At 38.9% G+C, this 144179-nt stretch overlaps 2 protein-coding genes across 3 annotated transcripts; both read left to right on the forward strand.

The window, feature by feature from the left end:
- The first annotated feature begins 1479 nt into the window (after positions 1–1479).
- LOC138915146 (hyaluronidase PH-20-like) lies at positions 1480–72139 on the forward strand. The gene is given in 8 exon segments (XM_070265006.1): positions 1480–1612; positions 2280–2405; positions 9521–9581; positions 13139–13255; positions 13719–14856; positions 69952–70041; positions 71604–71966; positions 71968–72139. Coding segments are annotated over 4 exon segments (1434 nt in total). The 5' UTR covers positions 1480–1612; positions 2280–2405; positions 9521–9581; positions 13139–13255; positions 13719–13914; the 3' UTR covers positions 72007–72139.
- Positions 72140–87310: 15171 nt separating this feature from the next.
- On the forward strand, positions 87311–107329 carry LOC111773095 (hyaluronidase PH-20-like). Of its 2 annotated transcripts, XM_070265007.1 has the most exons (7): positions 87533–87832; positions 88498–88623; positions 94066–94126; positions 97687–97803; positions 98267–99403; positions 100078–100167; positions 105968–107329. In XM_070265007.1, the coding sequence occupies exons 5-7, from the start codon at positions 98462–98464 to the stop codon at positions 106643–106645; spliced, it is 1710 nt and encodes a 569-aa protein (XP_070121108.1). In that variant the 5' UTR covers positions 87533–87832; positions 88498–88623; positions 94066–94126; positions 97687–97803; positions 98267–98461; the 3' UTR covers positions 106646–107329. The 2 variants fall into 2 exon arrangements, with proteins under 2 accessions (XP_070121110.1, XP_070121108.1); XM_070265009.1 differs by lacking the exon at positions 88498–88623 and having other exon boundaries at positions 87311–87832.
- Positions 107330–144179: the final 36850 nt, after the last annotated feature.

Below are 144179 nucleotides of genomic sequence, written 5' to 3' on the forward strand. Positions count from 1 at the left end.
ATTTTAATTGTAAATACAACTTTTACTGAGTTTCTGCAATTTGAAGTGAATTTTGCTAGGTATGACTCTTCCTTTTCCCATCTCTCCTTGTTCATTGACCATTCTTTAAAGGAAACTTAGATTACTGCTGATGCGGGGTCGGTGAGCCAAGGAGTCGAAAGAAAGAAAGATTTCTTGGACTCTCAAGATCTGGCAGTAATGCTGTTTTATTTAGAGAATAGTGAGGAATAGCATGGGGACAGGACCCACGGGCAGTCAGAACTGCTGCTGCCACCGGCTGCATGGGGCCAGGACCCATGGGAAGTCAGAGCTACTGTTGGCATGGGGAGCTGCTGCTGCTGCTGCCTCTGCTGCCAACATTGGTGGAGAGTAAGGCTAAATTTAAGGCACAGGTATGTGAGTTATCTCTTTACAAGACAAAGGGAAGAATATGTAAAAAGAGTTGTTAAAATGACATCAGTGCCGGTAGGGTCTGGTTATTGGGTGGTCCTATGACTTTTAGATAAGAATCAAACCAGATTGAGTAAATGGCAGAAGTCACCGCTTAAATATTATCTTCAGCTAAAGACAAAGGAGGATTTTGAGGGGATGTCAGTTACATGAGGTTGCCAGACAGTAAACAATTTAAGTTCTTGCCTTTGGCATTGATTCAGACTTTCTAGAGATAAGGTCACCTCCCTTCCTCCTGGCACAGAGAGGAGGCATCTTTACAGATGGAGGTTTCCCTTACAAAGGTAAATGTTTCCCAACAAAGGGCAAGCAAACTCCAGTCCTCAGAGCCTGCTTCTCATCTGCAGTTTTAAAATACACCAGCCTAAAATCCTCATCAATTGCTATTACCCCCAAACTTCTTTGTACTCTCAGTATCCATGGTAAATACTTCTTCAGAGTTTTTGGCCTAGGAGTCCACAATCCCTACATTATTCTAGAGATATCCTTAATCAAATTACGTATCTTGGCTTTTATCGCTCCTGTAGGTCAAAAACAATTCTCTCCACACCTTAATACAGCTGCTTTTCTTATAGTTTGGGGTAAATGGACTATAATAAGTAAGATTTAATAATATAGAGAGTCCGGGGGAAATAATACCGCACTTCAGATTTACAGAGCTTCTTGTGAAAAATACTTCGTGGTTATCATTTCACACATCATCCCAGCATCCTCAGGAATTAGACTGATCTAAGTATTACCAATACATTTTTAAAGAGTTAAGTGATATCTGAAGGATGAATAATTTGAATCCTCCAGCTGTTGCATAATAGAGTTAAAAATGGAAATAAAGCCTCTATCCTTTTCTGGATCCGGGCTCCTTAATCCCTTTAGCCATGAGTTGGAGCCATGAGATGGAAGACTCAGTTAAGACAGAAAAAAAAGGTTAAAAGTGAATTTAAGAAGAGGAGAGGAAAAGACCTTGTAAAGGGAGACACCAATAAATGTTTCCAGCACTGCTGTGGCACAAGTATTCTAATCTCGGACTCTATTACACCATTAGCTAGAGAGAATGGTGGCAGTTGGAGGCAGTTGAGAGAATTAGATGAGATTAGAATTAGAGATTTTTTAAGTCCCTGCTAATTGTAACCTCTGAGATACATCTTACTTTCCATATAACAAGGTAAGGTCAAAAGTAGCTATTGTTACTGAAGGTTGATAATTGTTACCTCCTAAACTCTTCATCTTGTTAATGTTTAAGATAGGACAAATTGGGTTTAATGCAATACATGAACTTGTGCTTTGGGAGAATGGCAGGAAATTAAAAGTAATCTAGTGAAAGTGGAAAAAAGGAAGAAATAATTTGAGCAAGGAATTAACTGATGGAGAGACAGTTCACTCATTCACCCACTGGATTAAGTACTTATGGATCTCCTACTGTGTGCCAGGCACAGTACTGGGAATTGGGAACACAACTGTGAGCTTAGAGTCTAGTGAGGGAGACAGACATGTTTCAAATTTGAACATAAACTGTGAGTAGTGCTAAGAAATAAGTACAATTTTTTGAGAGCCTTGATACCTTTAAAATAGTCTTGGTGGCAATCAGAGATGAGCACTTCAATAGTCAGATCTGTTTGGAAAGGCTGCACAGGGGGAACCGTGACTGAGAGATATATCTCTAGACTCCAAATAGAGACTAGAATAAATCTAGGGCAAAGAGATTTATACCAGAGGTACAAGGCAGGATCCCAGCGGAATGATGAGAACCTGCCATCATAAAACTCTTCTTCCTCAAAAGGATAGGAATTTTCATGCGGATAATGAAAGATTTGGGTTTTATTTTTCTTTAGATCCTGTCTGAAAAGCTGGCCTAGACTGAGTTGCCACGCATTCCTTAGAAGTGGAGAAAAAGATGAATATGCTGGGAAGACATTTGATTGCTTGAGACTTCAGCCATAGTTTTGCTTTCACAAAATGTACATTCTTAAGGTAGACTGCAGAACATGGCTTTTTAGGAAGATAAATATTAAACACTTAAAACTGACAAGATTTTTGAACCAGTCCTTTAGTTTAAGGAAAAATTCAATCTGCATCATAAGTGTTCCATTATCTCTATAGGCTCCAGAAATCTTAAATAGATAAGAGAAGAAATGCCTGGGCTGGCCCGGTGGCATAATGGTTAGATTCATGTGTTCTGCTTTTGCAGCCAGGGGTTCAGCAGTTCAGATCCCGGGCACGGACCTATGCACAGCTTATCAAGCCATGCTGTGGCAGGTGTCCCACATATAAAGTAGAGGAAGATGGGCACAGATGTTAGCTCAGGGCTAATCGTCTCAAAAAAGAAAAAAAAAAAAGAAGAAGAAACGTGTTATTATCTTTTGAAACTAAGCTCATATCTTTTTTTAAAATAGCATTTATCTTCAGCATTATTAAATGTGTTTATTACATTTGATGCGATTGAGTCCCTATTGCCTTTAGACAAAGGAAGTTCAGGAACAGATAGGTGTTTTCTGTTTGTGTGAGACTGTGGTCGCCATTTGGATCTTTGCTATAATCCCGTATGTGGAAGATTTAGTAACTATGACTTTGACAATTCAGAGAAATAAAAACCAAAAGTCAAGCGAAGAGAAACATTGGTTATTGCTAATAGAAGACCAATTGCAAACTCATAGCCCGTGTTATATACTATTATACTTTTGTGAACTTCATTATTCAAGGCACCGGTGATAACAGAGGTGTTTGTTCTTCCTCTTAAACTTTGACTTGATTGGTACTAAGCCCTTTTGCCTATTCGTGCTAGGCAGCTGAGCCACTGCCATTACAGAACTAGGACTGGTCCTGCGTTTATGATGGTGCAATGTTGGGTTGCCTGCAAGTCAGGCATCACTGAGCTCAGCCTGGAGTTTGACCAGTGGCATGTAGACAGCATCACTAGCAAAGCTATTGCTTTTTTAATTAGCCTCTGGAATTCAGAGACTCTTCAGGACTTTATTCAATTATTCAATTACTTAGTTTCAGTCATATCCGGGTGTGTTGGTGCCTCATGCTTGGCTCCAACTTCTGAGTCATGTTTGAACTCTGTGGCTTCAGGATGCAACTCCTCGTTTTCTGTTTGGACATCTTCATTTTAAAGCATCACCATGAACCATGATTTTAAGTTTACTGAAATTCAAAGTAGAGTTCAGATCCTGGGGGTAGACATGGCACTGCTCATCAGGCCATGTTGAGGCGGCATCCCACATGGCACAACCAGAAGGACCCACAACTAGAATATACAACTATGTACTGGGGGACTTTGGGAAGAAGAAGAAGAAGAAAAAAAAAGATTGGCAACAGATGTTAGCTCAGGTGCCAATCTTTAAAAGAAAAGAAAAAGGAGAAGAAACCAAGGGAGGGGAATAATAATGATAATAATAATAAAGGAAGACGGAAAGGAAAAAGGAGTTGATGGAATGCCACCAAAAATGGTATTAACTTCTCTTGTTGAGTTAAATTTACCATATCCATTTCTCGCCAAGTTATTTATAAAATATCACAGCTTAACACGAAATTTCCTAGAAAAACATCTTGCTTGAAGGGTCCTTTCTTTCCTGAAAATGTATTTAAATTTTTCCTTTAAGAGAAGAAACTTGCACCTGGATTTTTCTCCCTTGGGGAAATTACGCTGGTCTCTTACTTTAAAAGTTTGCTCCGAACTCAGCTTGGATTGACTGTGCCTTGTAACTGGAGGCAGAAGTCAGTGTTTGGATTGAAATGATAAACTAAGTACTCTGAGAATGATACACCCACTACCTAAGGGGATTAGTGTACAGGGCCTCAGGGCAATAAATTTGGGTGGGCCTGCTGCTCACTTGGAATTTTGCGTTTTACATTTCATGTTAAAGAACGATTCCCAAAGTATCCTGAGGCTTCCTGAGGAGGTGCCATGGGAACGACATTTTAAACTTGGGACTCTCTCCCTTGCCCCTCCCCCCCTCCCTTTAGTAAAGTTATATTCTGGTCACATTTAAAGCACCCTCATCTGACTTTCACCAAAGTTACAATCTTGGCTTTATCAATATTTGTCCATATTTCTGAATTCTCACCTTTATATTTATAACAATAATTTATATTCAAAATCTATAACAATTTTAAGGGTAAGAGGATTTTATCTAAATTCAATTCTTAATTCCACTGAGGTGATATACACAGAGATTTTTCACAGGAAATAGGAATATTAAGAGTGGATTCTATGGGGCCGGTCCCATGGCACAGGGGTTAAGTTCGTACATTCTGCTTCTTGGCGGCCAGGGGTTCACTGGTTTGGATCCTGAGTGTGGACTTGGCACTGCTTGGCAAAACCATGCTGTGGTAGGCGTCCCACATATAAAGTAGAGGAGGATGAGCATGGATAGCTCTGGGCCAGTCTTCCTCAGTGAAAAGAGGAGGATTGGCAGTAGTTAGCTCAGGGCTAATCATCCTCAAAAAAAAAAAAAAAAAAGTGGATTCTGGAGACAGTCCCATGAGTGACTTCTTTATCTGTTAATTATGATTTTCTAGAAATAAAGTGTTTGTTGTGGAAATAAAGCGTTTGTTGTGGAAAAGAAGAGAGAAGAAATAAGCCAAGAAACTTAGCTCATTGGTTCAGCTTTTTCTGTCTATGACTCTCTTTTCCTTACCTCAAAAATCTCGATCACCACTCCTCTTCCAAAAACTAAAACAAGAACCCCTTGAACAAGCATCCTAGCGAATAAGAAGTAAGGAGGCGGATGGTTGTTTTCCCTTCCCCAATGAAGAGAAGCTGAGCTTCAAATCTGTTCTGGCAAACAAATTTCTAGGATTAAATTTGATTTTCCTCCCATTTTTAATTTGAGAAACTGGTAGTTGAATGAAAGGAAATTAGAAGAGCAAAATATATAATGGACCCTCAGAAAACAGGAATATTTTTCACATTTCTGGATTTTCTTCTATTCTGTAAGCATGTGCTTAACATTTTTTTTTTTTCCATTTCATTTCATTTCAAGGAAGATTCACTTTGAGCTAACATCTGTTGCCAATCTCCCTCTTTTTTTTTGCTTGAGGAAGATTGTCTCAGGGCTAATGTCTGTGCCAGTCTTTTTCTATTTTGTATGTGGGTCACTGCCACAGCATGGCTTGATGAGTGGTGTTGGTCTGCGTGTGGGATCTGAACCCATGAACCCAGGCTGCTGAAGCGGAGCATGCTGGGCTTAACCACTACACCATGGGGCTGGCCTCGATTGACATGTTTTGGTATATCTCAAAAACTGCCTGTCTTTAGTAGTATCAAGGCAAGGAGTCAGTTGGCCCCTACTAAAGGGGTTCGGAACAGGCCTCCTCAAGATGTATCATTTTGACACGTGGAATATTTTGAACTAAAGGCAGTCAAGACCCAGCAGGCTCAAGACACTTTTACATCGCCCTTAAAGAATTTAAATTGGGGGCCTTTCCCATAATAAGAATTATTACCAGCAATAACTTTTTATGACCCATCTGTATGATAAAGCAAAAATCTAATTACTACTAGGCCAGCCCTGGTGGCCTAGCAGTTAAGTTCAAAATGTTCTACTTCAGCAGCCCGGGTTCGGTTCCCAGGTGCAGACCTGCACCACTCATCTATCAGTGGCCATGCTGTGGTGGTGGCTCACATACAAAATAGAAGATGTTTGGCAACAGATGTTAGCTCAAGGTCAATCTTCCTTAGCCAAAGAAAAAATCTAATTACTGAACATCTGCTCTTCTTGTCATCCTGTGAATTATCCTACTCTCCTCAGAAGCCCCAGGCCCCTATTCTATTCCTTGGCTCAAGATGGCATAAATACCTCATTTTACTTTTCTGTCTTGGAACCTCTCATGTATGTGGTGTTCCCATACATATGCAATTAAATTTGATTTTCTCCTATTAATCTATCTCATGTGAATTTAATTCTTAGGCCAGCCAGAAGAATCTAGAAGGTTAGAGGAAAATTTCTTCCTCCCCTACACTGTTCCTTATTATTTTAGGCAAACATCTTTACATGTTGCTTAATTATCTTTATAACTAGCTCTGTTATCGGCATAAATTCCCTCAGGCTGAAATACTGTATTTATTTAAGTAATTATATCAGCATTGGGTATTGAAGTTATTTTTCACATTTTCCCATTTCATAGATGGTACAATACAGAGTAGAGAATACTACATATGTGAATATCTCTACCTACCTATATAGTTTTAGACTAAGCCTCAAACAAAACCGGATTCCCGGTTGAAAGGATTTAGTTATCGTGTGTTCTGTTGATAAAATTCCTTTACAACAGGAATAAGTTTAATTTAAATAGGATTTTGGATGTATTCAGATCCTAAGATTTTAAGTCTATTTTGAGATAAAAGAATTTTTTTAAAGCACGCTATGAGTTGCCAATGCTCTAGGAAGACATTAAATCTACAGCCTTCTTGCCTTGCCACTACTGAAGATGAGTTGGGTGCCCGAACTGTGAAAGGGTTTCTAGTAAGTATCATTGTTAGGGGTTGGGGGGATTTCAAAAACTTAGCAGAAGTGCTTTAAGAAGAAGTTATCCAGACAATGAGCAAAGAGGACATTTGGAAAGGGATCAAGAGATATGATTGAGTACAGACCTTATACATATTAGTGGAGAGAGAAGGTCAGATGTTAATTATGGGGACTTCAGTCAGATAAGATTTTCTAGGGAGTTGAGGTTCTTGTGTAAAATCCTCTATTAGAGGCTCTAAATAAAAGGAAGATGCTATTTTAGATGCTAACCTCTAGGTCTGCCCCCAATTCCGTGCCCTAAGGCTTTGTTCACAGATGTACACTAAAGAAGAGATAGTTTGTTTCATCAAAAAAATGTATATATATATATACAATAAATACATAAAAAACAGTATCTTTTACTTAGTGGATTCACCTTTCCTTAGCAAATTCAATAAAATGTGAATTCTCTGAAATATACTCAATGATTCTTTGATCTCACTGATGTTCTTCGATCCTATTGCTCTTCTTTATGATTGAACAGAATTAAAAAAAAATCATTTCTTTTAGATTTAGATTTCTCCAGATATTTCTTATTATCATTAATAAATCAAAATATTCTCACATGATTTAGGAAGTTAAACCATATATATTAGTGTGCTTCCAAACGAAAATAGTTTTAGAAAAAATTTCATTCTCTAAGCACAGAACTGATTTATTGTGTTCTCGTTAGGCATTGTCCATTGAGCTGAGAAGAAATTTCACATGGAGAAAAAAAGTCAAAGGATAAAATAGTTGAAATGGAGTTGAGACGTGAGCCCCCCAAATTTAGATTTTTAGATACGTAAGAGACTTTAAGTTATGTATTCCAGAAACCTAATGCAAGAATCATATCTACAAGATTCGAACAAGTAAACATAATTCAGAGTTTTTTGAATTGTTTATCTTATGATATTTCACTAGCAGATGTCCTAAAACAAGAGGATTCTAATGACTTTGCCACCATTTTCATTTTTGAATTTTTTGTACTCATACAAGACACGGGGCTTACCAGACGTTACTTTTTGATTTTTTAAACTGCATTTAAACTTCGTGGAAATAGATAGAAAAAGGAGGTGGTGCCAACGCTTTAAGGTTGATTTAATTTCTTACATTTATTTTTGTTTTATTAGTTTAAGAATTAAAATAAGATAAACTTTACTGATAATATAAATTTTGACACATTTACACATGTATATATTTATAAATGAATATGCTTTATCAGATGTGCTCAAAAAAGTTTAGAGATCATTGGCTAGCAGTTGGATGTATACTTCGGAGTCAGAAACCTGAGTTCAATAACTATATACCAAAATGACAACACCTTTCATGGCTAAATGTTGGGGATTTGTGAACACATCTGCTGTAAAAGGATGTCTTGTTCAGTGGAATTTTGTTGAAGCCACATCATCAAAATGGTACTTGTTGACACAAGAATATTTTCTCACATTGAGTGGAACGTTAAAAACAAATAAACTTTACCATGTAAAATTCTGTGGGGAAGATAAGACTTTTCCTTTACTCTCTCTGGTTCTGTGGCTGGGCTTGAAAATTAAACTGACCAAAGATAGATTGACAGGAGAAAAGCATAAAAACGTTTATTTAATGTTAATATTTTTACATGGTGTGGGAGGCTTTATAGAAAATAAATGAAGACCCAAAGAAACAGATAGGCCTGAAAGCTTGTATACCATTTCAACAAAGAATGATAAATTCCAGGGACTGCCTGGTGGTGTAGTGGTTAAGTTCATGTGCTCTGTTTTGGTGGCCCAGGGTTCGTGGGTTTGGATCCTGGTTGTGGACCTACACACTGCTCATCAAGCCATGCTGTGGAGGCATCCCACATATAAAATAGAGAAGGATTGCCATGGATATTAGCTCAGCAACAGTCTTCTTCAAGCAAAAAGAGGACGATTGGCAACACTTGTTAGCTCAGGGCCAGTCTTCCTCACCAAAAGAAAAAAAAAGAATTATATATTCTGGAGGTGTGACAAAAGAAAAAGGGTTGTGAACTAGGGGTGGTAAATTGTGGGAAAGTGATGAGGAAATATATGGGGGAAATTCACAGAAGACAAGGGTATTATCTTGGGGTGATTTCCCCACCTCCAGAGATAAGAACGTTCTTTTCCTGGTACTGAAAGGGCGTCTTTCTCAGGGGAAATTTTATGTCCTGCTTTTTGGTAGAAAGGGAGAGGTCAGAGAGCCCTTTCTGCATCTGCTGTTTTTCAAGTGCCTTAGGCTCAAAATAACCAATATGCCAAAGTGGCATATTTTGGGGTGGAATGTTCTAATCTCCTTCTATTCACACATACACAAAAGTAGAAGAAATGACCTCCATGTATTCATCACCCAGTTTCTATAATTATTAACTCATGGCCAATATTTTCACCTAAACTCAAATCGTCCCCTTCCTCCGCAGGTGCCATGCCACCTTCCCCACCCCCCACCCTGCCCAATTATTTGGAAGCAAATCTGAATGGGACATATAATGACATCTTAAAAACAATTTTTTATGTTTATATCAAGTGTCTAGGATATTTTACTTTTTTGAAAAAATTTCACATCCATTATCTTTATCGTTACAGCTACTATTACGGTTTTAACTATTCTTCTTACAAATGGAGAATTATGGGTATCAAGAAAGAGGTGAGTGGTTGTCTTTTTGATGTACTTTGGTTCCATCTAGCTGTTCAAGCCAGAAACCTAGGAGTCATAAGTTACCCCCTTCCTTATTCTTTCAAATGCATTTGGTGACCAATGGCTGTCAAATCTTGTCCTCTTCCCGTCACTGTCACTCTTCTACTCTTCTATTTATTTACACAACTTCTACTTTGTCCCTCTTTAATTGTGTCTTGTATAGAGTGGTTATAATAATCATTCTGAAACAAATTTGATCATGTCACTATCCTAACAACATAGTCTTTTGGGCCTGGTATCCCTGATCGACAGCCCCAAGCCCTGTTAGATGAAATTTTCTTTTGTTTTCCCCTCACGATGTTAGAACAGTGCCAACGTTTAAATGTATGGAGATTTTTTCCATATTTAAAATTGATATGCCCACATTTGGATAACTGACAGTGAAAATTAGAAGATTTGGCACCATTCCAAATACCTCCAGCAAAATGGCGGATCTATTTTTAGGACAGGACATGAGATTTGACTTTTGCTATAGTCTCACACACGTTGCCTCCCTAAGGGCTGCAAACAGAATTCCTGGTACGGAATCTGAGTCACCTCATTGCCCACGTTATCTTTCCTTTTCAGCTCCTCCAACTTCTCCCATAATGGATTACCGACTACATCACCGGATCTATTCTCCTCTGTGTCTAATCCTGGCCTCTATCCCTAGCCCCCACTCCTACTTGGGTCTCTCCAACTTAAGTATCATTCTCTGCCTGGAGCCACATCTCGTCTACTCAGGTGTCTTGGGTGTTGGTGCTCATGGTGCTTTTGGCATATCCTAAAACACCATTATTGTGCTCTTCACTTCTGGCTATCAATGTTTGAATTTCTTATACCTGTTAACAAGTGTATACTGTCTTCCTTTTTTAAAAAAAAATTACCGTGCTTCCCCAGTACTTGACAAATTCAATGAATGTTGGATGAATGATTGACTGGCTTAAATATCTTTAGACAATAAGACCCAAGAGAATTGAGAGGTGCTCAGGGCAATTAAGATAACAGCCAGCCCAAATATAGTCTTCGCTACTCATGACGGTCTGGGCTTATGCTACTTCCTCTAACTGGGTCTCAGAAGTGAATGTTGAGAATCCCTAAGGTTCCGCTGATGGTCTGAAAGGAATTGATTTAATTCTTTGACTTTAGTCATAAAGCTATGATCTATGATTTCTGGATCTTGCCTTTGTACTTTAGATCTGAAAATGTTTCTGTCTCCTCTCTTTTTTTTTCTTTCCCCCTCACTTATATACTAACACTTACTCAGTCTCTCAGCTGTCTGTCTCTTTGCCTAGAGAAATTAAATTCCTTTAGAACCCTTGCCTCTGGGACTCAAACCTGCTTTCAATTTCAAGTTCAAGCAAGTCTTCCTGGCCTGGTGTCCTTTTGACTCTGTCCATGGCCTTGGCTCACACAGATACCAACTGTCTCGTTTTGTGTGAAACAGTGATGTTTGAGGAGGTTATGTTGATAAGCATTAGGTGGCCCATAGGTTGAAGAATTTGCCTTTTCTCCTTAAACCCTGAAGTCCCCAAGAAGGCTCTATTCCATAGAATGAGTCTGGAAGATGTGGGTTCTGGTTCAGGCTCTGTCACTAGTTTGGTGTTCTCAGGGTTGGGTAAGAGTTACATTATAATGCCTACGGGTATACAAGTCTTTCTCTTGAAGTTGAAACTGGTTTGTGGAAAGAAAAGAGACTTGTAGGAACTATAATCCTTTCTTTTACCCTTGGTGATTATAATGAGTTTCCTAGGGCTGCTGGAACAAATTACCACAAACTTGGTGGTTTAAAACAACAGAAATTTGGGGCCAGCCCGTGGACGAGTGGTTAAGTTCTTGTGCTCTGATTCGGCGGCCCAGGGTTTCACAGGTTCGAATCCTGGGCACGGACATGGCACTGCTCATCAATCCATGCTGAGGCAGCATCCCACACGCCGCAACTAGACGGACCCACAACTAAAATATACAACTGTGTACCTGGGGGCTTGGGGGAGAAAAATGAAAAATAAAATCTTGAAAACAACAGAAATTTATTTTCTCACAGTTCTGAAGGCTAGAAGTTTTAAACTAAGGTGTTGGCATGGCCGTGTTCCCCCTCAAGACACCAGGGAAGAACTTTTTCTTGTGTTTTCCTAGCTTCTGGTGGCTTCTGGCAATCCTTGGCATTCCTTGGTTTGTAGCTGTATCACTTCAATTTCTGCCTCGATAGCCACATGGCCTTCTTTCCTGCATCTCTATGTCTTTGCATTCTCTCCTCTTCTTATAAGGATACCAGCCATCGGATTTAGGGCCTACTCTAAATCTAGGATGTTTTCATCTCAAGAAAGTTAGCTAGTTATATGTGCAAAGACTCTATTTCTAAATAAGGTCATACTCTGAGGTTCAGGGTAGAAATGAATTTTGGGGGATACTTTTTAACCCATCAGAGGGTCTATCCTTTGTATGTCAACAGTCTTATTACTTTTTAAGTTAGAAAAATTTAAATTCACAATTTTCAAGGATAGAAGTATCCATTCTTTTTTGAAGAGGTCTGTGGGTAGAGATCTTCCCAATAGGCTCATTCTACCCCATGTTTTTCTTGCATAAAATGATCATGTGGAAATTAGATTTGAATGTTAACTTTTTCAATAAGCTGAACATTCTTCCCTGAGACATAAGGAAATCTAATCTTTTCTTTATTCTATTTACTTCTCCCACTCTCTGCCATTCAGGCATTGGTATCAGTAACTGGTAGTTGAATGGAATTCATTTTTTCTTCCAATATCACTTTAGGTGAAGATTTTCTAGGTCCTGAGTAAGGAAATTTATTAGGGCTTAAACTATAAAAATCTTTAGGTAATTTGCTATGGTAAGGATACACTTTCCTGGGAAGAATGGCACAATGCCATGTACCTTTACATAGCAATAAACTACTAATCTAACTAAAAAGAGGTTCTTGTTTCCTCCTGGAATCACAGAATGTTTAAATATGTCTTCTTGTAGGTAACTTTTACAAATACCAATGTTAAATAAGACATAGCTTAATTTCTTATCCTTGGCTCAGACCATTTTATTGTACCATAAAATGTGCCATAACTCTTCAGTTTGTGACAATGAGAATGATAACACAATATCACTCCTCAAAGACTATATAATACCAAAATTCAAATATTGCTTTTATTAAGCTAGGCCAGAACCAATCCTCTTAGTGGAAGATGTAAATTAGTAAAATGTTTTATTAACTTTAGACATGAGAGTACTCTACTTTAAGCTATGACTGAGCAGGGTTCCAAAGAGCGCTCAGACTTGTCCTTTGGTAGGAGATTTTGGTTGATTCAATAGTTTCGAGCAAACTTTTGACTTATTACCTCAGGCAGAAGTTGACTTTTACTTCCGCCTCTCCCTGTTCTCCTTCACAAAAAAGGTAAAACTTTACAATTCTATGAGATTGCTGTTTTCACTATTTAGCAGACCACTAGAGAGTGGGCTTTCAAGAAATAGCAAAGAAGAACGAGAGGTTTGACTTGGACTTTACTTTCTTTCAACAGGCTTTTGGGAAGGCGTTGCTTGGTACAGCATTCTGCACGACTGAGAAGGCAAAACGAACAAATAGCTGCATTCACCTCTCTGCAGGCTCACGAATGATTTGGGAAGATGAGACAAACGTGAGCTGCTATAGAATTTGTATCATATACAGGAGGAGATAATTGTATTGATTCAAACATAGGAGGAGGTCCTCCCTCTTCAAAAATTGAATTAAACTGGGGCCAGCCTGGTGGTGTAGTGGTTCAGTTCACATGCTTCGCTGCAGTTGCCTGAGGTTGGAGGGTTCGGATCCCAGGTGCAGACCTACAACTGCTTTTCAAGCCACACTGCGGCGATGTCCCACATAAGATAGAGGAAGATTGGTACAGAGGTTAGCTCAGCAATAATCTTCCTCAAGCAAAAAAAGGAAGATTGGCAACAGATGTTAGCTCAGAGCCAATCTTCCTCCCCAAAGAAAAAGAAAGGAAAAGATTGAATTAAACTGCCTACACTTAAAGTTGAGAACTTCGTAAAGCTTACAATCTCTGATACAGAAATGTAGTGTAACAATACATTCTCTATTTCTTCTTTTTTCGGTTATAGATGAAGCAACTTGCAAAACATTCCTGAAATACAAAGAAGAATAATATTTAAATGTAAATCATCGTTATACCTCTTTATCCATCAGAGTGGCTTCGTTCGACCCTCTCTCTTCTGTGCTTATATCTTGCATCAAGTATTGGATAAAAAAAAGTGTGTAGGAAGAAATAAGTGATTTTCATAGTCATTACTCTTTGCAATGGGAGTGCTAAGGATCCAGCATGGCTTTGTTGGGTCCAGTGGAACATCACAGGTGGTGTTCACGTTCCTTTTGATTCCGTGTTGCTTGACTGTGGATTTCAGAGCACCCCCTATCTTCCCAAATACTCCTTTTGTCTGGGCCTGGAATGCCCCAACTGAACATTGTGCTGAGAAGTTTAACGTGCCACTAGATCTGAGCCTCTTCTCTTTAGTAGGAAGCCCCCGAGTAAATGTCACAGGACAAAATATTACATTATTTTATACTGATAGACTTGGCTACTATCCTTATATAGAAACAAAGACAGGCAAACTTGTGAATGGAGGACTCCCCCAGTCGGGATCCTTAACAGCTCATTTGGACAAAGCTAAGGCTGACATTTCCTATTACATTCCAACAGACCACGTGGGCTTGGCTGTCATTGACTGGGAAGAGTGGAGGCCTACCTGGGTAAGAAACTGGCAAGCTAAAGATATTTACAGGCAGCAATCTATTTTGTTGGTTCAGCAAGAAAATGTACAACTTAACGTCACCGAGGCCACCAAGACGGCCAAAACAATGTTTGAAAAGGCAGGAAAGAGTTTCATGCTAGAGACTTTAAATCTTGGAAAATCACTTAAGCCAAATCACTTATGGGGTTTTTATCTTTTCCCTGATTGTTACAATCACTATAAAGGATCCGATTACAATGGAAGTTGCTATGATATAGAAAAGAGAAGAAATGATGGACTCAACTGGTTGTGGAAGGAAAGCACTGCCCTTTACCCATCTGTTTACTTGAATAGCAAATTAAAGTCTTCTCCTCTAGCTGCACTCTTTGTCAGGAATCGTGTTCAGGAAGCCATTCGAGTTTCTAAAGTTCCCAGCGCTGGAAGTCCACTTCCCATCTTTACATATACACGCCCAGTTTTTTCTGATAAGCCTTCAGAATATCTTTCTCAGGTAAGTGAATCAAGGCATAAAGCCTATGAAAGAGTGTCTACAAATGATGTTTAGGGGAATTTAACATCATGTTTGAAAGGAATGAAATTTAGTTTTCAGTATCCTTCAGGAATATGCACACAGGTAGTTCTGCATCACTATATGAATGCAAAATAAGAATATACTTCACTTTTAATGTCATCATATAATATCTTAGCAACCATGGAGAATTAGGCAGTATTGAAAAAGTGTTAACTCAGTTCCCTTTTTTTTTCTTTCGTGGGAATGCTCTCTTGTCAATAGAGGTAATTAAAATAATAATAAGGGGGGAGAGCAAAAGAGGTGATCAGGCTCACATGTGAGGGGATGAACTATCATTAGTTTTTGGGTGGTGAACATGATGTAATCCTCACAGAATTCGAAATATATTAAGATGTACATCTGGAAAAAAAAAAGAAAAAACACCCCTATGCTTTAAAAAATAAAAATAAATAAATAAATAAAAAAGAGAAAATAATAATAGAAATGTATTTTTGTCATAGTACGGCAGTGACTATGTAAAAGATAGAAATAAATAGTGGGGAAATATTTAAACTATTGTTGTTGCATCAGCATGCTTAGCTTTGGTGTTACTGTCCTAAGTGTAACATTTCATTGAGTTGTTATCTATTAACTCCTGCTATCACATTTGCCAGGATGACCTTGTGAATACAATTGGTGAAAATATTGCTCTAGGAGTCTCAGGAACTGTAGTCTGGGGAAGCTCCAATTTAAGCAGAAGTATGGTAAGTTGAATTGATAGGAAATGGATGAGAACATTTCTACTTTTAATGTTTTAACAATGAGGATTGTTGTGGTATTGAATAATAAAATAATTGCTGTGCTTGGCACAGACTGATAGGTACTCAATTAATACTGGCTGTATTAAACTATCGTTTGTGTGGTTATGCTGTAAGGCAGAAAATATTGTACCTGTTTTCCAGTGAGGAAACAGAAATTCAGTTAGATTAATTGAAATTCTCTAGCCTACGTGGCTAGTGAGTAGCAAAGACAGGATTACAATCTCAGTTTTCTGAATCGGTGTTTGGTGTTTTTTCTACTACACTGTGCTGTGTCTCTTCTCAAAAGAGCTCCAGCTAGTCAATATTCATTCATTCATTCTTCCTTTCATTCAATTACTGTTCATTAAGTGCTTATCTTATGTATTAATTTAGTCATTTAGTCTCGATGACTGTTTAGTACAGGAGCCAGCAAATGCTGGCCATGGGCCAGATCTGACCTACTGCTTGTTTTTGTACAGCTCCATGGTCTAAGAATGATTTTTTACATTTTCAAATGGATGAAAAAAAAGAAGAATGGTATTTCATAATACTTGAAAATTATGTAGAATTTAAATTTCAGCATCTATCAGTAAGGTTTTATCAGAACATAGTCATGCTCATTCGTTTAGATGCCTAAGCCTGCTTTTACACTACAAGGAAATAATTGAGTAGTTACAGCAGAGAATGTGTTATCCAAAACCCCAAAATATCTACTAATCTGTTACTTTACAGAAAGTTTGCTAACCCTTGGCTTATTGAACGCCTGTTGTGATTAAGTGCTAGGGAGTTGTTTAGGTACTAGAAACATAGCGTTGAACGAAAAGTCCCTTCACCATAGAGCTACATTCTTGTAAGTGGAAACACAACATAAACAGGTATGATATGTCAGGTAGTGATAACTGCAATGAAGAGCAGTGAGGCAGTGTAGGCAGAAATGGAGAGTGATGGAATGGTGCTATCTTACATGGGGTAGTCATAGAAGGCCTCTGGTTGGGCGCTGTTGGAGCACAGACCTGATGGAAATAAGGGACCAAATCTCTGGACACATGGAGATGGCAGTTGCAGTGGCCTTGAGGCTGGAATGAGCTTTTGAAGAAAGAGGGAGAGGTTTGACTGGAATGCCTGGGCAAGGAAGATAGCGGTAAGACGTGTGGTCAGTAAGATAGCAGAGGGTCAGAGGTAGGGCTTCGTAGTCCATGAGGGGGCTCTTACTCTGAGATGGAAAGCCACTAGAAGGTTTAAGGAGAAGAGTGGTAATTTCTGAAGAACATTTCAGAAGAGCTACGTAGTTGAATTGAGAATAGATCTTACAGAGAAGAGAGCAGGAGCAGGGAGAGGAGGCTGTTGATGGCTTGGACCTCAGGGGCCAGCACGTATTTGGATTTTGAATATAATACGACAGCAGAACTAGAGGATGGGCTGAGGGGTTGGGTGAGTAGGTTGGATAAGAGAAGTGATTAAAATAATTCCGAGGCTTTTAGCTTGAAGTAGTTGCCATGGAGCTGGCAAAGATTTTAGGGGGAGTGGTTTGAAGGGGCAGGGAGTTTTAAGGGCTAGGGGAGGGAGCTGCCTAGGCAATTGGGAGTTGGTTTTGGAAAATCCTACTAAATTGTTCAAAGGGAGAGGAAAAGAAACCTTTCTTTTTGTCCTCCACAGGTTAGATTTAGTAGCGTCTATTTCAAGTAAAATTTTTAAATAATACTTGTTTTATTAGGAAAAAATGTTTATTTTGTTCTATATAGAATGAATTTTATTCCTTTTCTCCTAACACCTTTTCTTTAGCTCAAAATCCTTTCACTATCATGATCTAACCCTTTTCTCTCTTCCTTTCTTTTCATCCTTGTTTAATTCTCTGTATCAGGTCTTTGTCCCTCACCTCTTCACTCCTTTTCAAGAGTAAAGCTGTCACATGGGCACTGCTGAATTGGAGCTGAGCTTTTCCTTCTCTGATGGATGTGGAATTACTAGTGACGTATGCGCCATGGAGAATGTCTAATGAAGCTCATGGCCCAGAGGTCTGATCCTAGGATCTATAGCAAAGAGACTTTATACTCTAAGATCAGAAGACAGTTTTTGATCTTTTTCCTTTCAGATAGACTAGCCATATTTTTACTTCATTTATAAAGTACTTAACAGCAATCACCTTTGAGACATTCTTTCAAAGTAGTCTAGGCCCTTCTACCTATTTGATATAATTCTATTGTCTCTGGTTTGATCACTAATAAAGGGAAATAACAGAAAATATGAGTTTAGAGAAAAGCATATGTTCTTTAACAAAATCTTTCATATGTCAGAAAATTATTTAAAAATTATACTTCTAAGTAGATTTCCAATTTTCATCAGTTGTTTTCTCAAATCTATAGACTCCTTTCTCAAGAGTCTTATTAATTCTATGACGGAACCATTTATACGTTCTCCACAATAGTTCCCTTTTTTTTTTTTAAAGAACTGAGAACTCCACCCTTACTGTGATGAGAATGAATCAGGCATTTCCCAATTAGTAGGATAACGTGGCGTACTATTTAATTGTCACACTTGTTTTTTTTATTGCACTTTAATCTTAGATTCACATTCTTCTACCATGACTTCCATATTATTCATACAGGGACAGTCCATCAACTTTAATATGACTATTTTCTAGTTAATGACACTGACTTGTGGATTCTTTTCTAAAGTTTCTGCTACCTTTCCCAACTTATGATTTTGAATGCTCGTTCTGTCATTCCTTCCCCTTTTTTCTATGTCATTTGTAATCAATTGAGTCATGGATTACTTGTCCTGTTTCCTCTGATTCATTGACAGCTTGAGAAACTGGTAATTGCAGATTTACTTGCAATGACTGGAATTGACTTAAAACAATTGTTATCAAATGTAAGCAAACCATTTTGTTCCATTCCATTTTATTAGATCCAGGAGTGTGACAGAGCCAGCTCCTACTGGCCCCAGCTCGTGACACCTGACTGCTAAATATTCAGAAATTTTGTGAACTGGATGTAAAACACAGCCATTATTAAGAATTAAATTTGGGGCTGGCCCCGTGGCTGAGTGGTTAAGTTCGCGCGCTCCGCTGCAGGCGGCCCAGTGTTTCGTTGGTTCGAATCCTGGCCGCGGACATGGCACTGCTCATCAAACCACGCTGAGGCAGCATCCCACATGCCACAACTAGAAGGACCCACAACGAAGAATATACAACTATGTACTGGGGGGCTTTGGGGAGAAAAAAAGGAAAAAATAAAATGTTTAAAAGAAAAAGAATTAAATTATAAAAACTTAGAATAAAATAAATTGTTAACAATAGTAGTAATAAGTACTCAAAATATATCACTTATTTACTTCATTTTACTATTATCCATACTCTTAGGTCATTTACATCTATGGTATCTGTATAAGTGTATAAGTGGAAATACGATATAATGGTGTGCTGCTCCATACCATGCTACCATCCTGTGTAATGGTGGGGTACTTGATTCCCAATTCTGCAGTAAGTGATGTCAGGTTGGTGGTTTAAAATTGTCCATGGTAGGAGTATACACACCATGGATATTAACAAATGCTATAACCCAGGCCTTATCCTTTAGAGAGCCACTTTTATTTTGTTTTATTTTTGTGAGGAAGATTGGCCCTGAGCTAACATCTGTTGCCAATCCTCCTCTTTCTGCTTGAGGAAGATTGTCGCTGAGCTAACATCTGTGCTGAGCTAAAATCTGTGCCAATCTTTCTCTGTCTTATGTGGGATGCTGCCACAGCATGGCTTGACAAGCAGTGCCAGGTCCACACCCCAGATTGAACCTGTGAACCCCAGGCCACCAAAGCAGAGCATGCAAACCCAACCACTATGCCATTGGGCCAGCCCCTAGAAAGTTAGTTTTACATCTTTCCAAAGACCCTGCCTTATGTAGGCTAATGATTCTCAAACTATTCTCATTCTTTTACTCTTCTTTTTGCCTAACCCCTATTTCTATGAACAACTGCAATGTCATCTGAGCTTGTTGTGAATTCTCATATATCCCCGGCACTGGGGATTCAGTGTTGAAGAATATGGACAGAGACCCTGCACTCATGGAGCTTATATTAAAGTTGGAGGGATAGAAGTAATACATAAACAAGAAAAATATTTTATGTGATAAGCGCTATGCAGAGAATTAAAATGGAGAGCTGTGAGACAATAGACAGGAAAAGTGTCTGAGAAGGGTATTGTCTAACTAAAGATGTGATCTGAAAGACAAGACAGAGTCAATCACGTTAAAAATTAGTGGAAAGAGCATTCCAAGCAGAGGGAACAGTTAGTGCAGTTTGAAGTGAACTGGCCATGCTGGGGAAACAACTAGTATGTCTAAGGCGGAGTGGTGAGGGAAGACCGTATGAGAGGAAGGAAGGACTACGCCACATCAGGCTGCATGCAAGTTGAGAGAGGTTGAATTTTATTCTAAAAACTATGCAAAGGTATTTGAGGGTTGAGAAGAGGTTTTCTATCATTGCCATAAAAATTACAGCGAACAATGATTTAAACAAGAGAAATTTATTATCTTACAGTTCTGTGGGTCAGAAGTCCAACATGGGTTTCAATGGGCTAAGATCAGGGTGTTGGTAGGGTTACATTCCTTTCTAGGGGAGGATCCTCACTTGCTCATTTGGGTGGTCAGCAGGATTCATTTCCTTGTGATTGTGGCAATGAGATCTTTATTTTCTGGCAGGCTGTGGCTAAGGGTCATTTCCAGCTTCTAGAGGCCCCTGCATTCTTTAGCTCATGACTCACTCCTGTATCTTCAAAGCCAGCAATGCTGGGTTGAGTCTCCCTTACCTTTGGATTTGTCGTCCTTCTTCCATTTAACTTTGTTTTTATCCCCGTTGGAAAAGTTTCTACATTTCTACGGTCTCATGTCATTAGATTGAGCCCATACATATTAATTCAGCATAATCTTTCCATCTCATGGTCCATACCCTTAACCATACCTGTAAAGTCCTTTTTACCAAGTAAGATAACATAGTTCTAGGTTCCAGGGATTAGAGTGTGGACATCCTTGGAAGGCCATTATTCTGCCTACCATCAGTGACATCATCTCAAGGAAGGTAACAAGAAATAGATTCAACTGGAAGCTGCCAAGATTCCTCAACTTTCCTGCTGATCTCCCACCACCGCGTCTGTTGGTCAGCTGAAGGACTAGCACAGCCAGCTCACTCAACGGAACTGCTGATCATGAAAGAAAGTGACTGTCTTCTATGTTTTTAAAAGGACAATGTCCCAGTTTTAGAATGTACCAGTCTCAAGATGAATCATTTTAGTTACTCATCACTCATACTCTGCCGAATAAGCATATTGGTAAAAGAATCGTCATAAAGATAATTTGAACTATACATAACATTTAATATAAAGTATATTCAGTTGACCCTGTTTAGTTGTTCTGAGCTAGCAATTTAGAAACCACTCTTTCCAATGCTGTTTAAACTTGTGTGACAAATGCGATACTTACTACATTTATTTATAATTTCTTGAGGGCTAACCAATGATGTGGTGGGCCCTGGGCTAAGCACTTTTATATACTTAGTATCTTTTCATCTTCACAACAACCTTATGAGGTAGGTGCTATAATTATCTTTATTTTACAGGTGATGAAGCTGAAGCATAGCCAGGTTAATTAATTTGCCCAAGGTTACATAGATAGGAAACTAAGACTTAGAAAGCTTGAGAGATTCCCAAGTTCACACAGCTGGTCATTAATGGAACTGGGACTCCAATTAGGGCAGATGGACCCATGAGCCTATGCTCTAACTGGTGTACGATCCTGCACCCCTCTCCATTAGTTTCTGGATTACTGAGGAAGACCAAAGCTAGGGTATGTTAAGCCTCAACTCTTCATTTATTCAGTGACATGAAAAGGCATGTGAACCTTACGAATGCTACAAAAAAGAGTTGGAATAATCTTTCTTGTTAAGGTAAAAAAGATAAAATATTTCCTACCTCTTGTTGGGTCTATTTTTTCGAGTTTCCTTAGAAATTGCTTATTGCAGTGAATTAATTCACATGTGAACTAACTTGGACCTTGATATTCTGACCTTCTTATAATTTTACAGCAAACTTGCACGGCCTTAGACAATCACATGAAGACCACACTGAATCCTTACATAATCAACGTCACCCTAGCAGCCAAAATGTGTAGCCAAGTGCTTTGCCAGGAGAAAGGAGTGTGTACAAGGAAACATTGGAATTCAAGTGACTATCTTCACCTGAACCCAAAGAATTTTGCTATTCAAACTGGGGAAAATGGAAAATACGCAATACATGGGAAACTCACACTCGAAGACCTGCAGCAATTTCCCCAAAAATTCTATTGCACCTGTTATGCCAACACCAGTTGTAAAGAGAGAGATAATATAAAAAACATTGGTGCTGTCAATGTATGTGTTACTAACGATATTTGTATAGATGGCTTTTTAAACTCAAAACCCGGTGATCAGCCTCCTGGCCCTTCATCCTCTACACCACCTGCCACGGTGTCTCCATGTGTACATGGGAAACATCCCAAGGGGTGTTCCAAAGGCAGGTGTTCCGGGCAAACTATCTCCAACAATGCCCAAGAGGGCTGTCGGCGTGTTTACCCGAAAAATACCTCCAGTCGTTTATATATTCAAAACAAGATAATTAAAACAACCCCTTCAAGTACAAGTTCAGTGCTTATTAAATTTCCTGTCTATATAGTTTATGTTTTGATATATTTTCCATTTTTAGATTTAATAATTTATCTAGCTTAAATTATTTTTTAGGCAAGTGATAATACCTATACACTGGAAGTTTTATATTTGAAATGTAAGTCAAAACTCGTAGCCAAGATAGCACTTTGATATTTTGAGCAAAAATTGCTCTTTCATGATCAAATTGAACTTGAAATTATTATTGATTGATAAACAAAGGATGCTGACTAGCACTTTAATTTTACAAAATCATAGTCAGGACGCTGTTACTACTAAATCCAGTGATGCTACATTTTGCTTTTGAAACTCAAAGTAGAATTTGATTGTTTAATATAGCATAGAATTTGTTTTGTAAGATGATATCCAATTTTGTATTTTCTAACTGGCATGAGTCTACAGCAAGTGTTTCACATACTGGGAATGTATATATAGAACTAAGAGGTACGTGTTATATTCTTGGTTCTATCAACGATGATTGTAAGGCCTAAAACACTTGGAGGTCTAGCTTTTTTCTGAGAAGGTGAACATTTGAATAATGCCAATTTACTGCAAAAGGATGTCTTTATAAGTAGTTTTCAATTTGTAATAAAGATGTCAAGAAAATATTAAGGTCAAAAATCTTATCTTTTAAAATGTAATATCCTAAATGTACTAGTCTGCCTCAGGCACAGAACAATGGTTTTAGTTATTTCCTCCTGATAGTTTGTTCAAGTTCTGTTTTATTGAAAGATAATCTTTAAAAAGCAATTATCCTGTCAACTTTTGTACGTGATTTAATGTCTTCAGAATTCATATATAAACTATTCTAATTTTCTTTTCACTTTTGATCGTCAAATTTGACGATCTTGTGTACCTAAAACGCCTTATTTCATCTAAGCATCCATTCATATCCTTCATATAGCATTTATTGAGGGTTTATTCTCTCCCAGCCTCAGTATTAAGGGTCACAGATTCAAGGTGACGTAGCATGTTTCTTGCCATCAGTGAGTTTGTTGTATAACATTGAAAGTGGAACGTTACAACATAGTGTGTGATAAATGCTATGAGAGAAGTTCAGCATGTTCTGGCATACAAACGACAATTTGGGAGTGTCAGAGAAGAATTTCAAGGGTTACATGAAAGAGATGTTATGTCCTTTGCCTTGGAGATTGACTAGCAGTTAGGTAGCATGGAGGCATGAGACAGAAGGGGTGGAACACTGAGCATGGTTATTAGAGTAGTGTACAGTAGATGATGACCATATGATGAAGCTTTTGTAAATCATACTAACAAGTTTGGACTTTATGAGAAAGACACTCCCAAACCTCTTAACTTGCCCTATTTTTTCCATGCACACACATCACAGCATGATACATTTATGTATTTTTTGCTCCCTTTCACCTCTCTATAACATAAACATCATGAGAGCAGGTGTTTGGTCTGTTCTACTTGCTGCTATATCCACAGTGTGATGAACAGTATCCGGGACTTAGTAGGTACTCACTAAATATTTGTTGAAGAAACAAAAGCCACTGAGGAGCCACTAAAGAATTTTAAGCATGGAAGTTGTCATAACCACTTTTCACAGTTCGGTTCCTCTTGGACCAATGCTGCCCTTTTCCTTAGCTCCGTCCTTCATGCTCCACTCTAATTATGATTCTACTATCAAAGCCATGTTTTCATAAGTAAGCCACAAAAAGAAATAATTTGATAATGATCTGGAAAGGACGCTATGTATGGACTAGTTTCTTTAGAATACACAAATGGCTGTCAGGTTATCAAGACTTAGAAAGCATGGAGGCAGCAGGGTGAATTGGAAAAGGCATGGATTTGGGAGTTGGACAGGTATAAGGGCAAATCTCAGCTTCCAATATTTACTAGCTATGTGAGCCCGGGAGAGTTAACCTGGCTCAGCTTCCATTCTAATAAAACAGCAAAAATATATACCTTTTAGAGTTCTCAAGAGGATAGAATAATACATGGAAAGCATTTGGCCTTAGAAATAACACGATAAATGTCTGCGGGAGAAAGGGGGTGGATATGTTTTTATTGGGTGTGGGAAGGGGCCTGTATTGCTGCCGTTAGATGGAATGTAAAAACAGTAGACTTCTGCCATGGCAGACTTGGCCATGAACCCGGTAGGAAAAGAGGCCACTAAATAGACAAAGAGAATTGGCAGGAATATTTTATGTGATATACAACTTTGTATATGATTAGATTTACAGGAGCAAAGTTGTATTTCCATCTAGATCAAGGATTTTTGCCAGGGATCATGCTTGTACTTGTGGTACAAAGAGAATACTACAGCGTCCCTTCTCCTTAGGAGCTTGTGCACTGATAGAGGTGATGGACATGTGAACGGAAATTGTCCATAGAATATGGCACATACACAAAGTGTAAAAATTAAAGGTCTATAAGAACACTTGTTCATCTCATTAATAAACACAGAGTGCTAAAAGAATTGAGTAATTTAGCTTCAAAAGATGTGGAATTAATTTAGTTAAGTGTAGACTGCAACCCTAAACTCTCAAGTGTCATACCAAAGCTGCCTCCCCGATACAGCAGAGGACTCAGTTCCAAAGTTATTAGAGAAGACACCTGCTTTTATTTTTGAAAATGAATTTGAAAGGACAATAGGTAAAAAGTAGACTATTGGATTTATTGTATAATTATATTCAATATTGTTGGAAGAAAAGAGATAGTCACTAAGACATCAGGAAAAATGATCTAAGAATATTCATTAAGGAGTGATGAAGAGCTGGCGCCATGGCTTAGTGGTTAAGTTTGGCACGCTCTACTTCAGCAGCCTGGGTTAGGTTCCCAGGCACATACCTACACCATGCCTTAGTGGCCATGCTGTGGCGGCAAACCACATACGAAAAAGAGGAAGATTGACAACATGTGTTTGCTCAGGGCAGCGCTTCCTCAGCAAAAAAATGAAAAAACCCAAACCAAAACAAAGAAGTGATGAAGACTTGAGATGTTGTTTTTCAAAAAAGCTCTTGGCAGTGAACTTTGGATAAATATATCCATTCAGGAAAATTAGTTGTTGGATTCTTAATATATGCAAACATCGTGCTAACACAAAAATGACTAACAGGAAAATGACAGCCTATAGGAACGTACAGGACAAAGTGAAATGTAGAAGGCCGTAAAATGAGAAATATTTCCAAACTGCTGACCTTTATTTGATAAGGAAGTAATAATGAAAGAAATTAAATTTTTCAAATTTTCCTTGAATTGGTTGCTAGAGAAGTAATAACGATCTGTAGATGGCGTCTAACCTACTACTCAAGAAGAGGCGGTCAGGCGCCATACTATTTTGTGACTGGAAACTTGAGGACCATGAGGACATTGACTTGCTGTGTGGTTTCCCACTGCAATGGAAGCGTGATTTCCAGCTCATATCCTTTCCGCCCCACTCCCAGGGAAGATTGGTGAAGGGACACTGTGTGTTCGAGATCCTATAACATGGCACGATTCCTGGCACACAATTGGTGCTCAATGATAAGTTGAAAAAAATGTTGCCGTGACTATTAGGTCTACTGTTGAGTAGAAATGAGCAATAATTGAGCGATCGACTGAAAATGAATTTGATGTTTCGAATTCAATTGCTTAACTACCATGCATGAATGCATTTTTTTCCTTTGCCACGAGGATATTTATTCTGAAACACTTGACTTGAAATTATTTTTGATTTTGGAAATGCTCCCCACCACTCTCTTCTATTTCTTTGGGTACCTGTCGCCATTAATCTCACTCCTAAATTACTGCCTGATGAGTCCAAAGTAACGGTGTATTAATCATGGTTTTTAATTTTTTTGTATCTTATGATGTTTTGACATCTTAAAAAAGACCTTTCTAGCTGGGGAGAGACTGCCCCTTCCAGGGCTACCAATTCTTAGAGGCAGCAAAGGGCAAGCTATTTGATATACAAACTAAGCAACACAGAACCCTCCCTCCTCCATCTGGCCTGTACACCTCAGGAGGCAATATTCCTCTGCCTTAATCATCCCAGGGCCCGGTACCAGGCAACTAGAGACCACCTTTATAGCCCTCATAGGGTTCAGTACACACTACCCCCAAATATGGCACCTTAGCTTATTCACTATTTTTAGCTGAAGGTGTTTTAGAAAACAGCAGAAACAGGAATGTCCCTCTGACCTCCTCCCACCTTGCCCTTCTTCCCTGAAACAAGCCATAAAACCCTCCCGTGAAAGGTGGCCTCTGTATATACCTGGAGGAAAAGATCATCCTTATCTCCAAAGACAAGAGACGTCAAGAAGAATCCAAACCCACAGGCTTTGCTGTTTCCCCTGGCTTACTACACCCACCTCACACTCCTTAACCTATCATATTTCCACACTACCACTCGCTCCTCATCACACCCAGAATAAAAACACACAAGTCTGTTTCTTTGGGTCTTTATTTCTTCATGAAGGCTCTCGTATCATGTAAAACTTATATAAAGTGTATTTGTATGTTTTATCCTGTTAATCTCTTTGTCGGTTTGACTTACAGACACAGCCAAGAACTCTAAGAGGGTTGAGGAAGAATTTTTCCTCCTCACAGCCCAAAGCCTGCTGAAATTATTCAAACTAGCCAGTCCGAAACTGTTCAGCCTGCCCTGCCCCTTCCTTTTCCCAAGGAAACTCCTATAAAAGCTGCTGGCCTAGGCTCTCCCTTTGCTCCTGCTCCTGCTTCTTGTCCCAAACCTCGTGTTCCCCTGTGTCATCACTCAGTCACCTTTATAAATTAAGACTCTGGCACAGAACAAATGGGAACTCAGAAATGCTTTTCTCTTTCTTAATATTTTGTTTCTCACTATGACTTCTTCTGTAATGAATTTATAACTTTACATGTTAGCTAAAATGAACAAATATGTCCTTTTTAAAGTATGCTTTTTAGACTAATTAACTCTGAAAGGAGCATCTTTCATTGAAAGGTCATTTTTGGAAGGATCTTTCTAAATTACTATACCTAGTGAATGGCAGTTTCCTTTGAACTTAACCAAATCTCAACCCTGGCTTTAGGCTTCATATTTCAGCACTCAGCAGCTTGCCTATCAGAGTTCCCCAGCTTAAAACACTAGGACTCACATTATCTGTTTCACTTGCAAAACTGACAGGATTGTTTCACCACAATCATTCTACAGAAGATACTGTCATTTTGATGACACTGAAATTTGAGAAGAGTGGTTAAGAATTTGAAGGCGAAGACCCATTGATAAAATCCATCAATAAAATTGAGAGCCTGGATATTTCTCTTTTCTTCTCTGCTTGCAATAAAAGAGAGAGTAAAGGAAGGAGGTGGGGGAGAGTGGGGGGGAGAGAAGAAAACAAAAGGAGAGAAGTGATAAGGGAAAACAACTCGAATTCTTTGCTTTCTCTGATTCCATTGAAGACCCTAACTTGAACAGGATTGAAAAGAACATCTGATGTAGACAATTAGCCTTCAACTCCTTGCAAAGGCCAGGAGTGGTTGTACTTGAATGCCCTACTTGAGGTGCCCTGCACAAATGTCACTGCCTCCTCCTTCTTGTCCCCTGGCCTCAGATGAAGCCCCAAAGTGGTGGGACTGTCTGGGACGTGCCAAATCCACAGTCGGCTATGTACTTGCAGGTTGGGGTAAAAGTCAATAAGATCTTAAAGTAAACTCTGAGGCATTAAATTTCCTGTGAGGAAAAAGTCTTATTTGTGACAGACCTTATTTCTTTATGTCTAAACTTTGTTTAAAGTTGACTTGAGATGGAGCTGCTAAAGTAATTGAAATGATTCAAATTATTATTTTACATTTTTAAGCTCCAATCATTTTAAAAAGTGGAAACACTTGTATAGTTTTTCATATTATGTTGCTTTTAAATCTTTTTTATCCTTATAAAGTCATTGCCGCTTATGGTAAAATAAGACAAAGTTACACAGCGGACAACTAAAAATCTTCTTCCCTTCTCCTTCGACCTGCGATAACTCCGGGTTATAGTTTCTTGCATATAATTCCAAACATTTCCTAGGAATATGGAAGCAAAGGTGTGTGTATATTGCTAAAAGATAAAGTGAGACATAGTTAAAATTTTCAGAGTTTATTTGAGCAAAAATCGATTTGAATCAGACAGCGCCAAACCAGAAGCGGTTAGGAGTGCTTCACCGACAGGAGCTGGGGGAAGACTTGTCCGGAGAAAGTACGGAAGCAAAGAAAGGAAATTATTTGATTGGCTACAGCTTACAGCCTGGTGGGCTGTTCACGATTGATTGTCCTTAGCATTTTGATTTCATAACTTTGAGCATTTACCGCTAAGATTTTGGTTTGCTTATATAGGTCAGCACAGCATCAGAGCCACCTCAGTCCAATAGCCTCCTTGTTTAATTAATTTAACAATAATTTAACACAAGTAGGGCTATGGTGTCCCATAATTGTCTATAACTTGCTCTTCCCACAAGATAATATATTTTGGGTGTCTGTCCGTATCAGTACATTTTGTAGTGACCACATTGTACGCCACTATACCACTATATGAAACATATTTTAGAAAGTTCTTACTAACAGACATTTCACTTTCTGGAGATTTTTTTCTCCTCTATGAACAATGTTGTAGTGGGATCCTGTGTACACATATATTTTGGCATACTTTTGGCAGGATGAAATGGAATTGCTAATGCAAAGCCTATATATTTCAATCTAGATAGACATTGCAAAATTATCTTCTAAAAAGTTTGTTCCAATTAAGAATCTCACCAATACTGAATGAGAGGGCCAGTTTTTCTTACCAACACTGGGCGTTATCAAATTCTGTAATTATTGTTCATCCGTAGGGGAAAATGGCTATGGTTCTCCTTTTAAGAACTTGCTTCTTAAATAATAAAGTTGACCTTTTTTTCATCGTTTGTTAAGGGTATTCTTTTCTTCTTGCCAAGATTTTTTTCCTTTTTTAAGAGTAAACCTTGTTTTGTTTCTCTTTTATGCACAAATTCTATTTTTAGAAGATTACTGCCGTCTAAAAATTAACGTATACTTTTTCAGATATCAATAGTTTTGAATATGAAACAGGAAACCAAAGACCAAGTTTAAAAAGAATATTTCATTTCTTCTGCCTATGTATTTCTTATATGGATTCAGCTTTGATTATCAGTAATCAAATAATTCTTTTATACGAAGTATCTTGCACATAAAATACCAGTAGTTATCCATGGGATGCCTAATCCTTGGTGGTGGGATACAGGGAAAGGACAAGCCAATCCCAGCTTAGCCACCTGCAAGTTGTTGACTTGGGGCTAGTTACCTAGCCTCTGAGTTTGTTTCCTCTATTGTGGAGGGACAGCTGTTGAGAACCTGAGAAAAAATAAAGTCAGCTAGCACAGTGCTTGTCATAAGAATGGTAGGCACTTGACAAACAGTGATCATTATTTATTTGAAGCTATAGGGGAGGAAGACGTTTCCTCTACCCACTGGGTCCTCTGGCTGGGCTATGAATTAAATCGACATGAGACAGAATAATGGGGGAAAATCAAACAAAGGCTTATAAAACATATACATGTGAAAGACTCAGGAAAACTGAGCAACTTGTCAAAATGGCACAGGCTTTCATCTTAAATATCATCCTCAGCTAAAGACAAAGGAGGATGTTGGCGGGGTGGGGTGGAGTGGGGTGGGGGTTTGGGGCTTCCCAAGGGGAAGAAGACAATTCACATAGAAATGGAAAAGCAAATGTTTGCTAAATAAGATTTTGATAAGAGTGGACTTAGCAAGGATCCTCCCAAGTCTACTGGATACCCAGAGTTATCTATGGTGATGGCCTGTCCTAGAGACAGCCTGTATTTTAAATTTCTTTTAGGCAGTTAGGAGAAAAGTCAAAGCTTTTTTCAGAGTCTTTTGTTCTTAAAAATAATCCAGGCAAGGCAAAGAGACACATTTTGGGGTGGCCCATTCTGATCCCCTACAAAGCCTTTACCTACTTTCCAGAATTTTCCTCTGTTAGATGATTTAGAATTTACATTTGAAATCTAAAACTGGCTTAAAAATTTTCATTTTGAGGGCTAGGATATTAAGTAAAATGTATTTATAATTGTTTTTACTTAAAAGGGGTACATATGTTTAATTTTACTGAAAACCACAAATAATCTAATTTTGGCACAAGGTGCTATTAGACAGATGCACAAACACTATCAGAAAACAATTAGTACCTCTAGGGGTCTCTGTCTTATGCCTGATGTGCTACATCTCTAATTAGACCTCATAAAATTTTAACACACTTTGTTCACTTTTTTGGTTCCCAATCATTTCATTACAGCACATATTTAATAACAAACTTCAAAGTAGTAGGTAGCACATATGGTGTTTGAAGTATTCAAACATGTATTACTTCCTCCACACCAATGAACAAATCATTGTGAATGATTTTATTTTTCTCTCATTAGTTTTGATCAAAGACCATAGGCAAAAGAGATTTCTAGGTTAATCATTGTATAAAAGCAGGAAAAAACATTAAGATTGTAATATGTAGTATACAAATGCTTTTGAGAGCTGAGCAGCCAAAAACAAATATACTTTTGTACCCTATAGAAAATTTAATCCTTGTGTGGTGAGAGTTGAGTTCAGTGACTCATCATTTTGGTGACGTCTTATTATCCGTGCGAAGTTGCGGACTAGCCTGGCTGAAATTGTCAATCCCTACTTTATAACTCTTCATAAATAAGAAGAACTTCTGTTTGTCATTCAACACTTAATTATACGCTTTACCTACAACTTCTCATTTAACTATATTTTTTCCAGATAAGGAAACTGAGCCTTAGATTAAGTGACTTACCGAGGGTCACATAGGTAGAGCTGAAAAGAAGACCTGGGTGGCTTTGACTCCCAAGCCTGTGCCTTCCACCATTACACAATGCCGCCCTCCCGTGAGGTAATGAAATGAAATAACATCTCGGCACATAGAACTTGGAACTAGTTCTGATTTCTTCTTTCTACTCCACGCTCCAAAACAGCATCTGACCACGGGTGTATAACAACTACTGAGAACTTCTCCGAGCGCTAGATCATAGGACACAGGTGATCAAGGGAGACTTGCCTGTATATATCTTTTCAATAAATACCTTTTATGGATTTATGGAGAAACTGGCATTCAAAGAAAGAGGAAGCTTAGCTGGGCTACCAGAAGTTTGCATCATCTTGACCTTTCCCAGGCTCGTTCACCACACACAAGGGTGAACTTTGCATTTACAGCAGCAGGGGGCAGTAGGATAATGGTGTCCGTGCCCTGGGCTTCTTGGACAAAAATGTCTCTCTGTCCTTGATATCTTTTGATTTTGGCAGATATGATAACTAGTCACATGCCAGCCCATTATGTCATTAGAAGAAAATAAGCTCATTTCTCAAATAAAAAATGGGGTATTAAGATGCTAAAACAGAATATAATGTTGCTGATTTGTAATTGTTTTGGAAGTCATATGTTTTAGAAAGACAGCTTTTGAAAATTTTACTTATAAAACTGATTTAAAAAAATTTTACTTATAAAACTGATTTAAAAATGACTTTTGTTTCTTTTTTACAAGTAACAAATTTGATTTTGTGGGTGTTTTGGCAGTGAGGGAAATGGTGGGTGGAAAATAAATGATCATATCTTCCCTGTGGTTGTTTCATGTATTCTTAATAAATAATCTGAATAACGTTTTAAAATGCAGACTCTAATATACTAGTTGTAAAACAGCATGGGACGTGTGTGCGCGCATGCGTGCGTGTGTGAGTGCGTGTGTGTGTGTGTGAGAGAGAGAGAGAGAGAGAGAGTGTGAGCCTCTAGCGATTGTTGATGTCTGAGGGGGAAGTGGGAGTTGGTGGGAGGCGGGAGTTGAGGATGGAAGGGGAGACAGGAGTCAGATATGAACAGTCTTGTCTTGGCTATGCTAATGAATCTGTAATTAATCCTTTAGGCAGGATTGAAATGGTCAGATTTGAGTTTGAAATCTGTGGAGATGAGTTGAGGAGAAATTGGAGCCTGGAGGCAGGAAAACCAATTAGAAGGCTGTTGCAGAAACGATGAAGTCTTGAACTAGGGAAGTATTAGGGATGGAGAGAAGAGGGTAGAATTAGAAATCAATAATTGACTGACTGGACGTAGGAGGGTCAAGGGAAAGCAAGAAACCTGCTGTGACACTGGGTTTCTCACAAGGGCAGTGTCATCCACTCCTGAGGAAGGAGCGCGGGTGACAGCAGGTTTGGGAGGCTCACTGGAGCATGTTGTACCTGAGGTGTCTGTGGGGTATCCAGACACCAGGGTTTTCTTAAAGCCCTATGATTTGGAAGTTGAAGGGAAAGATTAGGGCTGTGTCATTAATAACGAATAATAATAGCCAGAGAGACATAGTATGCCTAATAGTTTGAGAACAAGGTCTCTGGAGTCAGGCTACCTGAGTTTGGGTTCTAGGTCCATCGTTTACTGACTGTGTGAGCTTGGGCAAGTTACATGACTTCTCTGTGCCTTCATTTTCTCATCTGTTGTGAGAAGTAAGTGAGTCGATACAGCTAAAGCTTTCAAGTCCATACTTGGCATGTAGTAAGCACCACAGGCTTATTTGTTGCATTGTTGTTATTTTTATTTTAGCTGTCATTTATTGGATACTTGCTCCAGGCCAAGCCTGTGCTAGGAGTTTATAGGCAATTTGTTTCTTTTTTTTCTTTTTCTTTTCCCCAAAGCCCCCGAGTGCATAGTTGTGTATTCTAGTTGTAGGTCCTTCTAGTTGTGCTATGTGACACGCTGTCTCAACACGGCCTGATGAGTGGTGCCATGTCTGCACCCAGGATCCGAATGGGCGAAACCCTGGGCCACCATGTGGAGTGTGCAAACTTAACTACTCGGCCACGGGGCCGGCCCCGGCAGTTTCTCATGGACGCTGCATAACACCCTGTGATGGTGATACCGTGACTATCTAAAGAAACTCAGACCTCAGGGAGGCTGAGCAACTTTCCGAAAGTAACCTGCTGAGAATTAAAGGGCAGAGCCAGGATGCAAACCCAAGGCTGAAGGACAACAGGAATCCAAGTCCATTTAGAAGATATATGAAACCATGAGATTGAATGAAACCGCTGGACAGAGTGTGTAAAGGCCGAGGAGCCAGGGACACAGCACTCCTCTCTGAGCGGGAGTGAGGACAGAGCAAAGCAACTGAACACGCGCAGTGCAAGAGGTCGGAGGAGAAGCGAGTCAGCAAAGCCCATAGTAACTGTGGCCCAGTAAGAGAAGGATTTCTTTCTCAGTCTGCTCTCCTAAGCCCTCTTCTTCCACTGCCTCTAATATTGAGGTTCTACCTTTTACACTTCCCTGCGTGAAAAAAATAACTCAATAGACACGAGAATCTTGAATCCTACACAGAGGCATCTCGTCATCTAATAGATTTAATGTACGATGAAGGTACTTAAAACTTAGAGCCTCAGAGCCACTGATCTCTTTTAGGTCCTATGAGCTTTCTCCTTTCCCTGAGCAGTGGCCACAGGGATTAGAATCACATCTGCACCTGTGCCCCAGCTCAGTATTTCCTCCAGAGTCCCCTAGCCTGGAGTCACCGGCTTTGCCAGGAGTTTTCTGGGGTTTACTCTGTCTATCTGTACTAGTTGGCCAGGGCTGCCATAACAAAGTACCACGGGCTGGGTGGCTTACACAACAGAAATCTATTTTCTCACAGTTCTGGAGGCTGAAAGTCCGAGCTCCATGTGTGGGCGGGGCTGGCTCCTTCTGAGGGCTGTAAGGCAAGGACCTGTTCCAGGCGTCTCCCCTTGCCTTGCAGATGACCATCTCTTTCCATTTGTCCCTGTGTCCAAACTTCCTCTTATTATAAAGACACAGTCATATTGGATCAGGACACGGACACAAGCCACCCTAACGACCTCATTTTAACTTAATTACCTCTGTGAAGATCCTGTCTCCAAACGAGGTCACATTCTGAGGTACTGCGGGGTAGGACTTTGTGAGTTTTGAGGGGACATAATTCAGCCCATAACAATACCAACACTCCAATGACATTTACTTCAATTGTTAAAGACTTGGATGAAACCAGTATAGAAATGCAGTACAAGTAAAGAAAATATACTCTACCCTACCATTTTTTGGTATCAACCAGAGGAAAGAAGTTTTGGTTTTACATCCTCCCAGTCAGATCTTCCTTCTCTAATTCATAAGATGTTTAAGAAAGAAGCTTTCCTCGTTCTCTTGATAAGAAATAAAAATTTGCACTCGGTTTTGGAGTCAAAATCCCTAGGTATCCCTGTTCATTCAGAAACTCTGTCTCTTGTGGTCAGTGTCCTTCAGCGAATGGGAAACCCAGGACTATCTTGACAACCATCCCTGGGTGTTAAGTGCAGACACTCTCCTAGGTGCTGTGGGGAGGAGGCAGTTTACAGAGATGGCCCTGACCTCAAGATACTCACAATTCCATGCTCTTCTTCTTAACCTTTTTGGCATCATGGAGCCTTTGGGAATCTGAGGAAAGTTTGAGCTTCTCTTCCCAGAGATATTTATATAATTATAAGCAAAATTCTGTACACAACTTATTTTGTTGTATTGGATCAAAATATTTTATATGAAGAATTGTGCCTTTTTCCTCACCTTTTGCATGCAAAATTAATTTCAGGTAATATTCTAAAAAAATAGAAAGAAGGAAAGAAAGAAATCCAAAATGTGCAAATAAAATAAAAAAAAATAAACTTTGATTTTGCTAAAACATAAATTTCAATGATAAAGCATCTCTGTCTTGGCTTGAATAGGAAGTGGAAATTACCGAGGGGGTCCTTGGAATGGCAGCACATGAAGTTTCCGTTTTGATGGTAACTGAAATGCTGGGCTCACAACCGCACATTGTATCAGAACAGAATCAAACAGAATCAGTTCATGTTCAGAATCAGTTCATGTTCACGGATGACATAATGACAAGCAAACACCAAGATATTCCAAGATTATCTGAATAGAATTTATGTCCTTGAATTTCCATTGGCTTCACGTCACTGAGTTTCATCGCCAGTGAGGCGATGCTGTTGATGTCAGCAAAGGGAGGATTAAGGACTCATGTTTCAATTTTCAGGTTGTCTGAGCAGAGGCACTTTCCAAAGAGTTATGCAGAGTTTCAAGTTGTCGGCGACTTTTACAGATTTGTAAAAAAGTTCATATTCTGCTTTCGTTTCAGGAGAAAACATTTTGAAAAGGCAGGGAGTCAGGGCCCTGGCATTAAGAAAGTTGATGCCTTGCTCTAGATAAGCAGGACCATGGAAGGCAATGGGTCATATAGACCTAGTCGTGTAAAGATACTTCCTCTAAGAAGTGTTACCAAGCACCGCAGGTGTTCTGTCTGTTCAGAGTCCCCAATGAGTTTTATTTGCAAAAAGAACTTCTCAGCATTTCAAAGATGTTGATGGATTTTGAATTTCAAAAGGGCCTTGCTAAATAGGAATTCATTTTTGAAGGCATCAGCTGGCTGCGTAAAGAAGCTTTCAATTCCTCCATCACATGCCTTAAAATATTACTTTTAAAAAGTCAACCATCGTGCAATAATTTCTTTTGTTGAGGCCTCCTCTGCTCCAAACTGCACACTAACTGACCATTTCTGAGGTGCACAGCTTTGCCAGTTATCTTGTTGCTATTTTAAGACCAGGCTGCTGCATCAGGGCAGATCAAATTTTGGGAAAGTCTTGCCTTTTCAACTCCAGCTTTTTTTTGAAAAAGACCTGCACTAATATATTTTTGGGACTAAAAGTATGAGATTCTACTTCAGCATTTTTGGCTTCATGCTCCTTCCCGTGGCAAGAATGTTGTCATGCGACAAGCACTGGGGCTTTCGTGTTCAATCGCACACGGTGAAAGCAAAGCCAAAGCATCTTTGATATTTCTTCTTTATGATTTTATTCGACATTTTCTAACTTAAGCCAATCCTAAAGTAAACAAAGACAGACAATCATGATCATAATGGCAGGGCACATATTTTTCTAATTCCTATCAGTGGAAAGCTGTTATGACATATCGTGGCAACATTGATGACTATACTGTGCCTGTCAAAAGGAGTAGCCATACTAGACATAAAAATAACGTATTCACCAAGATGATTTGGAAAAATCACATAAAATGTTACTGCTGTTTATGTGTGTGTGCATTTCTGTCCACGTGCATGTGTGTGCACGCATCTCCACATGCCTGATTCACAGACCTCCCTCTGATGCCCTTCGGTGGACGTTGAGCTAAGAGCCCTGCTGTAAAGGCGTGGACAGTAGCTTCAACCAAACCCAAAATCCAATATGATGACAAAGATGGATGTGAGCCTAATGGTGGGAGAGACCCACTTGCTCTTGACTTTAAAAAAGGCCTCACAAGGACCCAGTGAGATAACATTGGAGCTGCAACTTGAAGGTCAATTAGTAGTTTATTAGATTGAGAAGAGGAGAAAGGACATTCCAGACAGAAACTAAAAAGGGAGATGCCACAATCTGGGAAATGAGGGTAGTGTAGACAGCTCTAAGTTGTATTTTGGAAGCATTCAGCTATGCAGACAGCACAAACTACTTAGGCTTGAATTTGAACTCTGCTATTTATCTATGTGGCTCTGGACAAGTTACTTAATCTCTTTTTGCCTCAGTTTCCTCATTTCTAATTTGGGAATGGCCATTGGGAGGTCACCTCGTGCCAATTATCTTGTGTTTGTTCACATAAAATTTCTTTAATCCCTCTTTGCCATGCCATGAACATCCTATAAAAATGGATACAGCCATCCTCCGCTTTGTGTAGGGTAAATAACAGTAATAGTAGTAGTAATTCCAATCACTGGAATATAGTGAGCCTCTACTCTGTGCCAAGCATTGCGGTACTGTTTTGTAATACAGTACAACAACTTTGAATACATGTTTTACATGTATCATCACATTTCGTCTTCATGACAGTGACATAGAGGCTGCCATTGCGTCCATGATGAGGAACTGAGGCTTAGAGAGGTTAAGAGACATAGCCAAAGTTTCTCAGAGAGCAGCCATAGAGCCAGCACTTAAATCAGGCTCTTTCCCGTTCTGAGTTCTAAATTGGTTAGCCCTGAAAGGGGCAGTCTCTCCTCAGCCAGAAAGGCTTTTTTAATGATGTCGAAACATCATAACATACAAAAAAATTAAAAACATGATTAATACAAGATTTGGTTGGCCTAGGAGGTAGAGTAGGGAGGTTAGAATGGATGGGCACATGGCTGAACGTCCCTCAGACTGTAACACTTAGTGACTACAGTGGAAAAGGCCAGAGTGGGAAATTATCTTCAAAGGACATGGACCCATCTCTGTCATTGATGTAGACTTGCTCAATCCACTGTGAGGTTTTGCTATGTTGTCTGTAGAAATATTTTCTGGCTTTTGTGTGGGTATGACGGAGCTTATAATTCTCAATTTGGAGGAACTGGTATATCTTGGAAAAGATTCTAACTTCATCCTACGGAAACTACTACCAAGTTTCCCTTTCCCAAACCTGGTTTAATTCTGCAGCACCAACTATATCTTCTCCTTGTTGAGCGTAGACCTTGCAGTTTTGATCTTCCCCATCCTGTCTGGCTTCTCCTACTTTATCCAAACCATGATTCCCAGAGCTGTCCACCAAGCCTCAAGCCTGCCCAGGCTTCACTTCAGAGACCCGTCTGCACTGGCTAACCTCCTTCTACTTTCTGACTCTTCCTTCCCCTCCTGATCCGGAGCATTTATCCTGAAGTGCTTTTCTCTTGGTTCTCTGTCTGTTTTACCTTTAACTCCAGCCCAAATTTGCCATGGTCTGTGGCTCCTTAAATGAGTTTCCCCATTCTCTGTATGGAAATCAGATTAAACCCCCCTGCTTCCTGCCAGTGGATTTGGTCTCTGGGGTGTGTGGAGATGGAAGAAGTGGACATATTTCCAATCAATTCCTTATTATAGTTTCTCCTCTAGCGCTATAAGACAGTTGTAACAGATCTCACAGCTCCAGAAAGATTATTTATAATCTTTGTGACCTCATAGCAAAAGTGTTCAACTCCCTTTTGAGCAAGAATAGTGAAAACAGTAACAACAGGAACAACAAAAACCCAGCTAATATTCATCAAACATTTACTAAGCCCCGGACACTGTTCTAAGCATTTTACATACTGAGCTCACTTCATCCTCACCACCATCCTATGAGGTTGGTACTCTTACCAATCACAATTTAAAGAAGAAGATTCAGGCATAGAGAGCTTACGTAACTTGTCCCATGATGCCGGGGAATGTAAATCCTACTTCCAATCTCTATCCCTCAGCGCCCTTTGCTGTGGAAAAAAGCTGAATCGTTTAGTCACTAGGAAATGGGAATTTAAACCACAATGATATACTCACTAAAATGGCTAAAATAGCAAGCGGTGGTGGGGCTATAGAACAACTGAAACTCTCACACACTGCTGATGGGAATTTAAAGTAGTACTGCCACTTTGGAACACTGTCTGACACTGTCTTGTGAAGTTAAACACACATCTACCATCCAACCCAACCACTCTACTCCTACATATTTACTCTAGAAAAAATAAAAACATATGTCCCCACAAAGCCTTGCTGTGAATGTTCATAATGGTTGTGCATAATAGCTGAAAACTAAAAACAACCTAAATATCTATTAACTGATGAATGGATTAAGTGTGGTATATCCATTCAATGGAATACATTTCAGCAAGAAATGTATTCAGTAAGAAAGAACTAACTACAGATGCATGCAATAACGTAGATAAATATCAAAAGTATTATGCTAATCAAAGGAAGGCAGACACAGAAGACTGCAGAATGTGTGACTCCATTTATATGAAATTCTGGAAAAGGCATAACTATAGTGACAGAAAACAGATTAGTGGTTGCCAGGCGCTGGGGATGGGAGAGAGGATTGACTGCAGAGGGCAAGAAAGACTGTTCTCTTTCTTGATTGTAGAGATGGTTATGCAGTTGTATACATTTAACAAAACTCATTGAATTGTACATTTAAAAATGATGAATTTATTATATATAAAGTATAACTCAATAGATCTGATTTTAAGAAGGAAAATAATACACAACTCAGTTAAAAAAAAAAAATCGAGCAGTTCTAGTCCCAGAGCTACAACCAACATGCTCTCTGACTTTAGGCAAATTACTTAGCATTAATGGCAACAATTTCTCCTCTAATAGGAGGAAGCTAATAAATGTTTTCCTAACGTACAAGATTATTATGAAGACAAAATAAGATAATGGATAATAGGTAAGAAAATACTTTTTTTTGTGTGCGTGAGGAAGATTGTCCCTGAGCTAACAGCTAACATCCGTACCAATCTTCTTCTATTTAACGTGGGGTGCCGCCACATCATGGTTTGACAAGTGGTGCTAGGTCTGCGCTTAGAATCCAAACCTGCAAACCCCAGGCTACTGAAGCAGAGCATGTGAACTTAACCACTACGCCACTCGGCCGGCCACGAGAAAACACTTTAAAGAGAGAAAAAGGGGCACTGTTTGGCACAGGGCATCAAAGTCGCCCAGAGAGTGCCCCTCCTCTACTTGATGCTGTCACCAGGAGGCTCTACCCAAGATACAGCAGCCCTTCAACAGCCATCACACAAGACACCTGGAAAAATGGCCAACCCAACCCAAATGAATGCTATCCATTTTCCGATGGGACTACAGCCGCTTGCAAGTCCATCAAATGAAGATATGTATCAAAATAAAGCAAAATGTGAAGAAGAGATGAAGACGTATGTCTATTTCTAAATTGTTAAACTTATTCTTGCCATGTAACTAGCCAGCATGGGTTGTGGAGTCAGGCAAATGTGGTTTAAGATCTGGATGCACACTTCTGAGCCGTGGATGCTGCATAAGTGTCAACTCATCTCTAAACCTCCTTCACTGGTAAAATCAGGGAATTGTAGAGAGGATTACACGAGATAAAGCATAAGGAACTCAGTGCGGTGCCTGGCACAGAGGAAGTGCTTCGTGATGCTAATAAATAAATAAATAATTAGCTGATTTATTGTTATTGCTGGGGTCATTCCTCATTTCATTTATAACTTCTACTTTATCATCATTAGTAATTTCTTCGAATCGTATTTCCTGGGTGTAGCTTGTTATTCCCACTTGATGAACATTGGCTAGGATTAAAGACGTGTATTTTAGGAGACCTGGAAGCCACTACTGACAGTGATAAGGACAAGCTTACTCATGCTCCTTAGGCCTCAGTTCCCAGAGGGTGAGAAAAGTTGCCATCCATCGTCTAAATGTCGATGGGGATGTCACCCACATTCGAAATCTGCTCAGCTGCATTTCAATCTCTGGGAAAGTTTTCCCACTAGAAGTACGTTCTTAACAGTAGATTTGCTTCTTTTTCCAAGATCGTTTCTGACCTGATAGTTTATTAGTTGGTCCCTCTAGTGGTCTGAAAGCAATAAGACACTCCACCAGTAGGTTCCTTGGAGGCGTCCCACAGCCCATGTTTATACCACTGAGGGGCCTCTGAAGGGGACATTTGACCGAGGACTGCCTTTGTTGTTGGCTAATGTACTTTTATCGTGAAGCTTTGTCTTTTCTTTTATTTTTCCATTAAACTCAAATGAGGATGTAGAAATATGTATTCCTTATAGATGGAAAGTTCTATAGTCTATAAAACTAAGTTCTATAGTCTGTTAAACATCGGAACTACTACATTTTTCAGTTTATGATCAGAGCAGACCGCAGAATATAATTCCTACTGAAAACTTTAATACTAGAAAATTAAGCGGGAAAAACCAACTCTGAAGAAAAGTTGAAGTTCATCAAATTGCACTGGACTAGTGGATGTTACAGAGGCAAGGTTAATAAAAATATGAGAATGACATGTTTTAAAAATGAAAAAAGACCACATGATAAACAAAGTAATGGGAATTACTTCAAAAATAAAACAACTTTTACCTAGAAGAGAATTAATACACTAGTAAATGTCCTCCTGAATCAGAAATGTGTCGTCGTGTTAGGGAATTGTTTGAGCTGAAGTTCGATGATTCTTTCAGATCCTCTTCAGCTTGCAACTCTCTTAGATTTGCAGCTCATAATCAATTCCACAATTGAGGGTTATTGATATAATTTTTTTTTGAAGATTTTATTTTTTTTCCTTTTTCTCCCCAAAGCCCCCAGGTACATAGTTGTATATTCTTCACTGTGGGTCCTTCTAGTTGCGGCATGTGGGACGCTGCCTCAGCGTAGCTTGATGAGCAGTGCCATGTCCACGCCCAGGACTCGAAGCAACGAAACACTGGGCCGCCTGCAGCGGAGCGCGCAAACTTAACCACTCGGCCACGGGCCAGCCCCTTTTTTCCTTTTTTAAATTATTGTCTTATTGAAGTACAGCCTACATACAGAAAAGTACACAGATCATACATTGACAGTTCAAAGCATTTTTACATTGAATCGCTTTTGTATTTTTCCCAGTTATTCTCCTTTCCATCAAAGATAATTACTCTCTGGCTTTTATCATCATGGCTTTGCTTTTCTGTTTTATAAATTTATATAAACAAAATCATACGGTATTTACTCTTTTGTGCCTGCCGTTCTCTCACCCCCATATTACTTTTGTGAGACTCGTTCATATTGTTGTAATAGTAGTTTGTTCATTTTCATCACTGTATAATATTCTATTGTATGAATATATATATATATATATATTAATTTGTGTAATAAACCACTCCTACGTTATATGAAGGAGAAACGTATATAACGTGCACCATAGGACAGATTCCAGAATGCTGATAGCAACACTAGTCCAACCTCAATGTCCATCAGCATATTTTCTTCCAGTTTGGTGGTTTGCCCTTTTCCTTTCTTAATGATTTCTTTTGAAGAACAGAAGTTCTTAATTTTAACGTAGTCCAATTTATCAGTCTTTTTCTCTAAGGATTGTGCTTTTTGTGAACTGCTTAAGAAATCTTTGCCTAGACCAAGGTCATTAACACATTGCCTGTTATCTTCTAGATTTATTGTCCTGTCTCTCATATTGAAACCTGCAAGCTGCCTAGAGTTGATTTTCTTCTGTGGTATAACGTAGGGTCAAGGTTCATTTTTTTTCCTATATGGACATCCAATTTAACCAGCACCATTTAGTGATGAGACCATTATTCTTCAGTGTCATGTTTTTCTACTGGTTTTAAATAACACTAACCAAATGGAGAAACACCTGAGACAAACTTTTTTTTCCATTATCTATACATCTTTTTATTTGTGTGAGTATCTGGAATCTATGGTAAAGGATTTCTCTATTTTTTGCTAAGGCAGACTTGCTTTTTAAGATACGTTTTAATGATCCTTAAACCAAGACCACCACCAGATTTGACCACGGTCTTAGATTTTTGTCACGGTCTTGAGAAAGCAACCAAAATTGGTTTTTGTTTTGCTTTTACTTCTTTTTGAATAATTGTCAGGAAATCAAAGGAATAATGCTTGAGGTCAAACTTCTTTCCCAAGATAAAATATATGTTTGCTGAAAAAAACTGTGCTTTCATAAAAGGAAAAAAAAAGCAGACTTGTCACTGAAATGTAGTTGGCATCATGGAACTGAAAGATCCATGGGTTTCTGGGATTATTGAAGAAATATAAACATTTTTTTAAAAGTCTTGACTTCCAAGCTTCAAGAAAATCACACACTTGGCTTAGGTGTCAAGAGTGGTAGCCTGATGGAGAGAGAGTTGAAAGGGCACTGGACCGGGAGTCATGTCCCTGGGCCCCGTTCCCACTCTGCCACTCGATGCTCCTCCAACTCTTCTTCATTTTCTTCCTTCATGCAATGAAGTGCTCCAGGTCAGTACTCATTGTTTTCTTCCTGATGTGACTGTGTCACATGTGTTTCATTGCACAACCTGTTCCCAGGTGCAAGCCTGGGCCACAGTCTGGTCCAGCTCATTAGTATCATTTCTAGCTTTACCTTGTATTCGGGAAGCTTTCCTGAAGGCAAGAAGATAAAAGCCTACTACATAGCAGTCAGCTTTCACCCTCTGTAATTTGTTAAACCTAATTTTCAACTCATTATTACTATAAGCTCTCTAGTGACCACACTACACCGAGAACTTGGAATAGCCTATAATTCTTCATGGACCCCTCTCATTTTTTTTTCCTCAACTTTCGTAACCCCAAATCCTAGACATTATTGGCTTGTCTTGCGATAGGAAGAATGTTGATTTTTCCAGTAGTGCAAAGGAAATGTGTGGTTCCTCTTACAAGTTCCCAGCTAATTCCACCTTTGACCAGAGGCATGTATTTATTTGCTTAGAGCTTAAAGATTGAAGATAAGTTGTGCCTATGAAATACAGTATAATTAACTCACAACTTGTAACAATTGTATTTCATTGACTCTAATATATTATCAATTGTAAGATGCATCATTTTGTTAAGCATCAGTGAAAAGGAAAAAGAATGCTCTTAATTAAACCATGAGATGTCAACCATAAGATACATTCCAATTTAAAAAAAATATTAAAATTCATAAAAATCTTAGAATTTATGAAATGCAGTAATCATATTAGTTCTCTAACTAAATGATTTGCAGCATCATATCCAAGAAAAAAAGGTATAGATAGGAGCATGGTAGTCCCCAGACTCAGCTGTTTATCAGACTACCTGGGGATCTCTGGATCCTTCCCCTTGCCCGCTGAACTGGAATAGCGGGGGATAGGTCCAAGGAATGTACATTAAAATAAACCAGACAGCACGTTAAACATTTCCGACTTGGTTCTGCTGGTCATTCATATTTGGAAACGATGGGAACAGAGGAAGCTTATCTCTGAAAATTGGCTTTTTGTCTCTATTGCTCTGTGGCTGTTGCCTAATCTCTAGAACCAGCAAAAGGGGCTGTCAGTGGAAGAGCTACTTGGAATGCTACATTTTTTTTTTTCTCGTCTGTAAAAAGTAAAAGGATTGAGGCCGGCCTCCATGGTGCAGCGGTTAAGTTCTCACGTTCCGCTTCAGCAGCCTGGGGTTGGCCGGTTGGGATCCTGGGTGCTGACCTACCTACACACCTCTTGTCAAGCCATGCTGTGGCAGGCATCCCACATATGAAGTAGAGGAAGATGGGCACGGATGTTAGCTCAGGGCCAGGCTTCCTCAGCAAAAAGAGGAGGATTGGGGGCAGATGTTAGCTCAGGGCTAATCTTCCTCAACAACAAAAAAAAGAAAGAAAATGGATTGATGGTGGTCTAATGCTGTTCATGTTTTCAAAAGCTGGGGGTGTGAGTTCTGTTAATACTGAAATTGATTCCTGGGAAAAAGTTTAAAACAAGTGTTAAGCAGACAGTTTGGTATTTTAGAAAGGAATAAGTTGATCACAAGAACCGTAAGATAAATTTGATACCCAAATTAACTTGTTTTTTCTTCCTTTTATTTTTCAAGTAAGATTATTAGGTTATATACATAGTGTTTTTCAAGTGCAGCAAGGCTCTTGAGAAGCCTCCAATGATATCCTTGAGGATTCGATGATGAATGATGTACTAGATAATATTAAGTGAGTTTACTTCAAGGCTGGCCAAATAAATGAAACAAGGTTCTATCCTTGACCCTATCTTATTTATTTTTTGGGCAAATTATTTGACTGAAGACATAATAGCACACATTTGTCCAATTTGAATGTGACCAAAGCTGGGAGCGCTTACTAGCACTAAAATCAATCAAACTAACATGGGTTATATGATCTTGACATGCTGGAACATTAGGGGAAAAAATTAATTGAAAAACTGTGAGCTCTCATATTTTGCTTGGAAAATTTAATCTGAACAGTTATGGTGTACATACTGTTGAGAAGTCTGAAAAAGTCTTGAGCATTTCAGTTGATCTGAAGTTTACCGTAATTATAAGGTGCAATGTAACTATTGAAAAGCTAAAAATATTAGCATGCTACCAGGAAAGTCGCTAGCTCCCTTAATAGAATAACTTTCTAATTCTCCAGGCTTGGCAGTGGACAGAGTCTCCAGTTACGGAGGAGTGGATGGACCTCACTGCTGTTCCCCTACCCTTTAGGAGATCCCATTGGCACCAACAAGCTGTACCCTGTATATTCTTATTCTGGAACAAGCTATAATTTAACTAAAGGCTCCAGGAAACTGGAGGGAATTTCCACACAAAGACTACCATACACAATCAGCCTCTAGAAATGGCACTTCTTAGAGAACAGAACCCTAGCTCTTCTCAGGGTCCCCTGTGGGGGTGACCTCCTGTCCAGCCAGAGGGTTATAGCTCCTTGATAACCATCCATTCGCTTCCCTATGCAGCATCTAATTTCTCCATCACCCAAGAGCCTCCAAACACTTCTAAAGACCCATAGTAGAGTAAGGAAGATGATCCGTTCCTTTTTAATTGTAGACTCCCTTCCAAGTTACAATTCTATTCCCAGGATGTTTCTTTTCCATGGATAACTGACACTACTCTGGGAATGACTACTTCATTACAATGAGACCTCAATTTCTGCTCATGTGATTGGCATTTCCTTGGCCTTAATAAGACAAACATGTCATAATACAATAAACTGATGTTAGTACAAGATACACACATATGAGCAGAGCGTGGATGTCCTTTCTGTCACACCATATTATTACCAGTATTAAGAAATAATGCCTCTGATTTTACAGTATACCAAATGTTTTCTCTTTTTTTCTTTTGAGGAAGATGAACCGAGTTAACTGCTGCCAATCCTCCTCTTTTTGCTGAGTAAGACTGGCCCTGAGCTAACATCCGTGTCCATCTTCCTCTACTTTATATGTGGGACACGTGCCACAGCATGGCTGGCAAGCAGTGCCATGTCTGTACCCGGGATCTGAACCAGCGAACCCAGAGCCGCCAAAGTGGAATGTGCACACTTAACTGCTGCACGACCCGGCTGGCACACAGTATACCAAATCTTGAATGTTAAATTCAATTCTGCACATCAAAACTCAAGAGAAACTTTAGCAAACTGTTGTGTTTCCCAAAGAAGGAGCCTAGATTGAAGAAATTGGGAAAATGAAGCTTAGAGAAACAGGAAGATATCACAGCTCTCTTCAAATTCCATTCAGATGAGGAAGCTCTTGAAGGACGTTCCAACAGTGTAATTTTCAAGGTTCTTTTCCTCTCAAAAATTTCTGATTCTCTGAGTTGTTCTGTTTCATTCTAGATAGAACCAAGACCATTGGGTACAAATGCAGGGAAGCTGACTGGGTCAATATGATTAAAGACAAAAACTCGCAAATACATAGCATGGTCCCCATAAAAAGGCGGCCTTAGGATGTATGCTGTCTATTGTTTACAATCTCTCAGGAATTCCACTGGAATGAGTGCTGGCTAGTGAGTGGTAAATAGCACAGGGTCTGCAGCTGGATTGTTTGATTCAAATCCTGGATCCACCACTCACTACCTGAGACCTTGGGCATGCTATTTAAACTCTCTGTTTCTCAATTACTTCTTTAGCTGTCTAATGGGGATAACAATAAGGTCGTTAGGGGGATAAAATGAATTATAATTGAAAACTTCATAGAACAATGGAAGGCATATATTAAACACAATAATTGTTGGGTATTATTAGGTCCTTCCAAACACTAACATTCTGTGATTGTAATCTTAGTTGTTTTCATCCTTCCTGCCATTTTTTATAGATAAGAAAGAGTTCATTAATATAACACCCAGATAGGGCAAATGCTTGGGTTGATGAGCTGTTTTGGCTCTGTGCTACGGTTTAAAGGCCACTTAGTAGAAATATGAAACAGGTTTTAAAATAAGTAAGTTTATATTGTTGCAAAAACTATTTATAATTTGGTGCTTCTTAGGTGACTTTGAATTAAATTTAATTTAGCATTAATAAGAAAAACTTAAGTACAAGAATAGTAAATACTGAAAAAAATGTAAGCAATGCAAAATTGCCTAAGTAAATGAAAAATTCTTCTGGGCTAATTTTTAAGCATATAAATAAACATATATAATTTTATACAGTTTACCAAAAAATGGAATCATTCTCACACACTGATTTGAAATTTCCTTTTTTAAAAAAAATTAAGACAATTTTTTTGGAGTAGTTTTAGGTTTACAGCAAAATTGAGGGGAAGGTACAGAGATTTCCCTGAGACCCACTACTGCCACACAAGCACAGCCTCTTTCGTTGTCAACAGCCCCCACCAGAGTGTGCGTAAAAGAAACATCTCAGACTATTTCTTCAGACTCTGAGCCTGTGCCCAGTTGGGACATGAGCTGTTTGGTTTTAAGCAACAATGATGCCTTGCCTTTTTAAATAAGAGTAAAGAGTCACTGATTTGGAATATTAACGATGAAGACCACATGACAAAGGAGAAAACGTGTCAATGTATGGACTAAGCAGAAGTTTCTTATGTGTAAACAAAAAGTGAAGGTTGTCGTCAATTGAGAGTGTTTACCATTTTTCATGTGAATTGATGATGTGAGGTGCCATTTTCACTGTCTGCTTAAATCCTATCATGAAAGGATTTTTCTATTGGTCTGGGAACAGCAAAGAAGCAAAATTAGTACATCATATTCCTAATAGGTTTGAAATTAATAGAAAAACAGTTAAGTCAATTCTTTTTCCACTCCAGGTTTCCTTTGAATAATGAATTTCTTGAGCATTTAAAATGTGATAGGATTGACTCTAAATCAGTTTAAACATGTTGTGACTGGAACAATCCATTTTATAACACAAGAATAATTTTTCATGTCACATTTCTAAAAAGAAATAAGTATTCACATATGGAAGAGAAGCCATGACTTTTTAAGAAAGATCATACATATGTACACTAAGAGAGAAGTTATATGCACTATAGTGTTCTAGTTTCTAGACATATCTGGAAACCACGTAAAGATATTATTCACATATTAGATTTCCACTTCCTATTAATTTTGACACTGGTTTAATTAAGTCGATTGGTAACACTGAATAACTGATGTGACCTTTGCAGAAGTAAAGTGATAGCTTAAGCTTAATTCTGAAAATGTGCATTATGAAGACAAGACATTGATTTCTACCCAAACATCTCTGATTGGATCAGAGACTTTTAAATTCATAAATGGAAAATTATCTTGCTAATTCTGTGCAAATCATCATGGGAATTGGAAGTAGATCCTGATTTATTCCTTTGCAGGGTTATTCCTATGCTGCCTAGTCATGCACCAAGGTCAACCCAGCTCACTTCTTAGTGCCATAGTTAAGCTCTTTTCAGTGCCTGAAGTATGGACTTGTATAGGATACTAAGATACTATCTTCTATACACTACTATTTCCTTTTATTTTTTGCTTAGGATTTTGTTAAATCTTTGTAGGACATAACTCTTCTATAGGAAGGCATTTTGTAGTCTATGTTGTCTTTAATTCTTTTATTCGACATGTATTAACTGAGTTCCAACATGGCCAGACACTGTTCTAGACAGTGGGGCTACATCTGTGAACAACAGAGACCAAGATTCCTGCTGCGGAGATTCTAGTGCAGAGAGAAAAAATAAACTATAATAAATAGACAAGTTAAATAGAATGTTGGAAGGCAAAAAGTGCTATGGAAAATAGGAAAAATGCAGTAGAGAAAGGGAGGTCAGGAGCTCCTGGTAGAGTTGTGGCGCAGGTTACAGTGGTAAATGTGATAGTCAGGGCGGGCCTCACTGAGAAGTGATATTTGAGTAAAGACTGGAAGTGGTGAAAGAGCATTTGACAACAACAACAACGATATGCTTTTCATTAAAACAACATGTTTTTAAAATATTAAGAGAGCATCGCAGATTTCCCTGCGCCCAACCTGTTTTCCTATTAACCCTAGATCTATGGGTTAGCATCTTTTATATTTCTATTCTTTTCAGCTGCATTTATGGTGCTTAAATATAGAATTGAGCTTATTATTGCATAATTGTTTCCTGATTTTTTTTTTAGATTTTGTATTAATTGAAGGCAAAAGGAAATGCTGAAGAAATGATGCTGTATTTTAAGCTAGGAAAGATGTTTTGGAAATCCTTTTCTTCTTGATTTTTTTAAGAAAATGTTTCTGATGTGGATAGCATTGCTTTCATCTTCACTAAGAAAATGTAGCATGTAAATTATATAAATAACACTAAGAGCAATAATGAATATTTATTCAGTGCTTATCATATACCAGTAAGATCTGGGGCTTGGTATTTACTCCACATTATTATCCTAACAAAATCCTTATAATAGTCCTGTGAGGTAGCTCACATTATCCCCATGTCACAGGTAAGGAAACCCAGATTACAGAAGTTAGTAAATGGTAGAACAATGATTTTAACTCACATCGCCTTTGATCCAAAATTTTACTGCTTAACTTGCCACTGAACCCAAGTAAACACAGCACAGTTGTAAAAGGCAAGATCATTTTGGATAGCATGGACACGAACAATTTTTATTTTGAGAATTGTGTATTTACATGAAATTGACATTCTCACTAGGTCTCACGAGATGTGAGAGAGAAAGAAAGAAAGAAAGAAAGAAAGAAAGAAAGAAAGAAAGAAAGAAAGAAAGAAAGAAAGAAAGGGATCCTGACATTTGGAATGGTGACATTTGGGGAAGATTTGGAGAAAGCTAAATCTCCGAACTGCCCAGAATCACTCACCTTTTCCCTTCCATATCTTGAGGAAGATATGGAAATCAACCTTTGATTGTTGAAAACAGCTAAACATTTCTCTTAAGAAAGTACTATCTTTTCACTAGTTACAAGAATATGAAATTACAGAGCCTCAGGGATAAAATGTATATTTAGATTTGGAAAAGAAGAGTTCCAACCAGAATTGACTAGTTTATATCTTTGAAAATTTTAGTTATATAATTTTCTCATTCAGTGTAGTAATTATTGATGAGAAGCTTCTGTGGTGAGGTAACCTGTTAGATCCTGATCCCTTGACTTCAAGAAGATGGCATAACACAGAGCCATTAATATTCCAGCCAATATAAAATGGCATTTGTGACATGTACATCCAAAGAATGGTCTGCTGCTCTATGAACAGCTGTGAAAGGAGGCTTGATTGTTCAGGGGGAAGTCTTCCCTGATGGGTTGGCGTTAACCAAGCAAAGAGGCAGGGACTAGCATTTCAAGTAGGCCAAATGGCATGTGCACGTACTCTGTGGTGGTAGGGATAATGTAAGAAGGAGGGACTTTAAGAAGGCCACCATGGCTAAGGTGGAGAGAGCAGTGTGAGCGAATGAGGTACAGTATGAGACTAGCTTTTTAAAACATTTTTTATTTTATTGAGGCCATAATAGTTTGTAACATTGTGAAATTTCATTATTTGTCAGTCACCATATATATGTGCCACTTTATCACTTATGCCCACTCCCCAACCCCCTTCCCCTTTGGTAACCACTAATCTGTTCTCTCTGTCCATATGTTCATCTTCCACATATGAGTAAAATCATACCGTGTTTGTCCTTCTCTGTCTGGCTTATTTTACTTAAAATAATACCCTCAAGGTCCATCCATCTTGTTGCAAATGGGATGATTTTGGGTTTTTTATGGCTAAGTAGTATTCCATTGTATAGATGTACACCATATCTTCTTTATCCAATCATCAGTTGATGGGCACTTGGGTTGCTTCCACTTCTTGGCTATTGTGAATAACGCTGCAGTGAACAGAGGGGTGCATAAGTCTCTTTGAATTATTGATTTCAAGTTTCTTGGATAAATACCCAATAGTGGGAAACCTGGGTTGTATGGTATTTCTACTTATAATTTTTTGAGCAATCCCATACTGTTTTCCATAGTGGCTGCACCGGTTTGCATTCCCACCAGCAGTGTAGGAGGGTTCCCTTTTCTCCACATCCTCTCCAACATGTTTTATTTTTAGTCTTAGTAATTATAGTCATTCTAACAGGTGAAGGTGATATCTCATTGTAGTTTTGATTTGCATTTCCCTGATGATTAGTGATGTTGAACATATTAGCATGTGGCTGTTGGCCATCTGTATATCTTCTTCAGGAAAATATCTGTTCATATCCTCTGCCCATGTTTTGATCAGGGTGTTTGTTTTTGTGTTGTTGAGTTGTATGAGCTCTGTATATATTTTGGACATTAACCTCTTGTTGGATATATGGTTTGCAAATATTTTCTCCCAGTCGGTGGGTTGAATTTTCATTTGTTCCTGGTTTCCTTTGCTTTGCAGAGGCTCTTTAGTCTGACGAAGTCTCCTTTGTTTATTTTTTCTTTTGTTTCCCTTGTCCAACTAGACATGATATTTGAAAAGATGCTTCTAAGATCAATGTCAAAGAGTGTACTATTTATATTTTCTTCTTGGAGTTTATGGTTTCACATCTTACTTTCAAATCTTTAATCCATTTTGAATTAATTTTTGTGTATGGTGAAAGATAATGGTCTACTTTCATTCTTTTGCATGTGGCTATCCAGTTTTCCAAACACCATTTATTTATTATTTTTTGGCTAAGGAAGATTAGCCCTGAGCTAACATCTGTGCCAATCTTCCTCCTCTTTATGTATGGGTCACCAGCACATCATGGCCGACAAGTGGTGTAGGTCTGCACGTGGGAACGAAACCTGTGATCCTGGGCTGCCAAAGTGAAGTGTGCCAAATTTAACCACTATGCCATGGGGCTGGCCCCCCTACACCATTTCTTGAAGAGACTTTCCTTTCTCCATTTTATGTTCTTGGCTCCTTTATCAAAGATTAGCTGCCAGTAGATGTGTGGTTTTGTTTCTGGGCTTCCAGTACTGGCCCATTGATCCGTGTGTTTGTTTTTGTACTGGTACCATGCTGTTTTGATTACTATAGCTTTGCAGCATATTTTGAAGTCAGGGATTGTGATGACTCCAGCTTTGTTCTTTTTCTCAGGATTGCTTTAGTTATTTGGGGTCCTTGGTTGCTGCCCCCTATGAATTTTAGGATTCTTTGTTCTATTACCATGAAGAATGCAATTGGGATTCCAATTGGAATTGTATTGAATCTATAGATTGCTTTAGGTAATATGGACATTTTAACTATGTTTATTCTTCCAGTGCACGAGCATGGGATATCATTCCATTTCTCATGTCATCATCAATTTCTTTCAATAATTTCTTATAGTTTTCATTGTATGGGTCTTTTACCTGCTTGGTTAAATTTATTCCTAGATATTTTATTCTTTTTGTTGTGATCATAAATGGGATTGTATTCTTGAGTTCTCTGTTAGTTCATTATTAGAGTATAGAAATGCAAGTGATTTTTGTAAGTTGATTTTGTCCCCTGCAACTTTGTTGTAGTTGTTGATTATTTCTCATCATTTTCTGGTGGCTTATTAGGGTTTTCTATGCATAGAATCAGGTTGTCTGCAAACAGTGAGAGCGTCACTTCTTCCTTGCCGATTTGGATAACTTTTATTTCTTTTTCTTGCCTAATTGCTCTGGCCAAAACCTCCAGTACTGTATTGAATAAGAGTGGTTATGGTGGGCACCCTTCCTGTTTTCAGAAGGCTGGCTTTCAGTTTTTCCCCAGTGAGTATGATGTTGGCTGTGGGTTTGTCATATATAGCCTTTATTACGTTGGGGTGCTTTCCTTCTATACTTATTTTATTCAGAGTTTTTATCGTAAATGGATGTTGGATCTTGTCAAATGCATTTTCTGGTTCTATTGAGATGATCATGTGCTTTTTATTCCTGATTTTGTTAATGTGGTGTATCACATTAATTGATTTGCAGATGTTGAACTATTCCTGCATCCCTGGTATAAATCCTGCTTGATCATGGCACAGTGATCCTTTTAATGTATTGCTGTATTCGGTTTACCAATATTTTGTTGAGAATTTTTGCAGCTATGTTCCTCAGTGATATTGGCCTGTAATTTTCCTTCTTTTTGTTGTCCTTGTCTGGCTTTGGGATCAGGGTGATGTTGGTCTAGCAAAATGTGTTTGGAAGTGTGCCATCTTCTTCAATTTTTTAAATAGTTTGAGGATAGGTATTAAATCTTTGAATGTTTCGTAGAATTCTCCAGAGAAGCCATCTTGTCCTGGACTTTTACTTTCAGGGAGGTTTTTGATTACTATTTCAATCTCTTTATTTGTGATTGGTCCATTCAGATTCTCTAATTCTTCTTGATTCAGTTTTGGGAGGTTGTATGAGTCTAAGAATTTATCTATTTCTTCTAGATTGTCCAATTTGTTGGTGAATAGTTTTTCATAGTATTCTCTTATAATCCTTTCTATTTCTGTAATATCCATTGTAATTTCTCCTCTTTCATTTCTAATTTTATTTATTTGAGTTTTCTCTCTTTTTTCTTAGTGATTCTGGCTAAGGGTTTGTCAATTTTGTTTATCTTCTCAAAGAACCAGCTCTTAGTTTCATTGATCCTTTCTACTTTTTTGGATTCTATTTCATTTATTTCTGCTGTAATTTTTATTATTTCCCTCCTTCTGCTGACTCTTGGGTTTATTTGTTCTTCTTTTTCTAGTTCTGTTAGGTATAGTTTAAGACTAATTATTTGTGATTTTCCTTGTTTGTTATGGTGGGCCTGTGTTGCTTTGAGTATCCCTCTTAGGACTGCTTTTGCTGCATCCCATAAGAGTTGGTATGGTGTAATTTTCATTTTCATTTGTCTCTAGATACTTTTTGATTTTTCCTTTAATTTCTTCATTGATACATCAGTTGTTCAGGAGCCTGTTGTTTAGTCTCCACATATTTGTCACTTTCCCAGATTTTTTCTTATAGTTGATTTCTAGTTTCATAGCATTATGGTCAGAAAAGATGCTTGATATGATCTCAATGTTCTGAAATTTATCGAGGTTTTCCTTGTTTCCCAACATATGATCTATCTTTGAGAATGTCCATGAGCACTTGAGAAGAATGTGTATTCTGCTAATTTTTGATGGAGTGCTCTATACATATTTATTAAGTCCACCTGGTCTAGTTTTTTGTTTAATTCCACTATTACTTTATTGACTTTCTGTCTGGATGACCTATCCATTGATGTAAGTGGGATGTTGAGGTCCTCTACTATTTTTGTGTTGCTGTTATTTCTCCTTTTAGGTCTGTTAATCGTTGCTTTGTGTACTTTGGTACTCCTGTGTTAGATGCATACATATTTATAAGTGCTATGTCCTCTTGGTGGAGTGTCCCTTTTATCATTATATACTGCTCCTCTTTGTCTCTCATTGCCTTTTTTCTCTTGAAGTCTACTTTGTGTGATATAAGTATGGCAACACCTGCTTTCCTTGTTTGCCATTAGCTTGGAGTAGCCTCTTCCATCCCTTCGCTCTGAGCCCCTGTTTGTTTTTAGAGCTGATATGTGTTTCCTGGAGGCAGCATATTGTTGAGTCTTGCTTTTTCATCCACCCATCCACTCTCTGTCTTTTGATTGGAGAATTTGATCCACTGACACTTAGAGTGATTATTGATATATGAAGGCTTAATACTGCCATTTTATCTCTTGTTTTCTAATCATTCCATATTTCCCTTGTTTCTCATCCCATATGTTTCCGACTGCCAATTCAGTTTGGTGTCTCTGTATGATTACTCTCATTATTTATCATTTGTGTCTCTATTTTGATTTTTTGTTTAGTGGTTGCTGTGAGGTTTGTATAAAAGTTCTTATAGATGAGATAGTCCATTTTCTGATAGCCTCTTATTTCCTTAGTCTAAGAAGGTCCCATCCTTTTCCTCTTCTCCCTTATTCTGTTTTGTATTGTATTTGTGATTAAAATGAAGTGATTATATTTATTATTGATGCTTTCCTTCCTTTCACTTTAATATTATAGTTAAATGTTTGCTAACCTGTTCTGATAGAGAGCTGCAATTTTCTAATTTTGGCTGCCCATCTCCTTGCTCAAGGTTCTGTAGACCCCTTCTTTTTTTTTCTGGTATGAAGGCCTTCTTGATCATTTCTTGTAGGGGAGGTCTTATGGTGGTGAACTCCATCAGCTTTTTTCAGCTGGGAAAGTTTGTATTTCTCCATTGTATCTGAAGGATAGTTTTGCTGGATAGAGTACTCATGGCTGAAAGTTTTTGTCTTTCAGAATTTTGAATATATCATTCCATTCTTTCCTAGCCTGTAAGGTTTTTGTTGAGAAATCTGCTGAAAGCCTAATACAGGTTCCTTTGTAGGTTATTTTCTTCTGTCTTGCTTCCCTTAATATTTTTTCTTTGTCATTGACTTTTGCCAGTTTTACTAATCTATGCCTTGGTGAATGTCTTTTTACATTGATGTAATTAAGAGTTTATTACCTTCATTTGCATATAATTCTGGCTCCTTTCCCAGGTATGTGAAGTTCTCAGCTATTATTGCTTTAGAAAAAGCTCTCTGTTCCTTTCTCCTTCTCTTCTCCTTCTTGAATACCTATAATCCTGATGTTGCATTTCCTAACTGAGTCAGATAGTTCTCAGAGAATTTCTTCATTTCCTTTTAGTCTTAGTTGTCTCTCCTTTTCCATCTGCCATATTTCTATATTTCTGTCCTCTAAATTACTAATTCTGTCCTCCACAATATCAGCTCTGTTTTTTAAGGATTTCAGATTTTTCTTTATCTCATTTACTGTGTTTTTCATCTCCAACATTCAGCTTTTTTTAATAGTTTTAATCTCCTTTTTGAAGAATTCCCTCTGTTCATTAATTTTACTCCTGAGAACTGTCTTTCTGAGTTTTCTTGTAACTTGTTGAGTTTCTTCATGATAACTCTTTTGAATTCTCTGTCATTTAGATTGTAAATTTCTGTGACTTCAGGACTGATTTCTGGTTACTTGTCATTTCCCTTCTGGTCTGGAGTGGTAATATACTTTTTCATACTATTTGATGTGGTGGACTTTTGCTGTTGCATAGTGGTAGTATCTGGTCACAGATTCCACCTATCACCACTAGGGGGTGGGGACAGGAGCTGTGTTTTCTGAGCCTGCTGCAACCCCTGGCAGATGTGCCTATCTGTTGGAAGCTGTGCTGACAGGGCCTGTTTGCATTTGCCCACTGGCTGCTGCTGCTTCACACACATAGGTGCAGGCTTTCTGGTGGGGATCCTCTGCTCTGGCCAACCAGCCGAGCTGGTGTGCCATATGGGAAGGGGTGGAAGGATGCTTTGTTTTGGATGCACAATCTCCCATGCTCCTGCTCTGCACTCACTGTCTGCCTGCCTGGGCTGCTTGGCTTGGTGTGGATGCCCTCATCATTGCTTAGCCGCCTTGGTGTGGAGTGTTTCCACAGGCTGTGAGGCTACTCCAAGAGAGCAAGCATTCCTGCGGACATCTGTCTTCCCCCTTCTCCTCTAAGAGTCGCATGCCATCTGCTGCTTGAGGCCCCATGCCCTAGATCACTGCCACTCAGGAGGGAGGGCAAATACACTTACCTCCTTCCACTACCTCCCAGGGGGGTTCAGCACCATCACCTTCAGATATATGGGTATGTGCATCTCTCAGACATCAACTGTGTTGTGTGAATGTCCTCTGTTGGTTTATGAATGTCCTTTTGCTTGTATCTTAGTGGGGAGAGACTAAGGGAAGAGCTCACTTTGCCATGATGCAGACATTACTCTGAGAATAGCTTTTTAAGGAGTTTTGCCTTTAGCAGTAAATCTTTTCCTCTTCAAATTTCAATTATGACTTTAATTGCGATGTTTTGTTTTAATTGTATTTATTTTTAACATTATCTTTTTAGTACATACTACTTTTTCTTTTACTATAGTAATATAATTTTTATTTGACAAGTTTATTTAAAAATAGAGTGAGCTTTGATTTTATAATCATTATTATTACAGATGTGCACAGATGTAGAAAAAACTATGAATGTGGTATGGACATGACTCAAGTTTGAGAAACATAAGACTAGGCCAGTGTTTGGCCACTTACGGCCCTTGGGCCAAATCCAGCTCTCCACCTGATTCTGTAAATAACATATTATTGGAACACAGTTGCACTCATTTGTTTTATTATTGCCTATGGCTGCTTTCCCCTATGCTGGCAGAGCTGAGTGTTTGAGACAAAGACTATATAACCCCCAAAACCTAAAATATTTACTATCTAACCTTTGACAGAAAAAATTTGCTGACCCCTCTACGAAGCTATACTATTAAAGCATTTTTAAAAATTTAACAATCAGTATAATCATGGTGTTTGGAGAGGTTCAAAATAGGAAGCTTTGTGCCACTTTGGCGTGTGATATATTTTGAGCTAAAGGCAATCAAGACTCTGTGGGCTCAAGAGAAACTATTATCTCTCCCTTAAAGAATTTAAATTGGGAGCCTTTCTCATAGTAAGAGTTATTACCAGAAATAACTTTTTATGACATATCTATATGATAGGACAAACACCTAATGCCTGAACATCTGGTCTTCTTATTATCCTGTGACTTATCCTTCTCCCTTCTGAGCTCCCAGGCCCCTATTCCATTCTTCAGCTCAAGATGGCATCAATACCTCATTTTACCTTTCTTTTTTCAAACCTCTCGTGTATGTGGGGTTCCTGTACATATGAAATTAAATTTTTTTTTTCCTGTTAGTCTGTCTCATATCAATTTGATTATTAGACCAGCTGAAAGAACTTTTGTAGGGTGGTGGAAAATTCTTTCTCTCCAACGTTTTATGAGGCACAGATACATTTAGCAACCAAACTTGTCCTTTCACTATATTGTCCCTTTTCTATATTCAAGACAGTTAAGTGCCGTTCTACAGATCAGGGGCATTCCAGGACACCTAAGGCTTGAGGCCATGTGAGAAGACTGGGCTATTATGAGAGGTTCTTTGTTTACTGTTTGACAGGATAGAGTCTGTCTTCTCCTCAAATTCTGTTTGATCAAAAACACTGATGTAATAACAGCAGCAGATGATTACCAAGGCCCTGAGGCTCCATTAAAGATCAGAGTAAAACTTACGCTTCAAAGGATCCTAGTATGGAGGGAAGGTCAATGCTTTGAATTCTAAGTGGGGATGAGGCAAGGGGACTTGGGATGATGGAGGTGGAAAATATAATTTCAGAAATGAGCATTTTCAGAGCAGTGTGGAAATTTCTTCATCTGGTGGTGTTACCAAACATAGGTCATTTTGCCTGTCACCTGGAAAGCCAAACAGTGAGATGACAAAATTGCAGCTGAGAGAAGGTTTTAATCACAAGGCAGCCAAGTGAGGAAGCAAGAGAATGAGTCTCAAATCTGCTTCCCTGAAAATGGGGTCTCAGGGATATTTATGGGGTAGGGGGCATGGTGGTCTGAAGAATGGAGATAGATGATTGGAGGTGAGGAGAGGTGAGGTAATTGATGATCTGTGCAAGCATATTCAAAATTCATGCTTCTTCATAGGACACGTGTTCACAAAATGGTGGTGTTAGCATGATCTAAGGGTAGATTTTTTAGCCTCTTGATGTCAAAAGATCACTTATGGGCCCAGTAGATGAGTTGGTGGTCTCAACTGACCTGAACTAGACAAGAGGTCCTAACTGCAGAAAACAGTTCAAACACCCATTGCTATGGTGACCCAGGTGCCAGGGAGATGTTATCTATAGGAACCTAGTGGGAGTCAGATAGCATATTGCCTAAGCAGCACAGTTAACAACGGGTTAACTATGGGTTTTCTAACAATGGGTGGGTGAACGAATAAAAGCTATAATCAGTAATTGCAAAAAGGAAAAAGCACCTTTAGTCACTAGCTACCTAATCAATGGCTAACTTTTTACTGGTTTCAGTGGTCAACATTCTACCATGCTCTAGTTTCGTATTCCTTTTCAGCTTAACAAATACATTCTGACCAAGTCTTCCATAATCAGTATTCTTGCAGAGAATGCTTCTCCTGATTACCTGTGTGTGTCCTGTGAAGGGTGGTAGGCGCATCTCTGCATCACATCTAGTTGACATTAGGAGCCCTTGCTGTCTTAAGCACTGTTTCCAGTGTTTGACATCTATTATCTCACTTCATCCTTCCTTTGAGCTCGTGAGGTAAATACTATTATTATCCCTATTTTAGGGCACAGAGGCATGGACAGATTTAGTAACCTGCTCAAAATCATATAGCTGGTACTTGGTAGACTAGGGATTTTAACCCAGGATTTGACTCCAGTGGTGTATTTTAATTGCTACCCTATCTGCCTCTCTTCTGACCTGGACATCCAGCTGAAGGCACAGTGTAAAGTCACACCCCATGCTTAGGGGGCAGAGCCTCCCTTGAAGGGGCGAATTTTCTTAGTGTCAATCTCTGAAGAAGAGACAGGGCTTTAGGCAGGAAGCTGGGACTAGGAATGCTGGCTTTGGAAAGGCTGGAGAACGAATTCCTGGCCCCACACTTGGTCTTTTTCTCTTCAGACTAGACTTTTAGGGAGGCAAGGGTTTAAACATTAGCCCTTGAAAGCTGCTCGCCACGGTCAGCCCCTCTACTTGGAAACAAGGCATTGAACCTTAGAGAGCAAGTGGTAACTTGTATCCCAAATTATAGAGTTTCAAATTATTTTGTGGATTTATTTTCCTTTTATTAATCTCTTGCAAAGTCTTGTTTAAAGATCCTGGCTTGTGTTAAGGGTATCAAGGGAAGAGACAATGGTCCATATTTAATCAAAGAGAACCATGTGTCTTGACTCTGATCCTAACATGTTGACGCAACAGCACATAGAGACTCATAAGGGGAAATGTGACTTTCCAGAGACGAGTGGAGGTTACAAGTCAGAAACTTCTCCCATGGACGAACGCCCTCAATCACTGGCACTGGATGATATGTGTTTTATTGTATTAAAGCATCCCCTTGCGGTTGTGTGAAGCTCTAAGATAGAAAAGTGATGATGTGTTCCCCATTTTGGGGAAAGTTTTCAATCCATTAGAAAACAAGTGAAAATTCAACTGAGTAAATTTAAAGATCAAATTGGCTTTATTAAACAATTCACGCATCAGCCAGCATCCCATCTAGGAATAGACAGGAGCTGCAGAAAAAGAAAGGTTTTCAAAGGCAGAGAGGGAGTGAATGAAAGGAAATTATTAGCAAAGAATGCATTGTGTTATGCAATGTCGCCCTCCTGGGGTAAAAGGAAAGAGGTCTGTGGGTGAATTACCTCCGAGTGCTGACCAGGAAATCCTATCTTGGCTGGTTAAAGGTCACATTCCCGGGAAGGTTGAAACTACAATTAGGTTAGGTATTATGTCTCGGTTTGCTGCCATGGGGCCTAACATAAGTGACTCACTTTGGGCCTATTGTCTCTTTTTTAACTATAGTATATACACATAATATATATATTATCCACAATAAAATATGCTAAGTTTCATAATGGCAGAATGAAACATAGTGTGTGTGTTGAGAGGTACTATCAGTTATGCCTGGGTGGGGATAGATAGAGCAAGCTGGATGAAGTTGAATGAAAGTTAATCCACACAGAAAAACAGCATGAGGAAGACTGAGCCCAGACTGAGCCCAGACTGGCCTTTGCACCACATTGTAGGCCGTGGTAAGGAATTTTTAGGGGAATCAAGGGAAACGGGGAGGTGTTGGAAATTTTTAGTAAAGGAGTAATATGTATGCTTTAAAAAGAAAAAAAAACTGTGGGACATTGTCGAGGATATATTGGAGAGGGACATGTAGGGGAGCCTCTTGTAGAGTGAAGTACACACTGTTGCCCACCTGCACAGAGGGGGAGCAGGGAGAAGGCAGCGTTGGGGCTGCTGCCACCCTTGCTGCAAGGAGGTCACGGAAGACAACATTGATTGGCCACCAATTTTTCAACTTGGAGGTCATAGGTGAACTTGAAAGAGCAATATCCATCAGTGGTGGAGACCAAACCTAGTCAGAGTGGCTCCAAGACAGAATGAGCAGTGAGGAAGTAGAGATTGTAAGTGTGCAAATCTCTTTCATGGAGTTTTGCTGTGAAGGAGAGCAGAGAAATCGGCAGTAGGCAGAGAGTTGTGAAGTCAGGGGACACTTTATCTTAGAGATATCTTTTTCTTAGAGACGGGAGCTATTGATGTATGTTTGTCAGCTGATGAGACGATGTAATGGAGAGAGAAAATGTGGTGATCCAAGAGGTTATAGGATTACTGTTTGAGCAAGATGGCGTAAATACAAGAAGTGATTAGACACAGTGCACAAGTGGAGGAGTTGGCTGTATATTGAAACACAGATGTTTACTCTGAAGAATAGGACAAAAGCCAGAATGTGTGAATTTGTAAAGACAAAGAGTTGGTAGTGTGGTATAGGAAGATAAAGACACTGTCTTCTGATTGCCTTTGTTTTCTCAGTACATAAGAAGTAAGGTCATCATCTGATGTGAGAAGAAGAGAAGGCTATTAAAAGATTTGAGGAAAAAGGAGAAGCTATGTGTAATACTGTGATGTATAATAAGATATATATTTGGTCTTTGTCCTGTTTCTGGCACAGAGCTCTTGAAACTCTGGGAATTTCCCACGTGATGAGATAACAAGCTATCTCCTGTTATGTTAATGAGATGACTTTTGGACCACACCTAAGGATGGCAGCTGGTAGCCAGGAGAACCAGTCATGTGATTAGAGGTTTGCAACTTTCACTCTCATCCCCAACCTCCAGGGAGGGAAGAGGTCCTGGAGGTTGACTCAATCACTGATGTTCAATGATTTAATCAATCACAACTATATAATGAAGCCTCCATAAAAACCCGAAAGGACAGGGTTTGAAGAGTTTCCCAGTTGGTGAACAAGTGGAGGTGCTAGAAGAGCGGTACCTTCAGAGAGGGTATGGAAGCTCCGTGCCCTTTCCCCACACCTTTCCCTATGCATTTCTTCCATCTGGCTATTTCTGAGCTACATCCTTTTATAATAAACCAAAGGTCTAGTAAGCAAAATGTTTCTCTGAATTCTGTGGACTGCTCTAGCAAATCAATTGAACCAAAGGAGGGGGTTATGGGAACCTCTGACTTATAGTGTCAGAAGTACAGGTGGCAACCTGGGCTTGTAACTGGCACTAGAAGTAGGGGAAAGGGGAGCAACTGTGTAGGACTGAGCCCTCAACCTGTGGAATGTCAGGCTAACTCTGGGTAGATAATGTCAGAATTGAGTTAGATTAAATTGAATTCTCAGATGCCCTACTAATGTCTGAGAATTGCTTATGGGTGTGGGGAAGCATCTTCATCCCCACATGTTGGAATTGGGTTCAGAAACACAAAAGACTATAAAATAGTAATAGAATAACTTGACTAGGGAAGAGTATTTGTATTGCCTGCCAGCACTGAGGCCCACTTGAGTTTTGAGTTCTAAATTTAATGTAAGTCCTCCCAGTTCTTTTCTATCCATCATCAACTGCTTGAGTGAAGGCATGGGATAGGCAGAGAGTGTATTTTTCCAGGTTTGGAATTTTGGAAAGGGTATACAAGAGAGAGAGACAAGCAAGGAAGAGAGCAGTATGTACATGAAGGAAACCAGAATGTGTCACCCCAAAATATGCCCCTTGAATATAAAAATTATTTTAGGCTGAAGGCAATTAAGAAGTAGGAAAACGCAATTAAAGCTCCCCTTTTATGTCTAAAGATAGGAGATAAATTCTCTTTTTACTGGAGTAAATTCTCTTTTTCCTGGAGACAGACTCTTATCAGACCAGAGACCAGAGAAGTCTGCAAACAAACCTTGTTAAACAAACTCTTACCTTTCTAGTTACTTCTTTACCATTTTCTACCCATAGTCTAAACACCTTTGTCTCATCAGTTCTTCACAAATGTATTGTTTCTTTGTCTAAACGGTGTAAAAGCTTCCTGCTCTGGTCACTTCTGTGAGAGAATACGCTCCTGCTGTTGTAAGCCAGCTAGTTTATGATAATTTATTACAGTAGCCGTACGAAACTGCATGTAGTGATAGTACTATGTATCTGTGGAGTCTTTGTTAGCCTCACTAAATGGCAAGTGAGTCAATTTTACTACAGCGCATAGTTGAACATGGGCTTTTCTCATGCTCCAGGTTTCAGGAGAATGCGTTATTCAGAGGGAATAGACTTCTTGAATGAGGAACAGAGGGTGCAAAATCAGTAATTGAAACACACTTTTACATCTGTCAAAATTGACTTTAGTGGAGACATTTTAAGATGGATTGGAGTTGCCTTTCTAGAGAAAATGCGTTGTTGTCTTGAACCTCGGACTGGGCCAAACCTTTGACTGGGCCAAACCTTTGGACTGGACCAAAATGGCAATTGTTTTACAAGCAATTGTTTGAGAAGTCAGCAGAACAAACATCCTGATCACAAAGGCTGATGATTGTGGACTTTCTGAAGATAGAATCAGTAGTCAATCATTGTTTAGCCAAGACTAGATCCCTGCCTCCAACTCTAATTAAAAGTCCTTGTAATAAAATCTCCCTTCTTTCCCCTTAAAAGCCCCTGACTTATACTCTCTAGTGGGACACTATTTGGGTTTCTATCTGAAACTGGGCTCCCTGAATTGAAATTATTTGATCCCAGATAAAGACTTTGCCTCTTAAACTAGTTTCTGTTTTTGCAGGTAGACACATCCTAGAAACGTCAACAGTTCTAGACACTACATCTTGCTGTCTCATTAGTGCAGATCAGTGTTTTTCAGTTGGAGAAGGTGCTACTGGCTTCTGGTAGGTAGAGACCAAGGAGGTTTAACAATGCACAGGCTAGCCTCCCACAACAAAGACTTATGTGGCCCCAAATGCCAAAAGTGCTAAAGGTGAGCAACCTGAGGATAAATGTAAATATAGTGCCATTGTTACCGAGACCCAAGGGACGAGTGACCTGCAAATGGGTCCTTTTGCCCAGAGCCGCTCGCACCAATTGAACAAGACCGGGTTTGGAACAGGGGAGCAGAAACATTATTCACTGACCAATGAATGGAGGAGGCAGAGCTCCTGCACTAGAACACCTACTCCCTGAAGGGAAGGTGGGCAGGGTTCTTAGGGGATGTGAAGAGGGAAGGGTCTCCGCATCATCACTCAAGGTGTGTCCACTTGGGGCATGCGCAGATCTTCCCTTCTTGCACGTGGCACCCTTTGCACCCATTTCCTTTTGTGCATGGCACCACAGTGTCATCTTGGACCTTTCTGGTTTGGATTGGTTCTGCCGTTTGGCCACTTGGCATTGTTCTGCCTTGGATCTTATCAGTAAACACAACTTAAAAACAAAGCATTAGACATGGAAAATGTTTTAGGGACTTCCCTGGGTGACAAAATTCTTCCTCTGACTGTGTCCTGCTCCTCATTCTTGAGAGGCAAAGGATGAAGCTCCATCTTCCATAACTACTTCCAACTGACCAGGGGCATCATCACAGGGGCCCATAGAGGAGCAGAACTTATCTCTAGGAACTTTTAGATGAGTTTGGTTGTCATCTAGTTGGACTCCCAACCTCTCATATCCCTGGTTAATACCTTTTGGAATTTAAGTAGTCTTTGCTAACAAAGGAAACCAGACAGTTTAGGATGCGAGGCCCAAAAAGTAGAAGAAGCAGAATAGCCACCAGAGGCCCCAAAAGTGGTAGAAACCAAGTGAGGCTGGGAAGAGCCTGTTTAACCCCGTTCTGGATCTTTTTTGTTAAGTCTGGTTGGCCTTTTTCATTTAACCAACTAACATCTCTTTGTAGCCTAGTGGTGCTGTAGAAATAGGCACTCCACGGGGAGCACAGGTCAAGGTGAGGATAAGTATAGTTAAGAGAGATGACAGAATAAGGAGTCTCAGCACCTCCACGGGGGTGGGATGCCAGCCCACCAAGGACTTATCTTTTTGTCTCTGGAGTAAGAGCTTTAGGTCTGAGAGGGGCTCATAGGAGAAGTCAGGATGGCTTGGAGTTTCCAAGTCTTCTGGTTCAGGGGCTCTCTTGACTCAGGTGTGGTGTACCCAAGGGGTGACTCCCTGTAATTTGAGGGCAGTGTGAGTGCTTAGAATCACCAGATAAGGCCATTCCACATAGGAGTGAGCTGGTCCTGTGGGATCCCAGTTTTCCATGTCTTAAAGTACACCCAATCATGGGGCTGGAAGGGGTGGAGGGCCAGGTCCACGGGGCTGGGGAGGACCTGGTTGCCATATGCTGAGTACCTTCACTGTTTCTCCTTTCTGAAGGGCATACTCTAGTTGTTCTCTTGTACCTCCAGTATTCACCAGTTGGATTTTGGACTGGGAGAATTGGAGTGTTGCATGCTGATTGGCATATCCTGAGGAGCCTTGATCAATCAAGTTCTTTATGAGAGGGGTCACGCCATTTAAGGCATCTTATCTGAGAGGATATTGTTTGACATTTGGGCACTTGTGCCCAGGTTTTAGTTTGATAATCACGGGGTTCGCTTCGATGACATGCCCACTTTTCCTTGGGCCCAAACTTGGGGATTTACCCCTGGCAATTCTACTAAGTTTCCCTTTAAATCTTTTGACTCAGGCCCTTTCGTCAGACTGTAAACAGCTGGTGACCAAAGGCTGAGGGGATGTTTACCTCCAATTGGTCCCCCCATTAAATAAATGGAGGTTCCTAATTTATGCAGTAGGTCCCTACCGCTAAAGGAATAGGGCATTCTGGCACATATAGAAATGAATGGGTTAACTGTTTCTCACATAATTTGCAGCTTAAAGTTTTGATAAACCACTTCTTCTTTGGGGCCCCTGATACTCCTACCATATTTCATCTCTGGCTAATAGGTTTGGAGATTTGTAGCCAGACGTGATGAAACTAGAAGAATTTAAGATCCAATCCAATCTACAGGTAGAAAACAAAAACCTCAATGCTAATCAATAGACCCAGAATCTAACATCCACAATTATGTATTATAGTTTCTACTGAAACATTTTTCTCTCTAAGATCACCTTCATTTACCAAAGATAGCCAAATTAACACTCATTGGTTTGTAAAATAAGCCTAGTTTCAACAAACTAGGCCCAATTATTTACATAAGTACAGCAAGAATAGCAATTGACCCTATAGGCTCTTTTAAATCTGTTCTGCTGGAACTTTTTATAAAGAATCTCATACTGAACTTTAAAAGCCTCTCAAGGCCAGCAAAGCCAAGGACTTGTCATCAGACTCTGCCTGTAATACCCATAGATTTGGGTGAATTCCTCTATTCCCTTGAAGTTCCCCCAAATATCCTAAGGTTCCTTGCACCTGCCAGAGAAGTGACCTTTTTCTTTTTTCCCCCCAAAGATTGGCACCTGAGCTAACAATTGTTACTAATCTTCTTTTTTTTCCTTCTCCCCAAGCCCCCTAGTACACAGCTGTATATTGTAGTTGTGAGTGTCTCTGGTTGTGCTATGCGGGATGCTGCATCAGCATGGCCTGATAAGTGGTGCCATGTTCATACCCAGGATCCGAACCGGCGAATCCCCAGGCTGCCAAAGTGGAGTGTGCGAACTTAACTACTCAGCCACAGGGCCGGGCCCCCAGAAGTGACCTTCTTACTCATCTGTTAATGCTGCTGGAAACCCTGTAAACAAGGTACCAGGCCAAGATTTCCAGGTGGCTTTATTCCATCAAGTCAACCTTTTTGCTCAAACATTGTCTTGTCGTATCTGAGTCTGCACGTTTTTCTCAAATATGACATTGCAGTCAAATTCCTGGAGAGATCAGGTAGGGAGAAAAAGATAAATGTTCCAATTCTGCTTACAAAAGCATAATTTACCAAATTGCAATGAGTATAGTTAGCTTAAGAGAAAAAAGAAAAAGATTTCCTTAAATCTGAAAAACAAAACATTAAAAAAATCAACAGCATTTCAAATGAGAAGTCATAGAAATTATAACCATTCTCATGAGTTCATTCAGCCCTATGGAACCAACTCTTGATCTTTATCTTTTGTTAGCCTTTCTTTCATGAAGTCATCAGTTTCTCTGTTAGAGTTCTGTAACTTCTTACCCAATTCAGTCTTATAATCTGAAAGTTTATCAGAAACCTGTATGCCAGAGCAAGCGTCAGAGTCCTTTCCATGAATCTCTCTGAAAATGAAACATATTTGTAAAAATATCAGAATAAAACAACGGTCTGCCAATAGCAAAAATGGCAATTGACAAAGGCACTTGGCTATTTCTGTGACATACAGCACTTTGAGATAATAACTAAAATTGTGACTGACAACAAGGAAAGATCAGAATTTTTGGAATGTTATACAAATTTTAAAAACAGTTATATTAATAATATTTACCCACACAATAGAACCTAGGAAAGTTTACCATTTGTTTGATAATTTTTCCCATGTAATTTTAACATACTAAATAAATCTAATTAGTTTAACATCTTCCTTTTTATAGAAGAGAGAACAAATCCTTCTTTTTAAATTTTTTTTAAAGATTGGCAACTGAGCTAACATCTGTTGCCAGTTTTTTTTCTTCTTCTTCTTCTTCTTCTCTCCAAAATTCCCTGGTACATAGCTCTATATTCAAGTTGTGAGTGCCTCTGGTTGTGCTATGTGGGATGCCATCTCAGCATGGCCTGATGAGTGGTGCCATGTCTGAAACCAGGATCCAAACTGGTGCAGTCCTGGGCCACTGAAGCAGAGCATGCGAACTTAACCACTTGGCTGTGGGGCTGGATCCCAGAACTAATTCTTTGAGAAGACCCAGGGCTGACTGGAAATTCTCAAAGTTTCCTTTTATTTTTTTACGTCAACAGAAAGACTTTAATTTTGGGGGAAGTTCACCAAAAAATATCAAAAATTTTAAAACACTTGATCAAATGGGAAATAATGCTTAGTTATCTATTCAAAGTGACAACAGAAACAGTGAAGAAAAATTCTTAATTGAGAGACCTCAGTTTTTTGAACATAGGAAATTATTTTAGTAAAACATAGATTTTGTCTTTTAGGTAGACTTCCTCAAAAAAAATCTTTTATAACCTCTTTATCATGAGCAGATCAAAAGCTCAAGAAAATTAGCTTAACAGAGAAAGCTAAATTCTAATTTTTGCACTAGCTTACTTTCTATATTAACAGTCATTTACTTAATTAAATTCATTTCAATCTTAGCCAACTTGACCATGCACAAAACTCCTCAGGTTTTTACTTCCATCAACTTTCTGTTACTTACTTTTACATTCAGAATTTGTCCCATGCTTTCCTTTTTTTCCCTCCTAGTACCTTAGGACAAATTTATCTTTTTTAACAAAATGAACAAAAATATTTCCATTCTTTATACTTTCTTTACTGAAAACATATAACTTACTTTCCTTGAATACAAAGATGTTTTCCTTATTAAATTATTAGTACTTTTTATTTTATTTAATTTATTTTTCTGTAAATTTTGTTTATTTGTTTATTTATTTATTTATTGAAGAAGATTGGCCCTGAGCTAAAATCTGCCACCAATCCTCTTTTTGCTGAGGAAGACTGGCCCTGAGCTAACATCCATGCCCATATTCTTGTATTTTATGTGGCACACCTGCCACAGCAGGGCTTGACAAGCAGTGCATTAGTCTGCACCTAGGATCTGAACTGGCAAAACCCGGGCCACCAAAGAAGAACACGCAAACTTAACCTCTGTGCCATCAGGCTGGCCCCAAGAAGATTGTAATTACGTATATTAATTAGAATTCTTAATTCTTACAGACCTTAATTTTTAGTGAAAACTAAAAAGCAAGCAATTACGAACTGTCCTTTACATTAGCATTCTGTGATTTGGCCAACTCATAAATACCTTTTATAATTTCCAGAAACATGTTACCTTTGTTGTTGCAAAATGATCAATAACAGTTCTAAGATAAGAGAAACAAGTGAGTTTTACTTGAACCAGAGTGAGCATTATAACTGGGTAGGTCTTAGAGAGCGTTCAAGACAAGTGTGGTTTTCAGTACAATCTTACATCTTTTTAGAACAAAGAATATACATTAATCACACCCAGGATACATTTTCATAAAAGTTTCAAAGGAATATTTAGTTGCAAATTAGCAGGTCAACATGACCCTGATATCCAGGAAAGGGACCAATCTGGACATTACCCATAGGGCGTAGGAGTGGAAATAGGCATTCTTATCTTAAGAGAGTACCTTTTTTACTTTATCAGTTAAAGCAGACGTACAATGTATGTTTGATAGGGCATAAGTCAAGTTTTTTAGTTCAAGCTGATCAGTTTTGAACCCGAATAGTTATCCCATATACCTCAGTATGTGAAAATCTCTTGTCACCCTATAGAACAATTTTTTGATGAAATACAGGACATGTTTCCTAATAGACCCACACATCTTTTAGTTTCTCTGTAATAAGAAGCCAAAAGTAGATAAACCTATATTTAATAATTAATGTCTATGTTTTATCTTATTTGGAAATGATCTAGATACTCAAGTATTTTGAAAATGAAAGACAAATAGTTTCAGGGACCAAATATAAGGGTTGGACCAAATGAGAGCCTGTAAGTTCTTAACACTGTGTTCCTTTGCCTGGCCTTGGATCCAAATGACACGAGTCACTGCAGAGGTGAAGTTCTCAGGGGGGTGTTGCAAACTGGAAAAGGAACTTAGCTAAGAGGAAGGCCAGGCATTCCTAACTATTGGATTCTGTTTCTGAGTCATATACATATAGCTGCTTTGTGTATATGCCCCTAGTAAGCTTCGATTAAACAACTTTTGGTGGCTATTCACAGGCTAATTGTCTTCAGAATAATATCCTGTTTCGCAAAATGTAACTTTTCCTTTAAAAATATTTAATACTTTTTCCACATGATTATAGAGTGTCATTTTTGAGCCTTAGTTCATTCAACATTTGCGTTACTCGAAGAAAGTGGAGAGTAGTTTCATCCTATTATATTGAACTCAGCCCCCAATCCTAGTCTCTGGTGGGTTGTTTTGTATTCAGAAAGTAACAAACTCTACTCTTCATCTAGCAAGATCTAATCAGTACCATTGGAGAAAGCGCTGCCTTGGGAGCTGCAGGCTTTGTTATTTGGGGAGACATGAATTTAACTTCATCTGAGGTAAGTTGGTACCTTGAAGGTATAGTTAACATTATTCCAAGGATTTGCTCTGTTTTCCTATAGAGCTCACTGTAATAAGAGCTCTCGTGGCTTGCACATTAAACTTGCTTTAGAATAAAAGCTCAAATTAGTGCCTGATGCATAGATGGAGCTCATAAATATTATTAACTTTTGTTAAGAGAGTAATTATAATATTGACATTTGTTGAATATTCACTATATGCTAGGATTGTGCTAAGTGCTTTCTTGTTTTGGATTTACTCACTTAGTGGTCATAATAACCCTTAGGAAGTAGAGACTAGCTTCCTCATTTATAGATAAGGAACTCTATCCAGAGTAACAGCTAGTTAGGCTAGTTAGTGATGGAGCTGACATTAACCACAGACACTTTGACTCTAGAGCCCTTGTATTAACCACAACATAAAATGTGTTATATCCTATTTTGAGAAGTTGAAACAGATGGTGACTTTTTAATCTCCACATTGAACTTATTTTTCTTCTATGGAGTGATTAGCCAAAAATTAATAGCATTTAAAATAAGATTTATATGTCTCCTGAAATTTCTCCCAGCTCAGATATTATTTACTCAGAAGTCTTCCCCAATCCGCATTAATCACGATCTCTTCTGTGTTTCCAGATGTTGTTTGTTTATATCTCTATAGTGTAATACAGTTTGCCTTGAATTATAATATTTGTATCTTAAACACTTCATTTAAATGAAACTTTTTGCAAGTTCATGATGATCTAATACTATTCTTAGAATTTCACAGGTTCAATTTGTTGCTACTGAGATATCATTCATGTAACTATTTGTGACAATATAAGGTTAAAAGTCTCCTCTGTCCACATGTGAGACTTAGGTAGGAATTGTGAGGATCAATCCTGACTCTCCAGTGTGATATTTCCCTTCCAGCACATGTGACATGAGAAGAGCTTCATCAGGAAGCCGAGTGCACAAACCAGGTAGCCTCAGTTTAGAACATAATAGGAACCACAAAAATAATGACCTGGTCAGCCTTCCTGGCTTTCCTGTTTGAATTACATAGAGGATAGAGCCCAGAGCAGTAGCTATTTGAGCACAAGTACCAGGAAAATCCAGAAGGCTATACGTTGTGTCAACAATAAATCGGTAGAACATGACGATTCAGGTTCTCACAAAACCGTGAAGGGTACCACACGTCTGAAAGGTGGCTGGAGGACAGCAGCTCTGGCATGATTACTAATTTGTTCCACTTTTATTTCACACCCATTATCTTGGGAGCTAGAAGGAGAAAAAAGAGGATGTAAACTGGAAGAAGGCAAGGTCACATATGCTGACTCTGGGACCCACTTGTAAGCTCAGTTGCTTAGCCCTCCTGTAACAGGCTCTCCATCTACTCTCCCTTCAGCTGCTCACTCTTCCTGATCGGGGTCCCTTTGTCTTAGTGCCTGAGCCTGAGTTCACCAACTGGAACCAAGCCCTTAGCTTTCAATCAAGTCCTAATAGCTGCCTTGTGGGCTAGATGCTCTAACCCTATCAGTACCAGAAAAAACACTAAAACCCATTTGTTTCTACATTTCTAGGGCAACTGTACAAAGGTGAAGCAGTTTGTGAGCTCTGTTTTAGGGCGCTACATAGTCAACGTGACCCGAGCCGCCGAGGCGTGCAGCCTCCACCTGTGCAGGAACAACGGGAGATGCCTGAGGAAGGTGTGGAAAGCTCCCGATTACCTTCATTTGAACCCTGCAAGTTACTACATAGAGGCCTCCGAGGATGGAGAATTTATTGTGGAAGGAAAAGCATCTGATACAGACCTGGCCCTGATGGCAGAGAAATTTTCCTGTCAGTGTTATCAGGGATACGAAGGGGCCGATTGCAGAGAAATGAAGACAGCTGATGGCTGCTCTGGGCTTCCCTCTTTTTCTGGCTCACTAATAACACTATGTCCTCTGTTTTTTAGCAGGTTATCAGAGCATTCAGTTGTGAGATAATTGGGTTTAAAGGGAAGTATGTGGCCTCTAGTCACTTAGGGAAGAGATGAAACTTATGACAATTTTTTTCCCTTACGAAATCCATTGAGAGGTATTATAAGTAGACGCTATATAGGTCACTTAACATAAACAGGAACATATTATTTTATTTGGCTCCAATTTAACTAAGAAACCAGATCCAGGAGTAAAATCAATGCCCTCTCCTTTCTTCTGCAATGTATAAGTGGTATTTAAACCAGAGCTAATATATTTTAATCTTTACATGAACATATATCCGTAAAAGTATACATGTAAATATTAAATTATTGATTTCAAAGACTGGTTTTCTAGCTATCAATTTACTTAAGGACAGATTATTAAGTAATTATCTGATTCAACAGACAGAGTCACCTCAGAGTGTGACTCGATCGCCTAGTTCCCTGAAGAGGGCCCAATGCAGAGTTCCTGTTCCAGCCTTAGGGCCAGGTTAGGCTTCTGCTCCCTGCTTGGGCTCACTGAGCGCGGAACCAGTTCCTGAGGCGACTGCTCATGAGGGCGCAGGAAATAACTGGAGGGGAGATGTAGGCAACCCATTGCCAAAGCATCTGTTCCAATATGGCGACTCTTTCACCTGCCACGAGTTCTTCCCTTACAGGCTGACAATTTAAACACTGTGAAGGGCTTCATATAGTATTTATGCTCGCTAGTCCCACGTTGGTATAGATCTGGAAACTGGAGCCATGTTAATAAAAAATGCGGTGGATGTGTTCTGCAAGCAAAAATCATTACTAAAAAAATATTGAATAGGGACCAGCCAGGTGGCATAGTGGTTAAGTTCGCATGTTCTGCTTTGGCAGCCCGGGGTCTGCCAGTTCGGAGCCTGGGTGCGGACATGGCACAGCTTATCAAGCCTTGCTGTGGCAGGCAACCCACATATAAAGTAGAGGAAGATGGGCATGGATGTGAGCTCAGAGCCAGGCTTCCTCAGCAAAAAGAGGAGGATTGGCAGCAGATGTTAGCTCAGGGCTGATCTTCCTAAAAAAAAATTTAATAAATGACATTAAAGGACCCAGAACTACTTTTGGAAAGGGGTCTGTCAAGAAATAGTCGATATTTTGACCCTTAAATAGGAGTTTTGAGTAGTGGTTTTAGATGCATTTTGAATCTAATTTGAATTATGGTTTTACTATCCATCTGGTTGTGTGACTCTTGGCAAGTTATTTATATTCTCCATTTTTTCGTCTGAAACTTGGTAATATAGTTCCTTCCTCAGTGAATTATTCTAAGGAGTAAATGGAATAACACATCCCATGCATACTTTGGTTTTTAATACATGTTGCTAATCTTCAGCTATCTTCCCTTGATCAGCAAATTAGTGGAAACGCTTAGGATAAAACAGAGTCTTGGGCACTTTCCTCTGTCTTTTTTTATTTTGAGGAAGATTAGCCCTGAGCTAACATCTGCCACTAATCCTCTTCTTTTTGCTGAGGAAGATTGGCCCTGAGCTAACATCCATGCCCATCTGCCTCTATTTTATATGTAGGACACCTGCCACAGCATGGCTTGATAAGCCGTCTGTAGGTCCACATCTGGGATCTGAACTGGCGAACCCCAGGCCGCTGAAGCAGAATGCGTAAACTTAACCACTTACCACCAGGATGGCCCCTGATACATGTTCTTGAACAAAACAAAGAGCCTTGCCTTCTTGGAACTTACATTCCAGCTGAGGGAGTCAGACATTAAACATACAAATGAGCAATTTATGTCATATGTTAGCTCTATGGGAAAGAAAATAGAGAGCAGAGTCGGGGAGGTTGGGCTTTCCATGTGTTGGGCCTCATTGAGCAGATGCTGTTTGAATGTGAGAGTTCGCCATGAGGATACTTGGGGAAAGGGTCTTCTGGGCGAATGACTCAGCTGGTGCACATTTAGTAGTGGGCCTCGTGGGTTTGAGGGAGAGCAAAGAAGGCACTGGGGCTGGATCCTTCCTTCACCATTGACTTCCCTTCTTTATTCTTTAGTCTGAGCATTTATCACCATCTGACAAAGCATATATTACATATTTGTTTATTTTCTGCCTTTCCTCACTGGGACATAAACTAGGAAAATGAAGACTTCATTTTGTTCACTGCTAGAACACTCCTTGCTACAGTGCCTGGCACACAGTAGGTGCTCAATAAGTATTCTGAATGAATAAATCAATGAATGATTCAAAAGCCTGAATTGGTAGAAGCTATAAATTTCTTATAAGGGTTTTTTTTTTTTTTTTTAACTCTGCACACTAATAGTGAGTTATTGCAAAGTCATTCTCAAGCATTACTATTCTATTCTTATCCTAGCACACCAGCCTCTGAAATCACATAGTTTAACTCGTCTGAAGAGCTGAGGCCTGAAGAGAATAAATCACTTGGCAAAGTCAAAGAGCCAGTTTGTGAAAGAGCCCAGTCTGGACTCTCAGTTGCCGAGTTTTCTTTCCACCATAGCTCTGATTGTAACAGGATCCAAATATATTCGTTCAGCTTTTGACCACGAATTTGATGGGTTTTTTTATGAAGTTGGGCTACTGCTCCTGGTTCTGTTCAGTCAACCTGCAGATATTCCAGCTACAGATTCTCTGAGGACTTGATGTGGCGCGCTGCTCCCGGATAGGACATCTACCTCCTAAACTGCTTAATGAGCGCAGCTTCTTACGATCTTCCTGACTTTCTTTCATGGAAACAGCAAGCACTCAGCCTCTCTAATCTTCAGTGTTCTCTTTTATGAAAAGGAGATAATAATGGGGTCCTTTGTCCTTTTACACAGATTTAATGATATCAAGTAGGTAACATACTTAGCATAAGACCTGGCACGTAAAAAACCCCTAGCAAATGTCAGCTGTCATTATCAAGTGCTTTCAATATTGGTCTCCATAAAAGCTGTGGTAGGTAATATTATCTCTGTTTTGAAGTAGAAGAAATTATGTATGACTCGGAGTAGTAAATTATTTTACTCACTATCACACAGAAGTACCTAGGCTTTGAATCCTTTTCTCTTGAAACTTTAATTATCTGTTGATTAGATCTCAGCAGAACATACAGGAGACTTGTTTTGTACCAAATTTCTTTTTACTAATTTACAGAAAAGCGTAACCCACAAGTATAGTGATCCTGGTATCAGGCAGTCAGTGCTTCTTTTCACCCCATGGAAGAAAAACTGTTAACGGATCTACTAACAATGTACCTTTAACTCTCCTACTCTAAATATCTAAATATCATTTACCCATAAAAGAAACCGAGCCTCTTAGGAAAATGTCTGATTCCAGGTCTAAGACAGGAAATGTACAAGATGAGTCTGGAATATCTTACTATACTATAAAGCCAGGATACTATCGAGGATCCCTAGGATTGTATCAAAAGTGCTCTCGCACCAACTTAAAGAGTCTCCCACTGCCAAAGAAGGGAAGATTCGAGAATCACTAAAGAAATAACTGCAATGGATTGAAATGCATCAAATATATTTAAATCCATGAGGTCAAAACTATGCTAGAGAAAAACCTTTGTTAACCACCTTTGAAGATGTTAAGGAATTAACTCATTACTCTGAAAACTGGTAAATAAAGGGAAAGAATCAACCATGTGTTATACGTTTCCTGTGTGAACTGTGCCTCAAGGTAACCAAGTAGTGGAGGAGGGGAAGTTTCTTCTCATTCAAACCAATGAAGGAAGAACGTATGATGGAACACGACCATTTTGCAATTCCCAATGAATAAATGGGCCTAGGCCCTGATCCTCAAGGGCCGCTAACATCACAAAAAGAGATAAAATCAGATATTACGTACCACCTAAATGAAGTATGTAACACCAGTTTAAGAATAAACCTTTCCAGAAATTGAACTGAAATCTGATCAGGCCTATACCAATGCACAGGAAACATAAAGAACAAAAGAAAATGCAGAATAACATGTCAGGGATATAATAGCCAAAATCCAGATCCTGGGGAACTCTATGGGACAAATAACCGGGTTTTGTCAACAAACAATTTGCAAAAAAAAAAAAAAGGAGGGAGAAAAAAATCCATATGTATCTCAATATGAGGCTTGTTAAATGAACTGTAGTACATCTGTACAATGGGATAGCGTTCGGTTTTAAAAAAGAATGAGGAAGTTCTCATATGCTGATGTCAAAAGTTGTCTAAAATACAGTTGTCTTGTTTAGACTTTATTTTGACTTGTGTCCAATCAGATTGAGGGAAACTCATGATCTTATACATTGGAAATTTATTTCTAATCACAATTTAGAAAGACTTTCTGGAGATGGCTAAATTAATCTAAAGTTTCTCAAGTGTCTGTTGGGTATGGAATTCTAAGGGGTACAAATACAAAAGCTGTAAATGATTGACCAACCAAGCAAAAGGAAATGACAATCTCGTCAAGGAAAGGGAACCAGAAGAAGCCATTACTAAGCCATGTGCATGAAATATAAAGTAATAGTGCTAGCAATTGTTTTAGATGTTTACTTATTCTAAACCTTGAGCAGTAGCTCTATGTTATTATAATTTAAAATTATAAAATAAAATTTAATAATGGGAAAAATAAATATCATGTTAAAGTGCATTTCTGTATTATGCTTTTTGTTTCTATCAGGGAACTAAATATGTAAACTTTCTGCTTCCTTTGTCTTTCATGCTAATCTTAAGAACTTGGAAAATTTTTAACGTTTCTGAACATTTGTTTATGAACTTGATACTTTGTTCCTCTGTGTGGGCCCAGGAACCATCAATTTTTCACTTTAAGCATCACTTTGTGAAAACTTAGAAGAGGGTACTCTGTTCTCTCTGTCTGGAAAGAAAAGTCTCAGGTCATCTTTGAGACCACTTAATGTGTTCTATTTTATTAAGATACTGAGAGAAGTAATTTTCTACATATTTATTGCTAAGCAAAAGTAACTTACGATTCTCGTGTGAGGCCAAAATAGATGGTAAATGTTGTATTTCTAATGTATAATCCGTTGCACTGGGTACACCTAAGTGTACCAGAGCACTACACTCTTTCACCTAGGGGTGTTTACTGATTTCAATTTTAACGACTTTCTAAATAGTCATCTTGCTCACCATTTTATTCTTGGGCCAAGCTCAGACCAGGCACACAGGAGGCCTTGAAAATGTTTGTTAAAACAGAGAATAGTAATTCAGTGTTTCCTAGCCAGAGATGCATATTAAAATCATTTGAGGAGCCATCCCCAAACAAACACTCCTGCTCCTGCCACCCACTGTGGAGTGAGAAGTCTCAAGCTGATGTGTATTTTGAAAATCTCCCCAACTGACTACAATGTGCATTCCTAGTGAAAAAAATTAAAATACATAACAGGAAAAGAAAAAGTAATGTGATCTTTTAAAGAACGTTAATTGGAGTTCCACTTTACATCCTAAGCAGTGTCCATAGAAACAACTAGATTAATCTCAGGAGTTTTGAGAGCCATAATATGGGGATGCTTGCCTCTCCTTCCTTCCTCCCTCCCTCTTCTGCTTTCTTTCTTCTTCCTTTCCTTTCTCTTTTTCTTTCCTTCCTTTCTTTCTTCTTTCCTTCCTTTCTTCCTTCTTTCCTTTCCTCCCTCCTTCCTTCCTTCCTTTCTCTCTCTGTCTCTCTCTCTCTCTCTCTCCCTCCCTCCCTCCCTCACCCCCCTCTTTCTTTCTTTCCCTGTTCCTCTCTTTCTCTCTCTTCCTCCCTTCCTCCCTTCCTTTCTTTCTTACCCTCCTTCGAGGTAAATTGAATTTCTGTCCAATATTTGACTTCTTTTCATTTAATTTCCCAAATTAAACATCATTATTATTTTCATTGTATAGAAACATTGTTTAGATTTACCTACATATTTCCTTTTATTCCTTTATTTTACATTTTATATATATATATATGTATATATATATATATATATATACGTCAAACTTCTGTCTAGCATCACTTTCCTTCTTACTGAACTTCATCTTTTAGAGTTCCATTAGTGAAAGTCTACTGGGGAAGAATTCTCTGTGTTTTTAATTAAATAACTTCTTAATTTTACCCTTAACATGGACAGTTTTGATCGGTGTAAAAGCATAGATTGATAGTTATTTTCCCTTAGGATTTTGTAGATCACAGTTTTCTATTGCTTTTATCGAGAAAACTGCTTTCTATCTGTTGCCTACCTTTGTAAGTAACCTATCTTCTCTGTCTGGCCCAGTTTAAGATGTTGTGTCTAGTTTTGGAGTTCTATAGTTTTGGACTTGTGTCCAAGTGGACATTTTTTTCTCTGCTTGTCCTGCTTATCATTTGACAGTCTTTTTTGCTTTATTTTCATCACCCTACCAAAAACTCCAAACCCGTTAGCAGTCCTTGTCCATTTTCCCCCAATCCTCCCCACAACTCTAGAGAACCACTAATCTACATGCATACACATGGGCATGCCTGGGGGTGACAGTTGGGAGAGGGCAGCCCTAAACTGATATCGCTCTGTGCCAGAGAAGTGTTTGTCACTGAAAGAGGTATAAGATTCTTTCAAACGCTCTCAGCCTGATCCTTACCTCATAAGATAAAATTTTATTTCATAAGAAGATTAAGAAAAACATTTATTTTTAGTGAAGCCTGTGCATCTTCCAAGAAGAAAATAGTCTGAGATGTTAATGGGAGTCAATATCAGGGGCTATTTTCCAGTCACTCCAGAAATATAGCAAAGATATCCTTTATTAGTAATGAGACAAGACTAAATTCTGTGTTCCTTAGCCAAGACCAAGTATCCTCTTTTCAATCCATTACGTCTTTTCATAGACCCCCAAGATCTACACCTGCAGTTACTTACTTGGCCTTCAACTTATTGAAAACTGACTTTCCCAATAACTTTGGCACCATCAGGCCTCACTGGAAATCCAGGAAGAGGTGAGGGAGAGGTGAAAACAAATTATACATGAGTAATCATTAGTGACTAGGTCAGGGCGGACTAAATTGTCCTGACTGGGTGGATTCCTTCTCTTACTTGGTTTAATAATTAATCACAAGTAAATAATGAGACTTCCACATTGAAATAAAATGCTGGGTTTGAACTTCTGTATTCTTTCCTTCCATTGACCCTTGACTGATGCATTGTTAACAAACACTGGCAGTGCCCACACAGATCCCCCAAGGTCCCTTTTATTGTATGTCCTGCATTCCCTCCCCCAATTCTGTGTGCTTCTCCTCCTCCCTCCTGCCCAGTCAATGTGGTTTTGTTTCCCCACAGCCCTTAAGGGGATCCCCTGTCTGATCAGGCTAGTGCTGCCCTCCTCAGGACTTTACCTGAAATTGTAGGCTTCCTTGGCTTCAACCCCTTTCTTCTGCTTTGACCACTTTTTTATTCTTCTTTCATTCTCTTAAGAGTTTTTTCCTGAGAAAACTTCATTAATAAATCACTTGCCCATAAAACCTCATCTTAGAGTCTGCTACAGGGGACCTAAGTCTCACTTATTTTCCAAATATTTAGAAACAAACAAAAAGAAGCAGCTTGCTTCTTGCATGGAAACAATACCATGGACAAGTCAAAACACAAGTCAGAAAAACACATTTGGAATATGTGACAAAATACTAATTCTCCTTATGCAATGTGTAAAAAGCGCTTAAGCAAATAAATTCAAAACAACTCAAATCTAACATGGAAAAAAATGTGGACAAAAATCACAGGCAGGAAAAACTATGAATGGCTCATTTTCTCAAAATAAGAGAAATTGTGATTAAAGTGACAATGAGATACCATTTTTACACTACTCAGATTGGCAAAGACTTTACGAAGTATAATAGTACAGTGTTAATTTGGGTATGGACAAATAGCACTCTTAATTTTTGGAGAAAGTGGTGACTGATACAATCTCTTTAAGAGTCAGCATTATATGTTACACTTTGAAGTGGACAACTTTTGCCAGTTCAACCCTGATTGCTCTCTTTCTCATTCTTGTTTTAAAATTCTGTAATAACATATGTTACAGTCTGAAAGTTTGCATTCCCTCAAAATTCATATTTTGAAATGCTAATGCCCTAATGGTATTAGGAGGTGGGGCCTTTGGGAGGTGCTCAGGTCCTAACAGTGAAGTCCTCATGAATGGAATTAGTGCCTTTATAAAAGATGGCCAAGAGAGTGTGTTAGCCTCCTTCCACTGTGTGAGGATACAACAAAAAGTCTGCAACCTGGAAGAGAACCTTCAATCGACCATGCTGGCACCTTGATCTCAGACTTCCCAGCCTCGAGAACTGTGAGCAATAAATTTCTGCTGTTTATAAGCTACCTAGTCTGTGGTATTTTGTTATAGAAGCCTGAACTGACTAAGACAGCTTTTATCACTCAGAAATTATTCATTTATTTACTTGCTTATCGTCTATTTCCTCCCACTAGAATGTAAGCTCCATAAGAACAGAGACTGGTCTGTGTGGTATCCTCGAGGCCTGTGGTTGCCATGTAATCAATACTCCATTTTAAATGGTTGAATCAATAAGTTAAGTAGTTGGCACCTATGGTATGGTTTGAGACATACTAGGGACACTAGAGCATCTCAATATCCTTCTGCAATGTCTGAAATTCTAACTCAGGCAATGAGTGAAGACACTGAAGGAGCCTATTAAACTATTATATCATGACAATGTAAACAGAAGTAATGTTAACTAAGGAATTGGAGCAAGAGAGAAATTTTAACTGAGGTTATTTCAGTCTTTTCAATTGAATTAGTGGAATAAGTAAGTGGCATATAAGTAAGTGACATTTAAAATGAGTAGTAGCAAAACCAATTTTTAATCTAGAATCCAGATATTTTTACACTGTTTGGTGGTTATATATTAGTTTGGCCAAACAGGCTGGTTCTGCTTCTATCTCACAAAAGAGAAAGAAGAGCAGTCACCAAAAATCAAAGAAGCATTGCTTCTCTCAGGATCAAACTTACCCTGTCTATTAGCATGTTAATTACATCTACAAGATATGAGTAGTGATTAATAACCATTATTGTTGTTAGTAGAATAATACACTTTGCAGTAGATTTTAATTATTTGCAAATGAGTATATGGCAGAACTTGGCAGCAGTGTGGGAAGCCTTACCTTGGTTTAGAGATCAGGGCCAAGAGCGTTCTCAAGAGCACAGGGGAGAAACCAGAATCAAAACCAAAGCTGGCAGAGTATTACGGTGTCTATCACAACGCTCTGAGTGGAGAAATGGAGACTCACCAGTTTCACCGCTAGTAGGCATACGGAAGGGGGCAGGGTGGAGGTGTGGAACACTCCCTGTCCCTTCTGGTGGTTCTCTGTGTCATGGTACAGTAGCTGCCAGAGCTACACTCGACCACAGACACCAATGCCACAAGGGACTGCAGGTCCTGAACACAGTGTAGTTTTAGACAAACCTCTGGTTTGGGACCTTAGTTTCAGCCACACTCCTTTGAACACTTTCTAGAGTTCTCTCCCTCAGATTTTAAGTTTATTCTAAATCCTTAAAGATAGCCAGAAACATCTCATACGTCACCCAAGCCAGCCTTTTGATGAAATAGATCTCCTGAACTGAAGAACCCACCCGGCCTCAATGCAACTCTTTTATTTTCCTCATCCGGACTAAAGCCCTCCAGGACTCTGCCAGTGGAGTAGACACGGTTCTGAAATCTGAATCCAAGGGAGTAGACTGAAGTTTGCTTGGCCTGAGGTCAAAAGAAGTTGAATGGTATCTGTAAAGTAAGAGCAATACTTGTGCCTACTTCATAGGCGTATTATTAGGATTAAATATGTTAATATATGTCCAGCATCTGAGAGAGAGAAGGGAGGAAGGGAGAGGGAGGGAAGGAGAGAAAGAAAAATTAAAATATTAGTGACTATTCAACTCTCTTCTCAGATTTGGGGCTGAGGCTAGACTCAAGCTAGTGCCCTTTGTCGTCTGCCCTCATTGTGTTTTATATCACAAAAATACTGATAGGCCCAGGCTTCACCCATTCTCCATTGTATTTTTCTGAGGAAGGTATATAACAAGGCTGTGCTTCAGTGAATCTCTGGTGGCAAAGTTAGAAGGTAATGTCCGTTAACCAGGAGATAAAAGACTCCTGTAAATAATTCAAATTTACCTCTAATTTAGGTAAAGTCTTTGTCTCTTAGTTTAAAGGATTTCTCATTCTAATTTCTTAGGTCCCATGAAGTGGAAAATTAGCAAATAGAAATATAGCATTTCCATTTTTCTTATCAAAACTCAGCAAACTACGTCAAAACGTAAAACATAATTGCCACGTTAACATCTCTAATCATTTGGAGTAAATGCACACACACACACACAAACAGCTGAGCAAAAAATTAATAAAAGAAGTAATCATTCTGTTAAAGTTACCTAAACCGAAGCAGGCAGATGGCTTAGGGGTGAGAGCACTGAAGTGGAGTCTAAGTAAATGCTTACTTTGAAGATATTTAGACTGAGCTTTAATTCCTCTTTTTCGAGTAAGGTTGATTCTAATAGCAGAGTATGGAGGTTAATTATACAAACAGAAAGGCGTCCATCATCTACATACTGTACTAGACAATTAAAATACTCAGTCTCCAATTGATACCAGCTCAACAGAAGGTTGACATAAGGGAAGCTATATTGTAGAAGAGAAACCGTACTGTAACTTTGAATGACCTCTGACTAACGACCCAGATGGAAATGCATCCTCCAGGAGATCTACCTGCTCTGTAGATTTTATGAGCCCTGCTTGCATATATACCTCCCAGCTGTGATAAGAGAATAACTTCGTTCTTTTGGGTTCCTTAGGAATGTGATGACCCCCACACAGAGTCTATGCTGGTAGCCATCATCAAATGACAACTGAAAGATCTGGTGTGGCGACTCCCAGTCTGTAACGCCAGAGGGGCAACATTCCTAACCACCCCCCCCCCCCCCCAGTAACTCATTGGTCTATGTAACTGCTTCAAGGTTCTGTGCCCCACTCAGGATGATTCTTTAGGACACTAGTCCCTCCATCTTCCTATTTGCTAGCTTATCATTTAACAAAATGCCCTTTCTCTGCCACCATCTTGTCTCTTGACGATTGACTTTTGTCTTGCGGCGAGCAGATTATGCCCTTTGTGTGGTAACACCTTCTCAGAAAATGTCCTGTGTTTATTTCATATTTTCATCTCCATAATGATAGTGACTTGTCCACTAGAAAGCATTGTAAAGAGCAAGAGATTCAGAATTAGCTAGAACGGGGTTTCTAGCTTCGGGATGGTGAGTAAGTTATTTACTTTTTTCTAATGCTTATTTCTTCACTTGAAAAATGAGGATCATAATTTTGACCACAGAGTGTTACTGAAACATTTGAATGCCATAATTAATTGTTTACTGAAAATCCTTCGTTGACTTCCTAACTAGTTGTTGATTGCCTGATTTCAGAGATTTGGTTGGAATTGCTTTCCTGTAAATATTGTCTCTTAATGACATTTCAATGAAAGGCTTGCTGTACTCGTGTTAACACTTAAAATATAACAAAGATTGCACATTTGGTTAAAGCAGTTTAGGCCATCAATAAATATTACTTATATCTTGGATTTTTTGAACTGTAGCTATTGAATGTAGCTATTTGCATGCTTAAAGCAAATAAGCCATACACGATTGAATAAAAACAATATGTTTTGTCAAAACTGTAAACATTCATTACAAAGCTTAAGTGCTAATTAGCTGCAACCTCGGGAGACTCACTGCCCTATAATTGTGTTGACAAGTGAGCACGTGCCTTTGAAATTTCTTTTTAACTCTTTAAAGTTATCTTGTTGTCTGTTCTATTTTTTGTCTTTGTTTTTGTTTTTATTTAGCAAAACAGTAGGTTTTATAAAGATCTTGTCCCCATCCCCCAACCTCGTATTTGCTCCGTCCCCCACCTTCTTACTTGGGTCATCCCTCCCCCAACTTCATAATTGGTCCAAATTCTTCCCAAATTCTAAAGTGGAACAGCCTCCAATCATAATGAATATTCCTGGATATTTTCACAGCTGATTTATCCATCCTTTCAGAGTTTCTTCCCTTCCTCTGCCATCTCCCCACTGGTGAGTCTCAGGGACACTCCCATCTTGTCATAAACTAGCCAGATACTTAGTTGCTTAGCACTTTAGCACCGAGTTCCTGTTTCTCTTGTCTCAGGTGAGAACCGTAGGGCACTCCTGTTTTCCTCTGTTCTTGGGCCTGCTCTGCTCATCTATAAGGATAAATGTGCTCAGGTTTTTATGGAGTAGTGTAGAGGGGCAGAGATAGCTATGAATATTAATACATCTTTATAACGGTATTTGAAGGTTGACTTTGTAGTTAATTTTTCTTTTTGGATAGCATCTGTCACACATTTTGGTATGTTTATGCAATATGCTAGATGTACTGTTTATTTTACTAACAACAATAATGGTTATTAATGATTACTCATATCTTGTAGATGTAATTAACATGCTAATAGACAGAGTGAGTTTGATCCTGAGAGATAATCTTGTTAACTATTTCTTCTTTGATTTTTGGTGACTGCTCTTCTTTCTCTTTTGTGAGATGGAAGCAGAACCAGCCTGTTTGGCTAAACTAATATATAACCACCAAACAGTGTAAAAGTATCTGGATTCTATATTTCAAATTGGTTTTGCTACTAATCATTTTCAATGTCACTTACTTATATGCCACTTACTTATTCCACTAATTCAATTACAAAGACTGAAAACTGTCTAGATAAATCACATTTGACAAGTCAGAAAAATATTTTAATCAGGCTGAGGGAAGATAGTTTGAAGTCTGAGCTTGAATAGACTGTTTGCTTAATGGACTCCCCCAAAGAGACGTAAAGAGGCAGCCAGATCCAGGCAGTGCACACTACGCCTGGGTCCGTCTGATCTCTTCAGAAAGTCATGATCCATGAAGACTTTCAAGGGCAGGTTCCTTCTCCGAGTGTGCTGTATGGTCACAGATGCCATTGCTGAGGAACCATCATCAGGGCTGGCTCCACTGTAGTATGAATTTGCTGAGTATTTCATTTCCACCAGAACAATGCCTTAGGGCTTCCATATTTAGATTAAACATTTTTTTTTCTATTTTCTAGGTAAGTTTTCCCTTTTTTTAATGAGGAAGTTTGGGCCTGAGCCAACATCTGTGCCAATCTTCCTCTACTTTTTTGTATGCGGGTTGCCACCACAGCATGGCTTGATGAGCAGTGTAGGTCCATGCTCAGGATCAGAACCCGTGAACCTGGGCTGCCAAAGCAGAGTGTTCTGAACTTAACCACTAGGCCATGGGGCCAGCCCCTCCTAGGGAAGCTTCAATGCTAGCAGATCTATGAATCATTCAACTGTCTTGGGCTTTGCCTCAATTTTTCATGATTTTCCCTGCCTTTCATACAGAAGAGGGTAGAAGCAGGGATGATATCACTAATAATAATAACAACAGGAACAACTTACATTTATTTGGTATTTACTATGTGCCAGGTATAAGGGAGGAAAAAGAGCTTTCTCTTACCTTTTAGGTTCTGTGGCTGAGGCCTATGAATTGAACCGACAAAAGACAGATTAACAGGAGAAAAACATACAAACTTTATTTAATAGTTTTACATGCACATGGGAGCCTTCATAGGAAAAATGAAGACCCAAAGAAGCAGTTAGGGCCAAGAATGATAAATTGTGGAGGAAGGACAAGACAAAAGAAAGGGGTTTAAGCTTCTAGGGGAAGTAATTTGTGAGAGAGTGACTAGGATATATATGAGGGAAATCAATGGAAGCTGAGGGTTATTTTAGTAGGTTTGTTTGTACAGATCCATTTTGGTGTCAACTCCCAGTCTCCGGTGATAAGATGTTCTCTTCTTGGCAGAGGGAGTATACCTTTCACATGGGGTGCTCTACTGCAGGCAGAAAGGGGCAGGTCAGGGAGCCCTTCCTGCATTTGCGTTACAACCAGTTAAATCAATTTTATGGCCCACTAATAGTTTGTTACCTGTAATTTGGAAAAAAAAAATGCTGGGAATAAGCCTACTCAACATCACTTCTTGAATAATCTTGCTCACAGTTACCCTCCATTTGTGCCAAAATGCATAGAACTACTTAGGTCATATTCAGTTTTTGCTCTGAAATGCTCTTTGTAATTAGACTTTGGCGAGAAATGTCAGCATGGAGGGGCTAGCTGAGCTCTCCTGCAGAAGGGTTGACTGAGTTCTCCTACTTTCTTTAACTAGGAGCATGTGGTCTCTGTTGAGGCAAAAAATCAGTAGCCTGCCAATCTATGGGTAGAGATAAAGAGGCATTTTAATTGTAAATACAACTTTTACTGAGTTTCTGCAATTTGAAGTGAATTTTGCTCGGTATGACTCTTCCTTTTCTCATCTCTCCTTGTTCATTGACCATTCTTTAAAGGAAACTTAGATTACTGCTGATGCGGGGTCGGTGAGCCAAGGAGTCGAAAGAAAGAAAGATTTCTTGGACTCTCAAGATCTGGCAGTAATGCTGTTTTATTTAGAGAATAGTGAGGAATGGCATGGGGACAGGACCCACGGGCAGTCAGAACTGCTGCTGCCACCGGCTGCATGGGGCCAGGACCCATGGGAAGTCAGAGCTGCTGTTGGCATGGGGAGCTGCTGCTGCTGCTCCTCTGCTGCCAACATTGGTGGAGAGTAAGGCTAAATTTAAGGCACAGGTATGTGAGTTATCTCTTTACAAGACAAAGGGAAGAATATGTAAAAAGAGTTGTTAAAATGACATCAGTGCCGGTAGGGTCTGGTTATTGGGTGGTCCTATAACTTTTAGATAAGAATCAAACCGGATTGAGTAAATGGCAGAAGTCACCGCTTAAATATTATCTTCAGCTAAAGACAAAGGAGGATTTTGAGGGGATGTCAGTTACATGAGGTTGCCAGACAGTAAACAATTTAAGTTCTTGCCTTTGGCATTGATTCAGACTTTCTAGAGATAAAGTCACCTCCCTTCTTCCTGGCACAGAGAGGAGGCATCTTTACAGATGGAGGTTTCCCTCACAAAGGTAAATGTTTCCCAACAAAGGGCAAGCAAACTCCAGTCTTCAGAGCCTGCTTCTCATCTGCAGTTTTAAAATACACCAGCCTAAAATCCTCATCAATTGCTATTACCCCCAAACTTCTCTGTACTGTCAGTATCCATGGTAAATACTTCTTCAGAGTTTTTGGCCTAGGAGTCCACAATCCCTACATTATTCTAGAGATGTCCTTAATCAAATTACGTATCTTGGCTTTTATCACTCCTGTAGGTCAAAAACAATTCTCTCCACACCTTAATACAGCTGTTTTTCTGATAGTTTGGGGTAAATGGACTATAATAAGTAAGATTTAATAATATAGAGAGTCCGGGGGAAATAATACTGCACTTCAGATTTACAGAGCTTCTTGTGAAAAATACTTCGTGGTTATCATTTCACACATCATCCCAGCATCCTCAGGAATTAGACTGATCTAAGTATTACCAATACATTTTTAAAGAGTTAAGTGATATCTGAAGAATGAATAATTTGAATCCTCCAGCTGTTGCATAATAGAGTTAAAAATGGAAATAAAGCCTCTATCCTTTTCTGGATCTGGGCTCCTTAATCCCTTTAGCCATGAGTTGGAGCCATGAGATGGAAGACTCAGTTAAGACAGAAAAAAAAGGTTAAAAGTGAATTTAAGAAGAGGAGAGGAAAAGACCTTGTAAAGGGAGACACCAATAAATGTTTCCAGCACTGCTGTGGCACAAGTATTCTAATCTCGGACTCTATTACACCATTAGCTAGAGAGAATGGTGGCAGTTGGAGGCAGTTGAGAGAATTAGATGAGATTAGAATTAGAGATTTTTTAAGTCCCTGCTAATTGTAACCTCTGAGATACATCTTACTTTCCATATAACAAGGTAAGGTCAAAAGTAGCTATTGTTACTGAAGGTTGATAATTGTTACCTCCTAAACTCTTCATCTTGTTAATGTTTAAGATAGGACAAATTGGGTTTAATGCAATACATGAACTTGTGCTTTGGGAGAATGGCAGGAAATTAAAAGTCATCTAGTGAAAGTGGAAAAAAGGAAGAAATAATTTGATCAAGGAATTAACTGATGGATAGACAGTTCACTCATTCACCCACTGGATTAAGTACTTATGGATCTCCTACTCTGTGCCAGGCACAGTACTGGGAATTGGGAACACAACTGTGAGCTTAGAGTCTAGGGAGGGAGACAGACATGTTTCAAATTTGAACATAAACTGAGTAGTGCTAAGAAATAAGTACAATTTTTTGAGAGCCTTGATACCTTTAAAATAGTCTTGGTGGCAATCAGAGATGAGCACTTCAATAGTCAGATCTGTTTGGAAAGGCTGCACAGGGGGAACCGTGACTGAGAGATATATCTCTAGACTCCAAATAGAGACTAGAATAAATCTAGGGCAAAGAGATTTATACCAGAGGTACAAGGCAGGATCCCAGCGGAATGATGAGAACCTGCCATCATAAAACTCTTCTTCCTCAAAAGAATAGGAATTTTCATGCGGATAATGAAAGATTTGGGTTTTATTTCTCTCTAGATCCTGTCTGAAATGCTGGCCTAGACTGAGTTGCCACGCATTCCTTAGAAGTGGAGAAAAAGATGAATATGCTGGGAAGACATTTGATTGCTTGAGACTTCAGCCATAGTTTTGCTTTCACAAAAGGTACATTCTTAAGGTAGACTGCAGAACATGGCTTTTTAGGAAGATAAATATTAAACACTTAAAACTGACAAGATTTTTGAACCAGTCCTTTAGTTTAAGGAAAAATTCAATCTGCATCATAAGTGCTCCATTATCTCTATAGGCTCCAGATATCTTAAATAGATAAGAGAAGAAATGCCTGGGCTGGCCCGGTGGCATAATGGTTAGATTCATGTGTTCTGCTTTTGCAGCCAGGGGTTCAGCAGTTCAGATCCCGGGCACGGACCTATGCACAGCTTATCAAGCCATGCTGTGGCAGGTGTCCCACATATAAAGTAGAGGAAGATGGGCACAGATGTTAGCTCAGGGCTAATCTTCTCAAAAAAGAAAAAAAAAAAGGAAGAAGAAACGTGTTATTATCTTTTGAAACTAAGCTCATATCTTTTTTTTAAATAGCATTTATCTTCAGCATTATTAAATGTGTTTATTACATTTGATGCGATTGAGTCCCTATTGCCTTTAGACAAAGGAAGTTCAGGAACAGATAGGTGTTTTCTGTTTGTGTGATACTGTGGTCGCCATTTGGATCTTTGCTATAATCCCGTATGTGGAAGATTTAGTAACTATGACTTTGACAATTCAGAGAAATAAAAACCAAAAGTCAAGCGAAGAGAAACATTGGTTATTGCTAATAGAAGACCAATTGCAAACTCATAGCCCGTGTTATATACTATTATACTTTTGTGAACTTCGTTATTCAAGGCACCGGTGATAACAGAGGTGTTTGTTCTTCCTCTTAAACTTTGACTTGATTGGTACTAAGCCCTTTTGCCTATTCGTGCTAGGCAGCTGAGCCACTGCCATTACAGAACTAGGACTGGTCCTGCGTTTATGATGGTGCAATGTTGGGTTGCCTGCAAGTCAGGCATCACTGAGCTCAGCCTGGAGTTTGACCAGTGGCATGTAGACAGCATCACTAGCAAAGCTATTGCTTTTTTAATTAGCCTCTGGAATTCAGAGACTCTTCAGGACTTTATTCAATTATTCAATTACTTAGTTTCAGTCATATCCGGGTGTGTTGGTGCCTCATGCTTGGCTCCAACTTCTGAGTCATGTTTGAACTCTGTGGCTTCAGGATGCTACTCTTCGTTTTGTGTTTGGACATCTTCATTTTAAAGCATCACCATGAACCATGATTTTAAGTTTACTGAAATTCAAAGTAGAGTTCAGATCCTGGGGGTAGACATGGCACTGCTCATCAGGCCATGTTGAGGCGGCATCCCACATGGCACAACCAGAAGGACCCACAACTAGAATATACAACTATGTACTGGGGGACTTTGGGAAGAAGAAGAAAAAAAAAAAGATTGGCAACAGATGTTAGCTCAGGTGCCAATCTTTAAAAAAAAAGAAAAAGGAGAAGAAACCAAGGGAGGGGAATAATAATGATAATAACAATAAAAGAAGAGGGAAAGGAAAAAGGAGTTGATGGAATGCCACCAAAAATGGTATTAACTTCTCTTGTTGAGTTAAATTTACCATATCTATTTCTCGCCAAGTTATTTATAAAATATCACAGCTTAACAAGAAATTTCCTAGAAAAACATCTTGCTTGAAGGGTCCTTTCTTTCCTGAAAATGTGTTTAAATTTTTCCTTTAAGAGAAGAAACTTGCACCTGGATTTTTCTCCCTTGGGGAAATTATGTATCATTTTGACAAGTGGAATATTTTGAACTAAAGGCAGTCAAGACCCAGCAGGCTCAAGACACTTTTACCTCGCCCTTAAAGAATTTAAATTGGGGGCCTTTCCCATAATAAGAGTTATTACCAGCAATAACTTTTTATGACCCATCTGTATGATAAAGCAAAAATCTAATTACTACTAGGCCAGCCCCGGTGGCCTAACAGTTAAGTTCGAAATATTCTACTTCAGCAGCCCGGGTTCGGTTCCCAGGTGCAGACCTGCACCACTCGTCTATCAGTGGCCATGCTGTGGTGGTGGCTCACATACAAAATAGAAGATGTTTGGCAACAGATGTTAGCTCAAGGTCAATCTTCCTTAGCCAAAGAAAAAAAGAAAAATCTGATTACTGAACATCTGCTCTTCTTGTCATCCTGTGAATTATCCTACTCTCCTCAGAAGCCCCAGGCCCCTATTCTATTCCTTGGCTCAAGATGGCATAAATACCTCATTTTACTTTTCTGTCTTGGAACCTCTCATGTATGTGGCGTTCCCATACATATGCAATTAAATTTGATTTTCTCCTATTAATCTTTCTCATGTGAATTTAATTCTTAGGCCAGCCAGAAGAATCTAGAAGGTTAGAGGAAAATTTCTTCCTCCCCTACACTGTTCCTTATTATTTTAGGCAAACATCTTTACATGTTGCTTAATTATCTTTATAACTAGCTCTGTTATCTGCATAAATTCCCTCAGACTGAAATACTGTATTTATTTAAGTCATTATATCAGCATTGGGTATTGAAGTTATTTTTCACATTTTCCTATTTCATAGATGGTACAATACATAGTAGAGAATACTACATATGTGAATATCTCTACCTACCTATATAGTTTTAGACTAAGCCTCAAACAAGGGATTCCCAGTTCAAAGGATTTAGTTATCGTGTGTTCTGTTGATAAAATTCCTTTACAACAGGAATAAGAGTAATTTAAATAGGATTTTGGATGTATTCAGATCTTAAGATTTTAAGTCTATTTTGAGATAAAAGAATTTTTTTTAAAGGGTGTTATGAGTTGCCAATGCTCTAGGAAGACATTAAATCTACAGCCTTCTTGCCTTGCCACTACTGAAGATGAGTTGGGTGCCCGAACTGTGAAAGGGTTTCTAGTAAGTATCATTGTTAGGGGTTGGGGGGATTTCAAAAACTTAGCAGAAGTGCTTTAAGAAGAAGTTATCCAGACAATGAGCAAAGAGGACATTTGGAAAGGGATCAAGAGATATGATTGAGTACAGACCTTATACATATTAGTGGAGAGAGAAGGTCAGATGTTAATTATGGGGACTTCAGTCAGATAAGATTTTCTAGGGAGTTGAGGTTCTTGTGTAAAATCCTCTATTAGAGGCTCTAAATAAAAGGAAGATGCTATTTTAGATGCTAACCTCTAGGTCTGCCCCCAATTCCGTGCCCTAAGGCTTTGTTCACAGATGTACACTAAAGAAGAGAGAGTTTGTTTCATCAAAAAAATGTATATATATATATATATACAATAAATACATAAAAATCAGTATCTTTTACTTAGTGGGTTCACCTTTCCTTGGCAAATTCAATAAAATGTGAATTCTCTGAAATATACTCAATGATTCTTTGATCTCACTGATGTTCTTCGATTCTATTGCTCTTCTTTATGATTGAACAGAATTAAAAAAAAATCATTTCTTTTAGATTTAGATTTCTCCGGATATTTCTTATTATCATTAATAAATCAAAATATTCTCACATGATTTAGGAAGTTAAACCATATATATTAGTGTGCTTCCAAAGGAAAATAGTCTTAGAAAAAATTTCATTCTCTAAGCACGGAACTGATTTATTGTGTTCCCGTTAGGCATTGTCCATTGAGCTGAGAAGAAGTTTCACATGGAGAAAAAAAGTCAAAGGATAAAATAGTTGAAATGGAGTTGAGAAGTGAGCCCCCCAAATTTAGATTTTTAGATATGTAAGAGACTTTAAGTTATGTATTCCAGAAACCTAATGCAAGAATCATATCTACAAGATTCGGACAAGTAAACATAATTCAGAGTTTTTTGAATTGTTTATCTTATGATATTTCACTAGCAGATGTCCTAAAACAAGAGGATTCTAATGACTTTGCCACCATTTTCATTTTTGAATTTTTTTTACTCATACAAGACACGGGGCTTACCAGACGTTACTTTTTGATTTTTTAAACTGCATTTAAACTTCGTGGAAATAGATAGAAAAAGGAGGTGGTGCCAATGCTTTAAGGTTGATTTAATTTCTTACATTTATTTTTGTTTTATTAGTTTAAGAATTAAAATAAGATAAACTTTACTGCTAATATAAATTTTGACACATTTACACATGTATATATTTATAAATGAATATGCTTTATCAGATGTGCTCAAAAAAGTTTAGAGATCATTGGCTAGCAGTTGGATGTATACTTCGGATTCAGAAACCTGAGTTCAATAACTATATACCAAAATGACAACACCTTTCATGGCTAAATGTTGGGGATTTGTGAACACATCTGCTGTAAAAGGATGTCTTGTTCAGTGGAATTTTGTTGAAGCCACATCATCAAAATGGTACTTGTTGAGACAAGAATATTTTCTCACATTGAGTGGAACATTAAAAACAAATGAACTTTACCATGTAAAATTCTGTGGGGAAGATAAGACTTTTCCTTTACTCTCTCTGGTTCTGTGGCTGGGCTTGAAAATTAAACTGAGCAAAGATAGATTGACAGGAGAAAAGTATAAAAAAGTTTATTTAGTGTTAATATTTTTACACAGTGTGGGAGGATTTATAGAAAATAAATGAAGACCCAAAGAAACAGATAGGCCTGAAAGCTTATATACCATTCCAACAAAGAATGATAAATTCCAGGGACTGCCTAGTGGTGTAGTGGTTAAGTTCATGTGCTCTGTTTTGGTGGCCCAGGGTTCGTGGGTTTGGATCCTGGTTGTGGACCTACACACTGCTCATCAAGCCATGCTGTGGAGGCATCCCACATATAAAATAGAGAAGGATTGCCATGGATATTAGCTCAGCAACAGTCTTCTTCAAGCAAAAAGAGGATGATTGGCAACACATGTTAGCTCAGGGCCAGTCTTCCTCACCAAAAGAAAAAAAAAGAATTATATATTCTGGAGGTGTGACAAAAGAAAAAGGGTTGTGAACTAGGGGTGGTAAATTGTGGGAAAGTGATGAGGAAATGTATGGGGGAAATTCACAGAAGACAAGGGTATTATCTTGGGGTGATTTCCCCACCTCCAGAGATAAGAACGTTCTTTTCCTGGTACTGAAAGGGCGTCTTTCTCAGGGGAAATTTTATGTCCTGCTTTTTGGTAGAAAGGGAGAGGTCAGAGAGCCCTTTCTGCATCTGCTGTTTTTCAAGTGCCTTAGGCTCAAAATAACCAATATGCCAAAGTGGCATATTTTGGGGTGGAATGTTCTAATCTCCTTCTATTCACACATACACAAAAGTAGAAGAAATGACCTCCATGTATTCATCACCCAGTTTCTATAATTATTAACTCATGGCCAATCTTTTTCACCTAAACTCAAATCGTCCCCTTCCTCCGCAGGTGCCATGCCACCTTCCCCACCCCCCACCCTGCCCAATTATTTGGAAGCAAATCTGAATGGGACATATAATGACATCTTAAAAACAATTTTTTATGTTTATATCAAGTGTCTAGGATATTTTACTTTTTTGAAAAAATTTCACATCCATTATCTTTATCGTTACAGCTACTATTACGGTTTTAACTATTCTTCTTACAAATGGAGAATTATGGGTATCAAGAAAGAGGTGAGTAGTTGTCTTTTTGATGTACTTTGGTTCCATCTAGCTGTTCAAGCCAGAAACCTAGGAGTCATAAGTTACCCCCTTCCTTATTCTTTCAAATGCATTTGGTGACCAATGGCTGTCAAATCTTGTCCTCTTCCCGGCACTGTCACTCTTCTACTCTTCTATTTATTTACACAACTTCTACTTTGTCCCTCTTTAATTGTGTCTTGTATAGAGTGGTTATAATAATCATTCTGAAACAAATTTGATCATGTCACTATCCTAACAACATAGTCTTTTGGGCCTGGTATCCCTGATCGACAGCCCCAAGCCCTGTTAGATGAAATTTTCTTTTGTTTTCCCCTCACGATGTTAGAACAGTGCCAACATTTAAATGTATGGAGATTTTTTCCATATTTAAAATTGATATGCCCACATTTGGATAACTGACATAGTGAAAATTAGAAGATTTGGCACCATTCCAAATACCTCCAGCAAAATGGCGGATCTATTTTTAGGACAGGACATGAGATTTGACTTTTGCTATAGTCTCACACACGTTGCCTGCCTAAGGGCTGCAAACAGAATTCCTGGTACGGAATCTGAGTCTCCTCATTGCCCACGTTATCTTTCCTTTTCAGCTCCTCCAACTTCTCCCATAATGGATTACCGACTACATCACCGGATCTATTCTCCTCTGTGTCTAATCCTGGCCTCTATCCCCAGCCCCCACTCCTACTTGGGTCTCTCCAACTTAAGTATCGTTCTCTGCCTGGAGCCACATCTCGTCTACTCAGGTGTCTTGGGTGTTGGTGCTCATGGTGCTTTCGGCATATCCTAAAACACCATTATTGTGCTCTTCACTTCTGGCTATCAATGTTTGAATTTCTTATACCTGTTAACAAGTGTATACTGTCTTCCTTTTTTAAAAAAAAATTACCGTGCTTCCCCAGTACTTGACAAATTCTAGAGGTTCAATGAATGTTGGATGAATGATTGACTGGCTAAAATATCTTTAGACAATAAGACCCAAGAGAATTGAGAGGTGCTCAGGGCAATTAAGATAACAGCCAGCCCAAATATAGTCTTCGCTACTCATGACGGTCTGGGCTTATGCTACTTCCTCTAACTGGGTCTCAGAAGTGAATGTTGAGAATCCCTAAGGTTCCACTGATGGTCTGAAAGGAATTGATTTAATTCTTTGACTTTAGTCATAAAGCTATGATCTATGATTTCTGGATCTTGCCTTTGTACTTTAGATCTGAAAATGTTTCTGTCTCCTCTCTTCTTTTTTCCCCCTCACTTATATACTAACACTTACTCAGTCTCTCAGCTGTCTGTCTCTTTGCCTAGAGAAATTAAATTCCTTTAGAACTCTTGCCTCTGGGACTCAAACCTGCTTTCAATTTCAAGTTCAAGCAAGTCTTCCTGGCCTGGTGTCCTTTTGACTCTGTCCATGGCCTTGGCTCACACAGATACCAACTGTCTCGTTTTGTGTGAAACAGTGATGTTTGTGGAGATTATATTGATAAGCATTAGGTGGCCCATAGGTTGGAGAATTTGCCTTTTCTCCTTAAACCCTGAAGTCCCCAAGAAGGCTCTATTCCATAGAATGAGTCTGGAAGATGTGGGTTCTGGTTCAGGCTCTGTCACTAGTTTGGTGTTCTCAGGGTTGGGTAAGAGTTACATTATAATACCTACGGGTATACCAGTCTTTCTCTTGAAGTTGAAACTGGTTTGTGGAAAGAAAAGAGACTTGTAGGAACTATAATCCTTTCTTTTACCCTTGATGATTATAATGAGTTTCCTAGGGCTGCTGGAACAAATTGCCACAAACTTGGTGGTTTAAAACAACAGAAATTTGGGGTCAGCCCGTGGCCGAGTGGTTAAGTTCTTGTGCTCTGATTCGGCAGCCCAGGGTTTCACTGGTTTGAATCCTGGGCACGGACATGGCACCGCTCATCAAGCCATGCTGAGGCAGCATCCCATATGCCGCAACTAGACGGACCCACAACTAAAATATACAACTGTGTACCTGGGGGCTTGGGGGAGAAAAAGGAAAAATAAAATCTTGAAAACAACAGAAATTTATTTTCTCACAGTTCTGAAGGCTAGAAGTTTTAAACTAAGGTGTTGGCAGGGCTGTGTTCCCCCTCAAGACACCAGGGAAGAACTTTTTCTTGTGTTTTCCTAGCTTCCGGTGGCTTCTGGTAATCCTTGGCATTCCTTGGTTTGTAGCTGTATCACTTCAATTTCTGCCTCGATATCCACATGGCCTTCTTTCCTGCATCTCTATGTCTTTGCATTCTCTCCTCTTCTTATAAGGATACCAGCCATCGGATTTAGGGCCTACTCTAAATCTAGGATGTTTTCATCTCAAGAAAGTTAGCAAGTTATATGTGCAAAGACTCTATTTCCAAATAAGGTCATGCTCTGAGGTTCAGGGTAGAAATGAATTTTGGGGGATACTTTTTAACCCATCAGAGGGTCTATCCTTTGTATGTCAACAGTCTTATTACTTTTTAAGTTAGAAAAATTTAAATTCACAATTTTCAAGGATAGAAGTATCCATTCTTTTTTGAAGAGGTCTGTGGGTAGAGATCTTCCCAATAGGCTCATTCTACCCCATGTTTTTCTTGATAAAATGATCATGTGGAAATTAGATTTGAATGTTAACTTTTTCAATAAGCTGAACATTCTTCCCTGAGACATAAGGAAATCTAATCCTTTCTTTATTCCATTTACTTCTCCCACTCTCTGCCATTCAGGCATTGCTATCAGTAACTGGTAGTTGAATGGAATTCATTTTTTCTTCCAATATCACCTTAGGTGAAGATTTTCTAGGTCCTGAGTAAGGAAATTTATTAGGGCTTAAACTATAAAAATCTTTAGGTAATTTGCTATGGTAAGGATACACTTTCCTGGGAAGAATGGCACAATGCCATGTACCTTTACATAGCAATAAACTACTAATCTAACTAAAAAGAGGTTCTTGTTTCCTCCTGGAATCACAGAATGTTTAAATATGTCTTCTTGTAGGTAATTTTTACAAATACCAATGTTAAATAAGACAAAGCTTAATTTCTTATCCTTGGGTCAGACCATTTTATTGTACCATAAAATGTGCCATAACTCTTCAGTTTGTGACAATCAGAATGATAACACAATATCACTTCTCAAAGACTATATAATACCAAAATTCAAATATTGCTTTTATTAAGCTAGGCCAGAACCAATCCTTAGTGGAAGATGTAAATTAGTAAAATGTTTTATTAACTTTAGACATGAGAGTACACTACTTTAAGCTATGACTGAGCAGGTTCCAAAGAGCGCTCAGACTTGTCCTTTGGTAGGAGATTTTGGTTGATTCAATAGTTTCGAGCAAACTTTCGACTTATTACCTCAGGCAGAAGTTGACTTTTACTTCCGCCTCTCCCTGTTCTCCTTCACAAAAAAGGTAAAACTTTACAATTCTATGAGATTGCTGTTTTCAGTATTTAGCAGACCACTAGAGAGTGGGCTTTCAAGAAATAGCAAAGAAGAACGAGAGGTTTGACTTGGACTTTATTTTCTTTCAACAGGCTTTTGGGAAGGCGTTGCTTGGTACAGCATTCTGCACGACTGAGAAGGCAAAACGAACAAATAGCTGCATTCACCTCTCTGCAGGCTCACGAATGATTTGGGAAGCTGAGACAAACGTGAGCTGCTATATAATTTGTATCATATACAGGAGGAGATAATTGTATTGATTCAAACATAGGAGGAGGTCCTCCCTCTTCAAAAATTGAATTAAACTGGGGCCAGCCTGGTGGTGTAGTGGTTCAGTTCACATGCTTCGCTGCAGTTGCCTGAGGTTGGAGGGTTCGGATCCCAGGTGCAGACCTACAACTGCTTTTCAAGCCACACTGCGGCGATGTCCCACATAAGATAGAGGAAGATTGGTACAGAGGTTAGCTCAGCAATAATCTTCCTCAAGCAAAAAAAGGAAGATTGGCAACAGATGTTAGCTTAGAGCCAGTCTTCCTCCCCAAAGAAAAAGAAAGGAAAAGATTGAATTAAACTGCCTACACTTAAAGTTGAGAACTTCGTAAAGCTTACAATCTCTGATACAGAAATGTAGTGTAACAATACATTCTCTATTTCTTCTTTTTTCGGTTATAGATGAAGCAACTTGCAAAACATTCCTGAAATACAAAGAAGAATAATATTTAAATGTAAATCATCGTTATACCTCTTTATCCATCAGAGTGGCTTCGTTCGACCCTCTCTCTTCTGTGCTTATATCTTGCATCAAGTATTGGATAAAAAAAGTGTGTAGGAAGAAATAAGTGATTTTCATAGTCATTACTCTTTGCAATGGGAGTGCTAAGGATCCAGCATGGCTTTGTTGGGTCCAGTGGAACATCACAGGTGGTGTTCACGTTCCTTTTGATTCCGTGTTGCTTGACTGTGGATTTCAGAGCACCCCCTATCTTCCCAAATACTCCTTTTCTCTGGGCCTGGAATGCCCCAACTGACGTTTGTGCTGAGAAGTTTAATGTGTCACTAGATCTGAGGCTCTTCTCTTTAGTAGGAAGCCCCCGAGTAAATGTCACAGGACAAAATATTACGTTATTTTATAGTGATAGACTTGGCTACTATCCTTACATAGAAGCAAAGACAGGCAAACTTGTGAATGGAGGACTCCCCCAGTCGGGATCCTTACCAGGTCATTTGGAGAAAGCTAAGGCTGACATTTCCTATTACATTCCAACAGACCACGTGGGCTTGGCTGTCATTGACTGGGAAGAGTGGAGGCCTACCTGGGTAAGAAACTGGCAAGCTAAAGATATTTACAGGCAGCAATCTATTTTGCTGGTTCAGGAAGAAAATGCACAACTTAACGTCACTGAGGCCACCAAGACGGCCAAAACAATGTTTGAAAAGGCAGGAAAGAGTTTCATGCTAGAGACTTTAAAACTTGGAAAATCACTTAAGCCAAATCACTTATGGGGTTTTTATCTTTTCCCTGAGTGTTACAATCACTATAAAGGATCCGATTACAATGGAAGTTGCTATGATATAGAAAAGATAAGAAACGATGGACTTGACTGGTTGTGGAACGAAAGCACTGCCCTTTACCCATCTGTTCACTTGAATAGCAAATTAAAGTCTTCTCCACTAGCTGCACTCTTTGTCAGGAATCGTGTTCAGGAAGCCATTCGAGTTTCTAAACTTCCCAGTGCTGAAAGTCCACTTCCCATCTTTACATATACACGCCCAGTTTTTTCTGATAAGCCTTCAGAATATCTTTCTCAGGTAAGTGAATCAAGGCATAAAGCCTATGAAAGAGTGTCTACAAATGATGTTTAGGGGAATTTAACATCATGTTTGAAAGGAATGAAATTTAGTTTTCAGTATCCTTCAGGAATATGCACACAGGTAGTTCTGCATCACTATATGAATGCAAAATAAGAATATACTTCACTTTTAATGTCATCATATAATATCTTAGCAACCATGGAGAATTAGGCAGTATTGAAAAAGTGTTAACTCAGTTCCCTTTTTTTTTCTTTCGTGGGAATGCTCTCTTGTCAATAGAGGTAATTAAAATAATAATAAGGGGGGAGAGCAAAAGAGGTGATCAGGCTCACATGTGAGGGGATGAACTATCATTAGTTTTTGGGTGGTGAACATGATGTAATCCTCACAGAATTCGAAATATATTAAGATGTACATCCGGAAAAAAAAAAGAAAAAACACCCCTATGCTTTAAAAAATAAAAATAAATAAATAAATAAAAAAGAAAAAATAATAATAGAAAATCTATTTTTGTTATAGTACGGCAGTGACTATGTAAAAGATAGAAATAAATAGTGGGGAAATATTTAAACTATTGTTGTTGTGTCAGCATGCTTAGCTTGGTGTTACTGTCCTAAGTGTAACATTTCATTGAGTTGTTATCTATTAACTCCTGCTATCACATTTGCCAGGATGACTTTGTGAATACAATTGGTGAAAATATTGCTCTAGGAGTCTCAGGAACTATATTCTGGGGAACCTCCGATTTAAGCAGCACTATGGTAAGTTGAATTGATAGGAAATGGATGAGAACATTTCTACTTTTAATGTTTTAACAATGAGGATTGTTGTGGTATTGAATAATAAAATAATTGCTGTGCTTGGCACAGACTGATAGGTACTCAATTAATACTGGCTGAATTAAACTATCGTTTGTGTGGTTATGTTGTAAGGCAGAAAATATTGTACCTGTTTTCCAGTGAGGAAACAGAAATTCAGTTAGATTAATTGAAATTCTCTAGCCTATGTGGCTAGTGAGTAGCAAAGACAGGATTACAATCTCAGTTTTCTGAATCCGTGTTTGGTGTTTTTTCTACTACACTGTGCTGTGTCTCTTCTCAAAAGAGCTCCAGCTAGTCAATATTCATTCATTCATTCTTCCTTTCATTCAATTACTGTTCATTAAGTGCTTATCTTATGTATTAATTTAGTCATTTAATCTCCATGACTGTTTAGTACAGGAGCCAGCAAATGCTGGCCATGGGCCAGATCTGACCTACTGCTTGTTTTTGTACAGCTCCATGGTCTAAGAATGAGTTTTTACATTTTCAAATGGATGAAAAAAAAGAAGAATGGTATTTCATAACACTTTAAAATTATGTAGAATTTAAATTTCAGCATCTATCAGTAAAGTTTTATCGGAACATAGTCATGCTCATTCGTTTAGATGCCTAAGGCTGGTTTATACTACAAGGAAATAATTGAGTAGTTACAGCAGAGACTGTATTCTCCAAAACCCCGAAATATCTACTAATCTGTTACTTTACAGAAAGTTTGCTAACCCTTGGCTGATTGAACGCCTGTTATGATTAAGTGCTAGGGAGTTGTTTAGGTACTAGAAACATAGCGTTGAACGAAAAGTCCCTTCACCATAGAGCTACATTCTTGTAAGTGGAAACACAACATAAACAGGTATGATATGTCAGGTAGTGATAACTGCAATGAAGAGCAGTGAGGCAGTGTAGGCAGAAATGGAGAGTGATGGAATGGTGCTATCTTACATGGGGTAGTCATAGAAGGCCTCTGGTTGGGCGCTGTTGGAGCACAGACCTGATGGAAATAAGGGACCAAATCTCTGGACACATGGAGATGGCAGTTGCAGTGGCCTTGAGGCTGGAATGAGCTTTTGAAGAAAGAGGGAGAGGTTTGACTGGAATGCCTGGGCAAGGAAGATAGCGGTAAGACGTGTGGTCAGTAAGATAGCAGAGGGTCAGAGGTAGGGCTTCGTAGTCCATGAGGGGGCTCTTACTCTGAGATGGAAAGCCACTAGAAGGTTTAAGGAGAAGAGTGGTAATTTCTGAAGAACATTTCAGAAGAGCTACGTAGTTGAATTGAGAATAGATCTTACAGAGAAGAGAGCAGGAGCAGGGAGAGGAGGCTGTTGATGGCTTGGACCTCAGGGGCCAGCACGTATTTGGATTTTGAATATAATACGACAGCAGAACTAGAGGATGGGCTGAGGGGTTGGGTGAGTAGGTTGGATAAGAGAAGTGATTAAAATAATTCCGAGGCTTTTAGCTTGAAGTAGTTGCCATGGAGCTGGCAAAGATTTTAGGGGGAGTGGTTTGAAGGGGCAGGGAGTTTTAAGGGCTAGGGGAGGGAGCTGCCTAGGCAATTGGGAGTTGGTTTTGGAAAATCCTACTAAATTGTTCAAAGGGAGAGGAAAAGAAACCTTTCTTTTTGTCCTCCACAGGTTAGATTTAGTAGCGTCTATTTCAAGTAAAATTTTTAAATAATACTTGTTTTATTAGGAAAAAATGTTTATTTTGTTCTATATAGAATGAATTTTATTCCTTTTCTCCTAACACCTTTTCTTTAGCTCAAAATCCTTTCACTATCATGATCTAACCCTTTTCTCTCTTCCTTTCTTTTCATCCTTGTTTAATTCTCTGTAACAGGTCTTTGTCCCTCACCTCTTCACTCCTTTTCAAGAGTAAAGCTGTCACATGGGCACTGCTGAATTGGAGCTGAGCTTTTCCTTCTCTGATGGATGTGGAATTACTAGTGACGTATGCGCCATGGAGAATGTCTAATGAAGCTCATGGCCCAGAGGTCTGATCCTAGGATCTATAGCAAAGAGAATTTATACTCTAAGATCAGAAGACAGTTTTTGATCTTTTTCCTTTCAGATAGACTAGCCATATTTTTACTTCATTTATAAAAGTACTTAACAGCAGTCACCTTTGAGACATTCTTTCAAAGTAGTCTAGGCCCTTCTACCTATTTGATATAATTCTATTGTCTCTGGTTTGATCACTAATAAAGAGAAATAACAGAAAATATGAGTTTAGAGAAAAGCGTATGTTCTTTAACAAAATCTTTCATATGTCAGAAAATTATTTAAAAATTATACTTCTAAGTAGATTTCCAATTTTCATTAGTTGTTTTCTCAAATCTATAAACACCTTTCTCAAGAGTCTTATTAATTCTATGATGGAACCATTTATACGTTCTCCACAATAGTTCCCTTTTTTTTTAAAGAACTGAGAACTCCACCCTTACTGTGATGAGAATGAATCAGGCATTTCCCAATTAGTAGGATAACGTGACGTACTATTTAATTGTCACACTTGTTTTTTTATTGCACTTTAATCTTAGATTCACATTCTTCTACCATGACTTCCATATTATTCATACAGGGACAGTCCATCAACTTTAACATGACTATTTTCTACTTAATGACACTGCCTTGTGGATTCTTTTCTAAAGTTTCTGCCACCTTTCCCAACTTATGATTTTGAATGCTCGTTCTGTCATTCCTTCCACTTTTTTCTATGTCATTTGTAATCAATTGAGTCACGGATTATTTATCCTGTTTCCTCTGATTCATTGACAGCTTGAGAAACTGGTAATTGCAGATTTACTTGCAATGACTGGAATTGACTTAAAACAATTGTTATCAAATGTAAGCAAACCATTTTGTTCTATTCCATTTTATTAGATCCAGGAGTGTGACAGAGCCAGCTCCTACTGGCCCCAGCTCATGAGACCTGACTGTTAAATATTCAGAAATTTTGTGAACTGGTTGTAAAACACAGCCATTATTAAGAATTAAATTATAAAAACTTAGAATAAAATAAATTGTTAAAAATAGTAATAAGTACTCAAAATATATCACTTATTTACTTCATTTTACTATTATCCATACTGTTAGGTCATTTACATCTATGGTGTCTATATAAGTGGAAATACTATATAATGGTGTGCTGCTCCATACCATGCTACCATCCTGTGTAATGGTGGGGTACTTGATTCCCAATTCTGCATTAAGTGATGTCAGGTTGGTGGCTTAAAATTGTCCATGGTAGGAGTATTCACACCATGGATATTGACAAATGCTATAACCCAGGCCTTATCCTTTAGAGAGCCACTTTTATTTTGTTTTATTTTTGTGAGGAAGATTGGACCTGAGCTGACATCTGTGCTGGGCTAAAATCTGTGCCAATCCTTCTCTGTCTTATGTGGGATGCTGCCACAGCATGGCTTGACAAGCAGTGCCAGGTCCACACCCCAGATTGAACCTGTGAACCCCAGGCCACCAAAGCAGAGTATGCAAACCCAACCACTATGCCATTGGGCCAGCCCCTAGAAAGCTAGTTTTACATCTTTCCAAAGACCCTGCCTTATGTAGGCTAATGATTCTCAAACTATTCTCATTCTTTTACTCTTCTTTTTGCCTAACACCTATTTCTATGAACAACTGCAATGTCATCTGAGCTTGTTGTGAATTCTCATATATCCTCGGCACTGGGGATTCAGTGTTGAAGAATATGGACAGAGACCCTGCACTCATGGAGCTTATATTAAAGTTGGAGGGATAGAAGTAATACATAAACAAGAAAAATATTTTATGTGATAAGTGCTATGCAGAGAATTAAAATGGAGAGCTGTGAGACAATAGACAGGAAAAGTGTCTGAGAAGGGTATTGTCTAACTAAAGATGTGATCTGAAAGACAAGACAGAGTCAATCACGTTAAAAATTAGTGGAAAGAGCATTCCAAGCAGAGGGAACAGTTAGTGCAGTTTGAAGTGAACTGGCCATGGTGGGGAAACAACTAGTATGTCTAAGGCGGAGTGGTGAGGGAAGACCGTAGGAGAGGAAGGAAGGACTACGCCACATCAGGCTGCATGCAAGTTGAGAGAGGTTGAATTTTATTCTAAAAACTATGCAAAGGTATTTGAGGGTTGAGAAGAGGTTTTCTATCATTGCCATAAAAATTACAGCGAACAATGATTTAAACAAGAGAAATTTATTATCTTACAGTTCTGTGGGTCAGAAGTCCAACATGGGTTTCAATGGGCTAAGATCAGGGTGTTGGTAGGGTTACATTCCTTTCTAGGGGAGGATCCTCACTTGCTCATTTGGGTGGTCAGCAGGATTCATTTCCTTGTGACTGTGGCAACGAGATCTTTATTTTCTGGCAGGCTGTGGCTAAGGGTCATTTCCAGCTTCTAGAGGCCGCTGCGTTCTTTAGCTCATGACTCACTCCTGTATCTTCAAAGCCAGCAATGCTGGGTTGAGTCTCCCCTACCTTTGGATTTGTCGTCCTTCTTCCATTTAACTTTGTTTTTATCCCCGTTGGAAAAGTTTCTACATTTCTAAGGTCTCATGTCATTAGATTGAACCCATACATATTAATTCAGCATAATCTTTCCATCTCATGGTCCATACCCTTAATCATACCTGTAAAGTCCTTTTTACCAAGTAAGATAACATAGTTCTAGGTTCCAGGGATTAGAGTGTGGACATCCTTGGAAGGCCATTATTCTGCCTACCATCAGTGACATCATCTCAAGGAAGGTAACAAGAAATAGATTCAACTGGAAGCTGCCAAGATTCCTCAACTTTCCTGCTGATCTCCCACCACCGCGTCTGTTGGTCAGCTGAAGGACTAGGACAGCCAGCTCACTCAACGGAACTGCTGATCATGAAAGAAAGTGACTGTCTTCTATGTTTTTAAAAGGACAATGTCCCAGTTTTAGAATGTACCAGTCTCAAGATGAATCATTTTAGTTACTCATCACTCGTACTCTGCCGAATAAGCATATTGGTAAAAGAATTGTCATAACCATAATTTCAACTATACATAACATTTAATATAAAGTATACTCAGTTGACCCTGTTTAGTTGTTCTGAGCTAGCAATTTAGAAACCACTCTTTCCAATGCTGTTTAAACTTGTGTGACAAATGCGATACTTACTACATTTATTTATAATTTCTTGAGGGCTAACCAATGATGTGGTGGGCCCTGGGCTAAGCACTTATATACTTAGTATCTTTTCATCTTCACAACAACCTTATGAGGTAGGTGCTATAATTATCTTTACTTTACAGGTGATGAAGCTGAAGCATAGCCAGGTTAATTAATTTGCCCAAGGTTACGTAGATAGGAAACTAAGACTTAGAAAGCTTGAGAGATTCCCAAGTTCACACAGCTGGTCATTAATGGAACTGGGACTCCAATTAGGGCAGATGGACCCATGAGCCTATGCTCTAACTGGTGTACGATCCTGCACCCCTCTCCATTAGTTTCTGGATTACTGAGGAAGACCAAAGCTAGGGTATGTTAAGCCTCAACTCTTCATGTATTCAGTGACATGAGAAGGCGTGTGAAACTTACGAATGCTACAAAAAAGAGTTGGAATAATCTTTCTTGTTAAGGTAAAAAAGATAAAATATTTCCTACCTCTTGTTGGGTCTATTTTTTCGAGTTTCCTTAGAAATTGCTTATTGCAGTGAATTAATTCACATGTGAACTAACTTGGACCTTGATATTCTGACCTTCTTATAATTTTACAGCAAACTTGCACGGCCTTAGACAATCACATGAAGACCGCACTGAATCCTTACATTATCAACGTCACCCTAGCAGCCAAAATGTGTAGCCAAGTGCTTTGCCAGGAGAAAGGAGTGTGTACAAGGAAACATTGGAATTCAAGTGACTATCTTCACCTGAACCCAAAGAATTTTGCTATTCAAACTGGGGAAAATGGAAAATACACAATACATGGGCAACTCACACTCGAAGACCTGCAGCAATTTCCCCAAAAATTCTATTGCACCTGTTATGCCAACACCAGTTGTGAAGAGAGAGATAATATAAAAAACATTGGTGCTGTCAATGTATGTGTTACTAACGATATTTGTATAGATGGCTTTTTAAACTCAAAACCCGGTGATCAACCTCCTGGCCCTTCATCCTCTACACCACCTGCCACGGTGTCTCCATGTGTACATGGGAAACATCCCAAGGGGTGTTCCAAAGTCAGGTGTTCCGGGCAAACTATCTCCAACAATGCCCAAGGGGGCCGTCAGAGTGTTTACCGGAAAAATACCTCCAGTCGTTTATGTATTCAAAACAAGATAATTAAAACAACCCCTTCGAGTACAAGTTCAGTGCTTATTAAATTTCCTGTCTACATAGTTTATGTTTTGATATATTTTCCATTTTTAGATTTAATAATTTATCTAGCTTAAATTATTTTTTAGGCAAGTGATAATACCTATACACTGGAAGTTTTATATTTGAAATGTAAGTCAAAACTCGTAGCTAAGATAGCACTTTGGTATTTTGAGCAAAAATTGCTCTTTCATGATCAAATTGAACTTGAAATTGTTATTGATTGATAAACAAAGGATGCTGACTAGCACTTTAATTTTACAAAATCGTAGTCAGGACGCTGTTACTACTAAATCCAGTGATGCTACATTTTGCTTTTGAAACTCAAAGTAGAATTTTGATTGTTTAATATAGTATAGAATTTGTTTTGTAAGATGATATCCAATTTTGTATTTTCTAACTGGCATGAGTCTACAGCAAGTATTTCACATACTGGGAATGTATAGATAGAACTAAGAGATACGTGTTATATTCTTGGTTCTATCAACGATGATTGTAAGGCCTAAAACACTTGGAGGTCTAGTTTTCTTCTGAGAAGGTGAGCATTTGAATAATGCCGATTTACTGCAAATGGATGTCTTTATAAGTAGTTTGCAATTTGTAATAAAGATGTCAAGAAAATATTAAGGTGAAAAATCTTATCTTTTAAAATGTAATATCCTAAATGTACTAGTCTTCCTCAAGCACAGAACAATGGTTTTAGTTATTTCCTCTTGATAGTTTGTTCAAGTTCTGTTTTATTAAAAGATAATCTTTAAAAAGCGATTATCCTGTCAACTTTTGTATGTGGTTTAATGTCTTCAGAATTCATATATAAACTATTCTAATTTTCTTTTCACTTTTGATCGTCAAATTTGACGATCTTGTGTAGCTAAAATGCCTTATTTCATCTAAGCATCCATTCATATCCTTCATATAGAATTTATTGAGGGTTTATTCTCTCCCAGCCTCAGTATTAAGGGTCACAGATTCAAGGTGACGTAGCATGTTTCTTGCCATCAGTGAGTTTGTTGTGTAACATTGAAAGTGGAACATTACGACATAGTGTGTGATAAATGCTATGAGAGAAGTTCAGCATGTTCTGGCATACAAACGAGAATTTGGGAGTGTCAGAGAAGAATTTCAAGGGTTACATGAAAGAGATGTTATGTCCTTTGCCTTGGAGATTGCCTAGCAGTTAGGTAGCATGGGGCCATGAGACAGAAGGGGTGGAACACTGAGCATGGTTATTAGAGTAGTGTACAGTAGATGATGACCACATGATGAAGCTTTTGTAAACCATACTAACAAGTTTGGACTTTATGAGAAAGACACTCCCAAACCTCTTAACTTGCCCTATTTTTTCCATGCACACACATCACAGCATGATACATTTATGTATTTTTTGCTCCCTTTCACCTCACTATAACATAAACATCATGAGAGCAGGTGTTTGGTCTGTTCTACTTGCTGCTATATCCACAGTGTGATGAACAGTATCCGGGACTTAGTAGGTACTCACTAAATATTTGTTGAAGAAACAAAAGCCACTGAGGAGCCACTAAAGAATTTTAAGCATGGAAGTTGTCATAACCACTTTTCACAGTTCGGGTCCTCTTGGACCAATGCTGCCCTTTTCCTTAGCTCCGTCCTTCATGCTCCACTCTAATTATGATTCTACTATCAAAGCCATGCTTTCATAAGTAAGCCACAAAAAGAAATAATTTGATAATGATCTGGAAAGGACGCTATGTATGGACTAGTTTCTTTAGAATACACAAATGGCTGTCAGGTTATCAAGACTTAGAAAGCATGGAGGCAGCAGGGTGAATTGGAAAAGGCATGGATTTGGGAGTTGGACAGGTATAAGGGCAAATCTCAGCTTCCAATATTTACTAGCTATGTGAGCCCGAGAGCGTTAACCTGGCTCAGCTTCCATTCTAATAAAACAGCAAAAATATATACCTTTTAGAGTTCTCGAGAGGATTGAATAATACATGGAAAGCATTTGGCCTTAGAAATAACACGATAAATGTCTGCGGGAGAAAGGGGGTGGATATGTTTTTATTGGGTGTGGGAAGGGGCCTGTATTGCTGCTGTTAGATAGAACGTAAAAACAGTAGACTTCTGCCATGGCAGACTTGGCCATGAACCTGGTAGGAAAAGAGGCCACTAAATAGACAAAGAGACTTGGCAGGAATATTTTATGTGATATACAACTTTGTATATGATTAGGTTTACAGGAGCAAAGTTGTATTTCCATCTAGATCAAGGATTTTTGCCAGGGATCATGCTTGTACTTGCGGTACAAAGAGAATACTATAGCATCCCTTCTCCTTAGGAGCTTGTGCACTGATAGAGGTGATGGACATGTGAACGGAAATTGTCCATAGAATATGGCACATACACAAAGTGTAAAAATTAAAGGTCTATAAGAACACATGTTCATCTCATTAATAAACACAGAGTGCTAAAAGAATTGAGTAATTTAGCTTCAAAAGATGTGGAATTAATTTAGTTAAGTGTAGACTGCAACCCTAAACTCTCAAGTGTCATACCAAAGCTGCCTCCCCGATACAGCAGAGGACTCAGTTCCAAAGTTATTAGAGAAGACACCTGCTTTTATTTTTGAAAATGAATTTGAAAGGACAATAGATAAAAAGTAGACTATTGGATTTATTGTATAATTATATTCAATATTGTTGGAAGAAAAGAGATAGTCACTAAGACATCAGGAAAAATGATCTAAGAATATTCATTAAGGAGTGATGAAGAGCTGGCGCCATGGCTTAGTGGTTAAGTTTGGCATGCTCTACTTCAGCAGCCCGGGTTAGGTTCCCAGGCACATACCTACACCATGCCTTAGTGGCCATGCTGTGGCGGTAAACCACATACAAAAAAGAGGAAGATTGACAACAGGTGTTAGCACAGGGCAGCAAAAAAATGAAAAAACCCAAACCAAAACAAAGAAGTGATGAAGACTTGAGATGTTGTTTTTCAAAAAAGCTCTTGGCAGTGAACTTTGGATAAATATATCCATTCAGGAAAATTAGTTGTTGGATTCTTAATATATGCAAACATCGTGCTAACACAAAAATGACTAACAGGAAAATGACAGCCTATAGGAACGTACAGGACAAAGTGAAATGTAGAAGGCCGTAAAATGAGAAATATTTCCAAACTGCTGACCTTTATTTGATAAGGAAGTAATAATGAAAGAAATGAAATTTTTCAAATTTTCCTTGAAGTTGGCTGCTGGAGAAGTAATAACGATCTGTAGACGGCGTCTAACCTACTACTCAAGAAGAGGCGGTCAGGCGCTATACTATTTTGTGACTGGAAACTTGAGGACCATGAGGACATTGACTTGCTGTGTGGCTTCCCACTGCAATGGAAGCGTGATTTCCAGCTCATATCCTTTCCTCCCCACTCCCAGGGAAGCTTGGTGAAGGGACACTGTGTGTTCGAGATCCTATAACATGGCACGATTCCTGGCACACAATTGGTGCTCAATGATAAGTTGAAAAAAATGTTGCCGTGACTATTAAGTCTACTGTTGAGTAGAACTGAGCAATAATTGAGCGATCGACTGAAAATGAATTTGATGTTTCGAATTCAATTGCTTAACTACCATGGATGAATGCATTTTTTTCCTTTGCCACGAGGATATTTATTCTGAAACACTTGATCTGAAATTATTTTTGATTTTGGAAATGCTCCCCACCACTCTCTTCTGTTTCTTTGGGTACCTGTCGCCAATAATCTCACTCCTAAATTACTGCCTGATGAGTCCAAAGTAACGGTGTATTAATCATGGTTTTTAATTTTTTTGTATCTTATGATGTTTTGACATCTTAAAAAAGACCTTTCTAGCTGGGGAGAGACTGCCCCTTCCAGGGCTACCAATTCTTAGAGGCAGCAATGGGCAAGCTATTTGATATACAAACTAAGCAACACAGAACCCTCCCTCCTCCATCTGGCCTGTACACCTCAGGAGGCAATATTCCTCTGCCTTAATCATCCCAGGGCCCGGTACCAGGCAACTAGAGACCACCTTTATAGCCCTCATAGGGTTCAGTACACACTACCCCCAAATATGGCACCTTAGCTTATTGGCTATTTTAAGCTGAAGGAATTTGAGAAAACAGCAGAAGCAGGAAGATCACTCTGACCTCCTCCCACCTTGCCCTTCTTCCCTGAAACAGGCCATAAAACCCTCCCGTGAAAGGTGGCCTCTGTGCATACCTGGTGGAAAAGATCATCCTTATCTCCAAAGACAAGAGACGTCAAGAAGAATCCAAACCCACAGGCTTTGCTGTTTCCCCTGGCTTACTACACCCACCTCACACTCCTTAACCTATCATATTTCCACACTACCACTCGCTCCTCATCACACCCAGAATAAAAACACACAAGTCTGTTTCTTTGGGTCTTTATTTCTTCATGAAGGCTCTCGCATCACGTAAAACTTATATTCAGTGTATTTGTATGTTTTATCCTGTTAATCTCTTTGTCGGTTTGACTTACAGACACAGCCAAGAACTCTAAGAGGGTCGAGGAAGAATTTTTCCTCCTCACAGCCCAAAGCCTGCTGAAATTATTCAAACTAGCCAGTCCGAAACTGTTCAGCCTGCCCTGCCCCTTCCTTTTCCCAAGGAAACTCCTATAAAAGCTGCTGGCCTAGGCTCTCCCTTTGCTCCTGCTCCTGCTTCTTGTCCTAAACCTGGTGTTCCCCTGTGTCATCACTCAGTCACCTTTATGAATTAAGACTCTGGCACAGAACAAATGGGAACTCAGAAATGCTTTCTCTTTCTTAATATTTTGTTTCTCACCATGACTTCTTCTGTAGTGAATTTATAACTTTACATGTTAGCTAAAATGAACAAATATGTACTTTTAAAAGTATGCTTTTTAGACTAATTAACTCTGAAAGGAGCATCTTTCATTGAAAGGTCATTTTTGGAAGGATCTTTCTAAATTACTATACCTAGTGAACAGCAGTTTCCTTTGAACTTGAGAACACTGCAAATCTCAACCCTGGCTTTAGGCTTCATATTTCAGCACTCAGCAGCTTGCCTATCAGTGTTCCCCAGCTTAAAACACTAGGACTCACATTATCTGTTTCACTTGCAAAACTGACAGGATTGTTTCACCACAATCATTCTACAGAAGATACTGTCATTTTGACGACACTGAAATTTGAGAAGAGTGGTTAAGAATTTGAAGGCGAAGACCCATTGATAAAATCCATCAATAAAATTGAGAGCCCGGATATTTCTCTTTTCTTCTCTGCTTGCAATAAAAGAGAGAGTAAAGGAAGGAGGTGGGGGAGAGTGGGGGGGGAGAGAAGAAAACAAAAGGAGAGAAGTGATAAGGGAAAACAACTCGAATTCTTTGCTTTCTCTGATTCCATTGAAGACCCTAACTTGAACAGGATTGAAAAGAACATCTGATGTAGACACAATTAGCCTTCAACTCCTTGCAAAGGCCAGGAGTGGTTGTACTTGAATGCCCTACTTGAGGTGCCCTGCACAAATGTCACTGCCTCCTCCTTCTTGTTCCCTGGCCTCAGATGAAGCCCCAAAGTGGTGGGACTGTCTGGGACGTGCCAAATCCACAGTCGGCTATGTACTTGCAGGTTGGGGTAAAAGTCAATAAGATCTTAAAGTAAATTCTGAGGAATTAAATTTCCTGTGAGGAAAAAGTCTTATTTGTGACAGACCTTATTTCTTTATGTCTAAACTTTGTTTAAAGTTGACTTGAGATGGAGCTGCTAAAGTAATTGAAATGATTCAAATTATTATTTTACATTTTTAAGCTCCAATCATTTTAAAAAGTGGAAACGCTTGTATAGTTTTTCATATTATGTTGCTTTTAAATCTTTTTTATCCTTATAAAGTCATTGCCGCTTATGGTAAAATAAGACAAAGTTACACAGCGGACAACTAAAAATCTTCTTCCCTTCTCCTTCGACCTGCGATAACTCCGGGTTATACTTTCTTGCATATAATTCCAAACATTTCCTAGGAATATGGAAGCAACGGTGTGTGTATATTGCTAAAAGATAAAGTGAGACATAGTTAAAATTTTCAGAGTTTATTTGAGCAAAAATCGATTTGAATCAGACAGCGCCAAACCAGAAGCGGTTAGGAGTGCTTCACCGACAGGAGCTGGGGGAAGACTTGTCCGCAGAAAGTACGGAAGCAAAGAAAGGAAATTATTTGATTGGCTACAGCTTACAGCCTGGTGGGCTGTTCACGATTGATTGTCCTTAGCATTTTGATTTCATAACTTTGAGCATTTACCGCTAAGATTTTGGTTTGCTTATATAGGTCAGCACAGCATCAGAGCCACCTCAGTCCAATAGCCTTCTTGTTTAATTAATTTAACAATAATTTAACACAAGTAGGGCTATGGTGTCCCATAATTGTCTATAACTTGCTCTTCCCACAAGATAATATATTTTGGGTGTCTGTCCGTATCAGTACATTTTGTAGTGACCACATTGTACGCCACTATACCACTATATGAAACATATTTTAGAAAGTTCTTACTAACAGACATTTCACTTTCTGGAGATTTTTTTCTCCTCTATGAACAATGTTGTAGTGGGATCCTGTGTACACATATATTTTGGCATACTTTTGGCAGGATGAAATGGAATTGCTAATGCAAAGCCTATATATTTCAATCTAGATAGACATTGCAAAATTATCTTCTAAAAAGTTTGTTCCAATTAAGAATCTCACCAATACTGAATGAGAGGGCCAGTTTTTCTTACCAACACTGGGCGTTATCAAATTCTGTAATTATTATTCATCCGTAGGTGAAAATGGCTATGGTTCTCCTTTTAAGAACTTGCTTCTTAAATAATAAAGTTGACCTTTTTTTCATCGTTTGTTAAGGGTATTCTTTTCTTCTTGCCAAGATTTTTTTCCTTTTTTAAGAGTAAACCTTGTTTCGTTTCTCTTTTATGCACAAATTCTATTTTTAGAAGATTACTGCCCTGTCTAAAAATTAACGTATACTTTTTCAGATATCAATAGTTTTGAATATGAAACAGGAAACCAAAGACCAAGTTTAAAAAGAATATTTCATTTCTTCTGCCTATGTATTTCTTATATGGATTCAGCTTTGATTATCAGTAATCAAATAACTCTTTTATAAGAAGTAGCTTGCACATAAAATACCAGTAGTTTTTCATGGGATGCCTAATCCTTGGTGGTGGGATACAGGGAAAGGACAAGCCAGTCCCAGCTTAGCCACCTGCGAGTTGCTGACTTGGGGCTAGTTACCTAGCCTCTGAGTTTGTTTCCTCTATTGTGGAGGGACAGCTGTTGAGAACCTGAGAAAAAATAAAGTCAGCTAGCACAGTGCTTGTCATAAGAATGGTAGGCACTTGACAAACAGTGATCATTATTTATTTGAAGCTATAGGGGAGGAAGACATTTCCTCTACCCACTGGGTCCTCTGGCTGGGCTATGAATTAAATCGACATGAGACAGAATAATGGGAGAAAATCAAACAAAGGCTTATAAAACATATACATGCGAAAGAATCAGGAAAACTGAGCAACTTGTCAAAATGGCACAGGCTTTCATCTTAAATATCATCTTCAGTTAAAGACAAAGGTGGATGTTGGTGGGGTGGGGTGGAGTGGGGTGGGGGTTTGGGGCTTCCCAAGGGGAAGAAGACAATTCACATAGAAATGGAAAAGCAAATGTTTGGTAAATAAGATTTTGATAAGAGTGGACTTAGCAAGGATCCTCCCAAGTCTACTGGATACCCAGAGTTATCTATGGTGATGGCCTGTCCTGGAGACAGCCTGTATTTTAAATTTCTTTTAGGCAGTTAGGAGGAAAGTCAAAGCTTTTTTCAGAGTCTTTTGTTCTTAAAAATAATCCAGGCAAGGCAAAGAGACACATTTTGGGGTGGCCCATTCTGATCCGCTACAAAACCTTTACCTACTTTCCAGAATTTTCCTCTGTTAGATGATTTAGAATTTACATTTGAAATCTAAAACTGGCTTAAAAATTTTCATTTTGAGGGCTAGGATATTAAGTAAAATGTATTTATAATTGTTTTTACTTAAAAGGGGTACATATGTTTAATTTTACTGAAAACCACAAATAATCTAATTTTGGCACAAGGTGCTATTAGACAGATGCACAAACACTATCAGAAAAAAATTAATACCTCTAGGGGTCTCTGTCTTATGCCTGATGTGCTACATCTCTAATTAGACCTCATAAAATTTTAACACACTTTGTTCACTTTTTTGGTTCCCAATCATTTCATTACAGCACATATTTAATAACAAACTTCAAAGTATATATTACTTCCTTCACACCAATGAACAAATCATTGTCAATGATTTTATTTTTCTCTCATTAGTTTTGATCAAAGACCATAGGCAAAAGAGATTTCTAGGTTAATCATTGTATAAAAGCAGGAAAAAACATTAAGATTGTAATATGTAGTATACAAATGCTTTTGAGAGCTGAGCAGCCAAAAACAAATATACTTTTGTACCCTATAGAAAATTTAATCCTTGTGTGGTGAGAGCTGAGTTCAGTGACTCATCATTTTGGTGACGTCTTATTATCCGTGCGAAGTTGGGGACTAGCCTGGCTGAAATTGTCAATCCCTACTTTATAACTCTTCATAAATAAGAAGAACTTCTGTTTGTCATTCAACACTTAATTATACGCTTTACCTACAACTTCTCATTTAACTATTTTTTTTTCCAGATAAGGAAACTGAGCCTTAGATTAAGTGACTTACCGAGGGTCACATAGGTAGAGCTGAAAAGAAGACCTGGGTGGCTTTGACTCCCAAGCCTGTGCCTTCCACCATTACACAATGCCGCCCTCCCGTGAGGTAATGAAATGAAATAACATCTCGGCACATAGAACTTGGAACTAGTTCTGATTTCTTCTTTCTACTCCACGCTCCAAAACAGCATCTGACCACGGGTGTCTGATAACTACTGAGAACTTCTCCGAGCGCTAGATCATAGGACACAGGTGATCAAGGGAGACTTACCTGTATATATCTTTTCAATAAGTACCTTTTATGGATTTATGGAGAAACTGGCATTCAAAGAAAGAGGAAGCTTAGCTGGGCTACCAGAAGTTTGCATCATCTTGACCTTTCCCAGGCTCGTTCACCACACACAAGGGTGAACTTTGCATTTACAGCAGCAGGGGGCAGTAGGATAATGGTGTCCGTGCCCTGGGCTTCTTGGATAAAAATGTCTCTCTGTCCTTAAAACCTTTTGATTTTGGCAGATGTGATAACTAGTCACATGCTAGCCCATTATATCATTAGAAGAAAATAAGCTTATTTTTCAAATAAAAAATGGGGTATTAAGATGCTAAAACAGAATATAATGTTGCTGATTTGTAATTGTTTTGGAAGTTATATGTTTTAGAAAGACAGCTTTTGAAAATTTTACTTATAAAACTGATTTTAAAAAATTTTACTTATAAAACTGATTTAAAAATGACTTTTGTTTCTTTTTTACAAGTAACAAATTTGATTTTGTGGGTGTTTTGGCAGTGAGGGAAATGGTGGGTGGAAAATAAATGATCATATCTTCCCTGTGGTTGTTTCATGTATTCTTAATAGATAATCTGAATAATGTTTTAAAAGGTAGACTCTAATATACTAGTTGTAAAACAGCATGGGACGTGTGTGCGCGCATGCGTGCGTGTGTGAGTGCGTGTGTGTGTGTGTGTGTGTGTGTGTGTGTGTTAGAGAGAGAGAGAGAGAGAGAGAGTGTGAGCCTCTAGCGATTGTTGATGTCTGAGGAGGAAGTGGGAGTTGGTGGGAGGAGGGAGTTGAGGATGGAAGGGGAGACAGGAGTCAGATATGAACAGTCTTGTCTTGGCTATGCTAATGAATCTGTAATTAATCCTTTAGGCAGGATTGAAATGGTCAGATTTGAGTTTGAAATCTGTGGAGATGAGTTGAGGAGAAATTGGAGCCTGGAGGCAGGAAAACCAATTAGAAGGCTGTTGCAGAAACGATGAAGTCTTGAACTAGGGAAGTATTAGGGATGGAGAGAAGAGGATAGAATTAGAAATCAATAATTGACTGACTGGACGTAGGAGGGTCAAGGGAAAGCAAGAAACCTACTGTGACACTGGGTTTCTCACAAGGGCAGTGTCATCCACTCCTGAGGAAGGAGCGCGGGTGACAGCAGGTTTGGGAGGCTCACTGGAGCATGTTGTACCTGAGGTGTCTGTGGGGTATCCAGACACCAGGGTTTTTTTAAAGCCCTATGATTTGGAAGTTGAAGGGAAAGATTAGGGCTGTGTCATTAGTAACGAATAATAATAGCCAGAGAGACATAGTATGCCTAATAGTTTGAGAACAAGGTCACTGGAGTCAGGCTACCTGAGTTTGGGTTCTAGGTCCATCGTTTACTGACTGTGTGAGCTTGGGCAAGTTTCATGACTTCTCTGTGCCTTCATTTTCTCATCTGTTGTGAGAAGTAAGTGAGTCGATACAGCTAAAGCTTTCAAGTCCATACTTGGCATGTAGTAAGCACCACAGGCTTATTTGTTGCATTGTTGTTATTTTTATTTTAGCTGTCATTTATTGGATACTTGCTCCAGGCCAAGCCTGTGCTAGGAGTTTATAGGCAATTTGTTTCTTTTTTTTCTTTTTCTTTTCCCCAAGGCCCCCGAGTGCATAGTTGTGTATTCTAGTTGTAGGTCCTTCTAGTTGTGCTATGTGACATGCTGCCTCAACACGGCCTGATGAGTGGTGCCATGTCTGCACCCAGGATCCGAATGGGCGAAACCCTGGGCCACCATGTGGAGTGTGCAAACTTAACTAACTACTCGGCCACGGGGCCAGCCCCGGCAGTTTCTCATTGACCCTGCATAACACCCTGTGATGGTGATACCGTGACTATCTAAAGAAACTCAGACCTCAGGGAGGCTGAGCAACTTTCCGAAAGTAACCTGCTGAGAATTAAAGGGCAGAGCCAGGATGCAAACCGAAGGCTGAAGGACAACAGGAGTCCAAGTCCATTTAGAAGATATATGAAACCATGAGCGTGAATGAAACCGCTCGACAGAGTGTGTAAAGGCCGAGGAGCCAGGGACACAGCACTCCTCTCTGAGCGGGAGTGAGGACAGAGCAAAGCAACTGAACACGCGCAGTGCAAGAGGTCGGAGGAGAAGCGAGTCAGCAAAGCCCATAGTCACTGTGGCCCAGTAAGAGAAGGATTTCTTTCTCAGTCTGCTCTCCTAAGCCCTCTTCTTCCACTGCCTCTAATATTGAGGTTCTACCTTTTACACTTCCCTGCGTGAAAAAAATAACTCAATAGACACGAGAATCTTGAATCCTACACAGAGGCATCTCGTCATCTAATAGATTTAACGTACGATGAAGGTACTTACAACTTAGAGCCTCAGAGCCACTGACCTCTGGTAGGTCCTACGAGCTTTCTCCTTTCCCTGAGCAGTGGCCACAGGGATTAGAATCACATCTGAACCTGTGCCCCAGCTCAGTGTTTCCTCCAGAGTCCCCTAGCCTGGAGTCACCGGCTTTGCCAGGAGTTTTCTGGGGTTTATTCTGTGTATCTGTACTAGTTGGCTAGGGCTGCCATAACAAAGTACCACGGGCTGGGTGGTTACACAACAGAAATCTATTTTCTCACAGTTCTGGAGGCTGAAAGTCCGAGCTCCATGTGTGGGCAGGGCTGGCTCCTTCTGAGGGCTGTAAGGCAAGGACCTGTTCCAGGCGTCTCCCCTTGCCTTGTAGATGACCATCTCTTTCCATTTGTCCCTGTGTCCAAACTTCCTCTTATTATAAAGACACAGTCATATTGGATCAGGACACGGACACAAGCCACCCTAACGACCTCATTTTAACTTAATTACCTCTGTGAAGATCCTGTCTCCAAACGAGGTCACATTCTGAGGTACTGCGGGGTAGGACTTTGTGAGTTTTGAGGGGACATAATTCAGCCCATAACAATACCAACACTCCAATGACATTTACTTCAATTGTTAAAGACTTGGATGAAACCAGTATAGAAATGCAGTACAAGTAAAGAAAATATACTCTACCCTACCATTTTTTGGTATCAACCAGAGGAAAGAAGTTTTGGTTTTACATCCTCCCAGTCAGATCTTCCTTCTCTAATTCATAAGATGTTTAAGAAAGAAGCTTTCCTCGTTCTCTTGATAAGAAATAAAAATTTGCACTCAGTTTTGGAGTCAAAATCCCTAGGTATCCCTGTTCATTCAGAAACTCTGTCTCTTGTGGTCAGTGTCCTTCAGCGAATGGGAAACCCAGGACTATCTTGACAACCATCCCTGGGTGTTAAGTGCAGACACTCTCCTAGGTGCTGTGGGGAGGAGGCAGTTTACAGAGATGGCCCTGACCTCAAGATACTCACAATTCCATGCTCTTCTTCTTAACCTTTTTGGCATCATGGAGCCTTTGGGAATCTGAGGAAAGTTTGAGCTTCTCTTCCCAGAGATATTTATATAATTATAAGCAAAATTCTGTACACAACTTATTTTGTTGTATTGGATCAAAATATTTTATATGAAGAATTGTGCCTTTTTCCTCACCTTTTGCATGCAAAATTAATTTCAGGTAATATTCTAAAAAAATAGAAAGAAGGAAAGAAAGAAATCCAAAATGTGCAAATAAAATAAAAAAAATAAACTTTGGTTTTGCTAAAAAATAAATTTCAATGATAAAGCATCTCTGTCTTGGCTTGAATAGGAAGTGGAAATTACCGAGGGGGTCCTTGGAATGGCAGCACATGAAGTTTCCGTTTTGATGGTAACTGAAATGCTGGGCTCACAACCGCACATTGTATCAGAACAGAATCAAACAGAATCAGTTCATGTTCACAGATGACATAATGACAAGCGAACACCAAGATATTCCAAGATTATCTGAAGTGGATTTATGACCTTGAATTTCCATTGGCTTCACGTCACTGAGTTTCATTGCCAGCGAGGGGATGCTGTTGATGTCAGCAAAGGGAGGATTAAGGACTCATGTTTCAATTTTCAGGTTGTCTGAGCAGAAGTACTTTCCAAAGAGTTATGCAGAGTTTCAAGTTGTCTGCGACTTTTACAGATTTGTAAAAAAGTTCATATTCTGCTTTCATTTCAGGAGAAAACATTTTGAAAAGGCAGGGAGTCAGGGCCCTGGCATTAAGAAAGTTGATGCCTTGCTCTAGATAAGCAGGACCATGGAAGGCAATGGGTCATATAGCCCTAGTCGTGTAAAGATACTTCCTCTAAGAAGTGTTACCAAGCACCGCAGGTGTTCTGTCTGTTCACAGAGTCCCCAATGAGTTTTATTTGCAAAAAGAACTTCTCAGCATTTCAAAGATGTTGATGGATTTTGAATTTCAAAAAGGCCTTGCTAAATAGGAATTCATTTTTGAAGGCATCAGCTGGCTGCGTAAAGAAGCTTTCAATTCCTCCATCACATGCCTTAAAATATTACTTTTAAAAAGTCGACCATCGTGGAATAATTTGTTGAGGCCTCCTCTGCTCCAAACCGCACACTAACTGACCATTTCTGAGGTGCACAGCTTTGCCAGTTATCTTGTTGCTATTTTAAGACCAGGCTGCTGCATCAGGGCAGATCAAATTTTGGTAAAGTCTTGCCTTTTCAACTCCAGCTTTTTTTTTTTTTTTGAAAAAGACCTGCACTAATATATTTTCGGGACTAAAAGTATGAGATTCTACTTCAGCATTTTTGGCTTCATGCTCCTTCCCGTGGCAAGAATGTTGTCACGCGACAAGCACTGGGGCTTTCGTGTTCAATCGCACACGGTGAAAGCAAAGCCAAAGCATCTTTGATATTTCTTCTTTATGATTTTATTCGACATTTTCTAACTTAAGCCAATCCTAAAGTAAACAAAGACAGAAATCATGATCATAATGGCAGGGCACATATTTTTCTAATTCCTACCAGTGGAAAGCTGTTATGACATATCGTGGCAACACTGATGGCTATACTGTGCCTGTCAAAAGGAGTAGCCATACTAGACATAAAAATAACATATTCACCAAGATGATTTGGAAAAATCACATAAAACGTTACTGCTGTTTATGTGTGTGTGCATTTCTGTCCACGTGCATGTGTGTGCACGCATCTCCACATGCCTGATTCACAGACCTCCCTCTGATGCCCTTCGGTGGACGTTGAGCTAAGAGCCCTGCTGTAAAGGCGTGGACAGTAGCTTCAACCAAACCCAAAATCCAATATGATGACAAAGATGGATGTGAGCCTAATGGTGGGAGAGACCCACTTGCTCTTGACTTTAAAAAAGGCCTCACAAGGACCCAGTGAGATAACATTGGAGCTGCAACTTGAAGGTCAATTAGTAGTTTATTAGATTGAGAAGAGGAGAAAGGACATTCCAGACAGAAACTAAAAAGGGAGATGCCACAATCTGGGAAATGAGGGTAGTGTAGACATCTCTAAGTTGTACGTTGGAAGCATTCAGCTATGCAGACAGCACAAACTACTTAGGCTTGAATTTGAACTCTGCTATTTGTCTATGTGGTCCTGGACAAGTTACTTAATCTCTTTTTGCCTCAGTTTCCTCATTTCTAATTTGGGAATGGCCATTGGGAGGTCACCTCGTGCCAATTATCTTGTGTTTGTTCACATAAAATTTCTTTAATCCCTCTTTGCCATGCCATGAACATCCTATAAAAATGGATACAGCCATCCTTCCCTTTGTGTAGGGTAAATAACAGTAATAGTAGTAGTAATTCCAATCACTGGAATATAGTGAGCCTCTACTCTGTGCCAAACATTGCGGTACTGTTTTGTAATACAGTACAACAACTTTTGTATACATGTTTTACACGTATCATCACATTTCGTCTTCATGACATTGACATAGAGGCTGCCATTGTGTCCATGATGAGGAACTGAGGCTTAGAGAGGTTAAGAGACGTAGCCAAAGTTTCTCAGAGAGCAGCCATAGAGCCAGCACTTAAATCAGGCTCTTTCCCGTTCTGAGTTCTAAATTCCCTCCAGGAGCTGGTCTTCTTTAGTTGTGTCCAGTGAGCTCTGTGCCTGGACTCACTCTCTCTGGCCAGCCCCTCAGAAGGATGCTCCCCTTGGATGGTCTGCTCACATTCGATTAACTTCTTTCCATGAGGCTCAGATCACTCTGGCTGCATATACCTCAGTCTGTGTGCGAGTGACACATGCCCCACTTGACCTGGTTCTGGGGGACACTGTGATTCTGCTAGGGCCCACAGCTGCAGGACCCTGTTTATCTGGAAGAGGAGATTTGATGCACTAATGAGCTATTGTCAGGCCCAAGAAAAATACTTTCTCCTGGAATGTCCTGAAAACAAGTGCGCTTTAAGTGAGATGAAAATGTGTGAAGCAAAAGCTGTGACTGCCCTGGGTCTCACTTGTATGTTTAGGAAACTGAGCGTAGGAAGGACAGAGAAAGAGAGAAAGAAAAAAAGAACACTCAAAAAAAAACACCCCAAAGCCAGATTTTTTAAAAAGGTGTTCATGGCGTGGAGGCAAGGTATTTCTCTGGGGTCTGTACACACATTTGCTGGGCTCCTTTTCATTTCTTTTCAGGAATTTTGCCAGATTACAATCAATGGAGAAGCCCATTCTGCCTGAGGGAAATGATTTCAGCTGGATCTAGCTTGATTTAACAGTTTGCATTTCTGAATTTCCTCCTTCATATCTTTCCCTGTCCAATTATCTTATCCATCCAGCTCGAGGTTATAGGAGGACAATATCTTAGCTGACGTCTTAGTCCATTCGGGCTGCTATAACAAAATACCACAGCCTGGGTAGTTTATAAACAATAGAAATTTATTGCTCACAGTTCTGGAGGCTGGAAGTCCAAAATCAAGGCACCAAGATGGTCGAACCTTGGCGAGAGCCCTCTTCCTGATTCATAGCTGGTGCCTTCTTCCTGTAGCCTCACCTCATGGGAGGGGCTGGGCAGCCCTCTGGAGCCTCTTTGGAAGAACACTAATCCCATTCATAAAGACTCCACCCTCGTGACCTAAGAACCTCCCAAAGGCCCCACCTCCACTTGCCATCATCTGTAGGAATTAGGATTTCCGCACATGAATTTGACAGAGACACAAACATTCTAATCATGGCAGTTGATCTCTGCCTTTTTAATTTATTTAGGTTGATTTTGCAAAGGAATGTGGTAAAGAGTGAAAAGGACTGGAAGCAGAAAATTAAACTAAGGACTTCCCAACCTTGACTTCCTGCCCACCCCACCCCTCTGGAGAAGATTTGGGCTAAGGGTACAGTCATCCAAAGCCCTGTCAACTCCCTGGGCTCCTGTCTGATTCCAATTTGAAAACAGTGTCTCATGCTCCCTGCCGCAGTGGATAAATCTTTCCTCCTGCCTAAGATAGTTACACTGAAAGTCACACAGATGGACCTTCTGAGGGGCATCATTTGCTTTCCTTAGTATTCCTCACCCAAATTTTGACTATACAATGTATTTTCAGCTAGATTTGCTGTCACTTCAAAGGCATGTTTACAAATATTAATTGGGAGTGATTTCTTTCAGGAAAACATATTTAAAAAAAGTTTAATAACGTGAGAAACCTCTCTCATAACTTACTTTCTGTACCATAAAAAATATTCATACACACCGTGGCATGTATTAACCACGGAGTCTCTGATATGAAAGGCTCTAAATGAGGAAGCCAGGATAAAGAAAATGTTCTATATTTGAAGCAATCTGTACACAAGAAGGAGCTCAGTGCTAATCGTACTTGAGTTACGGTTACATCCGATGTGATGGCTGACCACACTGCAGTTTCATTTCAGTCTGGTTCTACCTCAAGGAAGTTGTTTCTAAGGCCCAGTCGCGAGAGCTTGTTACAGGCTGCCACGTGTACAATGAACACGCGCAGCCACGCTGTCAAGAACTTCTGCTTCCTCTGCCTGAGACCAGGCAGGTTCTCAAAACACTTCAGGAGCTTTAAATGAGTCCTCAAGAATCCCCTGTGAAGTGGGACATTTTCATCTGCCTCCAAGCAGGATGTAAAACATTTATTTGACTTGTTTAATGTCACAGAGAAAGAGAGCAACAGAGAGAGAAAGAGCAAACAGAAACAGGAACTGAGCTCCAGGGTGAACCAATCCCATAAAGTCAAGGAGATGAGCACAGGTGGGAGTGGCAGGGCTGGAGGTGTTCTTCACAGGATGACACTGTGAATTCAGGAGAATGTATTCTATGTGCCTTTTCTCGACTGAGAAGGCATCAGAGAATGGAGTGGGAGGAGAAAGAGGCAGTGTGGGGAGACAGGAAGAAGAAAGCAAGATCAAAGGTCAAATGTCAGGATAAGGGGCGGGGAGAGAGACACTGAGGCCGAATGCGGAGGTGATGGGGTTGGAGGAGTAGCATCGGAAAAGCAGACAGAAACAGGTCTCAAAAGAGTGGCAGGCAGAGGTTTGTTTTGTGTCTGGGTCTTAATTTGTGAAGGGGACTGAGTGACAACAGGGAGAGGTCAATGTCACTGGAAGAAGAGTTTAATGTTACTCACAGTTGTTCTAGAAACAAGAGGCACAGCTCACCACACATGGACACATGAGAAACACCAGGTTTTGGCCAGGAAGTAGAAGCGGGAGTGGGGGTGAGGGTGGGTGGATGAGCACTTAGGCCGTGGCCTTTATTGGGGCTTCTGTGAGAAACCCAAGGCAGGGCAGGTTAAATAGTTTAAGATTGGCTAGTTTGAATAATTTCGGTGGGCTTTGGGCTTTAGGAGTGGTCTCTAGTTGCCTAGTGCCTGGCCCTGGGATGATTAAGGTGGAGGAATATTGCCTCCTGAGGTGTACAGGCCAGATGGAGGAGGGGAGAGCTCTGGGTTGACAAGTTTGCAATATCAAATAGCTTGCCCTTTGCTGTCTCTAAGAATTGGTTAGCCCTGAAAGGGGCAGTCTCTCCTCAGCCAGAAAGGCTTTTTTAATGATGTCAGAGCATCATAACAATCAAAAAAATTAAAAACATGATTAATACAAGATTTGGTTGGCCTAGGAGGTAAAGTAGGGAGGTTAGAATGGATGGGCACGTGGCCGAAGGTCCCTCAGACTGTGATACTTAGTGACTACAATGGAAAAGGCTGGAGTGGGAAATTATCTTCAAAGGACATGGACCCATCTCTGACATTGATGTAGACTTGCTCCATCCACTGTGAGGCTTTGCTATTTTGTCTGTAGAAATATTTTCTGGCTTTTGTGTGGGTATTACGGAGCTTATAATTCTCAATTTGGAGGAACTGGTATATCTTGGAAAAGATTCTAACTTCATCCAACGGAAACTACTACCAAGTTTCCCTTTCCCAAACCTGGTTTAATTCTGCAGCACCAACTATATCTTCTCCTTGTTGAGCGTAGACCTTGCAGTTTTGATCTTCCCCATCCTGTCTGGCTTCTCCTACTTTATCCAAACCATGATTCTCAGAGCTGTCCACCAAGCCTCAAGCCTGCCCAGGCTTCACTTTAGAGACCTGTCTGCACTGGCTAACCTCCTTCTACTTTCTGACTCTTCCTTCCCCTCCTGATCCGGAGCATTTATCCTGAAGTGCTTTTCTCTTGGTTCTCTCTCTGTTTTACCTTTAACTCCAGCCCAAATTTGCCATGATCTGTGGCTCCTTAAAAGAGTTTCCCCATTCTCTGTATGGAAATCAGATTAAACCCCCCTGCTTCCTGCCAGTGGATTTGGTCTCTGGGGTATGTGGAGATGGAAGAAGTGGACATATTTCCAATCAATTCCTTATTATAGTTTCTCCTCCAGAGCTATAAGACAGTTATAACAGATCTCACAGCTCCAGAAAGATTATTTATAATCTTTGTGACCTCATAGCAAAAGTGTTCAACTCCCTTTTGAGCAAAAATAGTGAAAACAGTAACAACAGGAACAACAAAAACCCAGCTAATATTCATCAAACATTTACTAAGCCCCGGACACTGTTCTAAGCATTTTACATACTGAGCTCACTTCATCCTCACCACCATCCTATGAGGTTGGTACTCTTACCAATCACAATTTAAAGAAGAAGATTCAGGCATAGAGAGCTTACGTAACTTGTCCCATGATGCCGGGGAATGTAAATCCTACTTCCAATCTCTATCCCTCAGCGCCCTTTGCTGTGGAAAAAAGCTGAATCGTTTAGTCACTAGGAAATGGGAATTTAAACCACAATGATATACTCACTAAAATGGCTAAAATAGCAAGCGGTGGTGGGGCTATAGAACAACTGAAACTCTCACACACTGCTGATGGGAATTTAAAGTAGCACTGCCACTTTGGAACACTGTCTGACACTGTCTTGTGAAGTTAAACGTACATCTACCATCCAACCCAACCACTCTACTCCTACATATTTACTCTAGAAAAAATAAAAAAAATGTCCCCACAAAGCCTTGTTGTGAATGTTCATAATGGTTGTGCATAATAGCTGAAAACTAAAAACAACCTAAATATCTATTAACTGATGAATGGATTAAGTGTGGTATATCCATTCAATGGAATACATTTCAGCAAGAAATGTATTCAGTAAGAAAGAACTAACTACACATGCATGCAATAACGTAGATAAATATCAAAATTACTATGCTAATCAAAGGAAGGCAGACACAGAAGACTGCAGAATGTGTGACTCCATTTATATGAAATTCTGGAAAAGGCATAACTATAGTGACAGAAAACAGATTAGTGGTTGCCAGGCGCTGGGGATGGGAGAGAGGATTGACTGCAGAGGGCAAGAAAGACTGTTCTCTTTCTTGATTGTAGAGATGGTTACGCAGTTGTATACATTTAACAAAACCCATTGAATCGTACATTTAAAATTGATGAATTTATTATATATAAAGTATAACTCAATAGATCTGATTTTAAGAAGGAAAATAATACACAACTCAGTTAAAAAAAAAATCGAGCAGTTCTAGTCCCAGAGCTACAACCAACATGCTCTCTGACTTTAGGCAAATTACTTAGCATTAATGGCAACAATTTCTCCTCTAATAGGAGGAAGCTAATAAATGTTTTCCTAACGTACAAGATTATTATGAAGACAAAATAAGATAATGGATAATAGGTAAGAAAATACTTTTTTTTGTGTGCGTGAGGAAGATTGTCCCTGAGCTAACAGCTACATCTGTACCAATCTTCTTCTATTTAACATGGGGTGCCGCCACATCATGGTTTGACAAGTGGTGCTAGGTCTGCACTTAGAATCCAAACCTGCAAACCCCAGGCTACTGAAGCAGAGCATGTGAACTTAACCCCTACGCCACTGGGCCAGCCACGAGAAAACACTTTAAAGAGAGAAAAAGTGGCACTGTTTGGCACAGGGCATCAAAGTCGCCCAGAGAGTGCCCCTCCTCTACTTGATGCTGTCACCAGGAGGCTCTACCCAAGATACAGCAGCCCTTCAACAGCCATCACACAAGACACCTGGAAAAGTGGCCAACCCAACCCAAATGAATGCTATCCATTTTCCGATGGGACTACAGCCGCTTGCAAGTCCATCAAATGAAGATATGTATCAAAATGAAGCAAAATGTGAAGAAGAGATGAAGACGTATGTCTATTTCTAAATTGTTAAACTTATTCTTGCCATGTAACTAGCCAGCATGGGTTGTGGAGTCAGGCAAATGTGGTTTAAGATCTGGATGCACACTTCTGAGCCGTGGATGCTGCATAAGTGTCAACTCATCTCTAAACCTCCTTCACTGGTAAAATCAGGGAATTGTAGAGAGGATTACACGAGATAAAGCATAAGGAACTCAGTGCGGTGCCTGGCACAGAGGAAGTGCTTCGTGATGCTAATAAATAAATAAATAATTAGCTGATTTATTGTTATTGCTGGGGTCATTCCTCATTTCATTTATAACTTCTACTTTATCATCATTAGTAATTTCTTCGAATCGTATTTCCTGGGTGTAGCTTGTTATTCCCACTTGATGAACATTGGCTAGGATTAAAGACGTGTATTTTAGGAGACCTGGAAGCCACTACTGACAGTGATAAGGACAAGCTTACTCATGCTCCTTAGGCCTCAGTTCCCAGAGGGTGAGAAAAGTTGCCATCCATCGTCTAAATGTCGATGGGGATGTCACCCACATTCGAAATCTGCTCAGCTGCATTTCAATCTCTGGGAAAGTTTTCCCACTAGAAGTACGTTCTTAACAGTAGATTTGCTTCTTTTTCCAAGATCGTTTCTGACCTGATAGTTTATTAGTTGGTCCCTCTAGTGGTCTGAAAGCAATAAGACACTCCACCAGTAGGTTCCTTGGAGGCGTCCCACAGCCCATGTTTATACCACTGAGGGGCCTCTGAAGGGGACATTTGACCGAGGACTGCCTTTGTTGTTGGCTAATGTACTTTTATTGTGAAGCTTTGTCTTTTCTTTTATTTTTCCATTAAACTCAAATAAGGATGTAGAAATATGTATTCCTTATAGATGGAAAGTTCTATAGTCTATAAAACTAAGTTCTATAGTCTGTTAAACATCGGAACTACTACATTTTTCACTTTATGATCAGAGCAGACCGCAGAATATAATTCCTACTGAAAACTTTAATATTAGAAAATTAAGCGGGAAAAACCAACTCTGAAGAAAAGTTGAAGTTCATCAAATTGCACTGGACTAGTGGATGTTACAGAGGCAAGGTTAATAAAAATATGAGAATGACATGTTTTAAAAATGAAAAAAGACCACATGATAAACAAAGTAATGGGAATTACTTCAAAAATAAAACAACTTTTACCTAGAAGAGAATTAATAAACTAGTAAATGTCCTCCTGAATCAGAAATGTGTCGTCGTGTTAGGGAATTGTTTGAGCTGAAGTTCGATGATTCTTTCAGATCCTCTTCAGCTTTCAACTCTCTTAGATTTGCAGCTCATAATCAATTCCACAATTGAGAGTTATTGATATAATTTTTTTTTTGAAGATTTTATTTTTTTTCCTTTTTCTTCCCAAAGCCCCCTGGTACATAGTTGTATATTCTTCATTGTGGGTCCTTCTAGTTGCGGCATGTGGGACGCTGCCTCAGCGTGTCTTGATGAGCAGTGCCATGTCCGCGCCCAGGACTTGAAGCAATGGAACACTGGGCCGCCTGCAGCGGAGCGCGGGAACTTAACCACTCGGCCACGGGCCAGCCCCTTTTTTCCTTTTTTAAATTATTGTTTTATTGAAGTACAGCCTACATACAGAAAAGTACACAGATCATACATTGACAGTTCAAAGCATTTTTACATTGAATCGCTTTTCTATTTTTCCCAGTTATTCTCCTTTCCATCAAAGATAATTACTCTCTGGCTTTTATCATCATGGCTTTGCTTTTCTGTTTTATAAATTTATATAAACAAAATCATACGGTATTTACTCTTTTGTGCCTGCCGTTCTCTCACCCCCATATTACTTTTGTGCGACTCGTTCATATTGTTGTAATAGTAGTTTGTTCATTTTCATCACTGTATAATATTCTATTGTATGAATATATATATATATATTAATTTGTGTAATAAACCACTCCTACGTTATATGAAGGAGAAACGTATATAACGTGCACCATAGGACAGATTCCAGAATGCTGATAGCAACACTAGTCCAACCTCAATGTCCATCAGCATATTTTCTTCCAGTTTGGTGGTTTGCCCTTTTCCTTTCTTAATGATTTCTTTTGAAGAACAGAAGTTCTTAATTTTAACGTAGTCTAATTTATCAGTCTTTTTCTCTAAGGGTTGTGCTTTTTGTGAACTGCTTAAGAAATCTTTGCCTAGACCAAGGTCATTAACACATTGCCAGTTATCTTCTAGATTTATTGTCCTGTCTCTCATATTGAAACCTGCAAGCTGCCTAGAGTTGATTTTCTTCTGTGGTATAACGTAGGGTCAAGGTTCATTTTTTTTCCTATATGGACATCCAATTTAACCAGCACCATTTAGTGATGAGACCATTACTCTTCAGTGTCATGTTTTTCTACTGGTTTTAAATAACACTAACCAAATGGAGAAACACCTGAGACAAACTTTTTTTTCCATTATCTATACATCTTTTTATTTGTGTGAGTATCTGGAATCTATGGTAAAAGATTTCTCTATTTTTTGCTAAGGCAGACTTGCTTTTTAAGATACGTTTTAATGATCCTTAAACCAAGACCACCACCAGATTTGACCACGGTCTTGGATTTTTCCACGGTCTTGAGAAAGCAACCGAAATTGGTTTTTGTTTTGCTTTTATTTCTTTTTGAATAATTGTCAGGAAATGAAAGGAATAATGCTTGAGGTCAAACTTCTTTCCCAAGATAAAATATATGTTTGCTGAAAAAAATCTGTGCTTTCATAAAAGGAAAAAAAAAGCAGACTTGTCACTGAAATGTAGTTGGCATCATGGAACTGAAAGATACATGGGTTTCTGGGATTATTGAAGAAATATAAACATTTTTTTTAAAGTCTTGACTTCCAAGCTTCAAGAAAATCACACACTTGGCTTAGGTGTCAAGAGTGGTAGCCTGATGGAGAGAGAGTTGAAAGGGCACTGGACCGGGAGTCATGTCCCTGGGCCCCGTTCCCACTCTGCCACTCGATGCTCCTCCAACTCTTCTTCATTTTCTTCCTTCATGCAATGAAGTGCTCCAGGTCAGTACTCATTGTTTTCTTCCTGATGTGACTGTGTCACATGTGTTTCATTGCACAACCTGTTCCCAGGTGCAAGCCTGGGCCACAGTCTGGTCCAGCTCATTAGTATCATTTCTAGCTTTACCTTGTATTCGGGAAGCTTTCCTGAAGGCAAGAAGATAAAAGCCTACTACATAGCAGTCAGCTTTCACCCTCTGTAATTTGTTAAACCTAATTTTCAACTCATTATTACTATAAGCTCTCTAGTGACCACACTACACCGAGAACTTGGAATAGCCTATAATTCTTCATGGACCCCTCTCATTTTTTTTTCCTCAACTTTCGTAACCCCAAATCCTAGACATTATTGGCTTGTCTTGCGATAGGAAGAATGTTGATTTTTCCAGTAGTGCAAAGGAAATGTGTGGTTCCTCTTACAAGTTCCCAGCTAATTCCACCTTTGACCAGAGGCATGTATTTATTTGCTTAGAGCTTAAAGATTGAAGATAAGTTGTGCCTATGAAATACAGTATAATTAACTCACAACTTGTAACAATTGTATTTCATTGACTCTAATATATTATCAATTGTAAGATGCATCATTTTGTTAAGCATCAGTGAAAAGGAAAAAGAATGCTCTTAATTAAACCATGAGATGTCAACCATAAGATACATTCCAATTAAAAAAAAATATTAAAATTCATAAAAATCTTAGAATTTATGAAATGCAGTAATCATATTAGTTCTCTAACTAAATGATTTGCAGCATCATATCCAAGAAAAAAAGGTATAGATAGGAGCATGGTAGTCCCCAGACTCAGCTGTTTATCAGACTACCTGGGGATCTCTGGATCCTTCCCCTTGCCCGCTGAACTGGAATAGAGGGGATAGGTCCAAGGAATGTACATTAAAATAAACCAGACAGCACGTTAAACATTTCCGACTTGGTTCTGCTGGTCATTCATATTTGGAAACGATGGGAACAGAGGAAGCTTATCTCTGAAAATTGGCTTTTCGTCTCTATCACTCTGTGGCTGTTGCCTAATCTCTAGAACCAGCAAAAGGGGCTGTCAGTGGAAGAGCTACTTGGAATGCTACATTTTTTTTTTTCTCGTCTATAAAAAGTAAAAGGATTGAGGCCGGCCTCCATGGGGCAGCGGTTAAGTTCTCACGTTCCGCTTCAGCAGCCTGGGGTTGGCCGGTTGGGATCCTGGGTGCTGACCTACCTACACACCTCTTGTCAAGCCATGCTGTGGCAGGCATCCCACATATGAAGTAGAGGAAGATGGGCACGGATGTTAGCTCAGGGCCAGGCTTCCTCAGCAAAAAGAGGAGGATTGGGGGCAGATGTTAGCTCAGGGCTAATCTTCCTCAACAACAAAAAAAAGAAAGAAAATGGATTGATGGTGGTCTAATGCTGTTCATGTTTTCAAAAGCTGGGGGTGTGAGTTCTGTTAATACTGAAATTGATTCCTGGGAAAAAGTTTAAAACAAGTATTAAGCAGACAGTTTGGTATTTTAGAAAGGAATAAGTTGATCACAAGAACCGTAAGATAAATTTGATACCCAAATTAACTTGTTTTTTCTTCCTTTTATTTTTCAAGTAAGATTATTAGGTTATATACATAGTGTTTTTCAAGTGCAGCAAGGCTCTTGAGAAGCCTCCAATGATATCCTTGAGGATTCGATGATGAATGATGTACTAGATAATATTAAGTGAGTTTACTTCAAGGCTGGCCAAATAAATGAAACAAGGTTCTATCCTTGACCCTATCTTATTTATTTTTTGGGCAAATTATTTGACTGAAGACATAATAGCACACATTTGTCCAATTTGAATGTGACCAAAGCTGGGAGCGCTTACTAGCACTAAAATCAATCAAACTAACATGGGCTATATGATCTTGACATGCTGGAACATTAGGGGAAAAAATTAATTGAAAAACTGTGAGCTCTGATATTTTAATTAGAAAATTTAATCTGAACAGTTATGGTGTACGTACAGTTGAGAAGTCTGAAAAAGTCTTGAGCATTTCAGTTGATCTGAAGTTTACCGTAATTATAAGGTGCAATGTAACTATTGAAAAGCTTAAAATATTACCATGCTACCAGGAAAGTCGCTAGCTCCCTTAATAGAATAACTTTCTAATTCTCCAGGCTTGGCAGTGGACGGAGTCTCCAGTTATGGAGGAGTGGATGGACCTCACTGCTGTTCCCCTACCCTTTAGGAGATCCCATTGGCACCAACAAGCTGTACCCTGTATATTCTTATTCTGGAACAAGCTATAATTTAACTAAAGGCTCCAGGAAACTGGAGGGAATTTCCACACAAAGACTACCATACACAATCAGCCTCTAGAAATGGCACTTCTTAGAGAACAGAACCCTAGCTCTTCTCAGGGTCCCCTGTGGGGGTGACCTCCTGTCCAGCCAGAGGGTTATAGCTCCTTGATAACCATCCATTCGCTTCCCTATGCAGCATCTAATTTCTCCATCACCCAAGAGCCTCCAAACACTTCTAAAGACCCATAGTAGAGTAAGGAAGATGATCCGTTCCTTTTTAATTGTAGACTCCCTTCCAAGTTACAATTCTATTCCCAGGATGTTTCTTTTCCATGGATAACTGACACTACTCTGGGAATGACTACTTCATTACAATGAGACCTCAATTTCTGCTCATGTGATTGGCATTTCCTTGGCCTTAATAAGACAAAAATGTCATAATGCAATAAACTGATGTTAGTACAAGATACACACATATGAGCAGAGCGTGGATGTCCTTTCTGTCACACCATATTATTACCAGTATTAAGAAATAATGCCTCTGATTTTACAGTATACCAAATCTTTTTTCTTTTTTTTTTTTTTTTGAGGAAGATTAGCCGAGTTAACTGCTGCCGATCCTCCTCTTTTTGCTGAGTAAGACTGGCCCTGAGCTAACATCCGTGTCCATCTTCCTGTACTTTATATGTGGGACACGTGCCACAGCATGGCTGGCAAGCAGTGCCATGTCTGTACCCGGGATCTGAACCAGCGAACCCAGAGCCGCCAAAGTGGAATGTGCACACTTAACTGCTGCACCACCAGGCTGGCCCACAGTATACCAAATCTTGAATGTTAAATTCAATTCTGCACATCAAAACTCAAGAGAAACTTTAGCAAACTGTTGTGTTTCCCAAAGAAGGAGCCTAGATTGAAGAAATTGGGAAAATGAAGCTTAGAGAAACAGGAAGATATCACAGCTCTCTTCAAATTCCATTCAGATGAGGAAGCTCTTGAAGGACGTTCCAACAGTGTAATTTTCAAGGTTCTTTTCCTCTCAAAGATTTCTGATTCTCTGAGTTGTTCTGTTTCATTCTAGATAGAACCAAGACCATTGGGCACAAATGCAGGGAAGCTGACTGGGTCAATATGATTAAAAACAAAAACTCGCAAATACATAGCATGGTCCCCATAAAAAGGCGGCCTTAGGATGTATGCTGTCTATTGTTTACAATCTCTCAGGAATTCCACTGGAATGAGTGCTGGCTAGTGAGTGGTAAATAGCACAGGGTCTGCAGCTGGATTGTTTGATTCAAATCCTGGATCCACCACTCACTACCTGAGACCTTGGGTATGCTATTTAAACTCTCTGTTTCTCAATTACTTCTTTAGCTGTCTAATGGGGATAACAATAAGGTCGTTAGGGGGATAAAATGAATTATAATTGAAAACTTCATAGAACAATGGAAGGCATATATTAAACACAATAATTGTTGGGTATTATTAGGTCCTTCCAAACACTAACATTCTGTGATTGTAATCTTAGTTGTTTTCATCCTTCCTGACATTTTTTATAGATAAGAAAGAGTTCATTAATATAACACCCAGATAGGGCAAATGCTTGGGTTGATGAGCTGTTTTGGCTGTGTGCTACGGTTTAAAGGCCACTTAGTAGAAATATGAAACAGGTTTTAAAATAAGTAAGTTTATATTGTTGCAAAAACTATTTATAATTTGGTGCTTCTTAGGTGACTTTGAATTAAATTTAATTTAGCATTAATAACAAAAACTTAAGTACAAGAATAGTAAATACTGAAAAAAAGGTAAGCAATGCAAAATTGCCTAAGTAAATGAAAAATTCTTCTGGGCTAATTTTTAAGCATATAAATAAACATATATAATTTTATACAGTTTACCAAAAAATGGAATCATTCTCACACACTGATTTGAAATTTCCTTTTTTAAAAAAAATTAAGACAATTTTTTTGGAGTAGTTTTAGGTTCACAGCAAAATTGAGGGGAAGGTACAGAGATTTCCCTGAGACCCACTACTGCCACACAAGCACAGCCTCTTTCGTTGTCAACAGCCCCCACCAGAGTGTGCGTAAAAGAAACATCTCAGACTATTTCTTCAGACTCTGAGCCTGTGCCCAGTTGGGACATGAGCTGTTTGGTTTTAAGCAACAATGATGCCTTGCCTTTTTAAATAAGAGTAAAGAGTCACTGATTTGGAATATTAACGATGAAGACCACATGACAAAGGAGAAAACATGTCAATGTATGGAGTAAGCAGAAGTTTCTTATGTGTAAACAAAAAGTGAAGGTTGTCGTCAATTGAGAGTGTTTACCATTTTTCATGTGAATTGATGATGTGAGGTGCCATTTTCACTGTCTGCTTAAATCCTATCATGAAAGGATTTTTCTATTGGTCTGGGAACAGCAAAGAAGCAAAATTAGTATATCATATTCCTAATAGGTTTGAAATTAATAGAAAAACAGTTAAGTCAATTCTTTTTCCACTCCAGGTTTCCTTTGAATAATGAATTTCTTGAGCATTTAAAATGTGATAGGATTGACTCTAAATCAATTTAAACATGTTGTGACTGGAACAATCCATTTTATAACACAAGAATAATTTTTCATGTCACATTTCTAAAAAGAAATAAGTATTCACATATGGAAGAGAAGCCATGACTTTTTAAGAAAGATCATACATATGTACACTAAGAGAGAAGTTATATGCACTATAGTGTTCTAGTTTCTAGACATATCTGGAAACCACGTAAAGATATTATTCACATATTAGATTTCCACTTCCTATTAATTTTGACACTGGTTTAATTAAGTCGATTGGTAACACTGAATAACTGATGTGACCTTTGCAGAAGTAAAGTGATAGCTTAAGCTTAATTCTGAAAATGTGCATTATGAAGACAAGACATTGATTTCTACCCAAACATCTCTGATTGGATCAGAGACTTTTAAATTCATAAATGGAAAATTATCTTGCTAATTCTGTGCAAATCATCATGGGAATTGGAAGTAGATCCTGATTTATTCCTTTGCAGGGTTATTCCTATGCTGCCTAGTCATGCACCAAGGTCAACCCAGCTCACTTCTTAGTGCCATAGTTAAGCTCTTTTCAGTGCCTGAAGTATGGACTTGTATAGGATACTAAGATACTATCTTCTATACACTACTACTTCCCTTTATTTTTTGCTTAGGATTTTGTTAAATCTTTGTAGGACATAACTCTTCTATAGGAAGGCATTTTGTAGTCTATGTTGTCTTTAATTCTTTTATTCGACATGTATTAACTGAGTTCCAACATGGCCAGACACTGTTCTAGACAGTGGGGCTACATCTGCGATCAACAGAGACCAAGATTCCTGCTGCGGAGATTCTAGTGCAGAGAGAAAAAATAAACTATAATAAATAGACAAGTTAAATAGAATGTTGGAAGGCAAAAAGTGCTATGGAAAATAGGAAAAATGCAGTAGAGAAAGGGAGGTCAGGAGCTCCTGGTAGAGTTGTGGCGCAGGTTACAGTGGTAAATGTGATAGTCAGGGCGGGCCTCACTGAGAAGTGATATTTGAGTAAAGACTGGAAGTGGTGAAGGAGCATTTGACAACAACAACAACGATATGCTTTTCATTAAAACAACATGTTTTTAAAATATTAAGAGAGCATCGCAGATTTCCCTGCGCCCAACCTGTTTTCCTATTAACCCTAGATCTATGGGTTAGCATCTTTTATATTTCTATTCTTTTCAGCTGCATTTATGGTGCTTAAATATAGAATTGAGCTTATTATTGCATAATTGTTTCCTGATTTTTTTTTTTTTAGATTTTCTTTTAATTGAAGGCAAAAGGAAATGCTGAAGAAATGATGCTGTATTTTAAGCTAGGAAAGATATTTTGGAAATCCTTTTCTTCTTGATTTTTTTACGAAAATGTTTCTGATGTGCATAGCATTGCTTTCATCTTCACTAAGAAAATGTAGCATGTAAATTATATAAATAACACTAATAGCAATAATGAATATTTATTCAGTGCTTATCATATACCAGTAAGATCTTGGGCTTGGTATTTACTCCACATTATTATCCTAACAAAATCCTTATGATAGTCCTGTGAGGTAGCTCACATTATCCCCATGTCACAGGTAAGGAAACCCAGATTACAGAAGTTAGTAAATGGCAGAACTATGATTTTAACTCACATCGGCTTCGATCCAAAATTTTACTGCTTAACTTGCCACTGAACCCAAGTAAACACAGCACAGTTGTAAAAGGCAAGATCATTTTGGATAGCATGGACACGAACAATTTTTATTTTGAGAATTGTGTATTTACATGAAATTGACATTCTCACTAGGTCTCACGAGATGTGAGAGAGAAAGAAAGTAAGAAAGAAAGAAAGAAAGAAAGAAAGAAAGGGATCCTGACATTTGGAATGGTGACATTTGGGAAGATTTGGAGAAAGCTAAATCTCTGAACTGCCCAGAATCACTCACCTTTTCTCTTCCATATCTTGAGGAAGATATAGAAATCAACCTTTGATTGTTGAAAACAGCTAAACATTTCTCTTAAGAAAGTACTATCTTTTCACTAGTTACAAGAATATGAAATTACAGAGCCTCAGGGATAAAATGCAAATTTAGATTTGGAAAAGAAAAGTTCCAACCAGAATTGACTAGTTTATATCTTTGAAAATTTTAGTTATATAATTTTCTCATTCAGTGTAGTAATTATTGATGAGAAGCTTCTGTGGTGAGGTAACCTGTTAGATCCTGATCCCTTGACTTCAAGAAGACGGCATAACACAGAGCCATTAATATTCCAGCCAATATAAAATGGCATTTGTGACATGTACATCCAAAGAATGGTCTGCTGCTCTATGAACAGCTGTGAAAGGAGGCTTGATTGTTCAGGGGGAAGTCTTCCCTGATGGGTTGGCGTTAACCAAGCAAAGAGGCAGGGACTAGCATTTCAAGTAGGCCAAATGGCATGTGCACGTACTCTGTGGTGGTAGGGATAATGTAAGAAGGAGGGACTTTAAGAAGGCCACCATGGCTAAGGTGGAGAGAGCAGTGTGAGCGAATGAGGTACAGTATGAGACTAGCTTTTTAAAACATTTTTTATTTTATTGAGGCCATAATAGTTTGTAACATTGTGAAATTTCATTATTTGTCAGTCACCATATATATGTGCCACTTTATCACTTATGCCCACTCCCCAACCCCCTTCCCCTTTGGTAACCACTAATCTGTTCTCTCTGTCCATATGTTCATCTTCCACATATGAGTAAAATCATACCGTGTTTGTCCTTCTCTGTCTGGCTTATTTTACTTAAAATAATACCCTCAAGGTCCATCCATCTTGTTGCAAATGGGATGATTTTGGGTTTTTTATGGCTAAGTAGTATTCCATTGTATAGATGTACACCATATCTTCTTTATCCAATCATCAGTTGATGGGCACTTGGGTTGCTTCCACTTCTTGGCTATTGTGAATAACGCTGCAGTGAACAGAGGGGTGCATAAGTCTCTTTGAATTATTGATTTCAAGTTTCTTGGATAAATACCCAATAGTGGGAAACCTGGGTTGTATGGTATTTCTACTTTTAATTTTTTGAGCAATCCCATACTGTTTTCCATAGTGGCTGCACCGGTTTGCATTTCCACCAGCAGAGTAGGAGGGTTCCCTTTTCTCCACATCCTCCATCCACATTTTTTATTTTTTGTCTTAGTAATTATAGTCATTCTAACAGGTGAAGGTGATATCTCATTGTAGTTTTGATTTGCGTTTCCCTGATGATTAGTGATGTTGAACATCTTATCATGTGGCTGTTGGCCATCTGTATGTCTTCTTCAGAAAAATATCTGTTCATATCCTCTGCCCATTTTTTGATCAGCCTGTTTGTTCTTGTGTTGTTGAGTTCTATGAGTTCTGTATATATTTTGGACATTAACCTCTTGTTGGATATATGATTTGCAAATATTTTCTCCCAGTTGGTGGGTTGAATTTTCATTTGTTCCTGGTTTCCTTTGCTTTGCAGAGGCTCTTTAGTTTGATGAAGTCTCCTTTGTTTATTTTTTCTTTTGTTTCCCTTGTCCAACTAGACATGATATTTGAAAAGATGCTTCTAAGATCAATGTCAAAGAGTGTACTATTTATATTTTCTTCTTGGAGTTTATGGTTTCACATCTTACTTTCAAATCTTTAATCCATTTTGCATTAATTTTTGTGTATGGTGAAAGATAATGGTCTACTTTCATTCTTTTGCATGTGGCTATCCAGTTTTCCCAACACCATTTATTTATTTATTTTTTTGCTGAGGAAGATTCTCCCTGAGCTAACATCTGTGCCAATCTTCCTCCTCTTTATATATGGGTCACCAGCACATCATGGCCGACAAGTGGTGTAGGTCTGCACGTGGGAACGAAACCTGTGATCCTGGGCTGCCAAAGTGAAGTGTGCCAAATGTAACCACTATGCCATGGGGCTGGCCCCCCAACACCATTTATTGAAGAGACTTTCTTTTCTCCCTTTTATGTTCTTGGCTCCTTTATCAAAGATTAGCTGCCCGTAGATGTGTGGTTTTGTTTCTGGGCTTCCAATACTGTTCCATTGATCCGTGTGTTTGTTTTTGTACCGGTACCATGTTGTTTTGATTACTATAGCTTTGCAGCATATTTTGAAGTCAGGGATTGTGATGCCTCCAGCTTTGTTCTTTTTCTCAGGATTGCTTTAGTTATTTGGGGTCCTTGGTTGCCCCATATGAATTTTAGGATTCTTTGTTCTATTACCATGAAGAATGCAACTGGGATTCCAATTGGAATTGTATTGAATCTATAGATTGCTTTAGGTAATATGGACATTTTAACTATGTTTATTCTTCCAATCCATGAGCATGAGATATCATTCCATTTCTTCATGTCATCATCAATTTCTTTCAATAATTTCTTATAGTTTTCATTGTATGGGTCTTTCACCTGCTTGGTTACATTTATTCCTAGATATTTTATTCTTTTTGTTGTGATCATAAATGGGATTGTATTCTTGAGTTCTCTGTTAGTTCATTATTAGAGTATAGAAATGCAAGTGATTTTTGTAAGTTGATTTTGTCCCCTGCAACTTTGTTGTAGTTGTTGATTATTTCTCATCATTTTCTGGTGGCTTATTCGGGTTTTCTATGCGTAGTATCAGGTTGTCTGCAAACAGTGAGAGCGTCACTTCTTCCTTGCCAATTTGGATAACTTTCATTTCTTTTTCTTGCCTAATTGTTCTGGCCAAAACCTCCAGTACTGTATTGAATAAGAGTGGTGATGGTGGGCACCCTTCCTATTTTCAGAAGGCTGGCTTTCAGTTTTTCTCCATTGAGTATGATGTTGGCTGTGGGTTTGTCATATATAGCCTTTATTACGTTGGGGTGCTTTCCTTCTATACTCATTTTATTCAGATTTTTTATTGTAAATGGATGTTGGATCTTGTCAAATGCATTTTCTGACTCTATTGAGATGATCATGTGGTTTTTCTTCCTGATTTTGTTAATGTGGTGTATCACATTAATTGATTTGCAGATGTTGAACTATTCCTGCATCCCTGGTATAAATCCTGCTTGATCATGGCACAGTGATCCTTTTAATGTATTGCTGTATTCGGTTTACCAATATTTTGTTGAGAATTTTTGCAGCTATGTTCCTCAGTGATATTGGCCTGTAATTTTCCTTCTTTTTGTTGTCCTTGTCTGTCTTTGGGATCAGGGTGATGTTGGTCTAGCAAAATGTGTTTGGAAGTGTGCCATCTTCTTCAATTTTTTAAATAGTTTGAGGATAGGCATTTAATCTTTGAATGTTTCATAGAATTCTCCAGAGAAGCCATCTTGTCCTGGACTTTTACTTTCAGGGAGGTTTTTGATTACTATTTCAATCTCTTTATTTGTGATTGGTCCATTCAGATTCTCTAATTCTTCTTGATTCAGTTTTGGGAGGTTGTATGAGTCTAAGAATTTATTTATTTCTTCTAGATTGTCCAATGTGTTGGTGAATAGTTTTCCATAGTATTCTCTTATAATCCTTTCTATTTCTGTAATATCCACTGTAATTTCTCCTCTTTCATTTCTAATTTTATTTATTTGAGTTTTCTCTCTTTTTTCTTAGTGATTCTGGCTAAGGGTTTGCCAATTTTGTTTATCTTCTCAAAGAACCAGCTCTTAGTTTCATTGATCCTTTCTACTTTTTTTGGTTTCTATTTCATTTATTTCTGCTGTAATTTTTATTATTTCCCTCCTTCTGCTGAGTCTTGGGTTTATTTGTTCTTCTTTTTCTAGTTCTGTTAGGTATAGTTTAAGACTACTTATTTGAGATTTTCCTTGTTTGTTACGGTGGGCCTGTGTTGCTTTGAATATCCCTCTTAGGACTGCTTTTGCTGCATCCCATAAGAGTTGGTATGGTGTAATTTTCATTTTCATTTGTCTCTAGATACCTTTTGATTTTTCCTTTAGTTTCTTCATTGATCCATCGGTTGTTCAGGAGCATGTTGTTTAGTCTCCACATATTTGTCACATTCCCAGATTTTTTCTTGTAGTTGATTTCTAGTTTCCTAGCATTATGGTCAGAAAAGATGCTTGATATGATCTCAATCTTCTGAAATTTATTGAGGTTTTCCTTGTTTCCCAACATATGATCTATCTTTGAGAATGTCCATGAGCACTTGAGAAGAATGTGTATTCTGCTAATTTTTGATGGAGTGCTCTATACATATTTATTAAGTCCACCTGGTCTAGTTTTTTGTTTAATTCCACTATTACTTTATTGACTTTCTGTCTGGATGACCTATCCATTGATGTAAGTGGGATGTTGAGGTCTTCTACTATTTTTGTGTTGCTGTTATTTCTCCTTTTAGGTCTGTTAATAGCTGCTTTATGTACTTTGGTGCTCCTGTGTTAGATGCATACATATTTATAAGTGCTATGTCCTCTTGGTGGAGTGTCCCTTTTATCATTATATACTGCTCCTCTTTGTCTCTCATTGCCTTTTTTCTCTTGAAGTCTACTTTGTGTGATATAAGTATGGCAACACCTGCTTTCCTTGTTTGCCATTAGCTTGGAGTAGCCTCTTCCATCCCTTCGCTCTGAGCCCCTGTTTGTTTTTAGAGCTGATATGTGTTTCCTGCAGGCAGCATATTGTTGAGTCTTGCTTTTTCATCCATCCATCCACTCTCTGTCTTTTGATTGGAGAATTTGATCCACTGACACTTAGAGTGATTATTGATATATGAAGGCTTAATACTGCCATTTTATCTCTTGTTTTCTAATCATTCCATATTTCCCTTGTTTCTCATCCCATATATTTCCGACTGCCAATTCAGTTTGGTGTCTCTGTATGATTACTCTCATTATTTATCATTTGTGTCTCTATTCTGATTTTTTGTTTAGTGGTTGCTGTCAGGTTCCTATAAAAGTTCTTATAGATGAGATAGTCCATTTTCTGATAGCCTCTTATTTCCTTAGTCTAAGAAGGTCCCATCTCTTTCCTCTTCTCCATCTAAGTTACTGTTGTCATAACTTATTTTGTTTTGTATTGTATTTGTGATTAAAATGAAGTGATTATATTTATTATTGATGCTTTCCTTCCTTTCACTTTAATATTATAGTTAAATGTTTGCTAACCTGTTCTGATAGAGAGCTGCAATTTTCTAATTTTGGCTGCCAATCTTCTTGCTCAAGGTTTTGTAGATCCCTTCTTTTTTTTTCTGGTATGAAGGCATTCTTGACCATATCTTGTAGGGGAGGTCTTATGGTGGTGAACTCCATCAGCTTTTTTTCAGCTGGGAAAGTTTGTATTTCTCCATTGTATCTGAAGGATAGTTTTGCTGGATAGAGTATTCATGGCTGAAAGTTTTTGTCTTTCAGAATTTTGAACATATCATTCCATTCTTTCCTAGACTGTAAGTTTTTTGTTGAGAAATCTGCTGAAAGCCTAATACAGGTTCCTTTGTAGGTTATTTTCTTCTGTCTTGCTTCCCTTAATATTTTTTCTTTGTCATTGACTTTTGCCAGTTTTACTAATCTATGCCTTGGTGAAGGTCTTTTTACATTGATGTAATTAAGAGTTTATTACCTTCATTTGCATGTAATTCTGGCTCCTTTCCCAAGTATGTGAAGTTCTCAAATGTTATTTCTTTAGAAAAAGCTCTCTGTTCCTTTCTCCTTCTCGTCTCCTTCTTGAATACCTATAGTCCTTATGTTGCATTTCCTAACTGAGTCAGATAGTTCTCAGAGAATTTCTTCATTTCCTTTTAGTCTTAGTTGTCTCTCCTTTTCCATCTGTCGTATTTCTATATTTCTGTCCTCTAAATTACTAATTCTGTCCTCCACGATATCAGCTCTGTTTTTTAAGGATTTCAGATTTTTCTTTATCTCATTCACTGTGTTTTTCATCTCCAACATTCAGATATTTTTTATAATAGTTTCAATCTCCTTTTTGAAGAATTCCCTCTGTTCATTAATTTTATTCCTGAGAACTGTCTTTCTGAGTTTTCTTGTAACTTGTTGAGTTTCTTCATGATAACTCTTTTGAATTCTCTGTCATTTAGATTGTAAATTTCTGTGACTTCAGGACTGATTTCTGGTTACTTGTCATTTCCCTTCTGGTCTGGAGTGGTAATATACTTTTTCATACTATTTGATGTGGTGGACTTCTGCTGTGGCATAGTGGTAGTATCTGGTCACAGATTCCACCTATCACCACTAGGGGATGGGGACAGGAGCTGTGTTTTCTGAGCCTGCTGCAACCCCTGGCAGATGTGCCTATCTGTTGGAAGCTGTGCTGACAGGGCCTGTTTGCATTTGCCCACTGGCTGCTGCTGCTTCACACACATAGGTGCAGGCTTTCTGGTGGGGATCCTCTGCTCTGGCCAACCAGCTGAGCTGGTGTGCCATATGGGAAGGGGTGGAAGGATGCTTTGTTTTGCATGCACAATCTCCCGTGCTCCTGTTCTGCACTCACTGTCTGCCTGCCTGGGCTGCTTGGCTTGGTGTGGATGCCCTCATCATTGCTTAGCTGCCTTGGTGTGGAGTGTTTCCACAGGCTGTGAGGCTACTCTGAGAGTGCAAGCATTCCTGCGGACATCTTTCTTCCCCCTTCTCCTCTAAGAGTCACATGCCGCTGCTGCATGATGCCCCATGCCCTAGATCACTGCCACTCAGGAGGGAGGGGAAATACACTTACCTCCTTCCACTACCTCCCAGGGGGGTTCAGCACCATCACCTTGAAATATATGGGTATGTGGATCTCTCAGACACATACAACTGTGTTGTGTGAATGTCCTCTGTTGGTTTATGAACGTCCTTTTGCTTGTATCTTAGTGGGGAGAGACTAAGGGAAGAGCTCACTTTGCCATGATGCAGACATTACTCTGAGAATAGCTTTGTAAGGAGTTTTGCCTTTAGCAGTAAATCTTTTCCTCTTCAAATTTCAATTATGATTTTAATTGCAATGTTTTGTTTTAATTATATTTATTTTTTAACGTTATCTTTTTAGTACATACTAGTTTTCCTTTTACTATAGTAATATAATTTTTATTTGGCAACAAGTTTATTTAAAAATAGAGTGAGCTTTGATTTTATAATCATTATTATTACAGATGTGCACAGATTTAGAAAAAACTATGAATGTGGTATGGACATGACTCAAGTTTGAGAAAGAGCCAAATCCAGCTCTCCACCTGAT

The sequence above is a fragment of the Equus caballus genome, chromosome 4 (genome assembly GCF_041296265.1).
Source record: "Equus caballus isolate H_3958 breed thoroughbred chromosome 4, TB-T2T, whole genome shotgun sequence".
Classification (NCBI taxonomy): Eukaryota; Metazoa; Chordata; class Mammalia; order Perissodactyla; family Equidae; genus Equus; species Equus caballus.

Bases quoted from the DNA above. Each gene is read 5' to 3' on its own strand.
- LOC111773095 (XM_070265009.1), top strand. From the start codon at position 98,462: ATGGGAGTGCTAAGGATCCAGCATGGCTTTGTTGGGTCCAGTGGAACA. The intron at 99,404-100,077 runs GTAAGTGAATCA...CACATTTGCCAG, and splicing joins CTTCAGAATATCTTTCTCAG to GATGACTTTGTGAATACAAT. The intron at 100,168-105,967 runs GTAAGTTGAATT...ATAATTTTACAG, and splicing joins CCGATTTAAGCAGCACTATG to CAAACTTGCACGGCCTTAGA.